At 44.9% G+C, this 144,179-nt stretch overlaps 1 protein-coding gene across 2 annotated transcripts; it reads right to left on the bottom strand.

Annotated features, from left to right (window-relative positions):
- Nucleotides 1-30,553: 30,553 nt before the first annotated feature.
- On the bottom strand, nucleotides 30,554-136,453 carry CDH7 (cadherin 7). 2 transcript variants are annotated; one of them, XM_036244508.1, is made up of 11 exons: nucleotides 136,075-136,453; nucleotides 98,253-98,547; nucleotides 93,973-94,092; nucleotides 86,900-87,067; nucleotides 84,069-84,256; nucleotides 70,513-70,766; nucleotides 56,381-56,517; nucleotides 55,422-55,543; nucleotides 54,720-54,837; nucleotides 51,569-51,820; nucleotides 30,554-31,147 (listed from the first exon to the last, which is right to left on the bottom strand). In XM_036244508.1, the coding sequence occupies exons 1-11, from the start codon at nucleotides 136,282-136,284 to the stop codon at nucleotides 30,654-30,656; spliced, it is 2,358 nt and encodes a 785-aa protein (XP_036100401.1). In that variant the 5' UTR covers nucleotides 136,285-136,453; the 3' UTR covers nucleotides 30,554-30,653. The 2 variants fall into 2 exon arrangements, with proteins under 2 accessions (XP_036100401.1, XP_036100402.1); XM_036244509.1 differs by lacking the exons at nucleotides 98,253-98,547; nucleotides 136,075-136,453 and having other exon boundaries at nucleotides 86,900-86,999; nucleotides 93,973-94,078.
- Nucleotides 136,454-144,179: the final 7,726 nt, after the last annotated feature.

Genomic DNA, 144,179 nt, shown 5'->3' with positions numbered 1-144,179 from the left:
AGCAGGAAGGCACTTGATTATTTAGTAAATTTAATGAAGCTGAGCCATAGCTCTCTCTCTGACAACTGTCTGGTTATTCTGTTCCTGACCCCTGTGCTACAACATGCGACCTACATTCAGGCCACGAGGAAATTTTATTCTTAGATATTTTTACGATAGCACAGAAAAGTCAGAGATAAGCTCTCTCTGGAGGAAGGCCAGGTTATGGTGCCAAAAAATTAACCAAACCTAAGGCAGAACCTTGGTAAACTAGAGCATCCTTACCTTCCTGCAACTTGATATGGCAAAAGTCACATCAGATAACAACCCCTTCCCCCCAACCTCCCACAAATATACACACACTCCCAGAAGTCAGGAATGGCCTTCCATACTCTGTATCCTTCCCAGGGCACGATTGTCACTGTCATCCATTGAAAACTTACTCTTTGCCAGTTTTTACATTCATCTACCATTTAATCCTCCAATCGCCCTATCAGATAGATGTCTATTTTTATCTCTGTTTCCAAGATAAAGAAATAAAAAGACTGAGAAATATATTACCTTGCTCAGTTGTCCCAGTATGGAGACGGGTGGTGGGATTTGAACCCAGGCATCCAACTGCCGTCAGGGGCTCAGGACTTGGCCAATGGAACTGATACTCTAACTGCTTTGCTGCATCACGGTCATCATCACACTGCACTGTTTTCCCTTTTAGAGCACAGAATCTCCTGGCGGATGAAGGCATTATGGTTTCTAATCACCCGAGTGACCCAAATAAATGCTCCTCAGAGTTCCTGTCCTGACTGACTGCAGGTGATAGTGCAGGTGGGACCTTGACGTGGCAATCGCTGCCTGTCGTTTTCTGTGGGGAAGGAGATGACGCCACAGGAGCTGGGAGGTCAGCAGGAGCCTTTCAGAGGGAGATGCAGAGACTGAACTTCCCCTCCAAAACACTCAGCAGCATTGGCCACAGTGTTCTAAACAACCTCACTTTTAAAGAAGGTAACAATGAGAATTGTATTCTAACTCAAGACATAATATTTTATATAATATTTTAGGGGGAAAGGGAACCATTTAAATTACACTCCTACTTACTGTGTCGTCCATCTCTGCTTCATCGCCACCATCAACACCCTTTCCCTGGCTTGGGTACATGTACTGAAGACAGAGTGAGACCCCTCACGAAATCCAGCCACAGACCCCACACACCTAGAGTGAATGAAGTCGATCTAGGTTAAGTGAAAACCATGCCATTCTCCAGGGGGGAGTTTACATATTTAGAAGAAAAATGAAAAAAATGTCAACTTTATCTTTTCTTTCCCCGAATATTAGGATAACTCCTCCTACTATCTACCATGTTTTTCTTACTTCCTAGATTTCAAAGAAGTTCAGAATCAAATTTCAAACCAGTCTCTGAAAATACATAAATAATACTCTTACGTAACTTATTAGCACTCTTCATTTTTCTTTGTCCTCAGTTTTAAATTTATTTTTAGCTTCTTGTAAAAAGTGAATTCAAACATGTATCAGAAAGTTTTGAGGAATAAATAAATAAAATTAAAATATTTATATTTAATAAGGCAATGGGCATAAAAAAGAAATAATACATTTTGAATATGAAATGTGTGCTTTGGTTTATGACTAGAGATCATAATAATTACACAATGTTTATATTCATATTCTGGAAGTAAAACTTTTATGCTACTTTTTTACTGATGTAGGTAGAAATATAAATATGAGAAGCATGCATCCTTATACTGTTATGTGTTAGCTGTGTATGAAAAATATAGTCAATGTAGCTATAAAATAAATTTCAGTAGATGTAGGTCATTTGAGATCACAGTGCTTTTTTAAAAATATTTGATTCACCTTTACTTTTAAAGTAAACAATAGCCCTGGCCAGTTTGGCTCAGCGGTTAGAGCGTCGGCCTGCGGTCCAGAGAGACCCGAGTTCGGTTCCCGCTAAGGGCACGTACTTCGGTTGCAGTTTGTCCCCGGCCCTGGTTGGTCGTGCGGGTGGCAGCCACTCGATGTGTTCCTTCACGTCGATGTTTCTCTCTCTCTCTCCTTCCCCTCTCTCCCTCCACTCTATCTGTACAAAAAATGGAAAAATATCCTCGGGTGAGGATAAAAAATAAATAAATAATAAAGTAAACAATAATTTTTGCTATTGTTCAGAGAAAAAATGGTATCTTCAGTGGAAAAAAAGAATTCAGAATGTCATCAGGGGGCTAAGAGGAAATCAGTAGACTCAGTAGCTGGGTGGAGCTGAAGTTTCAGGGCAAAGCGGGGTCCCCGTGAGTCGGTGCTCACAGTTCTGTGGAGAAGATGAGACTGGACGGCCTTCGAAAGGGACTTGAATTAGAGCCATGAAATAAGACATTCTGTCAACCAGGCTGCAAAACTTGAAATGTTCAAAGCTTGAACAGGTCCACGTAAGAGCACAGTGAAGACAGCATCATGCCCAAAGAAATGACAACAACTGAAACGAAAATAACACGTGCCCCTTGACCACACCTACCCTGGACCCAGTTTCTTCTCAATCCTGTTACTCCTCTTCTAATCTCAGAATTTCCCCCCATGTGCTCTGTGCCTGTGGACAAGTGACGAACTCTCTGTGGTTCAGTTTCTAATCTGTAGAAGATGAAGCAGTGTGAACTCGGGGTTGCTGTGAGATTTAAATGTGCGGAGGTGTAGAAGAGCACTCAGTAAGGTGTCTGGTACATAGGAAGTTGTCCATAAACAAGGTCTATGCTTATATGTCAACACTGAATGGAGGCCTCCTTGAGCTCATGTATAGTTACAATTCTTGTTATACTATTTATTTATCTATTCTTTTAATGAGAATCCATGAAACTTAGACCTACCCCAGAAGAGAAAAAAATGATATGGGCCATACTTCAAAGAATATAGCGAGATGGTTAGTGAGAGAGATTAAACAAAGAATAACCCACATGAATGCAAAAATTGCTGTGTTGGAGAAGCACATGATTCATGAAGGCTTATAATAGAGAAGATTAACAATTGTTTAAATAGATCTGTCAGGTAAACATGAGGTTATCATGAACTCTTTTAAAGATAATGAATCACAGATTGAAAGCATGATTTTACTAGAAAACAAGGTCATGCATATTAAAACAATAAAATACTCGTCTTCATCTATCAAACTGGCAAAATGGAAGGTTGATATGCTGATGGAGAAGCAGCGGGGCGACACTCTCCTAGAGCTGGGAAGCAACTGACTGTATGTGCCATGAGCTTGCAGAGGTTTTATATAGACTTCTACCAGTCTATCAAGGTTAGGAGAAATGAGTGTGCACAAAAATCATGTATTTCAATGTTACTTCCAATAGTACAATTTGAATGCGAACTGAGTTAAGGGAGAAATGATTAAGTAAATTGTGCACACCCACGTGATCATCCATTCACATTTTTGTAAGATTAATGAAAAGAGAAAATAGGCATTATAGTGGGCAAGAGAAAAGAGATTGGAAATCTATAGACACAGTATGATCTTAGTTACATGTGATCACTGGAGACGTTTTCAAAATGATGATGGTAGTAGCTATCTCTAGGCAAAGAGAGAATGCATTTTTTTTAAATTCCCATTTATAATTTTCCATATTTTAAAATTCCTGTAAATGTATTCATAGAATTTGACACAAGCACTTACTACGTCATCTAAGTAGCTTAAGTCCTTTTATTGGAGAAGCCGTTCTGAGTGTCCAGGCTTCTGGGTTGTACTTGGAGACCACGTTCATTCAGGAAGCCACGCTGAAAGGAGACAGATTCATCTTGATGGACGCACCCTGCCTCTATCAGAGGTCCCCTTCTTTGATATTTGGGGGATGTTGGGTCATTAGCCATGACGCTGAAAGATGCTGACGAGAGAGGTTTGAGAGCACGTTTCTGAATTATTTTTGAAACGACAAGGGCAGAATCAAATGATTCAGTGGGACCCGTGATCTTAGAAAAGACCAATTGTGAATACTAAATTTTAATGAAGTCCACAGTATCACTGAAATGCATCATTTAATTTGCCGTTAACCTTTCTGATATGCTACTCAGAGGTCTTCACATCCTTAGTTCCGGGAGCCATTTAACGACAAGGACAGGTGAGGTTTCGTGTAAATGAGCCCACCGGCTGGAACACGGCAGAGGACGAGTCCAGGCGATGGGGACGTTGCAGAAATGACCGCAGGCGGGAGAAGCAGCAGAGGGGTGTTTGCACAGACGCTGGCAAGCGAGCGATGCTCCTTGCATACCGCAGACCTCGCACATCTGTTTTAAGAATAAAATTCCTCCAACAAGCGGTATCTTGTCAGGGAACTGACACAGAACATTGCACTGGAATCGCACCAAGATCTCTTCACGTACACATTCAGATAAAACCAAATCATTTCACATTTCGGGAGAAGCCCTGTGAAGGGAGCAACTCCGGGTGTGATGTGAGTGGGATGGCAAAGGCTCGGAGCCTGGCAGCCTTGGCGAAACAGTTCTGCCCCATCGCTGACACATTGCACAGCAGCAGAGCATCGTGAAGGGCGAAGCCACACTTTGCAGCCCCCCTTCAGGGTGTGCCACGTGGCGCGGTAGCCTGGCCGATGAGTCAGACACACGGGCCCTGTTCCACGCTGAACTCCACGTTGTGCGCTGGTTTTATTTTTAGCTCTAGTTATTGTAACATCACCAAGAATCCAGAGGTAATGCTTCCAGTTGAGAGAAGAATGTAAGCTCACTATCCTTCCCCCCCACCCAGCCCACCCCAGCGAGGGCATCAGCTCCACACCAGGGGCCACGTCCTTCTCTGAATTCCCGGGACCCCGTGCAATGCCTGCCTTCCCCACGCGCGGTTATTCACTTGATCTGGCTGCTGTCCCAACTCTCTGCAGACTCAGAGACTAAAACAATGCAGATGTAATTACCTCCTCGCTTCCGTAGGTCAGAAGTCTGGTGATTGAGTAGGTCCTGTTTGGGGTCTCAGCCTGCACTCAAGGCCTTGGCAAGCCTGGGCTCCTCACGGAGGGCTGCGGAGGGACCCACTTACTTCAAAACATTGCAGCTGCAGACCTGAGGTCTGTGATTATGGGTGGCCAGCCAGAGGCTGGCCTTCGCTCCTGGAGACTGGCCCCATCCCTATCCACGGGCCGCCAGCATGGAGGGACCGGCCCCTCTCAAACTGCAAATCCCTGACTTCTCCTCGGGCACATCTGATTCCAGCACAATGCTCTCCTTTCAGAGACCACTGCGAGGAACCAGGTGCTCTCGCCACGTAAGGTCAGCAGCATGCCAAGTTAATGACATATGCAAAGTGCCTTTTGTCATGGAAGGCGATGCCAGCAGAGGTTCCAGGGACAAGGATGCAGGCATCTTTAGGGGGTCGTTCTGCTCACCACCCAAGGATAAAGACGGCCAGATACCTTCCCGTTAACTTGCTTCTGGTACGCAGGCCTGTGCACCAAGTTTACAGATAATTACAACGAATGGATGGAAGTCAATCCTCTTCGTAATGCTTTATATCTTTTCAGAATAGCTTTAATTACTTGGTCATTTAGGATTTATTACAGCTTTAAATGGTAAGTTCATTAAATCTGCCAGAACTCTATGATTTCAGAGAAAACTTGTGGCATTTGCTCTGTTTCATTTATCAGCATTTTGAACAAACCAAAAGCAAATCAGCTGACCAGAATCCTCCCATCATTAGGAGCTGTTTTTCTATCATTAAATTCAAGAAACCAAACATATACTGATAACCAGTATTTTACTGATTTCTCTCTACCACAAAACACAAAATCTTTTTCCAAATTAAACTGTATTAGAAGAAAGGCTAGCACATATCCAAATTTTGAAGATTAAATGTTCTTTTTTTTTTTTTTTTAACCAAACCAAGTGTCCTAAGTCCATGCCTCATGCTTGCTGGACCACGTGGTTTAGTGCTCATGTGGCGAGGCCTGCCCCTCCCTCTGGAACTGGCTACTCTTCAGAAAGGACCCGAAGACGGCTGAACCCCCCAACCCACTGTTCTAGTTGTAGTAACGGAGTCCCTGCATCTCTTTCTCTTTGAAAAAAAATGTGCCTGCCTTCAAATCAAGATATCAAGTGCCTCGGATTTCAGAAGTTTCCCTGCCCTCCCCACACTAGTTTCATATTGCTCCTGTAATGAATGACCACGGACGTAGTGGATTGAAACGATACCACCTTTTATCTGACACTTCTGGAAGGTAGAGCAAACATCAATCAAATCGCTAGCAGGGCTGCATTCTCCTCCAGGGTCTGCGGGGGGACATCCGTTCCCCTGCCTGTCCCAGGCCGCAGAGGCCCCCTTCACTCCTGTGCTCACGACCGCAGCAGACCAGTGACGGAACCTTCCTCACCACCCATCCCTCTGACGCCGACTCCTGTCTCTGCCTTCCACATGGTGGGGCCCTGTGAAGACGCTGGACCCACCAGCACAATCTAGAATAATCTCTCCCATAAAGCCAGCCACTGAACTTCACACTCTACTTTAATTCCTCTTTGTCAGGTAATGCAACATAGTCATAGGTTCTGGGGAATCGGGCTACAGGTGAGCAGTTGGTGGAAGAAGAGGTAGAGAAATTAACAGGGCTATTCTCCAAAAAAAGTCATATGTTTTAAGGGGAGGAGTTTTAGTTCATCATAAACTATTGTTTTATTATTATAAAAATCCTTTAAGTATGTTACACAGGAAACTGCTATGATCCGGTCCACCTTTCGGGTAATGGTTATGGAAGAAGATTTCAGGTTGAATTGGTTGGGCTGGGCTTTGGGGAAGGGACACAGGTGGAGATGGAACTATTAGTAAATATATCGTTATAGTCAATTAGTAGGTAGGATACTAGCCATGGTAAGGGAGGAAAGGTAGGGCACATCCCAGCTCTTACCAAGGAAGAATGTGCCTACACGGGGCACTGGGAATAAAAGGAAGGCTGCAGGGCAGCTCCCGGTTCTTGGACTGCGGCTGGATTCATGTATGTTCTACGAGTCTCATGGGGGTGCAGAGGCTCAGTGATGTGACTACTTGTTCTTCTCATGCCGATGATGTGAGCCTATTGCAAACCTCTGCTTGTACCAAGTCTGCTCATATCACCTTGTCTACGTTAAGTCATGTGATTAAGGCCTTCCTATTAATGGGGTCAGATAGGGTTGTATTTAGGGAAAAGCTCTGCAAAGTCACAGGGCAAAGGTATGGATGCCTGACGCCCCGCCCACAAAGGTATGGATGCCTGACGCCCCGCCCACAAAGGTATGGATGTCTGACGCCCTGCTCACAAAGGTATGGATGTCTGATGCCCCGCCCACAAAGGTATGGATGTCTGACGCCTGCCCGCAGACAGCGAAAGGTTCGGGGAGGTCATCTGAGAGTGTGCCTGGTCTACTCCATGAAGTGGCTGCACCGTTCCACGTAGCCCCCAGCAACGCCCGGCCCCACGGCCCCACGTGTCCAGCAATTCGTGGCACATCCATCATGTTTTTACAATCTGAAGTGTGTTGAAGAGCATCTGCATGTTTGAACAAGCACTTGCTGGTTGAAAAGTTGTTGGAGTCACCCGTGGATACGTTCAGGGTTTGCCTCCTTTCTTGTGATTCCCAGCACTTGGTGTTGTGTTCTCCGTAGGAGATGTCTCTTCGCTTTGCACACATCACCTTCCAAGCAGGCAGTGACCTGTCACCCTGGTGTATGTGTTGAAACATAACTCTTTAATTTTGATACAATCAAATCTGTTCGTTTTCAGCTTCATGTGGTGGGCGTTCGTTTCTGTTTGGGATGTTTAGCTAGCCTTTCACCACGGAGCACAATGACCTTCTACAGGTACCATTACCTTCCTGGTAGCACTTGTCACATTTGCGTGTTTAATCCATCTGGAGTCAAAAGTAAGAACTACGTTTTATTCCTGTCCTTTTGACAAACCAGTTTTCCCCAAACGTTTAATAGTCTGTTTTTTCCTTTTGTCATAAACCAAGTTCTCGTCAAGTTATCTTTCCAAATTATATTTGTCACTTTTCTGATTAGACCTCCAAAGCTTTCAAGGAGTTGAAATGACAAATTCTCGAACGCGTAATTTATTTCTCATTTATTCTGAAAACTTGTATTGAGCTTCTACTGTGTGTTGAAACTGTTTCAGAATTAAATGTGGTCTCTTCCTCATTCCTGCCGCCGGTCAGGGGGTGGCAGCCTGGTGGGATGACAGCGGAGGATTGGGGTGCCACCAGGTGTGCTCGGGGACCTGCGGAAGTCGGGGGTGGAGACAGACCACAGGATGGGTATGTTGTTCCCATCCGAGAGGGCTACGAGTAGACGGGGGAAGTCATCAAACGAGGCGCAGAAGACATCAGACCCAGATTCCAGCAAATGAAACACTGTTTCAAAGGCCCCGAGGGCGTGGGGGGCTGTAGCCAAAGCCGAGAAAAGGAGAGGACGCCCCTGCCTCTGTGGAGGGAGGGAAGCCTGGCTTCTTCCCTCGTGGGCTCTGGTCTTGGTCGCCGGGGGCAGCCGACATCCCATTCCAAAGCAAACTTCGCCGTGCTTGAGGTCGAATACTTGCATGCTGATCTAGTATTTTCTCAATATCTATGTATCTAGTTATAGTTCCTCGTACAGCTACACTCATATTTATTTTTCCATCGGAATGTCCACAGAGCAATTAAAAACATCAGTTTTTGCCCTGGCCGGTTTGGCTCAGTGGTTAGAGCATCGGCCTGCGGTCGAGAGAGACCCAGGTTCCGTACCCGCTAAGGGCACGTACCTCGGTTGCAGTTTGACCCCGGCCCTGGTTGGTCGTGCGGGTGGCAGCCACTCGATGTGTCCCTTTCACGTCGATGTTTCTCTCTCTCTGTTCCTCTCCCTCCCTCCCACTCTACCTGAACAAAAAATGGAAAAATGTCCTCGGGTGAGGATAAAAGAACAAAAAACAAACAAAAAGAAACACCAGTTTTAAGTACTAAATTATAGGACTGTCTGGGATTACAAAAACGAATTTATGAAAAACAAACTCCAGTGTTGAATTACTTTTAAAATAAGCAGCAGCGTGATTAATATGTATCCTTTAATAAGTCCCCATGGTACGACTGAGTGGATTAAACAAAACAATAATAATTCAGAGATCCTGGGAAATATCTACTGTTAATGGATAGGTTCACCCCAGGCCCAGACATCGTGAGAACTAGTTAGAACATCCTGTTTAGCTCAATGCATTGTGTCCATAGTTTAGACTTGAGAGCCACCTAGATCACAGTAACTGAATGTGTCCCTTTCACACTCTCTCCACTTGGCTCATCCTGCTTTCTCTGCTCAGTGACTCACTGCTGCCCAGTTCAGGTAGAGGCCCGAGCACTGGGGTCTGTGAGAACAACGTGATGTTAGAAGGTCAGCACATTCCCAGCCGCTACACAACGAGAAGGAGACAAGCTAGCTATACTTCTGGTATTAAACCAGAGTGGAGGACTAACACATATGGACAAGTGTTTGATGTCATGCCAAGCACTGATTTTCCCAGTGCACGGACATTTGTACACGCGTGTGTTATTATTGTGTGTGGTCCCGGTGGTCCTGGGAGAACAGCGGACAGATGTGCCGCAGGCCACACACCAGGCTGTGCTTGAGTCCATGGGGGGAGGAGGGAGGAGATGTGGCTTTTGGCCAGAATCAAGAGTTTATAAGATTAAAAATAAAAAGACAGGGTTGCCCTGGCTGGTTCGCCTCAGTGGTTAGAGCATCGGCCTACAGACTGGGGGGTTGCAGGTTTGCTTCCCGGTCAAGGGCATGTCCTAGGTTGCAGGTTCAATCCCCAGCTCTGGTAGAAGTCACGCAGGAGGCAGCTGGTTGATGTGTCTCTCTCACATCAATGTTTCTTGCTTGCTCTCTCTCTCCCTCCCTCCCTTCTTTCCTCCTTCCCTCCTTCACTCTTTTGCTACCTTCCACTCTATCCAAAAATGAGTGGAAAAATATCCTCGGGTGAGGATTAAGAAAAAATAAAAAGGATTGAAATTTGAGAGACTTGAGCATTTGAGAACATTGAGACAATCTTAATTTTTTTCGGTTTTTAATTCGTTATTTAATTTATTGGTGTGACATTGGTTAGTAAAATTATACAAGTTTCAGGTGTACAATTCTACAGTCGATCATCTGTCTATATTGTATTGTGTGTTTACCACCCCATGTCAAGTTTCCTTTTATCACCATTTATCAACATCCCCTTTGTTAATTTTGAAACAAGAGGCTAAAGGGAGACACCACCCACTGCTATTACTTGCACGTCACATGTGAAGGGCGAGAGATAGTCTGTAGGTAAAAGAATATTTGAGCTGAAGTGAAACATGGAAACCGGAAGGCAGGGGCTTGGACATAGCATGAGCGTTCGAAGAATGGGAATATCTTTCTTTTCAAACGGTAGCAGTCACCCTGCAATATAAACGACTAAGAGAAGCAATTAGCATAATGAGTTTTCAAATGTTGTTTAAAATGATCATGGTATTTGAAGGAGTCATAAAGGTTTCATTCATTAGAAGGACTATATACAGCACTTACATATTTTCAATGCACTTTATGGTCATTAACTAGTAATTAGCAGAAAAAGTTTCTCACTCCAGGGAAATAAATGGAAATGTATTATTTGCCCTTCTTCCCATATAAAATCTCCTGTGGATCTTTACTTAGCTTGTAGTGGACTTAATTCCTTATTTTTCCTCAGTATCTAGTGGAAGTCTTTATGATTTGTACTAGTGTGTTTACAGGATGATTTAAAACATGCTTAAGAAGTTAGTATTCAAACACCATTAAATATTTAATACTGAAGGGATGTTAAAAGTTAGCTTCTGTTCTATGAGAATCGCTTTAAAGAACACAACAAAAACTTATTAAAACTGCAGAAGCAGAGCACACCAAAGTAAAGGAACCAGAGATTAAAATCATCCTCTCAGAGACAATGATGACTAATGAAAATGCACCGACCATTTATTGACGACCACACAAAATCACGCAGGAGGTACTGAGGGTTGCAGGAAGGAGAGAACCCCCCACACACATTAAATCTCCAGGTAACCATTTGAAGGAAGACACAGAGACTGAGAGAGTTTGATTCAATAGTCCAAAGAACAGAGCCAGTCAATGTCAGAACGAGGGTTCCGAGTTGATCTGATTCCAAGCAGCTCTCCCATGTGCACTACATCGTCTCTGCCCCTTCTTTTTGGTGCCTGAACAGTGTCGCGAGCTGGGCCACTCTGTCACCTGAAGAACACAGCATTCCTTTCATGTAAGCTTCAAAACAAATATTGTTCAAAATGAGTGCAGGATAGAAAGGGAAAACCAGTTATACTGCTATTGAGAATTCTGCTTCGTGGCAATGCCCAGCGATCTGCCTGAGTGTGGCCTGTGTTACTTATCAACAGGCGGGAACATGGCAGCACATCCTGCAGAACACTGGGTGTTACAAGGTGCTTTGGAAATGACTAACCAGCTGCCAAGAATAATTCACGTCTATTAATTCTTGAAGCGCCTCAAACATGGCTTAACACTCACTGTTGTCTTTGTAGATTCATGCTCGTGCATCCAAGGGGAATCTCTGATGGATTGATCAGAGCTCCAATTTATAGCTTCCATTTCTCAGTACACTGAAAGCTGCTAAGTATTGGTATCAGCTGTACAGACTTTACCCTTTTAGTGCAGCATATTGAATTGGATTCTTTGAGAGACTTGTTTTCCAGACAACACAAAGACCAAATATAAACTATATCTGACAAGTAAAGAAAAGATGGAGCAGATCAATAGCAGGTTAAAATGACTTAGATGCAAGCTATTGTCTTAAAAATTTAGAGAATAATTGAGCTTTGTCACCATCACTGGATAATATTTTAAAATATCTTTTCATCATTTAGAACATACACACACACACACACACACACACACACACATATACATATAAATATATATATATATATATATATATATACACACCCCACATGCATTATTTTGAACAGTTTCCCCACTGAAGTTATTTCTAGCTTAATATTTAAATGCACTCAGTATAGGTTGATCTTGGAGTCATTGCTTTAATAGTCAGGAATCAGGGAATCTTGAATCAGTCACTCAGTGTTTATTCAAATTATGTTGACCCCATACGCTCATTTCTACTAATTTGCTTATTGCAAACAATAAACGCCCAGCACATGCTACGTGCAAGAGCGTGCCTCGTATTCACTGGATGGAAGCAGACGTAACGGAGGGCAGGCAGCTTTCTTCCTGGAGGACTTTTGCCGTCGAGCGGAGTACGTCACACACATTCAGCTCCCTTCCAGGTTTTTTAACCCACGATAACATCTACAAGGAGAATGCACATTTATTCATCATGACGTTTGGCAAAGGGGGTCATTACCATTTAAAAAACTTTGTCTTCTCTCACTCTAAAATAAAGTCATTTTTAATCTAGGACTCTTAAAAACCTCTGGCTAGTTAGAATTTGGATAAAGCAATTTAGGGTCCGTGCAAAGGGTAGAATGAACATCTTTTAAACTGAATGAAGGCCCTTAAACGTTCTGACATGTTTCATAGAAAATCCCAAGACCACTTGGATGTCTGCTGCTCTTTCTTTGTTCTGTGGTATGTGTGCAACAGTTTGTATGTGTGTACTTGAGTTTGGAAAGAGTGTGGTGTCTCCTGTAACCTCGCTGGGGTTTTCTGTTAATTGTCTGTTACCACCCCATTGATAAAAATGCAGAACACAAGAAAAGCACTCAATACGTGTGCTATGTGTTCATGTTTTGCACTATACTTGGAGAGTTCAATGTTATTACATGGTGATTAGCAAGAACTAAGGCCTTTGCATGGACAAATGAATGTAAAACAGTCCATCCAGAATTGAAATATACTTGGTAGATACAGCCCTGCTCTGAAAACCCCAGTGATTCACTAAATAATAGACCCCATGGGGGCTTCTGAACTATTTTTTTTTTTACAGTGTTTGTCATTCTTTAGGTTGATGTGGTTTTCTCTGTGATTGTATGATTTATTTATATTACACCATCAAAATGCAAGCCATTTCGGAACACGATTTGCATCATGCATATAACTCAGTTCCTCCTTAACACATTTTATAGCACGTCCATCAGACTTATCTCAAAGCCGCTTAGCTCTTCACGGACTGGAGAGAGAAATGATCATATAAAAGGCGAAAGAGCAGAGAGCCAGCCTTGGAGAACCGGCAGCTGTCCTCCCAATGGTCTCTATTCAGCCCTCTGTGTATTTGAGGCTTATTTTAGAAGCTCCAAAGAGCTGGGCTTATTTGCTTGTAAAACACAATTTATATATAAGTTCGTCTTCTGTGTTTAATTTTACATTTTCCAAAGTGCACTAAATTTAATAAATCTACGTTAGCTGTCCTGCCGTGAAGACCGGCCACAGTCAACACCGCATCCTATTCTGAGCTGTTCAGAGGTTGGGGCACCGATGTCTGGGATCGTGATAGGGGGGTGCCATGTACACAGTATTCAAACAGGGTTTCTGTTGCTAACAAGGGGTATGCAACTAAAAATTAAATTATTTGATTTTATTTTAGCTTTAAGTCTAAAGCTTGAAAAGCCACAATAGGATGTTTAGAAATTGAAGGTCAAAGACTAAGGAGACCTGCAAAAATAGACAAAAAACATATTAATAGATTTTCAGATAGTGCTGTTATATGAACACCCGAATCCAGCTCTGCACAAAATGATAAGCATACTACTTGAAACGGTATGTACTTTATACAGAACAAATGCCTTTAAAAGTGAGCCATAACCAGATCTTAAAAAAAAAAAAGCAGAGAAATCTCTTTTGTATTACTGTAGAGAAGCACCTAGAAAATTCTCGTATTAGATCTTTGCAGTGTAATGTCAGAGTTTATTTCTAAAGATACAAAGTATCCTTAAGAAAATAAATTTCGTGCAATCTGCTAGTTAAATATCTTTCCTAGGGATACAAAATGGTAAGATAGCTTCAGGGACTTTTTAACAGATGGTGTTTACAGAATGGCCTTTACACACATGTGACCAGTGTCAGTAAAAGGGGGTGTGGGTTTGCTTTTTTCTACCTGAAATACAAATAATTAATTATATAGTTATCTTAGCAGTTTGCAAAGGGACAACAACCTCTTGGCTTAGAAACTGCTCCATCACTTCTTATTCAGAATTGAATCTTGAAATCCAATTGGAGTATAATAGCAAAATACATATATACACTCATACATACATACTTACATACATACATACATACGGAGATGAATATTTGACATCCAGCTTCTTGTATTTCGTTAGTAATTCTGAAGGTGTTTAAAACATTGAAAAACTCTCTAAATCCCGGTGGTTTCTACAGTCTGAATAAGTAAAATAGTACATCGACTCTTCAATATTTGCAGGCTGGAAAAATAAACAATTCTCAATATTAAATATTTAAAATAACTTTTTAATTGCCTCTTATCCCTTTGTGTAGGCAATAGTTCTTATTTTTAATTTCATTGTTTTTCTGAAAGCTAATTTTCTATGGTTTAGAAAAGACTTTTTTTCCCTGAAGACAATATCCCAAAGGGTTTGATGTTATTTTTCTTTATTCCCATATTTCATCCTAGTTCGCTAACTAATCCATATTTACTCCCCACGTGCAAATACATAAATAAATAAAATTATTAATAAGTTTACAATAATGCCTTACTACTTTTGCCATCATGTCTAGCCTTGGCAGGGCAATAGACACGGGAGAAGAGACACAGACACTGTCCAACTTTTTATTTGTTCTTGGGAAAAAAGCAATGTTTTAATTTTTATACAATTCACAAATCTTCACAGCGTCCTTGACTGTAAAGTGCAATGTAATATCACACAGAGTAACCTTTTTTCTCTGTGGGTATTGCCTGTAAAGCAAGGCAAACTCTTTGAGAAGCAAAAGGAAACCTCCGAACAGCATTTTCGAGAGTGAAAAAGCATTTCGCCACTAATCCTGCTCATCGAACACATTCCCACGGAGAGGGAGCAGCGCAGCTACATGCCTTGTCCGATTTTAACGGGAACTTATTCTCCTGGGTAGATCTCCGCTCTCTCCTCCCGGGAAGCTTCTAGGCTGTTCATCCGCGCTGTTCTTTGTCGTAACGCTTTGCTTCTGAATTAGGTGGACTTGGACAACTTGGCACTGTGGTGGCCCCAAATACTTTATTAATAACACATCACATAATGTTTTAATTCTTTGAAGACGTGATATCTATTTGAAATGCCAGGGTCAATAAAATCCCTAAAAGACATCATTTCTTTTGGAAATATTATTTGTATTTTTATAGACTTGAGAATTTTCATTCAATAGACCTGGTCTTGTAAGATTTCCTAGACTCTGTGAACGCAAATTATATTTATAACTCTTTAGTCACGCGAAAACAAATATTTAAGCATGAAAGGAATTAAATATCTCAAAAATTTTAAAAGTAATATTAAAACTGGATCAGCAAAGCAGTGATGAGCAGTAATCGACACTTTCACATTGGGACTGTTTTAGGACTTCTCACAGTAAACCCTAAAGCATGTCAGTTAAGTGGGCACATTCAAAACATTCTCTTTTGAAAGGGGCTATGTTTTGGTGGTGGATATAGAGAGTTATTGGACAATACCATCTTAGGATCTCTCTCTCATAGAAATAAAAAAAAAAAAATATGGTCAAGAATGCATTTTATACCCCTAGTGTCGGTCCAGTTAGTAATGTACTAATAGTTGATTGCTTTTTTATTATCCGGAACTGAAATTTTCTTCAACTTTTCACACAAGATTCTAGCAATACTTTCCAGACATAAATTTTAAAAATAATGCAAGAGTCCTTGAGCAGATGGAAGGCATGCTTTCGATCATGAATGGCTTCAGCATTAAGTGATTTAACTCACTCTTTGCCAACCATGATCTGTCCTAATGACCACCAGAAAGAAGCATGTTAGCCAACAGGGCATAACAATAGGCTACTCATTTGACTTTGTTTTTTCAACACAATTCAGGAAAAAATGATATAAGATTTCTGTGTATTTAGCAAATGCAATGCCTGTTCTTTTAGAAAAAAAATGATTGTATTGATTTTTTAGAGAGAGAGAAACATCCATCAGCTGCCTCCTGCACACCCCCTACTGGGGACTGAGTCCATCACCCCAGCATGTGCCCTGACCGGGAATCGAACTGGGACCTCTCAGTCCATGGGACAGTGCTCAATCCACTGAGCCACACCAGCCGGGCTCAGTGTCTGTTCTAAGTGCTTTGTAGATATTAACATATTTAACTATCTTAGCATCCATACTGCACAGAATCCCTCAGAAAACTGGTCTTGGACCCAGGAGTCTACCTCTAGTGGCTGTACCCAGGGCTGACTATGCTGCCATTCCTAATGACTGCTTCTGAGAAATCCACCTGTACGACTGTGTGTATGTGTGTGTGTGTGTGTGTGTGTGTATCTCATTGGATTAATAATCTTAGTAAATCAGAAATTAGATGCCCACAACTCACCTTTGTTTAAAAATCATACAGAGTGTTTGGGGATTTGGGAACACAGACACAGGCTTATCCGATTTCCAGCCACGATCAGTCAGTTCAAGCGCACTGAGCTTCTACTGAGACCACAGGTCGTGCTCCATTTCTCTACTTCTTTTCCTCTTCCCTCTCCCCACAGCTCTATTCCTCACCTCTTCTCTCCTCAGCCCGGGGGTCACTGCCCCTCCCCACTTTCCGCTGATGGCTTCGCTCTCGTGTTCAGCAAGAGCAGCAAAGCGGTGGGAACAGGACTTCTCCGTGTTCCCGCCGCCTGTGCTGGTAGCAGTAGGCCCCACCTTCCCCACATGACTCCGTGTGGACCCCCCTTTAAGACCAGCCCTATGCTCTCGAGCCCCCCCTCACCTCAGGGACATAACGTCAGAAATGATGCTCCTCCATCAGCTTCCAGAATCACTGTCCGTCATCCCATTTGGAAAAGCACTTGCTGGGCCTGCGTTCTCCCAGCCCCCTCGCCTCCCCACCGTGTCGGCTGCATGACTGCCAACACCCTGCAGCCGGAGACCACCTGTGACTGGCCTGTAGTTCACCATGACAGCGCAGTTACTCCATGCACAGAGAGGGAGCACCATGCAGGGCCGGGTGTGGCCGCAAGAGGAGGTTAGACAGGACTTGCAGCTTACGTTCGATGAGTTCAAGAAATTTGATATCAAGAATTTGATACTGTCAGAAAGTGAGGACAATTCTCAGTTTGAGCTTCCTTTTTCTTTTTGTTATTAATTCTCACCCATGGATATGTTTTTTTTTTTATTGGTTTTTAGAGAGAGGAAGGTGGGAGAGGAGAGAGAGAGAAAGAAACACAGAGAGGTGGCCCCCTGTTTGTGCCCTAACCAGAAATTGAACCCACAACCCAAGTAGGTGTCCTTATCAGGGATTGAACTTGCAATCTTTTGGTGTAGGAGATGATCCTTCACCCTGAGCCATACCTGCCAGGGCTCAGTTTGAGTATCTAGAAGGCAGAATGAATAAAGCAAAGATTAAGCCATTGAGTACATTACAGACATTGATTTGTAATAGTATGTGCATATAAATTGTGGTTATGACTTTCATTTGCTAGTCGCTAAAGCAGATAAAGTATGGTATTCCCTCCCCCACCATTTTATTTTGTTAGAGCACGTTTTGTCAATTTTATTCTCTGATTAAATAGAATCACTTAAATTTCTTTAAAATAGTTAATATAAAAACGTTTAACTCATGTATTCTGACTGTAAAAAAAAGTGTCAGCAAAAAACCAAAAAAATTGAGCTTCTACTTAGCAATGGCTCAAACCATTAAGACATTGTATTATTAACAAGTACACTGAATGAGGAGGCCACTGAAAAATCATATCATCATTTCTGTTACATCACCTATTGTTTCACAGTCAATATTTTCTTTTTATTATTATTATTATTATTTTCTTTATTGATTTTAGAGAGAGAAAGTGAGAGGGGGAGAGAGAGATAGAAACATCGATGAGAGAGAACATCGAGTGGCCGCCTCCTGCATGCCCCCCACTGGGGATCGGGCCCACAACCTGGGCATGTACCCTGACCGGAATCAAACCAGTGACCTCTTGGTACATGGTCGACGCTCAACCACTGAGCCACACTGGCCAGACCACGGTCAACATTTTCTAAAGAAAATCTCTTACCCTAAATAAATACATAGCTATCCACTCAGTGAAGTTGGACCGATCTGGTCGGAAAGTCTGTTGTTCACATCCTGGGAAAAGTGATGACATTTGTCACAAGTTTTATAGACATTCGTTTGAAAAACTAATGGTTTGTAAGAAAATTAGCTATTGCCAACTCATATTCTGTTGTCAAATACAAAGCACCCCTTAGAATTTTATAACCAAAAATAGACTGTCATATGGAAGAAGGAACAGGAATTCAGCAGCTTGGCGATCACCATAGAAACGGTACCAGGCCTGCGTGGTCTGCACTGGCCCTGCCATGTGCCATTTCTTGCCCATTCTGTTTACTATTCTATTGCTGCCGTCATCAATGACCCCTTTTGTTATGCGCCAGCAGGTAGGAGGGATTTCCCTTCCTGGTCCGGCAGAGGCTGAACTGGCCCTCAGGTTGTAGTTTCCATAATAGCATTTGCAAAAAGTGCCTTCAACTCTGGAAGTAGTGTATTGTGTTTCTCTCTCTTTATTTTCCTTTGATCTGAAAACGAATCTGTGATTTGCTGGCTTTTAAAATTTTCTGATCTTGCCATTTAAAAAAAAAAAAGGACTCATTTTGTAGCTTAGTTATCTTGGAGACTGTTCCTTATCGCCATATAGATATAGCTCATTGTTGTTAAATTGCATGATTTTCCTTTTTTTTAACTTTATTTGTAGTGTTGACACTATTACGGATGCCCCCCATTTTCCCTCACTTTGCCCCTCCACCGCCCCGCAGGACATCACTCCGCTGCTGCCTGTACCTGTGGGTTATGCACGTCTGTTCTTTGGCTGATCCTTCACCTCTTCCATCCAGTCCCCTGCCGTTCCCTCCCCTCTGACAGCTGTCAGTGTGTCCCCTGTATCCATGCTTCTGCTCCACTTTGTTCCTCAGTTTATTTTGTTCATTAGATTCCACATAAAATTGAGATCTATGGTTTTGTCCTCTGACTGGCTTATTTCCCTTAGCACAGTAAGTTCCAGGTTCAAAACAGGAAAGTCAAAGAAACAAAGGATACAAAAAGTATGAGGAGTATGACAACCTTTGTTTTTGTCTTTTATGGGAACATAGTTAGTACATATATTCTTGTCCATGCAAAAACCACCTCTGGCAGAATTCCCGAGAAATGATCGCCGGCTGCCTGCGGTGAAGAGAAAGGAATTTGGGACGCCCAAGCATGAGTTTCTATTTTTTACTATGTTTAATTTTTAGACATGTGCACGTGTGACATTTAAAATATCAGAATGTTGCTAAAAATATAATTTTACAATGGAGAAAAAAAATTTTTTTAAGGAAAATATGGACTCACTGTTTTGCAGAGTGTTTCTCAGTTTGGGTTTACACGGAGTCTTCTCTTAGAAACAGATGAGACATGTCTGTTGGGAACAACACACAAGGGGTGTTCTGTCCCTCTCAAGACGATTAAGGCAGTGTCTGGCCAGACTCCCCCACCTTAAAACTATTAGTTACCCTTTGTAATAAATCTGTTGTGAGAAGAAATCCTGAGAGTTATGTAAATAATGTTGATCATCGTCAAACATTACACACTAGTATTGATATCATTGACAACTTCCCAGCTGCGTCATCCCTTCAGCATTTATTGTTAGTCTATTGCAAGAAAGGAGTTTTATCCTTAATTTAATTTTATTTCATTTATACCAGCATGAACTCATAGATTTTTTTTTTTATTCAGTACTTAATAATACACCCTATAAGTGTTTATTTTACTATTTCCATTGCAAAAGATAATTTGAAGTACCTCAACATCACTGGTGATTTTAGAATTATCCTTGGCCGGGGCAGAGACCAGATGAATGTACGGATAGTTTCAGCATCACCACAGGAAGAATTCACTGGTCTCCATGGTGGAGAATCGGGTGGGGGCCTGTTTGTACGCTCCTGTGGTTGCCTTTCAGGTGATGTCCTGAGATGAAAAGCTGCCACTCTCGAAATTCTAATTCCGTGTATATTGTGAAGTCTGCAGAAATTCACTTTCTTGACAAGAATGTCCATGTTTAGCAAGAATGGGTCCTATGGTTTAGGTGCTCCGGGAATCACATTCAGGGAAAACATCTCCATGGGGTGTGGTCCTAACATCTCCTCTGTCTCCCTGGAGCGTGACCAGCACTATCCCATAGGAGAAGTGAAATCAGCACTTCTAAGAATAGCCTTGGCCAGTGTTGCTCAGTGGTTAGTGTCAGCTGACCCTGGACCTGGTCAGAATGTTTGTGGAAGGCAACCGATCAATGTGTCTCTCTCACATTAATGTTTCTCTCCCCCACCCTCACTTCTCCTTCCTCCCTCTCTTCCACTCCTTCTAAAAATCAATGGAAAAAATATCCTCGGGTGAGGATTAAAAATAAATAAATAAATAATAAATAATATTCATGAATAAATGATCAGATTTAAGGAAGCTGAAGTGAAGAGGGAGAAACATTGTGACATGAATTATGGCTGATTTGAATAACATTTTTTGAAATCAGCCATAAATCAGAAGTAAATACTCCACTTTTAACCAACATTTTTGAACCCCTCTTTAGAGTTAGAACCAGGAACTATAAATATCTCTATTTCTTGTGTATTAATAGTCTGAATAGTTTCTTAAGTTTTTGTTATGGAGTATTTATGTGATTTAAACCTCTCCTGATATAATTATATATAATAAAAGTAATAATGCATATTAAGAATAAGAAAGAGCCTGGCCGGTGTGGCTCACTGGTTGAGTGTTGACCCATGTACCAAGAGGTTGCTGGTTTGATTTTGTCAGGGCACATGCCCAAGTTGTGGGCCAGATCCCCAGTGGGGGGCATGCAGGAGGCAGCCAATGGATATTCTCTCTCATCAATGTTTCTATCTCTCTCTCCCTCTCTCTTCCTCTCTCTCGAGAATCAATAAAGAAAAAATACATATAGAAAAAATAATAATAATAATCTCATGTTTTAAGTCCTCACCTGAGGATATGTTTTTAGTGATTCTAGAGAGAAAGGAAGTAGGGAGGCATCAATGTGAGAGAGAAACATCGATTGGTTGCCTCCCTTTAGGGGATTGAACCTTTAACCTAGGTATGTACCCTGACCAGGAATTGTACCCTCAAACTTTCCGTGTATGGATGACGCTCCAACCAACTAAGCCACCCGGCCAGGGTGAAATAATCTCCTTTTAAAATTGTTATACATTATTTCACTAATTATCTTCAATTTAGAGGCTAGCAATTAGCCAAAGCTTCAGGCTAAGAAGGCGAATATGAATCTTTTTCAGGCTTTGGTTCCTTCTCTGTGACTATAGGCAAATGTCTGTTCTGTTGGCCCACCTGAGACATAAAGACTCAGGCTTTCTCATGTTTTATTCTCTCAGGTAAGAGAAACAAAGGCAAAGGTTAAGGAATCTGTCCGTCATCAAACTCAGCCTTTGTTAACTTCTTAGGAGACCAAGTCCTAGTAACAGCACACTCACCTGTGCCCCTCATTCGATGCTCAAAAGAAAAGAAAGAAGCAATCATTACCTTGAAGGTGCACGGAACGATGGATTCCCGTCGTTATGAAATGTACAAAGGAAGACATCTAAGACCCCCGAGGAGCGGTATGGGTTGGAATTAGGGACGGACACACCACCCGAGGACGGAAGAAGACCCAGCCCTCCACGGCCACCTCTTCTGGCTGGAGTATGCGCGATGGAAGAGTTGTGGGGGGCTGAGGGGTGAGGCCAGTGCACAGAAGAGAGATAACCACCATCTTCATGTCCATCTTCATTTTACTGCACCCTTCTGTCCAATCTAAAGGTGAAACCCCCCTTCTATCGAAAAGAAAACCTCAGAGTTTCACGTCGATCTTTAGTAACTGCAGGAGAAATGACCCAGACACCCTTGAGAGAAAGATACATTAAAACACAGAGCCTGTATTTAATTATCTGAGTTTCATTCAAATTGCTAAAGCATCCTGCTCACCTTTCCTGGGTGTGCCGCACGTTTTGATGAATGTATGCAATTTATTTTCACGAGAATGGAGGCTTCATACGTTTATAACAATATTTGTTGAATGGATTACTGAGCTGAATCCATCAAGCTCTGTAGTATAGTGTGGGTAGAGCTTTGCTATGAAGTTAGGAGCATAGGAAGCCGGGGGCAAAGTTAAATCATCATTTAAAGATGGGAATCAAATGAGGCAAAGAAGCAGTCTATTGAAATTTTAAGTAAAATGGATCACAATGGGCAAAGGCATGTTAGATCTCCACATTTTATCCTTGTTCCTTAAGCTTTGCAGATTATATCTATTTTATTTAAATCTGCCACAGCCTAGGTAATTTCTTCCAGTCTATCTTCTAGTTTACCAAATCTCTCTTATTCAGTGTTAAAGATCGTACATATTCTCTCCACTGACATTTTAGCTTCAAGGATTACATTCCTCATCTCTAAATGTACAAGTTGGTTTTTTTTGAAAATATAACCCCATTGTGGATAACCTCTATTATTCATGCTTTATTCTGTCTTTGATTTCTTAAACATTTCATACAGGGTGGAGTAAAAGTTGTTTTTTCAGTTGTTCATAGGGAAAATTATACAATAATTAATAAATAATAAACTCAGTTTTACATACTAAAAACTGTAAACCTACTTTTGCCCCATCCTGTATACACCTTCTCTTTTTGATAAATTACAATTTCTGGAAATCTTGGGGGTTTCTGTGAACCATCTTGCATTTCATGGCCTTGAATTCTTCATTCACGTTGGATTGAAAATAATCTGGGAGGCTAGTGAAAAACTAGCCTCAGAGGACGTTGGCCCCTGGGTGTGTCCTGGCTTGGCAGGTGTCCTGCTGTCTCCCAGGGGCGCCCCACGGGGTTGACAGCTGTCCCACAACTTCTGGGTCCTTGTTTGTTCACATTCACGTTCACAGTATTCTGCTTTTTCCATTTTTAAAATTGTTTTCTTTCTTTTGCTAAGTGTAAGGCTTGCTCTGGGCTTTTCCTTCCCATCTTGTGATTCAGCAATGTAGAAAAAGTGCAGGCATCTGCTGAGGGCGACCTCAGAACGTCGAGTCTCCATATCACTGTGATATTGTTCGTTCTCGGGAAATGAACCCTCTCACGGGTAACAAGCTAAGGAGTGGAATATCGTGATGAGGTGTCAGATCGCTGACACGATGAATATTTCGGTTTTGTCACTACTTCGAAACACCAAATGTAATGCCATTTTCCCAGTTAGAGTTCTTTTTAAAGAATAAGAAATCTCACACTCTCTGTAAGGAAACTAAAGTCTAATTAAGATTGGAGAGTTGATTTTGAAATGAGTTTCAACTCCGTTCTTATCCTCCCAAACCAGAATACCATTTTTTTTTTGAGGGTCTATGATAAAAGAAAATATAATGAGCAAAATATCTTAAGGTTTTTTTTTTTCCTTCTTTTTTCTCTATCACTTACTTCACATGTTCCTTGGATGAGTTAGTTATTCTACAAAAAATCATAGTGTTTATACTTACAAAAATACAGCATGAAGTAGTAGGTCTCATCATTTTCCTGCTTATAAAAATATAAATCATTTGCCCTGGCCGGTTTGGTTCAGCAGTTAGAGCGTTGGCCTGCGGTCCAGAGAGACCCGAGTTCGGTTCCCGCTAAGGACATGTACCTTGGTTGCAGTTTGTCCCCGGCCCTGGTTGGGTCGTGCGGGTGGCAGCCACTCGATGAGTCCCTTTCATGTCGATGTTTCTTTCTCTCTCTCTCTCCCTCTCACTCTATCTGAACAAAAAACAACAACAACAACAAAAATGTCCTCAGGTGAGGATAAAAAACTATATATATATATATATTTCATTATATACATAATTTCATTAATGCAGTAAAAATGTAAGAGTTAACATTTTGAGTGTGAGTATGCTGTACTTACCAACATTCTTAGTAGTTATATAGTCATTAATAAGTGCTTTTATTATGCTCGCTCACGTGAGATTCAAATAACCAGATAACTAATAGCTAAAGTTGAGTTGAAGTCTTATTAACACTCATTTTATGAACAGGTGATCATTGGCAAAGCAGCAGTATCCCGTGTATATTATTTTTAATCTCCGGCGGCTTCTTTACTTATGAAAGGCTAAAATAAGCTGCTGGAAGATATTGAAGTGCTTTCGAGTCACCCAAACAAGAGCACAGGCAGGGTGGCTTTCACGTGAAGCCTGTATTATTGTCCTCGAAGTCTTCGGAGTGTATAAATTACTAATCATGCATATGCCACTCATGACCCACAGAATTATTAAATTCTCTAGAACCTCATTTTCTTTATTTCCTCCGGGGAGCTGGAAGATCCCCTAACTTGTACTCATTCTTGCCTTTGAATAGTCTTCCCTCTTCCAGGGTGTCTGAGATCTGTAATGAGGCTGGGCATCCAAAGCCTTCCCCCCTCCCGTCAGTCATGCCTTTGTTTGTCGTCCCTTGTCCCTGCAGACAGCCTCCATCCTTATTAGTCTGCACTGGACTCCAACCTTTAAAGACCTGATAAACTGACCGTTTTTGGGTAGTGGTTTCAGTGAATTATGCCAATTGTCTCTGCATATTCCTTCCCAATGGTATGGTGTCCCCCCACCCACCCCCCAACTTAAGGCATGCTTCCAAAAATAGAAATGATCTGAGTTTACCGTCTAACAATAAATACAGGGCTGGGCCAAAGTCGGTCGACGGTTGTGAGTATGCGAAGCACAGAGTTAGAAAAGCTATTGTGATCTCCATAACCTGCGTGCTTTCTAGATGGACAACTGTAAACCTTCGTCTGCCCACCCTGTGCAATCGGCCTTAGTCCATGATAGCCGTAACTTCCCACAATAAAGCCTCACATGTCTACAGTGCTCTACAGTTTACACAGCGCTTAATCATCTCACAAGCCTCTGAAACAAACAGCACAGTAATTACCTCAATTTTAATCATGACCATCTAAAGGTCCGGGAAATAGAATGGCATTCAGGGCACCGTGTGCTGGACTGGGCACCTGAGCCAGGACTATGAACACAGGCGAGGGTACCTCTGAGCACTGAGGGTCAGAAGGCCCAGGCCAGGGACACCCCATCACAGGTCGTTCACACTCTCTACTGTGTCAACGGTGAGATCCCGCAAACACGATAAAAATAAAATGAGGCAATTATCCAGATAGTTCAGCTAAAAGCTCTCCCCTGAGCACCAGAATCCTTCTTATTTAAATTAAATTAGATTCGTGGAGCAAATAAAATATTGCTCCCTTCAGTTACTGTCAAATTTTCCGGTCTTCATGCCTAACAGGCACTTGCCAAATGACGATAGACTGACATTAACGGGGTAATATGTTAGACGGTTTTTAAGGTCACTCCAGACATACTTCTCAGTCGCTCACACACACCAATACACTAACAGGCACTTGTCCTTTTCAGTTAAACTCTGAGCCAGTACAGTTAGCATAACAATGAAAAGGTGTCAGAATGTCACACACGCACACACGCACGCGTGCGCTGGCTGTCTTGTTTTTGCTTGAAAAATTACCCCTGGAATAATACTTTACAATGTCTGCCAAATCACAGCTTCAGATAACTCCCATTTTACTTAAGGGTTTTCCCCACTCCTCTGAAACAATTTCAATTACCCCCGAATGTGACGGCTTCTGCTCCTTTCTTGCTGTTTTGATTATGATGATGATCAGTCAGCCAACACGGTATTCATTTTCCTTGCCAAGCCTTCCTACCCCATCACGTATACATTATTGATCATTTACAAATGACTTACTATGTATTTAAGACTAAATAAACACCCCAGACTCACAGGAAGTAAAGTTCCTTGTCTATCCATTGTGTTGCATGTAACCCCAAAAGAGTGGAGGAGTAAGTTGAAGCTTCCTTTTACTCAACTCTGACGAGACCAACTGTAAGTGAACCTTTAAACAGTGACTCAGACACAGGGTACCGAAGGCGGTTTGTAAGTCAGCATGCCAGGGTAAACTGGAAAGTTTGAAGGTTATTTACAACTAGTGCTAAAAACTAAAATATTTCAACGAGGTGGTTTTTGCCTCTTGCAATATATTTGCCTTAATTTATGCTGAGCGGCTTTAGAGTTTGTACTTGAATGTCATGCGAAGTCTCGATGTGTGTGAGCTCTTCAGGCAGGTGGGCCCTAACAGAGCCAGACTCAGACCTTGTACGGATACACCGAGATGAGAGTCACTGCTGAAGCCAGCTCATCGTCCAGTGTGGGAAATGCAATTGTGCATGAAGTTAAAATAACTCAAAACATTCTCAGAGGGCAGAGTGGAGGCAGCTATCATTACAAGAACGTCATTACTGCCTGTCTTGTAGTTATCTAATCACAACTGCAGTCAGCCTCAAGCTGAGCTTCATATCAAAGGAAGACGTTTCCGGGGTTCATCTCGGTAACCCACCGACTCACTGTCTCCACATCGCTCCCCTTTTCTGCGTGTCTCCCTCCTAAGTTTGGTCTGCAGCTGACCTTGGAGAATTGCTTTAACATAGATGGAGTCGGGAATCCAGAATGATAATTTAGGCTTGAGCTGTGGAAGTCCCCTTTCTTGGTACGATTTCGTTTTCATATTCATTACGCTGGCTTAAAGTTGTGCAGCGACAACGTTTTGGAATAGGAGTTTCTGTTATTGGTGAGGTGTCCTCTGTGTCCCCACTTGTGGCCGGTGGACATGGGCTTCTTGCAGTGTCACGAGAAAAGGATTTTTCTGAGACTCACGTGGGAAAACGAGTGGCATTTATTTGCATGGAATTAAACCCCTGACTTCCAAGGTCCCTTCTCCCTCCATCCCACCATGGAAGACGTCAGCTGTATGTTCAGCAGAGCCAGGACTAAAGCAGTTGCCCAGAGTCTCTGCTCCGTATTGGCACAGTCCAGCCCGGCATCAGGCTAGGTTGCCTTGTGTTCCCAGCTGCAGTCCATTGCGTGTGGGGTCTGCATGGCCGTGGGCCATGGAGGGAACATGTGTGAGTCCAAGAAAGCAGGAGCAAAGCCAAAGGAATAGGAGAGAGAATCCCTTTATCTGGGGATTATGTATTCCCCCGTTTTTGCCCACTTGCAGGGCTCTAGCCAATGATCTGTTCCCAGAGTAGACTGACAGGCACCTTCCCTACATCACCCCTACTTCACTGCGCATGCACTGGTCTTTCCCTTCGTCCAGTCCCTTCCCCCAGTGATTTATTTGCATGAAATGTACTGGTGGTTCCCTGGGAGTGTGAAATTGCAGCTTCCTGGTAAAGCTGCCCCGATGGCCATGCTTATAACATCTGGAGGCCTACCTCTTCCTTCTTTCTATTAGTAATAACTAGCTAATTATAACAGTAACACCTCGATGTATTTCTTTGACATAGATAGTAACACATGAAATGGAGATTTTTTTTTAAGAAGTTAAATCATTCAAAACCTGCATTACACTGTGCACCTTAAGTTTCTATTAATGGCACCATATAGACAAATGGAAATATGTAAATTTATTAATTTTTTGAACTGTTGTCTGCACTTGAAATTATAAGCCATGGCTTCCTATATTGAACAGGATCCTCTTCCTTTCTTGTAGCTCCAAGAATTTTATACCAAGGAAATCACTAGCACAGGCATCTATATTTAGTAGGATAGAGCGAAGTTTCCTTTCATGTCACTGTTTGATATTCTGTTCATTCCTACTATATTTATAATCATGGAGGTTCCTTTTATAAAGTAATTTAAGCAGTAGAGTGTGGGTGAAAATTTAATAACTGGTTCTCCCAAAATTTAATAACTGTTTGCTGATATCCATCGTGGTCTAAATATGATCACCATGGCTGACTTCAACCTACTGAAATGGTATCACTAGCAGTAGAGTTGGGAAGAGATGACATCTTTGGTTGTTGGGTGTTGGTTCTAGTACACCACAAAATTTTACTGACTAGATAGTAGGTATTTACTTAAGTGTTTCTGCTGAAGCTCCTGACTTGTTTTATGATTGATTCTTTTTATCAGTCAACTGTTCCAGTCTGTGGTTCCAAAACACAGCCCATCTCTCAACTATCACACCAGATAATCGTATATGGCATCAGATATCTAAAGAAAAGGGACACTAAAATAAACTCACCATCATTATAGTTAAATTTAGCTAGAGTACTTCATCTCAATTCCATCATTTTCCCAGTCATCTCAAACATTCTTTTAAAAATACCACTGAATTACGTTCAACACCGTATTGATATAATCTTTCACACATAAAATGGCAATTGGGTATATGCAAGAATTTTACATCTTTATTTAAATTTGAGTCTTTTCCCAATATATTACTGGCAAATATGAAAAAAACCAAGAAAATATATTCTTTAAAAGGAAAGAAAGCAAGGTGAATAATGTGATATTCCTTTTCCAAAACACATTCAAACCCCCATCAAGCAGTCTGTGTGACAACGAGCAGTTTTGACATCGTAACCCAAATGTACTCAACTATGTCACCTTCTTGCGGACAACAAGGGGAAAATTACAAAACTGTCTTCTCAGCACCTCGCTGATTCAGTACCTACACAATTCCTACACCACACTGTGATTTTATTGAGAAGAGTAGACGTGTACTAGCTTGTTTTTATTGGAAAAACTTACATACGTGACTCAAAGTCATGAACAGTATCTCTTACTCTGTCATAAAACTGGGTTTTCATATATACGTATAGTAATACAGCAGGAAGCATCTCTATCTAGTCATGAAACAGTGTCTACAAAACTTGATTCAAATGAAAGAACCCTTTGCAGATAATCCAATTTACTGGATGATTTATTTTAATGAAGCTGAAGGCCACTTCCACATCATTGCTCACGGTGGGCTGCAAGGGTTACACCACCCGACGTAGTTCCTCCTGGGTCATCCACGTGTTGATATTCTAGTTCCAGTGTCTGTCTTTCAGAAAGAAGCACTTTTAGAGCATAATTTCTTATACAGTGTCCACGCCCCTATCCATAGATTTCTTAGGAACCCAACAATGACTCTTTCCAAAAGGAGAAAAGAAAAAAGAAAAAAAAAAATCCACTCTTGCTTGCATATATGCACATTAAACGAGTACTGTTATAGGAACAAGATGGTAGGAAGAAACATTAATTTAGTCATGAACTGCTTCTTTGTTAGGAAGCCCATCAAAAACTTCAACATACGTGATCCCTTGGGATGGCTCTCCTCACTTTGGCACGTCTAAACCAAGATAGAAATCATACATTGCGAGGTCGAGTCCTGTGGAACGTGTGTGTGTGTTGGAATTTAATGGGGGGTTTGAAATGTATAACCTTACATTGCTTGAGATACATTTAAAAAAACGTTATTTTACTCCCTACGTTTACAGCAAAAGAGGTTGGGATAAAACACATCTGCAAGTCTTTGGGGGAAGACAGAACCTGTGACCTTGAAAAATAAATCTTGCACCAAAGGAAATCTCAATTCTCTCTGAAATCTTCTTTCTAAAGTACACATATTTTATTCCAATGCTCTGTACATGCCAGCGGCTCAGACCGACACCTCATATGTCCTCATAGCTGGGCTCCGCTTGGACACGTCAGCTGCCAACGGGGCTCAACGGCTCCTTTCTCTCCATTTCCACGCTCCGTTTCCTTCACGCAGCTCAGACCGGAGAGGAATCAGCATGTCTGACGAGCTCAGTGCTATGAGGCAGTAAGATAGACCTGCATTTAGTGGAGATTGGAGCTTCAAAATAAATATGACAGGGCATCAAAAAAAAAAAAAAAAAAAAAGGAAAGATATTCTCCTGTACAAATCAGAAGAGATAAAAAAAAAAAAAAAAATCAACGAATAGACAGCAACTTTTTTTATACCTACACAAGCATCTCAAAACGACTGCACACTTGAAGAATGATTCACCTTTTTCTCATTTGGAACACTTCATATTTATTTGCTAAACAATGGTTTATGTTGCTTGAAACCCAATTTCATTGGCTTGTATTGGAGGATTGGGGAGGATTTTCTATGAATTTATGTTTCGCTAAATAAAATGTATTTGCTAACTCAGAGCAATAAAATTCTGCTGGATTCTCTAATCTAGCAAGCTTAAAGCATCACTGGAAATGAAATCTGTCCCGAGTTTGGATATGCAAGAAGTTGCAGGACTTATCGGCGCCACCTCGTGTTCTCACGAGCAGCACCATGAAGGTGTGTGCAGGGCGTCCTCGGCTCCCTGGCGACACAGGGCACTCCTGACTCATAGGTTAGGTGCCTCTGCAGGTATCTGAGAGTTGCTATCTATTCACAAATCACTGAGCTGTTCTTTGTATCAAAAAGCCTTCAAACGCTCAGTCTGCGGTCAGTGCGCTCCCTTGGGTCCATCTAATGGGCATATGCGTCACCAGGGCAGAAACCCAGTTAAAAATGGAGACATATTTACAACCATTTCCCCTAGCGAGCAGAGTCCTTATTTTCTGCACGGTCTTTGTTGTTGGTTTGGCTCGGACTTGGGCTCCAGTGCACGTCCAGCGAACGCTCCAGGGCTATGAGTACACACTCTCCCGGCCGGTTCCGTACATGTCCGCCAGGCGTTTGAAGCGGGGCCCCCAGTCACTCAGGTAGTCATAGTTCTGGTCCGAGTTCGAGCTGACGGACTCCAGGGAGCTGAGGGACTCCGCTACCGAGCCATTGCCTTCGAATGCGTATGTCTGCAGGGAGTCATAGGGGGGCGCACAGGGGTCAATGTCGGCCTCTTTCAGTCTCTCCCAAATAAATTCCCGAAAAATGACATTATCTGGGATGCTTTTAAAAGTCGGCCGACTCAAGAACTGGATTTCTGGGGTCACGTCCCTCCGGGTCTTGGTGTCCCTGATGACATTGAGATTTCTCAGGGCCGTCATGTCGAAGGCCTCTGTGTCCTCCTCTCCCCCACCCTCGTCATCATAGCGCACGATATTTTCTCGGATGTCTCTCTCCTCGTCGAAAATGAGGGGTTCTTTCTTCCGTCTTCTCATGGTGACGATCAGGAGGATCAGGACTGGAATAAGGAGACAGCAAAGGAGAAGTTTCAGTGAAACCCAGACACTGATCCAGCCCCCATCTGTGCTCAGCCTCGCTCTCCTAGAGAGGGCGATGCACCAGCTGCCTACTTACATGGGAATTCACAGCAGCTGATGGGTTTCATTGCTAAACTGCCTTTACAGCAGAACACTCCAGCGCATCAAAAGACCTCGTTTTCCACACCTGTTCGGACCCGATGCCTCCCTCTTGAACATCACCTCCCCAGTCATGCTTGATACAGCCAAGTGAAGGGCCAGTTCAGGATAAATACGATCATTTCAGAGCTAGGACACACAAAGGGACTTCTCTGAACTCCTTAATTGCTGGGAAGGCAAAGTGACATTTATCAATGTTTGGGGTATAATTTCGCAGCTGCAATTTCAGAAGGAAATGGATTACGGCATTCGGTCAGGTTCTCTGAAGAAATGCCTCGTATTTGTCTCGGAAACTCAGCTGTTCACGCAGCCGGGCTTGCCAGACTATATCCAAAGATTCGAAGCGTCTCTGTAGCAGGAAGTCCCACGCTTAGGAAATGCTGAACTTGAGGGTCTTTATGCATTACACCAAGCGAGAGGATATAGGTGGTGAGATTTTCAGCCTTAACTAAAGATCGATGTAAGAAATCAAACATCCCTTGAGCATTAGAAATTTTGCTTCTTATATCAAAATAATTAGGCGATAAGGCGCACGGTTGCACTGGAGAGCAACACAGAACCAGCGCCCGGCCATGCGCTCACCGGGTGCCGGCCCTGCTCTGGCTACGGCGAACGCACGCCTGGGGACCTTGGGGTGCTCCACACGTCATGGCCCCTGGATGAGATGAAGGAACTCGCCCAGCCGGTGTGGCTCACTGGTTGAGCACCGACCCATGTGCCAAGAAGTCACCGGTTCGATTCCCGGTCAGAGCACATGCCCAGGTTGTGGGCCCATCCCCCGTGGGGGGCACGCAGGAGGCAGCCAATCGATGCCTCTCTCGTCGATGTTTCCTTCTCTCCCTTCCTCTCTTTCTGACATCAATAAAGAAAAAAATAATAATAATAAAGCAACTCAAAAATTTTGGAATTTAAAAATATATACATTAATGAATTTTCACTAATTATCTGCCTACAAATAATATATCTTTTTAAACAATTTTTTTCACATCAGCCGAAGTTTTTCAGGAAGATCTGAAAGGCCCCAAGGGCACTACTCCCAGCTGTAAAAGAAGTTTGAAATACTTATATTTAAAGTACCGTGCAAGGTGTTACTTTGGCAATGAAGAATACATTTGAAAATAAAAATATAAAACCCACCACGGAAGGGTGTCAGTGGAACTGAGCGCAACTGAATGCGATCAATGGTCAGGGGGTAAGATAGGCTCCGGCCTCCGCCTTACCCTGCTTTTAAAAACCAACCTCTGAGTACTTGGTATTTTAAAAAATGATTTTCTTTTCTTCAGTGAACAACAGACGCTCTCTTTAGTGTTTGCCTGCGTTCTTGGACAGCAGGAGGGAGGTGACTGGTGAGAACGTTCCAGCACAGCTCTTCGGAAATAGCTGTGAAACCAACTTTTCCGGGGACACTCTCCTTTCTTTTCCCGTCTCACCCTGACCCATGGCTCACGCAAAAGCTTTCCTGACACCCCACGGCTTAGAAACGGATGCATCCCTGAGCTCTCGGCCCACCTTCTCCTGTTGCCATGGCGGACACACGCCTGTTCCCACCACGTTCTCGTCTGGCTTCATCATCACGGCAGCCTCGGAGCTCAGCCGCTTGTTACAGGGCAGTCATCCTCTGACCCAGGGCCGTCTGGCCCACGCCCCTTCCCTGCTAAGTGGATGCCCCACTCTCCCTTCTTGTCTCCTGAGAATTCTCCCTTCCACCCCCAAACCTGTGGTTGTCAAGGTCAACGAGAGTGACAGCTCCGTTAACCCCCGGCACATCCCGGCGTGGCCCTGACACCGGCATCGGGCTTGGGGTCAAGGCCCTCGGCAACAGCCCAGCCTTTGTGCACGTTCCGTGCGTGATCCCGGGCCAGTAACTTTGGCTAACAGCCTCGCTGCCCGTGGTGATGACACAACGTCAGTGCTCACGGGATGGACGCCAGGGGGGAACAGGTGGGGGGATGATGTAGGCAGAGCCTGCAGGGTGCTGGGCTCTAGGTGAGCAGAGGACCTCTCACTGTGATAACATTAATTCAAAATTCCACGAACACAGCAAGTGGAGACATTGCTTTCCCCTTTGTTCAAAGAAAAATGAACAGCCCGGCTGGTGTAGCTCAGGGGACCGAGCAACACCCCATGGACTGAGAGGTCCCGGTTCTATTCCCAGTCGGGGCACACGCCCGGGTTACAGGTTCGATTCCCACTCGGGGGGGTGCAGGAGGCAGCCGATCAATGTTTCTCTCTCTCTCTCCCTTCCTCTGTCATTAAATCAATAAACTTAAAAAAAGAAAAACAAAGAACAAGGTTAGTAAACAAGCGAAGTAGGAGGCACACGAAACACATGCGGAGGCACGTGAACTCCAGATGGATGGGAGAGAGAAGAGGCAGTAAGGTGAGCACTGCCCTCCACAGGGGGCACACTGTTGCACCCTCACAGCAGGTCTGTGCGGGGTTTTTATATACGACGGCTGTCTCAGACACGCAAAACAGCGTGTCTGTGGTCAAGGGAATAAAATGCATTAATCGGGGGTGAGACCACCCCCCAGCCTGCCTCAACCTGTGCACCTCCGTCACACTCTGACCCTCCTGCCGCCACGGCAGGTAACGGCTTTACAACTGCTTGTTCGGGGAGAGACACATCAGGAAGCTTTCAGGCATATAAATCAATAAATACAACAGTTTTAGATTTAGGTGTAAGTCTTGTCTCTGAGGCTCCTTACATGGTTCCCCAAAGAGAAGAGTCACTGCAACAGGAGGCAAGTGGGACCCAACGAGACTCGTCATTGAGACGCCAGACAGAATCGTGATGGTCGGGCGGGGGAGGCGGCGACAGTGAGAAATCTGTCACACATACTGGGGCGCGAAGCTGGGGGAGGTGTTAAACGTCCAGTTGGGTACAAGAAGATACAAGGAATGAACAGGCATGAAAGCGAATGAAGGTATGATGAGGGTAAGAATTACATAATCATTAGATGCTCTTAGTTTCAGTCAATGTTGAGGTAGAAAAACGTTTCAAAATTCTCAATTCTCTTTCCTTCATATAATTACAGTGAATCTTGTCTCTCTCTCTCTCTCAGGCCCTTAGTTCAATTACAGGTGACACACAATATTACATTAGTTTCAAGTGTACAGCATAGTGATCAGACACTTATATGACTTACAAAGTGATCACCCCAATACATCTATCGACACCAAACATACTTACTACAATATTGTTGACTGTATTCCCTGTGCTGCATTGTACATCCCTAACACTTTCTGTAACTGGCAGTTTGTATTTCTTAGTCCCTTTGACATTTCACCTCCACCCACCACCCCCTTCCTAGCTGGTGACCATCAATTTGCTTACTGTATCTACGAGTCTGTTGCTGTTTATTTTGTTCTCTAAATTAAATGAAATCATGTGGTATTTGTCTTTCTCTAACTTATTTCACTTAGCATAATACCTTCTAGGTCCATCCGTGTTGGCGCAAATGGCAAAATTTCATTCTTTTTTATGGCTGAGTAATATTCCACTGTACAGGGGTGGGCAAATGTAGGTTTATAGTTGTGTATATGGAAAAAGACAGGCAGGTTATGAATGTCACAATGCAACTGTATATTTCTTTGTCTCCTCCTTTCGGCTGCCTCCCCATGTTTGTTTCTGGGTATTAGGTAGAATGGCTACGTCTACCTGTCGTGGCAGGGTGGCCCTGGGCAGTGGTCATCTCTGAGGCCCAGTGGCACAGTCTCCCTGGTCACCTGTGCTGGGTGCTCCGGCTGTGTCCCTCGTGTGGGTTATGGGTGCTCCCCTCTTGCAGTTGAACCTGGCTTGCTGTTGGCACGTCAGTGGGTGGTGTTGACCCTCAAGCTGACTAGGAGGGCTGGCCACAACTACAGCAGAGAAACTGTCGCATAGGGGCTGACCCGACAGCGTGGGAGTCGCTTTAGCAGGGCTGGAAACAGAGCTGCGTGAATTAACCGGGGACCTACTGCGGGAGCGCCGCAGCCTGTCCGGCGGCTGTCGCCTGTGTGGCGTCTGCAGAGAAGGCCAGCGACGCGCGTCACCGCGTGTGAGCCGTCCGTCTAGCTGGTAGCTGGGCCTCAGTGGCAAGTGGTGTCGTGATTCCCACATGTTTTTCATCGTGTGTATTGTGCACTGTGAATGACACTGTGGGACGCATAAGAAAGGCTGCCGGTGGTGGCGAGAGTACCCCCAAGACGCAGGGAAAAGTCATGCTAGTCCAAGAAAAAGAGGAGATGCTTGACGGGTACCTTAGGTTGTGGTCTGTCGCCGTGGTGGTTGCCCACCATCTCAAGATAAATGAATCCAGAAAAATTACCACTGTAAAAACAAAAAAAAAATTCCCGAAGCCACAGCTGCGGCGATGTCAGCAGGCAAGAAGACCGAGCACGTTCTGCGAAATGCCTTTCTGCGCGCTGCCTCGTATTAAAGATGCAGCCGTCTCTGCAGCTGCAGCGTTGTGATAAGACAGGCACGCCTCTAGACCGACACGAGCTGAGAAAGGAACAGCCCTGTGATGGCAACTGAAAGGGAAGGATCTAAAGTTGGGGGGCTTCATGCCAGCAAACGATGGTCTGATAGTTTCAGGAAGAGGTCTGGCTTTGAAAATGTCAAGGTGGCGGCAGAGTAGCTCCAGACGCCACTAGGGTCCTTGCGGGGAAAGGACCTCCGCCTGAGCAGGTTTTGAAAAGCAGATGAAAGTGCCCTGTTTGGGGAAAACAGACCAGAGGACGTTTCTGGGCAGGGAGAGGGCCAGCACCAGGGCTGGAGGCCGGAGGGGACAGGCTCGCTCTCTGTGCCCCCCCAAAGCTGCTCACCCACGAGGCTCGAAGGAAAGAGAGAGACACCAGCTGACCGTCTTCGGGTTGGACACTGACATAACTGGACAGAGAACGCTTTCTCTGGACTGGACCCTCTGAGGCTTTGTCCCTGAGCTCACGATGTCCCTGGCCAGAGGGGCTGTGTTCCCAGAGTGCACGATGCCACCGGAACTCCAGGGACTCCACAGCAGAGGGTCGTCGTGATCTATGTGCCCCCAAACACCATGTCCCTGGTGACACCTGCAGACCAGGAGGGTGGAGGGACCGTCGAGGCTCATTACTCATGGCATTCTCCGGAGAGGACGGGCGAGGCTCTGGAAGGGAACCGGACGGGGAGGCCAGCAGGAAAGTGTGGACGGAGGATGTCACTGTCGATACAGAACAGCCGTGGACGCCACATGCCCACACGGGACGGTCCTGCTGGAGAAAGCTGTGCAGACGCTGGCAAGGGTCACAGCACTTATGACAGAGCCAGTCGAGGAACTCGGAGGGAGACTGGGGATCCAGCAAAGGAGGGGGTGAAGGATTTCAAGGAAATGGGGTTGGAGACATTCCCGAGCTGGTAGGCACCACGGCAGAGGAAGGAACAGGGGCGCTGGGTGATTCTGAACAGTGCCCGACGGCAAGGAGCAGATGGAGAAGCCCCAGAATCAGACAGCGAACGGACCGACCGTCTCCAAGAAGGTCCCGATGGCTCCAGAGCCTCGGACTGCCTTCAGGACACGGACCCTTCGGTGGTGCCGCAGAGGAGCAGGTTCAGTGAAGCGAAAGGCAGTTACATGTCCGTGCATGATGACACCGGGGTGTCTGCCTCCGCCACCCCGAGACAGCAAGGCCAACCCCCCTCCTCCTGCTCAATGCGAGGACGACGAGGAAGACCTGGGTGATCACCCGCTTCCATGGAATGAGCAGAAGTCAGCATCATGCCCAACACTTAGCTCATCCGCCGGGTGTGTCTCCATTGGAAGATCTAATCACCACAGAGCAAGAACTGAAATGTTTTTGTGTCCTCACCTCACCTAAGTATTCCTCATGTAGAACACGGGACACACAACTTGACGTGGACAGACGGTCCTTACACAGGCATAAGGTGTGTGATGTTTCATAAACATTAATAATGTGTTCATTTTCTTACTGTTCTATAACCTTTCTTTTAAAAAAGTACATTACCGTACAGTATGCCTCGCTCATAACTAGAGAAACAGCGTATTAACCCATCATCCCAAATAAGTGCCTTTAAAAAAAAAAGTAACAGTCTTTCCAATACTGTATTATGAATACGACTGTAGTAGTATATGCCATAAAATTTTATAACGATTAGGCTACCATGTGGAATGCATATTGCTTTTGCTTCGTTATCCATACATAAAGCATCATACCAGTAAATAAGTGAATTGTCTGTTCAGTTTTGATGTCAAATGTTAGTAATATAAAATCTACAGTGTTTCGTATCATATAGGACAATATTGATATGGGTACTGACGGGTGATTCATTAGTATAAGGCAGCATGAACTTACGGAATCGATAAATACAGTTCTTGCAAATGTATTTTCTTATGGTTTCCTTAACATTTCCTTTTCTCCTGCTACTTGGTTATAATACAGTATGTAATACATATAACATATAAAATATGTGTTAACTGACAGCTTTCTTTTTGGTAAGGCTTCTGGTCAACAGCAGGCAATTAGTAGTTACATTTTTGGAAAGTCCAAAATTATACATGGATGTTCCACTGCATTAGTGGGGTTGATGCCCCCAACCCCTGCATTGTGGGTAAATGGTACACGTGTATAAAGCATGAGCTCAGATTCTATGGTCCCCATGGTCACACAATGGCACACTTGCCTCTCGGTGTCCAGTGTAGCGCTCCGTGAAGGTGGAACAGAGGACCCCCTCGCTGTTTCAGCTCAGAGATAACACACATTAAGGATATTGATTGATATCTTATGGAGTCATCCTGTTTCCCAGTCTTGCCTGAAGCTGAAAAGATGGAGTGTTTACCATTTCAACGACTTGGGAGAGGACCGTTTTCTAAACACTCGAGCGTGTATAGAAGTAAGTCTTCACCTGTATGTAGGATAAGTATTAACTGCTCTTCAGGGCCTATGGGTGGCGATAATCTCTGTATTAAAAAATATTTTCTGCCAAAGTAAGTACAAGATTATACAGTTTAAGTGGTTGTATCATGTCTTTTCTGTCCTGTGGACTAGAGCTCGGAGTGGAGGCAGGAAGGAGCGGGTCTGGTTGAAGTCTAGACGTGTGGCACGTATGTCGTGCTGGTCGGTCGTGGGCTAACACATGCACTTCACAGACGGGTTGACCATTTAGTACGTGCATCAGGTACCATGATATAATGTTGCACATAGAAGCAGAGATAAGACCTCTCCTCCTGGCCCTACAATTACATGGGGGCAGATATGTATTCATTAAATAATAAGACAACTTAATTTAATTTTCCAAAAGAGGGAAACACGATCTTTTAAAGATAGATTCAAAGGAGATTCAACTGCGGCTGGGATGGGGCTGGGGCCGTGATAAGGGGGTTATTCTTGGCATCAGTCCACCAACAGGGGAAGGTCTGAAGCCGACGCGCCGGGACGTGGAGCAAGAGGAGGAGCTGAGGTTGGAGATGGAATGTCAGGAAGACCCCGAGGCCCAGAACCTACAGGATTTAAAAACACACAAAACAACCAACTGACATCTGGCTGGATGGAGGCCAGGAAGAGAGGAAGCGTCAACATTAGAAAAGCAAGGAGAATGCTGTCGCAGCAGGAGAGCGGAATGTGGACCTAAACGTCTGGTCTTAGAGTTCAGTTTCATAATATTCGAGTCAGCATCTTCCGATATGTTGGAAGTAGCGCTGTGCACCGGCACAGTCGCGCCCGGAGGATCCCGCATCACGCAGCTCCGACGTTGCCGACTACCCGCGCGCACCGCATACGTGAGAATGCAGCTCGTGTGAGGAGGGGCGGGCACGCGCAGGTGCAAGGGGACACGCGGGACAGCGCGGCGGCACCCTTCCCACGCCGAGAATAACCAGGAGAAAAGACGGAGAAAACTATCAAATGCCTGCCTCACTGTAGGTCAGCGAGCCCCTCTGTTCTCAGCGCCTCTGTGCTCTGTAAGGGACACTTGTCTAGGTGGACACACTGCAACGTGGGTTTGCCTAGTCATCCTCACAGTGTCTGTCCCGCTCTCCTGACCAGCTTCCCAGAGGTTCAGGACAGTGTCGCTGGCCCTGCAATGAAGAAGCCCTTCTCTCCACTAATCTGCTATCATCGAGTGTCTCAAAGTATCTGCCATCCTTACAAAGATGAAGGTCATTCATATTTGCTATATCAGAACTTAAATAGCATAGCTCTCAGCCCAACACCTCATTGCCACCCGGAGCCCCTGCACTGAGGTCCCTCTGCCTGTGATGTCAGAATCCGCAACGTCCAATGTTGGTGCCCAGAACTAGGCAGAATTCTGTGGCTGTGGTACCAAATGGTACCCACGCCAAATAAAACTCCTTAAAGAGGGACAATTTCCCTTAATGTATTTAATTATGTTTTTAACATATTTTGAATGTGGAATCTGGGGTTCATTTAAAACAACTCAGCCCTGGCCGGTTTGGCTCAGCGGTTAAAGCATCAGCCTGCGGTCCAGAGAGACCCGGGTTCGGTTCCCACTAAGGGCATGTACCTCGGTTGCAGTTTATCCCCGGCCCTGGTTGGTCGTGCGGGTGGCAGCCACCCGATGTGTCCCTTTCACGTCGATGTTTCTCTCTCTCTCTCTCTTCCTCTCTCTCCCTCCCACTCTATCTGAACAAAACATCGAGAAATGTCCTCGGGTGAGGATAAAAAATAACTAAATAAATAAAATAAAACAACTCAGGCATATGACCTACCATCAAGCCAATTTTCTTCTATCCTAAAACTCTGAAAGCGTTTTTTGTTTTAAATCAGATTGTAAGACTTTATATGTATACCTGTTAAATATCACTTCCTTAATTTCACTCATTGTTTAGAAGACAACCACCAAAAGGGTGAAGCTTGAATTTTGTTTAATGCAACATTATTTTCCACTGAGCACTGCTCTGCTAGAAGTATTAGCCCTATAAGTGCAGTGACCTGATTCTGCTCAGATGTACCTTAAGCGTAAAGGACAATACTTGACGGCAAGTCCAGTCCAGGTTCTGTGATGAGGTATGCAGACAGCTCCTGTCATTAAGAAGTTCAATATTTTGTATAAGAAAAAAAAATCAATGAACTGTTACTAATGCACTAATTATGTAGTAATAGGCGCTAGGAAAAGATGGATGAGAAGTATGTTCTAGCCAGGAGGCGAAGAGAGGTTTTCACGGAAGAGATGGCATTGAGGTAAACCTTAAAGGTGAGCCAGGCTTCCTCCAGAGCACTGTTTTCTCTCCGAACTATCGGATCTGCCAGGATCTTTGTCACCAGCACGACCGCTGCCTGTGAACACTGGTCCACTAGTCCGAACTGGGAGGGGTTAGGAGTGCAGACATACACGTGATGCTGAAGACCTCATTCTTATCAAAAAGAAAGACGCTCTTGATTGAATATATGTTCAAAGGATAGTTTGCTTATACTGCTTTAGACAAAAGATCACTTGGCTTCACTTGTTTCTTTTGAGGACCCTTGAAATTTAAACTTACATATGGGGTTCACACTTGTGAGTCACGATACATGTCTTTTGGACAGCTGATCTAAAGAAAAGATGCAGAAATGCTAGAAAAAATAAAAATGCATATGGTCTTAAGGAATGCTACTATAAGACTGGATTGCCAAATGACATACTGAACAGCGAAACAGCAATTACACTACAATTACTACTGTATCTATAAGGTGCTAACTGAGGTGACCTTTTCTAAATGAAAAATCTGCCAGCACAATCTGTATACACTTTCAGCAGCTTATTATAAATAATTACGCAAATCAGTGTGCAAGTAGAACTTAGCCTTTAGACAACTTTCTACTTTTTTTATTTAAACTCTGCTGTTCTTTTTGATCCTGTTGAATTGCATAAATATCACTTAGGTGATGTAGTTTCTTTCCACCTGCCTCAAGTTTTATCATCTTTGTTTTGGAGAGGAGGACCCTACCTCAAAGGAACTACTCCACAGTAACTTAATAGCGATGAAGTGGATTTATAGGATTTGTAACGTGCTTAAACAGAGCTATGCCTAATAAGCATTTATCTAGTTAAAGAATGTCATATATTGTGAACTTCTATAATACAAGTCAGAAAATCCAGTTCCTATTCCTTTGAGTCTTGCTACAATTTGAGTCATGGCTGGTGCACAGAAATAAACCTTACCATGCACAGCCTGGCATGTGATCCAGATAACTCCCCATTGATTTCAGAGAGACAGGACAGGAGAGAGAGAGAGAGAAACATCAATGAGAGAGAACATCAACTGGCTGCTTCCTGCATGCCCCCCCACTGGGGATCAGGCCCACAACCTGGGCATGTGCCCTGATGAGGAATTGTAGGAGCGACCTCTCGGTGCATGGGTTGATGCTCAACCCATATGACAAATGCAGTAAAATAAATAGTTGAGTGGGAAAAATACTCTACCCAGATTCATCCCAAAATAATTTTTCCTCCTATGCGCTCTATTATATTAAGCTCTGAGAATATATTGCTTACAAAAAAAAAAAAATTAAGGTGACTCTTCTCAATGCGCTTTTATATTTGTGTAAAGCAAAAAGACATGTACAAATGGTGGTATGTGCCCCAGTCATGGTGTGAGGGGCACATAATTCAGTCAGGCATGAGGACAGTCCCTCGGGGAAGGTGCTGGGGCTGAAAGGTCTGTATAAGCTCAGCAGGAGACAGGATGTGGGAGGGAGTTTCGGGAACAGGGCAGCAGGTTTTAAACAAGCGAGAAAGATGCTGTGTTTTCTCCTCCTGTGTGAGTCAAGGCTCAGCTAGCCTGACACCTCCGAGAAGTGAGCAGGTATCAGAACACACCTACTTTGTGGGACGTGTGGACTTCATGTAAGTCCATTTGATTCATGTGGAATGTTTCAAGCAAAGAATGAAATATGTTTTGAAAAGTGAAATGGTAAAAAAAAAAAAAAAATGCAGGGGTACTAGCCTGGTTGTGAACACAGAAGGATGTCATTGAAAGTGACATCTAAAAAAAAAGTGACAATCTAAGCTTAGATCTAAAGGAGAAGTCGACTTAAGTAGTCTGGATTCGTGCTACAGATTCAGACGTACGCATACCCCAGTAACAGAAGGCCGAACTCTGTCCATATGAACCCACCGTATTATTTGCAGTCAAAAGATAAAATGTAAGGACATGACTAAGACAAATTAGATCTTAAGGTAAATTACTATAGAATTTTAAACTAAAATCTCTACTGCAATATTTTCTCTATATTTAGAAAGAGCCTAAAAGTTATGCATTCTCATTTTCTTTATTGAGCCCTTATTTGGTTCCAGAGCTATTGACCTGAAAATATCGTTTAAAAACTTTCAACCTGTGCCATTTATATTTTCTAGTGAAATTAAACAGGCTGGATCTTGGAAAAATTTCCTAACATTGTATAATCTTAGGAAATGGAAAAAGATCAGAGTTCAATAGAGATACAACTTATGGATAATGAAAAACACAGTCAAATGTTCTTTTCCACCGATGAGCACACTTAGCATCCAATATATCAGCATCGTATGAAGTACAGTGTGTAGGATGCTCGGGGTCAGGTAGATACACCGAGTCACTTCCTCCCGTGAACACACCAAAATGACAGCGAAATCTAGAGCAACAATCTCTGAGCACCACCTGAAGACTAGCTGCTCAGAATTCCCATAACTATAAAGAAGAAGCCATGCCTGGTCGGTCCCACACCCTTAGTGTGGCAACTCAGAAATGGGAGGGCTACCACCCCCGGTGGTCCCTCCAGAGGAGAGAGGGGCCTGGGGGCCGGGTGTGGGAAGAGGAAGCCCCATATCGTCCAGCTTTGAGAACCAGGAGGGATGAGGCCAGAGAGAGAAAGGAGCGTGGGAGACAGAGACAATGCTCTTACAGGGCTTGCACTCAAACTCACTCGCTCGACGCTCCAGCGTGGTGGAGGCAGCACTTTGAGAATCTCTGGGTCATAAGAAGAGGCATTAAATTCACTCACCTTAGAGTGAAGCCCGGAAGGGCAGGGATCATGCAAGTTTTCTTCTTTTGTGCCAGCCCGGCGTAGATGGGTGCAAGCCTGCCCCTCCTTGTCACACTGTTCTCTTACCCCAACACTCGCCCTCGCCAGAGCCTCCCCCCGTGGCTCCAGACCTGCCCAACAGGGAGAGTGACCTTCGCTAGCTTCTCAACCATTCCCAACGCAAGAAAGGCCACGTATGACACACTCATGGCTACAGTTATACACAGCGGTAAAGCTAAAGTCTTATTCCTAATCTTGGGGGTAAAGGTAAGGTTGCCAACTTGGACCACTTTTATTCAACCTGGGACTGGACGGTCTAGCCACAGCAATCCAAACAGAAATAAAAGCCATCCTAATTGGAAAGGAAGAGGTAAAACTGTCATGATTCACAGATGACATCTTTATGTGTAGAAAACCCTAAAGACTCCACCAAAAACACTATGATAACATAAATTCAATCAAGTTGCATCAAAAAACAAAAATACCTAGGATAACAAAGGAGGCAAAGATTCGTATTCTGAAAACTATGAGACATCGATGAAAAATACTGATGTTGACACAAATAAATGGAAGGATATACCATGCTCATGGATTGAAAAAAATAATATTGTTAAAATGTCCATACTACCAAAAGCAAGCGACAGATTCAATGTGATCTCTACATCTCTCTCAAAATACTAAGGGCATTCTTCATACAAGTAGGGCAAATAATCCTAAAACTTAGGTAGAACCACTCAAAATCTGGAATAGCTACAGCAGTCTTGAGAAATTAAGTACAAAGCTGGAGCTGTCACGTCCTTTGATTTCAAATGACACTATAAAGCTACAGCCTGTTACTGACATAGAAACAGACACTTAGATCCATGGAACAGAAAGCCCAGAAACCAGCCCACACTTACATTGTATGAGTTCTTTATACATTCTGGATATTAACCCCTTCTTGGCTATAATATACCACTCAACATAAAAATCCAATTTAAAAAAGGGCAGAGGACCTGAATAGAGACTTCGCCAATTAAGACATACAGATGGCCAGCAGACATATAAATGTCAACATCACAGGGAAATAAACAGGGAAAATGTAAATCAACCACAGTGAGGTAGCACCTCACACCTATCAGAATGGCTATTATCAATAAATCAGCAAATAATAGGTGTTGGAAAGGCTGTGGAGAAAAGGGAACCCTCTGCACTGTGGGTAAGAATGTAAATCCGCAGTCACTACAGAACTACCCTATGATCCAGCAACCCCATTTCTGGGAATTTATCTGAAGAATACACAAACACTACTTGGAAAAGCTACATGCATCCCTATGTTCCCTGCAGCGTTATTTACAAGAGCTGGGATACTGAAGCAACCCAGGTGTCCACTGCCGGGGGAGTGGATAAAGAAAATGGTATCTGTATACACAATGGAATATTACTCACACATAAAAACTCCTGCCGTCTGCAGCAGTGGTGGATGGACCTAGAGGGTTTCATGCTCAGTGAAATTAGTCAGACAGACAAATACCATGTGATGTCACTTGCATGTGGAATCTAACCAAAAAACACAGATAAAACAGACTCAGCCACAGAGAACAAACTGATGGTTACTGGACAGGAGGGGGGTGGGAGGATGGATGAGAAAGGTGAAGGGGAATAAGAGGTACAAACTTCCAGTTATAAAAACATAAGTCACGGGCCCTGGCCGGTTTGGCTCAGTGGTTAGAGCATCGGCTTGCGGTCTGGAGAGACCCGGGTTCGGTTCCCGCTAAGGGCACGTGCCTCGGTTGCAGTTTGTCCCCGGCCCTGGTTGGGTCGTGCGGGTGGCAGCCACTCGATGTGTCCCTTTCACATCGATGTTTCTCTCTCTCTCTCCCTCCCTCCCACTCTATCTGAACAAAATATCAAAAAAACAAAAAAAACAAAAAAACATAAGTCACGGGAATGTAATGAACAGCATAGGGAAACAGTCCGTATTGTAGTAATAACTTGTATGGTGCAGGTGGTTATTAGAATTGTTGTGGCAATCACCTTGTAAGGAATATAAACACTGAATCACTCTGTGGTACACCTGAAACCAATATAATATTATATGTCAGTAATACCTTAATAATAATAATGCTCACCCCTACCTCCCAAAGCGGGAGTCCTCCACGGGAGAAAGACAGAAAGACTAATGCCACAGGCGTCAGCCAGGAAGGGTGCCCCCGATTATTATACCCCAGGTGTCATGAGGCCCGTAGGGACCACACTCAACCTGGACCCAGAAGCAAAGGAAGTGAGTACTGATTAGAAAAAGGATTTACCACATGTGGGTTCAGGCAGAAGGAGCGAGACATGTAAGAGCAGGTAAGACAAAGTAGGATGAGTCAGGAAGATCAACTCATGGAATTTGGCTCAAGTACACTGTGGAGAAGACAGATAAGGCTGAGCTGGGAGGGTGCAGCCAGGTCTAGTGATCTAGTCTTGGGAGCCATGGAAATCTTAGAAGGCTTACTCCGGAGCCCTGATGCAATGGGAGGAAGAAGACTGGGGGAAAGACCCTGGATAAAGTCAGGTGCAGCATCAAGAATCAAAAGTCAAATGAACGGTACTGAGGACTGATTGGCCATGGGGGACAGAACAGAGGAGGAAGTAGAGCTGACTGAGTCCACTCAGAAAAACACGTAAGTGGGCGATGAATTAGGGAAAGATGTAGGGATGCAGATAAACTGTTCAGTATTTGACAGTTCTACTCAGATGTCGTCTGTGGTCTACTAGACTGCCGATCTTGGAAATCTATCTTAATCCTCTGTGAACGATCCTAACCAGAAATTTGCAAATCACCTGAAAACTTGAATCACAACTGAAATTGTTCTTCCCTAAAACAGGTATCACAAAAGTCGCCTCCGTTCTCTGCGTGGATGAGAGTGACTTCATGTGATTCTCAAGACAGAAAAACTGACCTAAGTGAATGACCCTTCTGTGCACAAAGACAACTGGTACGTTTCCGTGGTACTGAAGTGTAATCTCAGTTGTAGCACACACAGTTCTAAACGTGTTCTCCCAAAGTTGGAAGTACCTGGAGAACCCTTTCAATGCGACAGAGTTAACCAAAGCGGGAACCCAGCTGCGTGGAACAGAGGAGACGCTGTGGCCTGCGATCTGTCAGTGCCTGGGCTGCAGCACCCACAGACCTGCCAAACACCTCAGAATGACACCCAGAAGGCAGTCTCGTCTGTGTTTGGGTCCCGGCTCGGACACCCCTAACTTTGTGTCCCTTTCCTCTAACTTACAGCTTTCGCATATAAAAAGTGGGCATACTACTGCTATCTGCCTAGAAAGTGTGTCATTAGATAACACTTCTAAAGCACTTAGTGAATGTCCGGCACAAGCTGGCTAAACGTAATTCGTTTTTACTCTGCTTGCACTTGCCCACCGTAGAGCACCACTGTGGTCGGCCCTGACAAATGGGTGCTATTTTTATCCATTACAAGGGGGAACACTTTTTTACAGTATTATCACTTTTCCTCAGCGATCCAACATCCTTTTCACTTAGGTGTTATACACTATCACTTACACAACCAGGACTTTTTTTCCCGTTGAACAAAATCATGAGGGTCACAGGGGAGACAAGAGGGCACAGCATCTGGTACACGAGGGAAGAAGAGTGGAAAGATGAAGGACAGCTCAAGGTCAGGCTGGCCACCCTGGCAACGCCTGACCTCCACGCTGCCCCAGTGTAAGCCCAGCCGTGTCTGGGGAGCCAGGAGGTGGAGACAATGCCATAGGACCTAAAGGTCCAAATAAAGAATAAACAGAACTGAATATAATCAATTCAGTAACAGTCTTAGTGAGTGGCGGAGAGCTGCTTTGTGAAGATGAACAAAATGAATCCAGCTGTCAGATTCTCTGAATAAATGCACAATATCAAAACCATATTTTAAAACAGAACGACTGAAATTCTTTCTCTCTGATTATTTCTTATAATCCACTGAAGTCATAGTTTAATATATCAATTATTCATATAATTTGTTTTTTCCAAGTGCTTTCAGCCCGGTTGAAAAATAAGGGATATATTAGTAACTATACTACGATAAAAAGGCACAGTGAAATTGCTGTTGGAGTTAGGGCAAGACATACATATTCAAGCATTCTGGAATATTCCAGTATCTTGCCAAGTATTGGTGAAACTTGAGTACATGAAAATAGCGGAGGCATCTAATTACTTGCTATGAACCTTGAATATGAGGATCATGTCTCCCATCCAAGTTGTACTTGGTATAAATAAAGGAGACCTTGTCTTCTAAATTTTGGATCATGTCTTTCATTCAGGAATCCAGGTGTGGGCAAATCAGAGAACGAGGGCGAGAGGACAGAAAAGAATTTGCCCACAAAGACAGAACACAGATACCGGTGACGACTCACAGATGCAGCCGCAGACACCACGGACTTCAGGCCTGGAGGCCCAGAGGACCTCATGTGAACAACCGCTGCTGTGTGTTCAGGGCGGATCCCCTCTGTGCTGACATCGCGCTGATTGAGGTGACTGAGCCCCAGGAGACCTGGAATCCGAGGCCTCACCGGCCACCGACTTGTGATGTAAACCCCTGGCCATTCTCGACCTCCCCCTCCCCCAGTGCAAAGTGCAGGGGCGGGAATGCCTTCTGGGGTGCCTTCCAGTAGCCACACTTGGGCACGTCAGTGCGTCCCCTCCTGGCTTGTCACAGGTAGCTTTAATCTGTCACCTCCCCGGAACACACACTGGGCGTGCCGGGAAGCAGGGGTCTAGAGCCCGATGCTTCTCTGGTCTCACCTTTAAATGACCCTGATCCTCACGTCGTCCTCCCCCGTTCCAGCCTCTTCGCCTTGCTTTTTTTTCAGTGATATTTATCCAAGAGCCCACGAAGGTGTGAGTTACAAACCCTGAGACCCAGTGTCTAGACATAAGATTCACGCCACTTGTTGAGGTGTTGTAAACGAGTCACGGGCCCTGGAAGCCAAGGTCTGGGTCAGGCTGTGTGCCCGTCACACCCCCGCTGAGTTCTGTCCCATTAGTTTCCAAACCTACTGTGAAAACTGAGTCTCAGCGGAGGAGACAGCCAAGAGGGGCTAGACAGGCTGGTTATCTGCGTCTAAGGACCGAAATGCTCACATCTGAACAGGCCAAGTACTGGGCGGAGTCCCGACAGGCAGAAGCCCCTGCTTCCAACCAACAGACTCTGTTTTGATTGATGTTTTCATAGACTTACAGAAATGTTTTTAAAAATGAATAAAATATGGGACATAAACACCTGATCTTTAGAAGTGGAAGCAGCATTCCTAATCTGGTGTCTATTTAAAGAAAGTGTTCAAACTTAACAAAAAGAATAGTCTTAAGTAATTTTGACCAAATCTATACTCTTACACACACATCACATGCAAGATTGAAATCTAATAAAACTCTCTCTCATTCAGTAACCGCTAGGTAATGATTCTTAACTAATTAGAATCATCAAGCAATCTAAATTGCGAACAACCCCTAAGTCACAGGTGAAAATATTTTCCAAAATATGAAGCAGGCTTCATTAGACAGACAGCCTTTAAAAAATCAAAAGGTAATTAACTGTTGCGTATGACTGTATTCTGGGGATTACAACTCTATCTTATTCCTCTGAAGTACAGAATCATCTGAATTTTCTGTGATGAGCTGGGCAAGTTCAGAAAGTCTCACTCACACATCATCTACCCCCACACCCCGATTCTTCTCCTGAGCTCAAGACATTGTCATTTTAAATACCGGGGAACAGCTTTTTCTTTAAACAATAATTTTTTTTCTTTATTGACTTTGGAGAGAAAGGGAGAGATGGGAACATCAATTGGCCGCCTCCTGCACGCCCCCCACTGGGGATCAGGCCCTCAACCTGAGCATGTGCCCTGACCGGGAATCGAACCAGCAACCTCCTGGTGCCTGGGTCGATGCTCTAACCCCTGAACACTCCGACGGGGCCAGCTTTATCTTCTTTTATAGGTTATTCAACTACCACAACATACATTTACATTTTCACTGTTACTTTTTGGAACCTGGTAGAACAATCAAAAGTAATTTTCAGTGGTTCCATCTTTTCAGGATTTGGTCGAGCCCCTCACATGCTCAGCAGGCTCCAGTGGGAATGACTTGCCATTCTGAATGAACTACTGCCGCCTGGATGAAGCTGTATGAAAGCATATGTTATTTCCTTCTCGATTTATTTGCTTAGCTGAAGTTATTGGAAATAATCACTTCCATTTTTATGAGATCACTTACCGTGTATTAGTAAGTAAGGCTTAGGTTGCTTAATAGGTTGAGAACTTGCTTCATCGATAACACTTAAAATTTATGAAATGGTCCCTCTATGGCAGGCACACAAATTATCTCATTTAATTTTCACTCCCTTACAAGCCTAGTTCTATTACTTGTCCCTTTTAGATTAAGCAGCCAGCCTTGGGAAAAATCAGCGTTCCCTGGTGAAGAAATAGGGCAGGTTGGAGTCAGTAATAAAAGCGAGCGATACCTAACTCCATACATCTTGTTTCTAAACATTACACAGTGGCGACTCCCACTGCTAAATTCTATTTCTACAAAACTATATTACAAATGGATTTGCAAAGTATATTACACCCCAAGAAAACACACGGTACAGCCTCAGATGCAATACTGAAATGCTGTTTTCTTTGCTGCAGGAAGTTAAACACTGTGGAGGAGGAGGTAGCCTAGGAATAAACCCACTCCCCACTGCCCACACTGGACGTCTCCCAGTGTTTAAAAGGGTGCCGCACAGTTTCCTATAACACGGCAATTCTAATGAGTTATAAATCTAATTTCACCACACAGTAACCATGGAAAAGTCCCATTAAACATGTTAGCTCTTCTGGAGGAATTATAACTTTTGTGCTGCTCAAATAGCAATCTTTTAAAATTAGCAGATCATCATAAAATCCACCTTAAATCTTTTCTGTAAAGCATCATGTCTAAAACAAGCATATGATCAAAACACAGAAGAAATTCTCTGCGTATATCTCCTCTGCAGAATCTACGGCAGATGACCAATCTTGAAAAATTCAACTTCAAATGTAAGCCCTTTATCTTCACTGTAGTTTTCAAAAGAGACCCAACACACATCTTGTTTCTAAACACACACACACACACACACACACACGAAAAATCCCATCCACTAGAGTATTTGCCTACGTTCCCGCAAAGGGCCGGCCAAGGAACAGAGAGGGCGGTGACGTGGGGGGAGACATGGGGCTGCGGAGACGTAGGGGGTTACGTGGGGGGTGACGTGGGGGTGGCGCATGGCTGCGGGGACATGGGGGGAGACACGGGGCTGCGGGGACGTGGGGGATGATGCGGGGCTGCGGGGACGTGGGGGGTGACGCGGGGGAGACGCGGGGATGTGGGGGAGACGCGGGGCTGCGGGGGAGACGCCGGGGAGATGCGGGGTTGCGGGGGGACGCGGGGGAGACGCAGGGCTGCGGGGACGTGGGGGGTGACGTGGGGGCAGACGCGGGGCTGTGGGGACGTGGGGGATGACGTGGGGGAGATGCAGGGCTGCGGGGACGTGGGGGTGACATGGGGGAGACGCGGGGCTGCGGGGATGTGGGGGGTGACGTAGGGGAGACGCGGGGCTGCGGGGACATGGGGGGTGACGTGGGGGCAGACGCGGGGCTGCGGCGACGTGGGGGGTGACGCGGGGAGGCGGGGGGAGGCGGGGGGAGACACAGGGCTGCGGGGACGTGGGGGGAGACGTGGGGGAGACGCGGGGCTGCGGGGGTGACATGGGTCTGCGGGGACGTGGGGGTGACGTGGGGGAGGCGAGGGGCTGCGGGAACGTGGGGGTGACGTGGGGGAGACGCGGGGCTGCGGGGGTGACATGGGTCTGCGGGGACGTGGGGGTGACGTGGGGGAGGCGAGGGGCTGCGGGGACGTGGGGGTGACGTGGGTGGACGCGGGGTGCGGGGATGTGGGGATGCGGGCTGCGGGGATGGGGGGTAACGTGGGGTAGACGCGGGGTGCGGGGACGGGGGGTGACGTGGGGGTGACGTGGGTCTGCGGGGACGTGGGGGTGACATGGGGGAGACGCGCGGCTGTGGGGACGGGGGGTGACGTGGGGGTGACGTGGGGCTGCGGGGACGCGGGGCTGCGGGGACGTGGGGGTGACGCGGGGCAGACGTGGGGTGCGGGGACGTGGGGGGGACGTGGAGGAGATGCGGGGTGCGGGGACGCGGGGGTGACGTGGGGGCACCCGGGCTGCGGGGACGGGGCACAGCGCCGCACGACCTACCCAGCAGCGTGAGGACGCAGGCGAGGATGGCGACCAGCGCCCCGGTGCTGAGGCCGGCGGGCAGCACGTAGGCCTCGGCGTTGCAGGTCTGGGCCGTGCCGTCGGCGTCGCAGTCGCACACGCGGATGGTGAGCGTGTTGGTGCTGCTGAGGGAGGGCGAGCCGCTGTCCACGATGAACACGGGCAGGTAGTACACGGACTGCTCCTGCCTCCGGAAGCCGTTCCTCCGCGTGAGCACCGACGCCGTGTTGTCTGGGGGGAGAGACCGCGTCAGCGCCCGTGGCCTCCGCCCGCCTCCCTGGCCGCCGGCTCGGCCTCCTTGCTGCCCGCAGGGGCCGCCCGCTGACGCTGGCTCATGTCAGTGCCTTTGGGCGACCCCGGCGGGGACAGTTACACCCGCAGAAATGCGGGGAACGTGAGGTTGAACAGGAAAGTGTTTCTCACTTCCACCTGCACCTGCAGCTTTGTAAAAAGTGCGTATAATACACACCGTAACTATCCTGAAGTTCAAACCACACACTTAGAGGATGACAAAGGGGACAGGTTAAGGACGTGAGGAGCATCCTCCGATAGTGTAAGTGAAATTTCAAATGCATTTTTCAACAGATTCCAAGCCTGTCGCAGAAACCTGTGAAATAGGTCATTTCAGTGTCACTTGGACGGAGTACGCACAGCTACTCAAGGAAGGAAGGAATTCTCTCCTAGTTTTTAAAAATCTGTTGGTATCATTACTGAAACTCCATGCACACAGTTTGTGAGTAATGAAATGGGTCACTTGCGTTTAACTTATACCCAAGATTTTATTTCATCTAAACAATTATAGTAAGTATAAAACTTTTAACAGTGATCAATAACTCTATCTCAAAACTGTGATTTCTGTAACTGCAATAGATTTGTTATCTGCTGTCATTGTGTTCAGCTAATTGTCTCAAATAACTAATTAGGGATTTATGTGGTTCTTTACATTTACAGCAATTAATAAAGGAAAAGAAGGAAAACCTGGGACCACAGTTCCATGAAGTATGCTTTAATGTATCTTCCCTTTCCAAGCTGTCAAAAAAGATGTGTATCCAATGCTCAGTGGTTAGAACACCAAACCGAGGGGTCGAGGGTTTGATTCTGGTTGAGGGTTCAATTCTAGTTGAGGGCATGTACCTGGGTTGGAGGTTTGATCCCTAGCCCTGGTTGGGGTCGTGTGGGAGGCAACTAATCAATCTCTTCCTCCCCTTCCCTTCAACTCTGTCTTAAAAAAATTCAGTGGAAAAACATCCTCGGGTGAGGATTAACAAAACAAACAAACAAAAAGAATTAATGTTATTCTAATGAAAAAGAAAGCTGAAACCCTTTCTGTCTCAAAGAGCACAAAACAGCAAAGTCAAGTGAGGCTGCCGAAAATGTCTAACTGGCAAATATAGATACGGCCGGAGTAAAACTTTAATTTTCAGATTCTATCTGGTAGGTTTTTATATAAACAAATCTTATTTTTACATGTACGAATCTGAAAGGTGTTCATTAAAACACTACATATGGAGTTGCTGAAGAATACTGTCTTGAGTGTGCTTCTATACACATAACAATAACACACGTGTGTTCACATGCGTCTGTGTCTTGGCCTCCCATTCAGATGTTATATGTATTTAGGATTTATACACATTGTTAATTAGTAATCTAACATGCCTGATGTCACATAACACGCTCAAACACACAATAAATTTAGGAGCACATGCCCAGTATGGAAGAAGAGAAGCCTATGTTTTGTACGTGCTTCCCAAGATGGAAGACAACACGTTCTCCTTCAAGGCCCAGGGAGGGGGCTCCGGACCCGACTCAGGGAGACCGTTCCACTGTGTCCTACAAACCCAGACTCTAGTGCCCGTGCTGCCCCGCCCTCGTGGTGGTCCTGGACGATGACACTTGGGAGACTCATCGTCTCCTTGGGAAGGTCATCGGTCTCTGCCTTGCGCTGGATCAACACAGATGCTGAGCACGGTGTCCGCCAACCGCGATTAGGTCAGAGCCTGGGACTGCTCACATGGAGAAAGTGCTGCCTTTTCTGTCGCTAAGGGGACAGGACAGTGTTCTCCTCGAGCAGACAAGGGGACCAGGAGAGACTATGATTTCAGACTAAATTTCTGAGGCCGAAGTTGGGTTTTCTGCTCTGAAAGTGGTAGCTTCAGCTCAAAGACTGACGGTGCCCAGCTTCTGACAGTAGGTCTGTTGAGAAAAGCCAGTATCTGACTAGCAAATTGACTTCTACATTTTTTTCTGAAGCCTAGTTCACACATCTATCCAAAAGAATCACATTTTCTACATTGTTGGGAAATACTTTTTTTGATATAGATATTAGTGGCAAATGCTCTTCTCCTAAAATAAATAAGTAATGTAAACCCACATGAATACATAAATTTGAATTTGCACAATATATAGCAGGTTCTCATGCTTAAAGTTCTTATAATTGTCTATATATTGTCTATATGTCTATAATTTTATACATATATTTATGCAAAGCCGGAATTTACTATAGGTGTTTGTAAAAATGTTTCTATAATGACATTGAGGAAACTGATAAGAATTATTACTTTTGAAGAAGAAGAATGGGAATTTGGGATGACAGGAAATTCTTTTCTTTTTGATTTTATATTTCTCTGCATCAGGAATATACTCTTATTATTTACATGGATCACTTATTTTTAGGTGAATATAAAAGAATAACTAAAGATAATATTGACATTATTAAGTCCAAGTTGATTTAGGTTGAAATATGCCAAGTGTAATTAGCATTTTTCTGATGTCTCAAGTTATACCTGTGTAAGATAGTCTTGATTAAGGCATTTAGCTGGCCTTCAATTGATGAGATCATTTAAAGAGCTTGGTAAACAAATAAAGAACCCAATGTCTAGAATAGATGACAGAGAGAGATAGATCTGGCTTCTTCCCTATTTGGATTCAGGCCTAAAATTATTTAAGTAGCAGCTTCTCAGTGACAGCAAATCCATAGATAAAAATTACCTTAGGGGCTTACTGCCCTTTAATTAATGTCCTTGCTGATATTAAAAAAAAAAAAAGTCCATAGTCAGCATTCTTGAGTGAGCAGAAGCACCTGCTTAGAGTCTGGCCTGGCTGCCCCACCATAACAGGGATGACCCCTCACCTTTGTTATCTTTCAGTGAGAAGTTGTGGTTGTTGGTTGCATCAGTGGTTAGGCTGAAATAAAACTGGTGTCCATTGGATGGCTCGTCTTTGTCCACAGCGCTGATTTTCTGGATCACCTGGGCAAGAAGAAGGGAGGCAGGTGGGCATGTTGGCGGGCAGGACAGAGCCGAGCTGCCCCTGAGGATAAGCACCCCTTCCTGAATGAGCTGGGGGTTAGGAGCAGATGTACCAATACGGACCCCAATTGGAAAGAGCTCTGGACACAAACCACGTGGTTTTCAGAACTCGTGTTTGAGTCGTGAACCTCAGAAGTCAGCCGCACTGACTGATTATACCGGCCTGGGAAAGATCGCCAGACCCTGGCCAACGGGGGGGAGTGGAACACACCACCCGAGACTCAACTCCACTTAACTCTCAACACAACATCCGGGCGCTAAGTCTGGCGCTGTCCGTGGGAATCACGTCCCAGTCGCGCGGAATGTGCGCGGAGCCCCCTTTTTGTGAAGGAGGTTAAGCCCTTCGCCGTTCGCCCTGACGTTCATGTTTCCCTTCCTCCCCGAGGGGTTTTCATCCTCCCAATGAAAACACAATTTGAAAATTCCTTCAACACAGGTTTATGCTGCACATCAAAGCGTCGGTTTGGCTGAAACACGCTGATGACATCTGATCTCACAGAAGCGTGGTGCTCAGAGGTGCCTACCTGCCCGGGCTGGGCATTCTCACACACGGTGGTTTCGTAGTCCATGGCGAACTCGGGGGCGTTGTCATTGATGTCGAGGATGGTGATGGTCACGTAGCCTCTTCCTACTTGAGATGGATTCTCTAATCAAGAGGAAAAGCTTGTCATTCACTCTCAGAGGAAAGTGGCCAGTTAGAAGTACTTCCACTCAAACTTTTTAATATGTTTCCTTTTGCTCACGAAACTCATATTAAAAACAGTTAACATCAACTGTCACTGTCCACCTATCTCAAGGAAGAGTCTAATAAGGAAATGGCCAGGCCTCAGATCAAATCCAGAATCATAACATTACAGACGTCAAAGGGAGCGACAGAAACTCAGGTCCAGTGTCACATAGCTGTACCTCTCGGTAGACAGATGTAGTATACCCGTGTAGCTCTTAGTCCCTGATAAGTAGATTGTTGAAAGAATGGCCTATGAACCATGTATTTCAATGTTCTTTGATGCTAGAGCTCATATTTGTTACGAAGACACGCATTTATTATATATGCACATAAAACAATGTATTGTAATTATGCATTGTTCTTTTAATGTTTTTCTTATCAGGGGCTAAAATTCAGCTCATTATCAGCCTATGCAAATCTAGGCTGAAGTACAGAGATCAAGTCACTAATTTTTACCAGCTCTTTGCCCATCTTCACATCAGCATAAATGCAGCCCATGAGACAGGAGTTCTCTGAGGATGGCCAGACCCACCATTTGACAGTCCTCTCTTTTCATTAACTTTTTCATTAACTTTGTATCAGTATATAAAATTAATGAATATAAATATATGTCACAGCTTCTAATGAGGGATTTTCAAGCTTCTGTTCAATTGGAATAGGCACCTAATACTATTGAAGTTGGAGTTACAACTTCATGCCATCCAGTCCCCACTCTGTGTCCTCCACCCTCACTCGGGCTGAAACCTTGCCACTTACGGCTCTCCATCGCAAGGACTGTGATGTTATGGACAGCATTGGTCTCCCGATCCAAAGACTTGGCCGTCGTAATCACGCCACTGTTGGCATCGATGTTGAAGTATCTCTCCAAATCTGTGTTTCTGTCGATTGAATACCTAATTGAACAATAAAAAAAAAAAACCTCAACCTTTATGTCTGATTATGATTTGTTACGTTTACTTCATTAAGTGCATAGCCAATCACCAAGTCCCGCAGACTCCATGATCTGTTACATTAATAACAAATGCTTAGTTTAAACCTAACCGATGGAATACGTGGTTCATAACAAACGCTTAGTTTAAACCTAACCGATGTAATACGTGGTTCTTCACCTGCTTGTCAGGAATCGCTGCTTTTCTGTCAGTACAGAGTGAACACCACTGTGCAGTTGCTTCACAGATGCTCTGGATTTGCCGTTACAAACCTCAAATAATCCCTTTTTATCATTATTATTTTGGCTCCTAAAAACCATTTACAATCGATTTAGCAGCCCTGGTCATGGACATAAGTCCCGCTAAAACGAAACATAAGTAGACACCTTGCCCATTCAATATACTTAGTAACATCTCTTGTGTTGATAACACCAGCCTGATTGTAAACTTATTGAGTGTCCATGTCTCCTTCGAGGTCTGGACCAGGATTCCACAGATAATACTTCAAAGTAGAACCCCTAAAATTGCATGAATGTTTTTGTGTGTAAAAACTTTTCACAAAATATCCACTATCCAGACATTAGTGAAAAATCATTCTGATTGATCTACTTTTTTTGTTCCATACACAAAATTCACTCTGTGCTCATAAATGATGATGTTCAGATTTCATACACAGTCTATCTACTTGGGTAAAGTAAGGGCTCTCATTTAAAAACAAGTAGTTAAACAAATAAACAAACCGATAAAGATTTCATAAACAGTCTATCTACTTGGGTAAAGTAAGGGCTCTCATTTAAAAACAAGTAGTTAAATAAACAAACCGATAAACACACACACACCCAACTTAGGCTAAGCAAGTATTTTATATTTACATAGTAATTCTCAACTATTATCAGATAAGGTCATCTACTGCAAGATGCTCTATTACAAAATGCAAGAAACAGACAGGAAAGAGGAGGCATCAGAAAACATTAGAAAGAAAAATTAACCATAAACCAACAAATATTATTGTTTTTGCGCTGTAATAGGTATTTTGGGGTTGAGAATCTGAGAAAGTTATTTTTTGATGACTTCTATATTCTTTTTTTTTTTTTAACCCTCACCCAAGAATATTTTTTTTTAATTTATCTTCAGATAGAATGGGAGGGGGGAGAGAGAGAAACATCGATGTGAGAGAGACACATCGACTAGTTGCCTCCTGCATGACCCCAACCAGGGCCAGGAACCAAACTACAACTGAGGTATGTGCCCTTGACTGGAATAGAACCTGAGACTCTTTGGTCCACAGGCTGATACTCTGACCACTGAGCCAAACCAGTCAGGGATGGCTTCTATATTTCTTTTTTTTTTTTATCCTCACCCGAGGACATTTTTCCATTCTTTGTTCAGATAGAGTGGGAGGGAGAGAGAGGAACAGAGAGAGAGAGAAACATCGATGTGAAAGGGACACATCGAGTGGTTGCCACCCGCACAACCAACCAGGGCCGGGGACAAACTGCAACCGAGGTACGTGCCCTTAGCGGGAACCGAACCCGGGTCTCTCAGGACCGCAGGCCGACGCTCTAACCGCTGAGCCAAACCGGCCAGGGCGGCTTCTATATTTCTTGATGGCATATGAGACAAGGTTATCAGCTGGGGGAGGAGGGGGAAGAAGATGGTTTGAGGAAGAGAAAGAAGAATGTTTTTAGAATGCACACACACACACCCACACACTCACACTCACACACTCGCACACACCCACACTCACACACATACACACTCACACACACACAGAAGAATACTGGAACAGCTAAGCATTGTGGATTGCATCTTTGAGGGCTGTGGTCATTACTGTGAAACCAGTCATCCTGTTTATCTGTCTTGCTCTGTTCGCGTGCACACATCTGAAGGCGCATAAAGCGCAGAGGGTCGGACTGAACCACTGTGGACAATGGAAGGCGAGAGTGGGGGGGGCAGAGGCCACAAGAGGTGATGACGAAGGCCCGTGCCGTCGAAGTGGGTAAGACAGACCTGGAGAGATAACAGGCAGATACTGAGAAGGTGTTAGCGGCGGCAGCGGGTCACGGGTCTGCATCAGCATGCAGGGCTGCCGCGGAGGGTGGTGGTGGGCAGAGAGAGGGACTCGCAGTGGCTTTTCAACAGCACTCGACGCATGAGAGTTGACAAGCCAAGGAGCGTGTTCATAAGCATCTAGGACTGAACTGGGGCAGGCAATAGATATGACTGGAGTGAAGAATGAAAACATAAGAGACTAACAAGTGCGATGGATCAGTAACTAATCATCATGCCAAGAGGGCTTGGCACGAAGGAACACCATGACCTTGGTACTGAAATCCTCAGCAAATGAGCGTGCTTACTGTACATCTGGGGATTGACAGGGACATGGATGGTTTTGAGCAAAGTCTGATAATGAATTCTACAACACAGTTTGGAATTTTGAAGGAAAAAGAAAGTTAAATAGTTGGATATGGCAATGGCGGTAGGAAATGGATACACTCTTACCTACAGGATTTGTGCTCTGTGGTAAGAGAGACACTAAATAAATCTTCCTTGGGCTTCTCCATACTCCTTCCTTACTATCTTGTATTATAGCTAAGTGACTTTACTCAAATCAAAATAAAATATTCCATTTAAGCTGCCAACCCCACCTCTTCTGACCTCTCGAGAATATCTTCCCTTGGAATCAGATACTTGTCCCCTTATGCAGCTTTATTTGAATCAAAAGCAAATGTTTTCTATTGATAAAAACACACACACCTTTCCTCTATTTGTGGCAAGTTCATCACTGGCCTCCTTCCTGTCAAATTCATTGTTCAGTTCTCTGTTCTGTTCCTACTTCTGTCTCGTCCAAATGGACCACAAATGACCACTCACTCATCCTGAAAACGCATTCTCCTTCTGCCGTGACTGGTAGTAACACACCTTGCCTGTTCTCTCCCATCACCACCTGGCCCTTCTCGGTCCCTGCCTGGCAGAACCTCCTCTTTGTGATCTCAAATTACTTGAACTCTGACATGGGTCCTCTTCTCTTCTCTATATAAACACTTTTTCTTAGCAACTTATACAGTCCGTGGCTTAAAATACCTTCTAGATTTTTACTGCTCCCAAATTTATATAAAATCTCCTTGGCCCACTATACTTATGTATTAAATTACCTGCTTAATGCTGTCACATGGATATACAACATGAAATGAAATGAGACATGTCCAAACAGATGTTATAATTCCTAGTCTCACAAACCACCTCATCCCTCATTCTGGCTCATCTGCGTAAATGTCATCACCAGTCACTTCATGGACAGATTAAAAATCCAGAACTGGTCACTGACTTGGTTTTCCCTCTCAGCCTTGCATACAGCGTCTCAATGACTGCACTTAAGACCTTCAGTCCAAGTGACCACTACATTAGCCCGTTCTGCATTATTTTACCCCTTACCTCCACTCTTACTGCCTACAATCCACTGTCCACACAACAGCTATACAAACAAGGGAGAATACTATTTAATATTACAAATAGACTTTAATTTTCAATTAAATAGACTAGCTAGATTTTCTTCTCTGATATGCTGCATTACGCAAACCATCATGTGTATATGTGTATGTGCATATATGCAAGCAATATACACACATTTTATGTATATTTTATCCAATGGTAATAGGAGAATTGATATTGTTTGACAAAGGATTAAGAGGATTATAACTTAATAACCATGAACTTATGCACCCATTAAGCCTATACTAAAAGCCTCATTTGTTCATTTTTTTTCCCCAGATCACTATGATAATGTTTGCATATTCAGGAGCAAATCGACTTCTAGATTCTAACAAAGTAAAAAGGACTTGAACTTGACAGTATCTGTCTAAAGTTGTTCATTTAATTACCTGCAGAGCTAAAGTCAATGACTAAAACATTTGCCTCTATTATCAACTGTCTCAAAGTTTCCAGGATTAGAATAAAAGACATTTGAGAATTCACTGAATACGTTAAATGTCTCCAACTTCTACTCACCATGTAGAAAAATCCCTAATCTTTTAGAGAACCGTTATCACACAGGCTTCTATGTTTTGAAGAAGAATGGACACTAAAGTTTCCACCATTCTAACAGTATTCATTTCTGTATCATCAACTACGTAGCGTCCACTTAGAAGGTGCGTATTTTTAATAGCTATGATTCTCACAGAGGGCCCCCTAAATCACACAGCCTCATGCATACATATCTGGTCATTTGTGAATTACTGACACCCGGACACTGTTTCTTTATTCATGCAATCAGCAATTATTCTTTAGCACCTGCATGTGACATGCTATCTCAGGAAATACAGTATATAAATAAAATATTTTATAAGCCTAACAACCTATAACAAATATTTAGGAGGAAATACTGCTCCTCCGGAGTCCAATGAAGGAAGTGGGGCAGAGAAGGGGGTGTTGGCTTGCGAGGAGGTGGAAAACGTTGGCAAGAGTACAGACTGCCCAGAACAGCTGTGGTGACCATATCTCTTCATCTCAAAGACCTGGGGTCACCCAGTAATGAAGGGGCCCCTACTGTCTGCCAACCCCCCTGGACATGCAAAGGCTAGTGTTTATGTGGGAGGCATTCGTTAATGTGTGGGGACCCGGGGAAGACAATCCCTTGGCCAAGAAACTGCTTTAGAGAGGGGAGAAATGTCTGAATTAGAACCCGGGGTAGGGGTGTTGACCCGGCCAAGGGAGAAGAAAGGCCCGGAGAAGTGTGGGGGACCCTCTGCAGTGCTGGTCCCCGGCCTCAGGACGGAGAACCGCAGTAGCCTAGGTCGCCGAGACGCTGAACAGGAAAGGAAATGACTGAAGTCCCCGGTTACTCCAGACCCCAGCAGCATCTCCAGCTCCAGCTCAACATGGAAGAGCAGGTTCATCGGCCTTTGCCAAACACTGTTCCTCCTTCTGAAACGTCCTCATTTTGAGAATGTGCTGAGTATTTAAAACACGGGTGACTTTTTGTTCCTAATCCTCAAACAACTACGCAAGGTCAGGTATGACAGAGATGGCTCGGCGGATGCTGAAGAGCCATTTGTCCCTAATTTTTATTTTATTTTTTGTTCATCCTCACTCGAGAATATTTTTCCATGGATTTTTAGAGAGCGTGGAAGGGAGGGGGCAGGGGAGAGAGAGAGAGAACCTTGTTATGAGAGAGACACATCCATTGGTTGCCTCCCGCACCACCCCAACTGGGGCCGGGGATAGAACCTGCAACCCAGGTACATGCCCTTGACCAGGAATCGAACCCGAGACCTTTTGGTCCGCGGCCCGACACTCTAACCACTGAGCAAGCTGCCCTTAATTCTTATTACTAGAAGCCTGCTTTTGCTGGGGGCAGCCATGTGTCCTTCTGCAAAACAACATCTGCTCGTCTCCCTTGCAGATCTGCTGCCCTCACACCTGCGCTTCAGCAAACAAGCTACAAGAGGAGGTGGCTGGGCTGAGCGTCACTGAGAATCTCCTCAGGAGACGGGAGCGAGCTGCGCGTTCAGCTGGCTGTGCCTGTTGCCCCTTCTCCTCTGCCTCACCTGGGCCAGGAACACAAAGGGAACGTGTCCAAAGGCCATCTGGCACATATGAGGGGACGAGCGCCTGGTAGAAGCAGCCAAGGCCCTTGATGACATTATACTGCCAAAGGATCGGTCCTTGAGTGCGTCGCTCCAGACTCCTCATTAGTGAGTCATTAGTGTTAAGTGCCGCTGCTGCCGGCCAAGCACAGTCCCCGGCTACGGCGCCAGGCGTCATCATTGCTGCCTCTCGGTCCTGGACTCCGAAGGTCTTACGCTTGGTCACCGGAGGAGCCAGGGTTCCGGCCCACAGCCGACCGGGCCACCTTTCCAGTGCCACTGCGTCACCTAGAAACGAGCTTGGGGGCCCTGCCACCTGCAGTTCTGGGATCCAGCTGCCCGTCTTCCTCACTGCTCCCTGCCTAACCCTGGGCCAGTCACACCGATGTGTTACCTGGTGGGTGGAGGTGGCCTCTGCTTCTCCGTTTCTGTGCCTTTCCCACGTAACTGCTCCCGCCCAGTCAGTTCAGTCCTACACGTCCTTGGGGACAATCACCCAGCATGGGAGCAGCCAGCCTTTCTAATCACATCACAAACCACGCTGCTGTGTGTGTGTTTTGTACTCAGGGCCCGGCCTGTGGCGTGGGCTCTGAGGGGTTGTGTTGGCCCTTCCTCCAACGCAACCCCCAAATTCAGGTGCCCTTGGAACCTGCACACTTGAGACTGAACTGCCGTCCCAGGAGGCTGCGCTCCTGCTGAAGTCGGAGACCCTCCGGCCACAAGGGCTTGGAGCTCAGCCCGTGGCTGACCACGTGGTACACAATGTGGCTGATTCATCTGCAATGAAGACAAAGGCTCCACGCACAGGGTCCTGCCACCCATCACGTGGAGGAAAACAAATAATGGTTTTAGGAAGACAGTCCAAGAATGGGATCAGACAGCAGAAAGATTCGCGCCTAAAAACTAACACCTTTTAATTTTTTGCCTACCTAGTATACCTTACGTTACAGAGCTTCCTTTTCCCGCCCCCCAGCCCCCCTTCCCAAAGTGCCAGTTCTCTCTTCAATGACACCATTATTAATTTTGGAAAATATCATCACAAGTAATGCAGAGCGCTGTGATGTGAATAAGAAACCACAGGAGGAGAAGTCAAGAGACCCTGGGGTACCGGCGCCAGGGTGACCTGACTCCCAGCTGCAAGTTTTCAGGCAGGCGAGGGAGCTGAAGTAGGGATCTCTCCAGAACTGTGCGAGTGCCCGACCTTAGCCACCGTCCTACTTGTCAGACAGTCGCTGCATACTTCTGTAACTGTAATTTTCCCAGGACCAAACCCAAAATTAGGACATCTAGTACAGGGAAATCAAGGGTGTACCTACAGCACATCGGCAAGGAGGAAAATAGACCGATTCTTAGTCACAGCAAGCATCTCTCAAGTTCAGTGCATTCGGCCATTCAGCTTTAAAAACACAACAAATAAATGTAACTCAAAACTGGCTGCAAAATTCTTCCAGGCTTGAGGTACTAGAGAGCAGAGGGTCCCCATTGAGACAGTCCCGTTTCTTGGATCCTGCAGCTTCCATTTTAAAAATAGTTTTATTTTATTCAATGTCTTTAAACTAAAAAAAAATGTAACCAAAAGCAATTGACACATCATGCCTTTTGCAGACAGCCTGCAGCACGCATGATCTGTGGATATCACTCTCTGATCCTCGAGAAACGGCCCTGAACCAGACACTAGGAATTCAAAGTTACCACGGCCAGGACCCTGCCACCGGCCTCGGTGCTCAGCTGAGCTTTCCGTGACCACGTGTTCTGTTTCCTCATCTGCCTACTGAGCAAGTTCTGCAAGGTGACTCCTCATTCCCAGACGTAACACTGCGTTTGAATCGGCTTCTGAGTAAGACCTCGTTCACGGCTGCCAACAAGAGGGTTGGGGCCACATCTGACTCCTCCGCATGGCCTCTGCTCTGTGTACCTGCCACAAAACAGACTCCCTAACGGACGCCTGCTATTCCTGGCGCTGCTCTTAGATACACCACGGAGATTGATTGACCTGCTCGTCATTCCTGTGCACACGCGGCATTCTTATCTCCAGCTACTGGTACGCCTTCAAGGTTCTCACACAGAATGTGCAGGTGAGTGGCCTTGCGGTTCTCAACATGACAAAAGCCAATGGAATAACCATGGACAAATCTGAGCCCCAGATAGAGCTCAATCGTTTGAGCTGAAACCTTAATCTCTTAAGACATGTGTTCCTGTGTGTGTGCATGCATGTGTCTGTGCACCTGTGTGTGCATGCATGTGTGTGCACCTGTGTGTGTGTGCATGCATGTGTATGTGCGTGCATGTGTGTGTGCGCGCCTGTGTGTGTGCATGCATGTGTGTGTGTGCGCCTGTGTGTATGCATTTGTGTGTGTGTGTGTGTTGCTCTAAGGAACGCACGGGCTTTGATCGAGTCCTTGCTAAAATCCTGGAACCACAGTTCTACTGTGTGATAAAGAGCAGGTGTACGTACAACACAGGAATGAACGTGCTTGCCTTATAGGAACTTGATGAGAAGTCAATTCCTTCAAGGGAAACTATGGTGTTCAAGGTTTAGTGATGCCTCTGTTCGCATCGTCTCCCCCTCCCCCTTCTGATAATGGCAACTCAACTTTCCTGTGGGGACTTAAACCTTCCCGATCTCATGCAACCTTGATGGTATGCAAAATCAAGATGCCCAGAATTTCCTGACTGAGAGCTGGACACGTGCCCTGGGAGACACCAAGAAACTTTGCAAGAAAAGGGAACCTTCAGCGGGTCACCAGAAGCAAGTCGGACTGGTTCCTCCTTACTGCTCATATGGATAGACACACCTCACTTTTCTCTCTTCTGAAGGCTGGCTATTTAACTTGCCTTCTAATTGTGTGAGCTATCCCCAGTGAATTCCCTAAGTCCCTTTTTATTTTTTTTTAACACCTTTGGCCAATTTCTGTTGATTGTGATTAAAAAACGCTTACAGTAGAGCAAAGATAAACCTAAGCTTCGGACCATGTATAGCTCCCAAAGACTCACACCACAAAGATTATGGGTTTTTCATTCTATTAATAAGATTTTTCAATATGCATTTGAAACGTGGAAAATACTGCAAGAGACACATCAAGAGCAATGTAACCTTCAATAACTTCATCTTACCTGGAGTCTTCCAAAAAGCTAACTCAGAAGATTTTTTTGCTGTGTGTTGAGTTCTAATTCTATAGCAAGCCAATAAAAGATGAAACAGTGTCTTATATAAGTTAGGAATTTCCTACTTAACCAGGTTTGAAAAGTATCTCTTGATATTAAGTACACTACTCTGACAAAAACTTTTATTTTCACCATAGCTGAACACATACTCTTTCATTTTTAGTTATAATCACATTAAATTCAGCATTTTGAAAGAGATGACAACTCATATTCTCCTCATGGAATTGATTTCTCATAATTTTCAATGGACCTAATATTTTTCTGTATGTTCCTAGATCACTTAGTTTCTCAGAATAATCAGATACTCACAAATAATTGAGATCAAAACAATATGTATAAATATATGCATGCATAGAAACGAACTTAAAAATACATGCTGAATTATTCAACCCCCCCCAGTGTGCTCATACTTGTCACACTCCATAATGTAACATCTGATGCTACGTCATCACCTTTATCTGGGAACATACTATACCAGGAAGGCAAAAAGAACCTGTAGATAAATATTATTCCGGTATCCTGAAACATAAATACAAATACAGTTCTGGATTTAAATCGACAGAAATGCTGAAAATGATCCTCATTCATTTTCCTCCCTCCCCACCACGTCTGACGTCCTTGCAATAACACGATGTTGCAATTCACTGGTTGTTTTGGGCACGGGGGACTCTGGGGTCCCTGTGCTGCCCATGGCAATCCATTCTCTGATTTCACAATGTAACACCCGACTCAGGCTCTCACGAAATGAAACATAAGAAGACTCTGCATGCTGTGTCCTTGGCTGGCCCACATCCAGGCCCCTCACCCGGCGCCGTTTGTCCTTCGAATGAAGTCTCATCCAGGGACTCAGAGCGGTGGCTCTTCACCTCACAATGCTCGGCTCTGGCTCTTTCCCCGTCTTATTGTTTCACTTTTATGGAATCAATGATTTTTTCCCCCCTCCAGATTGTAACTTTCTTGAGGTCAGAGGAAATGTTTCATTTATCTGTTTCTCCTGCCAGATTTTTCCCAGAGTCACCCACAAAGGAGTTCCTTCCCGCACAGGCGGAGTCACTGACCCATGTGTTCTTCTGCTGAGCTGTGGCTACTGTTCAGGTCTGTCCACGTGTATCCCACTGGCTCTGGTCATCCTGACAGTAGCGAGGACGCATCGGCGCTCGTCTCGCCCACTCACCTGCGCACCGTCCGCCGATGCTGAGCTGACACCTAAATCATCCTGTGGACTCCAGGACGCGCTTACGGTTTGTGTCGTCTTGTGAATGACAAACGCAGAGGGAAGTTCCCACCATTCAGAGAAATAATCAGAATCAGCAAGACACAATCTGTCATTGCGAGTTCGATAGATCAAGCCTGATACGTATTTGGTATTCAGGGCCAACATTTACAGAAAATGGTAAGCAACTAGTATTTGAAAAGGATAAAAAAAAAAAAAGAAAGAAAGAAAAAGAAAAAAACCAGGAAGAGGCTGCCTCCCCGTTATCCACTTTGCTTTCAAAATGCCTTTTTTCTTATTCTCTTTGTGGCTAAGTAACCTCAGGGATCATATACTTTTCAGCTTTGGCTTCTAGTTTCCATCTGGGAAAAGAGGCAATCAAAGTGTACATGACATGGCAGGCGAGGTACCCCATCTGGCTAGTGGGCAAGTTGTAACGGGACATACATTTCACCGTGGAGTTCTGTCCTGGCCAACCTCTGGGCTCTGATCTGCCACCTATCACTACCATGCTTCTAACCCATGTGGACGCTCCGTGGTACAAGATGGACCCCAGCGGTTTATTTATTTTTTAGGAAAGGGTGCATGCAGAGAGGAGACTCATGAATAGTTTTTGACTGGTGCCAGAAGTCGGTAAAACGTATAAAATTCTGGACCAGGCGGGAATCATGTGGGAAGAGGGGCTCAGTTTTACCGTGCTGGAGGCAAGTCAATAGATCTCTTTCTAGAATTCCAGTCTCTCGCTTCGCACATCAGGAAAGATTCCAAATATAAATGGCATGTGCTAATTTCGGTATTCTTCTACAAAGAATGTGAATAAGTTCAAACACTAATTATCCAACTTCCCTTCTGCCTTGCAATTCAAATATGTTGGCCTAATGTGAAGCAATTACAATGAGACCGATACTGCCTCTCCATTCCTCAAGATGTGGGGAACATCTGGCCCTCGAAATCAATACCAGCTCACATCACACGTCTCACCAAATTAGCCTGACCAAATAGAGCGGGCTAAGTTTTAAGCTGATACTTTTCATGGCTCGTGAATGACCTTATCAATATCCAAGTGGCCCTTGGCCGTAAAAAGGTTCCCACCCCTGCAGGAACCACACACTTTCTGGAGGCAAAGAGCACAGAGGTCATCACTGTTCCGACTCTTCCAGTAGTTCCATCTCGCACTGGAAAACACTCCCCAGGACCTCGGAAGACTGTGCTCTGTACCCGCGCACGGGCTCTTGCTGAAGGAGGGCTTCTATTTGGATAGCTACTTGGGTGCCCAATGCAAATCCACGCGTATGTCCACGAACCCACTCTGTAATATGTTCTATGGATCGGAGCAGATGCACATACAAAACAGCTTGCATGCGGACTGCCAATAGAGTTGCCTGGAAAATACGCCTCCTTTCGCCAATGCTACAGACTTTGAAATAACAGTGGCATGAAACCGTCGTGAGCTCTAATAACACAATGCATGATGATACTACTTCCCAAAGCGTCAACTACCATCCCTTACTTACTTCTCAAGAATCCCGCGACAAAGCGCGAGAAGGGCCACAGGGAGCGTAGCTGAGTGGTGCTCCCTACTCCCTCACAGAGCAGTGCCGGAGGGGTCGGTCCCCTCCAGGGGAGCAGGAGTGCACACACTCACCAACTACACAGCAGACGGCCTGGGGGGCGGCCATGCAGGGACAGGGAAGGACAAACACGGGGACACACGTGCAGAAAAATGGACGCTACGAATGACTTTGCTGAGCGTATACACATAAACTCACGTCTCAAGGATTCTGTTATTCAATGTAAGCCCATAAATTACTTTTTCAAATGCAAAAGACATAGTCACACGAACAGTGACAGGTCCATGTCACTCTAAACAAAGTCTGTCTCTCCCTAGTTCAGAGATTTAGGGATTAGGAAAGACACAAGCTAGGTCCAACCTGAACCTTGGGGCAACCTTATTAGTTTAAGAACATTAAGATGAGGTAAAATACGGTACAGGCCAGCTTCTCTACCCTCGGGGCCACAGAGATGCTCCCCTTCCAGCTCACGAGCGTCAGCCCTTGTCCCTTCCCTCTCTGTGCTTCTGGGAAAACGCCTGGCACTCACTTCATCGCCAACTCGGCCCCGCCCACTTGGGCCTACTCTTCCTCCTCCGCAAATTACTATATAATACTATATTTTACAAATGAAACAGTATAAAAAGTGTAATATATACTCTGAAAGGCTCTAACAGGATAATACCCACAAAAATAGGTAAAGGAAAAATAACAAGATAAAAATTCAAGTGCAATAAATCAAAATTTCCTTACACCCTCTCGTTTTAAGTACTGAATGGTATCTAGTAGCGGCTCTTCGCCACGTCCCCATCATGAACGCGTTGTCTCTTCCCCAGGAGATGCAGGAAGTTAAGCAGGAGCCAGACTATCCCGAGCAGCTGATCATGCCTACGATTGTGCTGCGGTGGTGGTGGTTCGTGAGGGAGAAAGACTCAGTGTGTCACTACGAGATCTGATGCTGCAACAAACCCAGATTCAAGCCCGTGTCAGTCAGGAAGACTTGGCGCAGGGAGCCGAGCTTAAGCCAGGGAGCTGCTTTGACAGTGAAGGCTGGGACCCAACGGGGCCGAGGGGAAGGGTTATTCTGTCTGGTATATGCGTGGCTCACAAATATTCCAGTGCGCAGAAAATTATAACATTATATTCTCAAAAATGGTTTATGATCACTGTATTTAAAATAATATCGCCATCTAAGTAGTAGTCTGAATTTCTTATCTAGACAGGGAAACAATGACTATGAGTTCAGTTTTGGATAACCATTATTTTATACCAATTGTTTACTAGAATAAATATTAATGCCAGGCAAAAGGGAAAATACACACACACACACACACACACACACACACATATAACATATAACATATATATATATATGCTTATAGTTTAAGAAAGATGCAAATTATGAGCTTTTCTTAAATAAAAATCAGTATCTAAATTACAGATATTTTTCATCATACTTTGTAGTCAATGTCCAGGCTTAGCTCAGAATTTAACTCAGAAACACTTAGAAATATCATGTATGGATTAAATCTAAAAGGCTGTGCTTATAAGCTGAACATATCTGAATATAAAACATTCACTGAGTTTGTTACTTTATAGACTGTGTAATCAAATTCACAGTCACAATCAAAAGTCTTACTTATGATCCCAAATTAAGATGTGTAATATAGTGTAACTTTAAGTATGTTCTATATATAATATTCACTTAAGACATAGTTTATCATATGTGACACATACATATGTATACACAAAAACATATGTAGACTTCACATTGTAATTTATAGACAAAAAGTGTGAAATGGAATATTGTGATACTTTGAAATGCTTGAAGACTCAGTTCTATTAGTCCAAAACAGATTAGTTGATTATAACAATGTGTCTAGTCTCTGTACAGGACAATGAAAAGGACATTTAAAATAGTCCTTATACATCTATTAGGTAGTGTTTTATTTTTGTAAGTAAAAATAAACTAAAAAAAAAAAAAAATACTATCCAAATAAACAAATATGAAAAAAAGGATTTGTTTGAAAATCCATTCCTAGCCTGGCCTGTGTGGCTCAGTGGCTGAGCGTCCACCTATGCACCAAGAGCTCACTGTTTCGATTCCCAGTCAGGGCACATGCCGGGGTTTCACGCTCAAACCCCGTAGGGGGCGTGCAGGAGGCAGCTGATCGATGTTTCCCTCTCATCAATGTTTCTACCTCCCTCTCTCTCTAAACATCAATAAAAACATATTTAAAAAAAAAATGTTAATCCTTCCCTAATTTCAACAGCGTAGAAAATTGGGTTCCTACCAAACGCAGGACCCTGTAGCTAGGACACACTCACATCACCCCCAGCCCAGCGTGCGCGGGAACAGCGCAGAACCGGCAGAAGGGGGGTGCCCATGGCCTGGAACCCTGCCCACGGCCCTGGGGACACGGGGAGGGGACAGCGAGGCCCTTACCTCACCGGGCTGTTGGAAGAATCGGGGTCGTGCGCTGCCACGGTGCCGATGATATTCCCCACCTGGGTGGCTTCCGACACCTCCATGGGGTACAAGGGGGAGGAAAACACGGGGGGCTCGTCCACGTCCTCCACGATGATCTTCACGGTGGTCGTGTCGCTGAACGGCCCCAGGCTCAGGAAGCGGGGGTCGGCGTCTCTGTTCGCTGCTTCTATCCGGAGCGTGTAGCTTGTTTTGGCTTCAAAATCCAGGTCCTGCGAGAAAGTTATGGGGAAAAGTAAATGACCAATAGACGGTAAAGCGGAGCCTTTTCATTTATGAACGTCACTGAGCACAGGGGGCTCGGCGCAGAAATGCACCCGCGGCAGAGGCAGTAAGTAGGGACCGGCCCGAGTCCTGCCGCTTCCTGACCCGGGCAAGGAGCGGGCGAGCCACCTGACCCACGTGGGGGCGCGTCCTGCGTGGGCGGATGGGCTTCGGAGGGTCGTTTGAAAGACAATAGATAAGCTTTAAAAATAGTTTCCAGCCCTGGCCGTTTGGCTCAGCGGTTAGAGCATGGCCCTGCGGTCCAGAGAGACCCGGTTCGGTTCCACTAAGGGCACGTACCTTGGTGCAGTTTGTCCCCGGACCTGGTTGGTCGTGTGGGTGGCAGCCACTCGATGTGTCCCTTTCATGTCGATGTATCTCTCTCTCTCTCCCTCCTGCTCTATCTGAACAAAAAATGGAAAAATGTCCTGGGTGAGGATAAAAAAAAAAAATCATTTCCAACAGGACATCCACGTAATGTTCTTCAACCATGCAATTCAACTGCACTCTCCATGGGGGCACATTGAAAGGAAAGAGAAATGTAACTTTTGCTCGAATTTCTCACTTAAAGGACATTTGCGTGGACCTCGGGGACTCCGCTGTGACCTTGCGGGCTGGGGGGCTCCAAGTGCAGCCCCCGCGCAGAGCGACGCGCGAGGCTGGCCCGGCCGACAGCGCAGATTCTTCTCGGAGCAGCACCCTGACTGCCCCTGCCGCTCCTCCGGCAGGGTACACGCTCTCTATTTATTTATATTAGACGGTTGCCAGGTCTATTCTCCAATCTCTATTCTGTGACTTTTCAAGAGGATTAAAATGCTAAAACTACCCTCAAAAACAGTAACCTGAGTCAAACCATATGGTAGTTTAGAAAGTTGTCAGGAGAATTACATGTCTCCGTGAACCACGGTCTGCGAAGAAAAATAATTACATCCTAACACGGCAGTTTCCATGACTACAACACGGCCCCTCTCTTCAAGGGATACCCGGGGTCACAGCTCCGTGTGATTTTCCATCTCGGTCCCAGCGCTGAAAAGCTGCCCCCAAATACTCTTTACATGTGAAACAAAAACTTCAAAAAGTAAAGAAATGGAAAGAAATACTGTCAAATATACAGCATAATTTACTTGTCAGTGTTTAAGGAAAAAAGCACTAAGGAAAATGGGCTAAAACGTAATGTTGTAATCTGAAGTCCAAAGTCAGCCATGCTTCTGAGCACATGTATGTGCACACACATCAGTGTGCATGTATTCCACCTCACCCCACAAGGGTGTGACGCCCACTAAAATACATAAAACAGTGTGGTTATAGAAATATAACAAAGGGTGTACATATATCTGTGTGTGTGTGTGTGTGTGTGTGTGTGTGTGTGTATATGCACAAATACTACGTATACATATGCAAAATACACGACATATATATACTAATCTAAAATACAACACACATGCATACATATACCCATATATATGTAGCATATAAATTTACACACTGTGTGTGTGCTGGCACATAAATAGCACATAGAAAAATGCAATGATTCATCTCTGATTAATACTGAGGGAAAATGTATAAATCATACTCAAAATAGGCTTACAATATCTCAACCAGGAGGCACGTACTGAAATAGTTATTTGCTTAACGTCTGGCTCGTCCAGTCGACTGGAAGCTTCAGGCTGTTTTGTTTGTTATTAGCATCCTCAGTGCCTGTTATGGAGCTGGGACCTAGAAGTGGCTCAATAAATTCTTAATTGGAAAAAAACTAGAATGCAGACATCCCGGCCACAGAAGCCTTACAACTGAATTATTCTTTGTTCAAGAGAATCCTACGGCTGAAGTGGAAGAAACAAGGAGGTATATTGTTTTCTGGACCACAGATAACTTCACAGAATTACTGTGGAAAAGTGCTTAATTCTTAACTGGCATTTCATACAAAATGGTACACAGCACCCTAAACACCAGCATATTAATGGATTCAGTGATATGTTTATAGGGCTGCCTTTTTGTCTATTATTGGAAAGTACTTTGAACCCAGTGGTTCTCAACCAAAGGTGAGAATCAGTACCACCTAGGGCCACGACCTGTGGGTCGCGACCCTTTCACAGGGGTTGCCAAAGACATAACAGTAGCAAAATTACAGTTATGAAGTAGCAACGAAAATAATTTTACGGTTGGGGGTCACCACAACATGAGGAACTGCATTAAAGGGTCGTGGCATTAGGAAGGTTGAGAACCACTGACCTAGGGGAACCTCCTAACACATGCCTGGCCCCTTCCAAGAGCTGATTCAGCAGAGCCAAGATGAGACACAAACAGGGGGATTTAAAAGGCACCAGGTAATTTGATGGAAATCCTTCTGCAGGAAGCCTGACCTCATCATTCACGTCATCATTCAAGTGTTCTTGGGTCTACACACAGAATCTAGTATTTAATTTGGGTGCTGCTAAGAGTAAAACAAAACATTCTTATTTACCCAAATACATTTACTTAGAAACTCTAAACATGCAAACAGCTTGGGTATTAGCCTATTCAGTGTGTTCTTATACTATTTATACAACTAACAAATTATATGAGAAATCTCACTTTCACACATTGTGTGTGTGTGTCTGTGTGTGTGTGTGTGTGTGTGTGTGTGTGTGTGTTTTAAATCCTGGTGACCATCTCCTTTTAAAGTAATTGAAAACCACCCTAACTTTTAAGGTAGTCATCCAGGCTTACCAAAAGACATACCAGGTATTTCAATATTCCCATAAAAGTCTGACTGACTTATGACAGAATCATTTCAAGTTTACTGCACAAATGAATGCAATTATTTTAAAGCAACCTTTTTTTTTAATGTGTCTAAAAGGCAACAACATGAGGTGCAGACATCTGGATGCCACTAAATCATCAAGAATCACAGTACCCTGCATGAGGATTGGCTGCCTAAAAGCTATTCTGAAGATAGGGCAATAAAAGAATTCATATGAAGGGCTATGAATCAAAATTCCAGACAAAGGAATTACTGCACAAAGTGATCTCCAGAGCAAATCAGAATCAGCCAGACAGCTAGTGTTCAAAGAGGGGTGTGGTTGATGGATGGGACCGTTCAACTAATTGAAGACAAATCGTATGCAATAAAACGTTAACTCCTGTTTGTCTTATTGATTTTTATATAAGCAATGCATTTCATAACTCTTAAGATTTCATGAGCAGGGTTATATACTTGGGGGTGGGGGTTAAAGTGACAATCGAGGAAAGACAAAAGAAAAGGAGCCACAGGTAATATCCAAACAGGTCCTATTCGATTTCGAACCTACATTTCATGGGAGACTTGGTGTAACTGGAAACGTAACCAAAACACCATTCACGCTGTTGTCCACAATAACAAGCAATATGTAGGGGAACTGAGAACGTGTAATCGGTGAGAGGCACGTGGACCAGACTGCATCCCCACAGAGCATCCTACGTCTCTGGAAGCTGCCCTTGCACCTGCCAAGTCACCTATGTCAGACACCGGGAGAGAGAGGCAGCTGGTTCGGCAGAGTCTTCCCCCAACCACAAAATTCAGTTCTGTAAATTAATTGCCATCCAAGGATGATGAACTTTAGGATTTAAAAACCTAAACATTGCCACCAAGGCAGGGGTTGGCCACCTTTTCCTGTCAGGACCAGACAGTAAATAGGCTCTGTAGGCCCCACGGATGAATTCTGCCACATGTCAATGAATTCAGGTGGCCTTGTGCCCATCACTGTATTTGCAGGCACTGAAATATGAATTCTATGCAACTGTCATGTGTCACACAATATTCTTCCTTTGATTTGCTTCAATCATTTAAAAATGGAAAACCATCCTGAGCTCTTCAGCTGTTACAAAAATAGGCAGGGAGTTGTTTACCAAGCTCTGATCTAAGGAGAGCAAAATAGTCAGCTTCTCTCCCTAGATGAAGTGGCCCCTTCCTGCAATGAACAGCATGCTTTGTATCTGCCAGTTCACTTCTTCCTCACATGACTTCTACCGTTTCCTATTGAAATCTCTGAGTGTTCCGGTAACCCCTTACCTCGGAACAAAACTCACACTGATAGCTGTACAAACACAGAGCTGTACACACTTTAATGTGCATTTAAAAATGTGCAAGACTGGTATCATTAATTAATGCAAAAACTAAATCACAGAGCAGTCAGTGAAAGTCCAAAACACATGTATGTGTGCTGGCGCCAGACAGATGATGTGACCCCAAGGCCAGGTCCTTCCACCACATGTTCCCTTTCTGCGGAACAAGTTCTTTGGTCTCTAAGAGCAATAGGGCCTCCTACTGTATGGCATCTTCACTTTTAGGGACCAGCCTATCTACCTGCCTACCTCACCAACCTCAAAGTGTTGCAGGATATTATTGATACATTGAAGGCATCTGAAACAGTGATTTAACACAGAGTAACCACACATACTTGCTGCGTTACTATTATACTATTGTTAGTGCCATTATTTCCTGCCAGATTGGAGCAAATCGAAAAGGAAGACTGTGTCTCTTTGTTCTATTTCCCCCACGACAACAGGGCCTGTGTGTTTGGCAAAGTCAGTTTATAACATTAATCTCCTGGATTAAATAATAACTGTCACAAATTGTGGGGTCTCAATAGTTTCTACATTTTTAGCTTTTTCAATAGTACAACCTAAGTTTAAATATTGTTTGAATTCATTTCATGACATCACGCACTGCATTTCCCCCTCCATATAGTGGGCTTTGGTCTAATATGCTGTCATTGAGCTCAATGACCTGCTTTTAGATCTCGCACTTTGGGTCAAGGCTGTTGTTGACGTTTCTGGAATTTATTGAAGTTAAATCCTGAAAATTTTTCAATCTGTCCTTCTAGCCATAGCATAGTGCCATCCAGGCTTGCACGTGCATGTGTGTGTACGCACACGCATGTGCACAAATGCACATGAGCATGTCTAACTATTAAAAAAGTTTTTCCCTTTATTATTTTTGAGAGAAAGTAACAGAGAGGGAGAGAGATGGAAACATCAATGAGAACATCGACTGGCCGCCTCCTGCACGCCCCCCACTGGGGATCGGGCCCACAACCTGGGCATGTGCCCTGACCGGGAATCGAACCAACGACCTCTTTCTTGGTCCATGAGTTGATGCTCAACCACTGAGCTACACCACCTGGACTGAATATGAATTTTTATTTATTTGCTTTATTGATCAGTTATTTTTAAACTCAATCATGGAAGAATAAAACAATTTGTCTTTAAATCTTTGTCTGCCTTGCTAACTTACATTTTTCAGTCTCACCAAGTAATGTCTAATGCATTCTGTCCCCATTTTACATATGTGCTTTGTGGGTGTTCTCAATTGTCCCTTCACTTCTAACTGTAAAGCGTAGACTTACGACTTCCCAACCTCAGTTTGTACTCTAGACCTCTTAGAGTGACACGCGTTTATTCCTGACCTCCTGGACATACTGACCTGTTATCACAGGTGCCTCATATGTAACATATTCCAAGCCACAACCCTCATCTCCACACTCCCACTGTGAAGGGAAGGCACGCTTATTCATCTAGTTACTCACACTGGGAATATTCATGTTGGCCTGACATTCTCTCCAACTCTCCTTATACAAGCACCAAATCCTCTCTTATCTCTTTCTTAAATGCATCTTTCTAGGATCCTACCTACTGAAACTAATTCAGGTAGCAACTCACCATGGAAAAAGAGAAGCAATGAAAATTATGCATCATCTGTGACTTGGGGTAAGCAAAAAAATATAATACAATTCACGAGGGACTCACTGGAAAATGTCTTTGACAAAACACATTGCTCCGATGAGCTGCCGTAATCAAAGAAGACAGAGCCATTCTTAAGCAAGCAGGGTCAGTCTCTTTGATGGTTTATCATGTATTGACATTTAAATATTTTTTATTGATTGACTGATTTTAGAGAGAGGAAGGGGGGAGAGAGAGAGAGAGAAAGAAAAAGAAAAAAAGAGAGAAATGTTGATTTGTCGTTCCACTTATTTATGCATTCATTAGCTGATTCTTATATGTGCCCTGACTGGGGATCAAACCCTCAACCTTGGCACATCGTGATGAATTTATAACCAATTGAGCTACCTGGCCAGGGCCTTAAGACTCTAAATTTATATCTAATCTTTACTACTCAAACACAAGTTTTAAACCTTCATACACAGATAGCATATATACATGCATGTATGTGCCTAATGATTAAACTAATGGTAGGACCTACTTATACATTACACAGGAGCAACAGGTCCAATACACTGGAAAATATAATCTGAAATTCAGAAGTTCGCCAAAGGAGAGTTACACCACTAATCTCATCACATCCAGCCTTTAAGACTAAAATAAACCAAAACATGTGCCTGTTTGGTCAAATAAGAGAAATGTCTCCACTCCGTGCTGAGCAAGGTACACAGAGAGCAGTAGGGCGAATGGGATCAAATCCCAGGAGGATATGATAAGAAAATCAACCAGAAATGTTGGTTCGATGTCCCCACCCCACCTCAGCAGCATTTCATGAAACACTGAAATAGATACTGGATCTGGGAATTAGCCCCTCATGACTGCAAGTCATAAAGAAAGGACACATTTCAAGAACAGGACAGTAAGCCCAGAGCTCAGAGATCTGTGGGCTGAAGTAAAGGTGGACAGAACCTGGGGTGTCCTAACTCACCCTCCCCGACAGGGACTGGAGGCTGGACTCATCATCACACCTCCATACGTGCTCTGTCATTTGATGGCTTCGACTTCATTTAACCTTCGTTAGGGGGTGGGTATGAGGAGATTATGAAGACAGGACAGCAAATTGGCCCAAAGAAACTTACAAACTTGTGAGCCACCAAACAAGCCACCCACAGCCAGACAGCGTGTGCGTAGGCTTTACAGAAAATGCATCTTGCCCTGGCCGGTTTGGCTCAGCGGTTAGAGCGTCGGCCTGCGGTCCGGAGAGACCCGGGTTCGGTTCCCGCTAAGGGCACGTGCCTCGGTTGCAGTTTGTCCCCGGCCCTGGTTGGTCGTGCGGTGGCAGCCACTCGATGTGTCCCTTTCACGTTGATATTTCTCTCTCTATATCTCTTCCTCTCTCTCTCTCTCCCACTCTATCTGTACAAAAAAATGGAAAAATGTCCTCGGGTGAGGATAAAAAAAAAAAGAAAATGCATCTTGAAAATGCTCATTTCCTGCTGCACAGTATAGAAGAAAATCCCATGTTCCACATTCAGTCCCCACTGAGGTCTTAGATTGGAAACAGAGGTGCATTACAGGATGGACTGCCACATCGCAAAAGAAAAATAAAAGACTAAAGCTCCTCAAGTCAAAATCATGATACAGAAATGTGAAAAGAAAGAATTCCAGGTGGAAGGACCATTTCCACGCACATGGGATGATATTTATGTTTACACTTTACGCGTGTTGAAGCCCTATGTAGCTGGTTATAAAGGTTAAAATCAAATCAGTCATAAATGGCCATGAGAAAAGTTTGCACATTGTTTTACCTTTCTAAGTTGTCATCACTTTAAACTATATAATCATGTTTAGTCTTAATGCATAGAAAAAGTAATTATTAAAAAATACCGCTATGAAAACACCTACACCAATTTTTAGCCTGTGGATTCTGCACATTCAGTCATATGAACAAACATTTCCTATGTAAGATATTGGAACAATAACATAACTGAAGGTAGCATTTCACAGTTCTGTACGTATTTTCCTTTTTCTTTTTCTATTATTTTAACTTTATTTTTTAATTATTTTTTTCTTTATTGATTTTAGAGAGAGAGGAAAGGAGAGGGAGAGAGAGAAACATCGATTGGCTGCCTCCTGCATGCCCCTCACTGGGGATCAGGCCCACAACCTGGGCATGTGTCCTGACCGGGAATCGAACCGGCCACCTCTTGGTGCATGGGTTGATGCTCAACCACTGAGCCACACCATCCAGGCCTACCCGGTCTTTAAAAGGACCATTTTTATGTTCTTTTCTCCCTGTTCCTAAGTTCACCCTCTGCCAAGAATGGCATTATATAAATGTTTCAAAATGTGGTAACAGTTTTCTCAAAGTGGAATGAATCTCATAACCTTGATGGTCCACTGTTTATGAAAAAGCAATGGACTCGGGTTTTACTATACTGTAGAGAAAAAAACAAGCTAAGATGATTATCAAGGAAGATCCACAGGTACAAAAGAACCGAATTCCAATAGAAACGGCTTTATCTACGTGGACAACGGAACTCTATTACCCAAACGTGAAGTGCTCTTTAGAGACGGTCACGGTCATCAGAGCGGGAACATCTCTGTCTGCAGCAGGGCCTGGCCCACAAGCTGACCGTAAATGCCGCCCTGGCGCTAGGAGGGGCAGGGAAACCCACCAACAAATGGCTCGTTTTTGCGACGGCCCATAGCATCCTATTGTTCACCTCTGTGAACACCGAGAAATGATCCAGGACCAACGGAAGGCCTCATGTGTCTCCTCTCAAAATGTCCTGGTTTTAGTCAGAAAGGCCCCCATAACTCTGGTGCAGAAGGGCACTGGTCTATGGGATCCATACGTTGTTTTGCAGACTCTACTTGCTGGGTGTGGGTCTGTGAAAATGGTCTATCTGGGGGGAACTGTCTTATCTGGTTTGGAATTTTACCCCATTTTCACGAAGTCTTGAGAACTAGAACTAAAAATCAAAAGCCTGCCCTTGAGGGCCACTAGCAGTTCTGATTCTGATGAATGAGAAAATCTTAGGGACAGGCTTGCTTTATTCTGAAAAATCCCTCCAAAGAGACTTCCGTTTGAAATAATATAAGCAAAGAAACATCTGAAACAGAGACCAGAGCTACTGGTGCTCAGTGATGGAAGCACTTGGACAAGGGATACAGGTGGCCGTTGCGAGGCCGGCAGAAGACAGCTTTCAACGGGACGGTCCGGGGATGGGGACGCGGGGCTGGGTGTTCCACCCGCGAATCCTCCCGGGTTGCAGCCCTACGGCTGGACTGGGGGCCAGAAGCTCACACCCCGGCTCTCGTGAGCAGTCGCAAGCTGTCAATTGTAAACTGCCGTAGCTCTCACCGTGGACGGCTCTCATTCTAATAATCCGTCAATGAATACCTTCAGAATTTCTAAGGCACGTAACCTCATTAGTGATCATTTCACTGCCTCCTTTCAAGGTGCTCTGCGATTCTTTCATTCCCTTGGTAGAAGGGAGATGCTTTTCCAACTGGTCAAAATGATAACAGCGAAGTAGTACTGTGTTTTGCACAGCAATCTTTTTAAAAGCATGGATTTAAGAACTGAATCCAGCCCCCTGTCCATATCCCCAGACCCCTCCCTTTCAAAGCTGTCACCTGCTGGCCTAGAGGCAGGTCGTGAGCTCAGGAGCTTTTAAACTAATAGTTTTGGAGAGATGCAGTGATACCCAACCTCAGGGTGATGCTGAAGAGAACAGGAAGCATAGCCAAGAGCTATTACGGATCAAGAAGGGGCAAGACAAGCCCTGGCCGGTTTGGCTCAGCGGTTAAAGCGTCAGCCTGTCCACGTGAGAAACAGACACGAGCCTCATTTACGAACAAGCACTTGACTAACGCGAGGCCTGAGGACGGCGGGCGTAGCAGCTGCACATGACATATGAATCCCATGTGAACAAATCGATAAAATAATTCTTGGAAATCAGAAAATTATGGATTGAGAGTTTCCCATCTAAAAACTAGATGCATCTATACTGCCGTAAATAACTTTTTCAAGTAAAAACAGTCAGTAATCACTAAGTTTGAATTGCAAAGAAAAGTAAATGTATCATTTCCACTAGTTTTTTTTTTTTTTTTTTGGTATGTGCCCCTAGTGGGAACCAAACCCAGGACTCTCTGGTCCACAGACCGACGCTCCCACAGCTGAGCCAAACCAGCCAGGGTTCATTTCCACTATTTTTAATCAGCTCTTACAGGAACCTCTTATTTATGTTTATTTATTGCAACATTGCTAAGAAATTCTGAGTTGTATCAGTTAGGCACTGGAATATATTTGCAGACCCTGCAAAATTATGATTTTTAAAAAAATGAGCTTGGGTTGGAGTTTGTGAAATAAAAATTAGGCTAATATATACCAGGCGATCACTCCAATATCTATTATTTCCTCGGAATGGTGTGAAAGGGAGGTGGGGAGGAGAGAGAAGCACATTTGCTAACACCAAAGACTTCAATCATGAAGACAACTGTGAGATATGATCTTTATATTATGAACACCGTAGGTTTAAATTTGGCTTTTGGCAAATAGGAAAATTACAGTTAAACACATACGTCGCATTCTAATGAGTTACTAATCATTAAAATTTGCAGAACTGCGCTGCTTAGTCTCATGTTATCTGTTACTGCAGACTATTTCACATTCTGCATTGAATGCTTCCATATGGTAAATATATCCTTCCCATAAAATAAAACTTGAACATCAGATCTTTGCCATTAGCAGAGCCAGAGCAAACGGAAGCAGCCACGTTAAAAGTAAGAAACCATTACTTATTTCTTCGTCTAAATTGCTATTCCTGTAAACAGACTGTTCACTAGACTCGAAAAGTTACATAATATCAAGTAGGAATTCAACACCTGGCTCTCCAGGGATTTCTTTAGAAGCTCTGTATTTAACCAAAATGTGATTTTTTTTGACCCTTGATAGCTAGATGATCGACTCAGTTCTACACTTTATAGGAGTTTAGAATAAATAAAATTTGCTTTATTCATTGCCAATTTTTTACTGGTTATTCAGGGCACAGGAATAAAATTGTGAAATTTCCCGGGATCATTGTTTCTCAGGGTTCTTCTATGCACGGAGTGTGCTTAATGACTCCAAAGTGCTCAATGAAATTATGTAAGAAAACAGGTGGCGGAGGAGAAACAAAAAAATTAGACAGCTTTCATACATTAAAAGCCACTGCACAAAATAAAATATATTTTTAGTTTGCCAAAGAATTTAAACTGAAAAATAACACAACTTTGGTCTTATAATAAGCATAAGAAATTATGAAACTATTTTGCTAAGTTCTCATATGATTGATAAATCTTTATCCATTTTAAGTGTTTATTAAGGGCAAAATGTCACTCAGGTGGCTATGCATAGGTAGAAATCTCTAGTACGAAAAATTACAAATCCATTAATCTAAATGTTTAAAGGATTTACAATATTTTTTCATCTTAATTCATCAGCAAGGGGAGGATGTCTTTTTTTTAATACCTGAAAGAGCTTCACTACACTAAACTAGAACCCACTGACTGATGTCTCTGTGACCTAGTTTTGCATTTAGATAAGAATTTCTGTCCACAATAATACTCCAAGTGGATTATAAAATCTGTTAATGAGATTTATTTTGGTTTGCCATTTAATAATTTTATGAATCTAATAACATTGTAATTATAAAAATAACAAATGCATATTATATATTAAAAAATAAAGATAAGATTCAGAAACGATTCCTGTTAATACTTTCACATATTTCGTGCAATGAAGAATTCTATATAAATGTCATTTAATCTATATAAATTTTATTCTGTATAAGTCTGCAATTTTCATAAAATTTAAAAAACAGGGTTTATAAAATTTGGAATTCTGCTTTCTTTATATGTTTATAATCCTTTGCCATATTACTTAATATGCTAAGAAAATGTCACTACATCATTTTGAAGATGTACAAGAGTCTATATGGAGAAATTATAAATCATTTCTTTTGTTGAGCATTTTATAATATTTACATCTTTTTGCTGCACTAATAATACCTTTTTGAGATTGTCAAGAAAATCAAGATAAAGCCCTTCTGTTACTCAGAATAATGCCTAACAATTATTAATAACTACTTATAACATCAATCATAATTATTTATCTTTATATTATTGTAAGTTTTAACTAATTTTTGCCTTGCAGTTTTTTTCATAAATTGCTTTGAGATAAAATGCATTTTTATCTGGTTTTTAAAATAGTTTTCTTTCTAATAATTCTTTAAAACATATAAATATAATATTAAGAATTTGAAAGTAATTTTTTTCTAATACTGAACTAAATATCTCATATCAAATGTATATATTTATTTGTCCAATTATTTATCCTATGTCCTATTATGTAAAATACATATGTATGCTCAATAATTGCAATAATATAAATATTAAAACACCCTTGAATATGGGCAGATTGATTTCTAACGAATCTTTGAAATCTTTGAACAGCAGTGAACCTTATTGCATTCCTTTTATTTTAGACAACAAAACAAAATATTTTACCCACAGTCGGCCAATCCTATTTATTGTAACTTTTTTCCACAGATTGTCACCAGCTGAGCTAAAACAGCAGCTGTCCATTGGAAATAACTGCAGAACTGTTTTGCCCATTGGCCTGAAATCAAACATATGTTTTCCTACAACAACTAAAATAGAACTTTCTTTTTTGATGTGTGTTAATTATGGAGGAGGGTTAATTACAGAGTTATCCACCTGGACTGTCAGACTGGCATTAAATTCCCAGCCTCTTCAGAGTGGGGATTTTCAGATATATTACCATTTTCAGTGTTTCCATATTTGAAATAATAAGTGTATATTCTTCAATAATTATTTTTGACACTTTTTAAAATTTAACATTTGTCAAAGATCATGTCTAGACAGAGCAGAGAGAGTAAACAGCTCATTTGCCCCATATCTAATCAGTGCTGGGAGCTAATTTAAAACCACCAAGGCAAACAGTCTTTAGTTTGGATGATAATGATTTTCTTTGCACGTATATGGAAGGCATTATGATCGGCTCACAACGTACCTTGTATAGATTTTTCAAGCATGTCAATTAGTAGACATTTTAAAAAACAAATACTGGTAATGTAGCAAGGGTTCTATTTCCAAATTTATTTATATTATTGCCTGGTATGTGGAGTGCTTATCTAGTTTACTTGCAAAGGCTTTTGGTTAATTTCAGGGTTTTATTACTAAAATAATCAATGAGGAGGCCCAGTCATTTCTCCAAGTAGGTCCCTTAAAATATGTAAAACATGTGCCTATTGTCACTGAGCTATGGACAAGGGCTGGGTTACTCAGAGAATAGAATTGATAGGGTGTAATTACATGTGTCATTCAAGATTCCCCAAGATCATGACACCTAAAAATAAATGCACAGCTTCTCTTCCAAAATTAAAATAACGAAGGTTCCATATCGCCATTCTGTCTGTCTCCTACACCTTTACATCAAAGTAGACATGGCTTCCCAGTAATCTCTGTGAAGTTGCCATATAGACAATTAAAATAAATATTACCTTCTGTATAGTAATGATTCCTTCCTGTGTATCTTTGTCAACAGCAATCTTGAAAACTCCCAATCCATCTCCATCCACAATTCTGTATTCCATTTCAGCATTAGGACCTATATCTGCATCCGCCGCTTTAATTCTGGCTACGACCGAGGCCACTGGCAATGATTCAGGGACATTATATTGGTAAGATCCTGTGAAAGTCAAAACAAAGATGAGCAAACCCTTACACCAAGCTAACCAAGGGGGAAAAATGTATCTAGTATTTGGCTACCTTGCATCATCTTGGCTGAATTGGATTTTAGTTTTGATAAAGAAGAGGCTAAGACAATATGAGACAAGTTTCACACAGTCTCAGGATATTTCAGGGGGATATGTCAGGGGGAGAAGCAGACAGTAATATGTGTCGGCAGAATCAGACCGCCTGAGAGAAGCAACTTTGTTCCTGTATTTCTAGTGGCGGGAACTACGCTACTTTAAATACAAAAATAAATTTTAAATGATCATTCATATAATTCGTACACAGTCAATGAATGTCAACAAGTAAAATATATTATAAATATTGAAAAATAAAAGTAGCATAGCGTAGGCTTCAAATCAGCAAGTACAAGCCTCAATAGTGCTGATTACTTAATGGTTTCTTTTATTAACAGTTTCAGGAATGGAAGTTTATGAAAAACAATTTTAGTCTTGTTTCAGCTAATAAATTGACCATGGATGAGAATTAATCGTGTGGGTTGTATGCAGGACGGATGGAGTACAATGGTACCAGAGCAGAGGCAGTATTATTTGAACAGGAGGAAACAGAAGCAAAAAAAGAAGTTTTATACACACACACACACACACACACACACACACGTTTTTATTGATATTGTTAGAGAGAGGAAGGGAGAGAGAGACAGCCAAACGATGTTTCTCTCTCACATCAATGCTTCTAACTCCTGTGCGCCCCCTACTGGTGACTAAGCCCCACAACCCAGGCATGTGCCCTGACCAAGAATTGAACCCAGACCTCTCAGTCCATAGGACAATGCTCAATTCACTGAGCCACACTGGCCAGGCAAGAGTACTTTCTCTTTAAAAAAAAAAAAAATCTTGTAAAAATTCCTCTTCACTATCCCTCAGTTCAAAAAAAAATACACAATAAAAAAATTGGGGAGAAGATGAAATAGATGGATCATCCTTTCAAAACCAAGAAACTCCTCAGAACACGACCATCTCTGATCATCTATTTTCTTCCTCCACCCGACTCCATTCCCTTCGGGTCACCAGACGTGGTGCGTCTTCACTTCCTTATGGAGAAGAAGGCTTCTCTCTCAGAGGAACGTGCGAAGGAAAACGTATCTAAACGAAATGATCACATTTTAGGCTGAGAATGGTTGCTGTTCTCAATTTTCTAAATTTTGTGAGTCGTTACTGATTTTTCAAGAAATGATTACAAAAGATGCTTATCATTTCTGAGTGACCCTTGTACACATACATATCCAGACTTCTCCTTAGTAAAATCCAAAATTTCAAGGTTAGAATAGTAACCAAATGGTAGAGGAAAATCTCAACAGAAAAATGAAAACCCTAATGACACATTCTTGGCTTCCTTCACTTGGAAAAGCAGGAGAAGATCTAATAAGCTAGAAAACCTGTGCTCTATCTCATCAAATCATGACAAATGAAACCACAAAAATTCTCAGTATCACTTCTTATCTCTGTAGGCTTAAAGAAAAGAGAAACAATGAAATTTATTATGAGCCCAATATAATTATATTATTGCTTGTATTTTTTCAAATTCTATAATCCTCACCTCCCCATTTATAAGCATCAAGAGCACAATTAAGGATAGGTTCATTTTTCTTTTTTAATGAAAAACTTAGGATAATGTTGTGGCTTTTCTTTTTGCCAGGAGGTACTGAAATGTCTGCTGTATAATAATACACATATTAAAAATACGTAAAATGAAAATGAAATAGCTAAAACAGCAGGATTTGAAAAACAGTGGCATTCATATGTGCAGAGAAAGTTCCCTTGCTCGACATTATTCTCCTGTAAGGGTCTGTTTGCAAGGCAGCTTAGGCCCCATTTCTATCAAACAAGCATTTTTGAGACACTGTAGTCTGTACAATTTCCTTACATTCTTGAACATTGTAAAGAAGTACCATATACACTTACAAAAGAGAAGAAGCCAACTAAAAGAGAGTGAGATAAAATGCTTTGTTATGATTAGGGCATCTCTGCATACAGAATTTTTTTTTTTTTTTTTTTACCTTTTTTTTTTTGTTAAGTCAAAAGCCATTTTGGTCAAAGAAAGGAAATTGAGGGCATGCAGTTTTTTTATTCCTTAGATTGATTTCTTTGTACACTGAGTATGCACAAGAAAGATGTGGTAGAACTATCAAGGAATGTTCCACGTGCATGAATTGGTTTAAAAGGTGTGGAATCAGAAATGAATGCGTCAGGGCTCTGCTACTTTGATTTGGAAAAATAAAGCATTCTTTTCTGGTACTCAACCACGTAAGGCACGGAATGTTTACAAATGCTTTGGAATAAAATGGTTAGTACATAAACAAATGTATTAATTATCTAGCATCCAAATAATGCGAATGAAGAAGAACCATATATTTAAGAGAGAAATAATACAAATATGTAATTGCTTCTGTTTATTTTCAATGTCCTTCTTATTCTGTATTTCTGAAATAAAATCATGTCCCTAATTTAAAAGAAATTGTGGGAGACTATAAGATAATTATTTCAGAAGAATTTGAACAAAATTCCTTTTTAAAGACAAGTTTACAGAAAGGCAAGGCAGGGAGCAGACTTGTCATTGAACGAAACAGCGTGCTTACTTCGCGGAAAGCGAGGTGGATTATCGTTGACATCAGTGAGGGTCACGGTGACTGACGTGGTTCCTGAGAGTCCTCCGTTTTGACCAACCATATCCTTTGCCTGAATAACAAGCAAATACTGGTCTTTAGCCTCTCTATCCATGTTTGGGAGGGCGGTCTTGATGACTCCTGTAAAATTTCAAATCCCAGTAAAATGCATCACGATTCACTGAATTCACACCAGCGAAGAACACTGACACAGGTCGCAAGTCCCTCTCGAGACGTCGTTTTATTTATTTTTAATCACTTAATGCATATAAAGAGCAAAGGGATACGATCATTGCGTACTCTATGACAAAACACAGAAAATGCTTTTCAATATTGGACGGAGAGGATTACCTTCAAGTTTCATGGAAATGTGGTTCAGGAAATGCCAAGTTATAAATAAACAAAACGAACCCCTTCTCCAGAATAATGGCAGTCACCTGTACACGAATATGACAATAAACCTCTCCTTTACTACTTGTCCACCCTCTCCAGCAACTTAACTCCGGGTGACATGAAATCACCACGCCCCCTTCAGCTAAGGTCTCTAAGTGTCCATTTTTCATCCAAATAATGAAAATGCTCCACAAAGAAAACAAGGAGAGTTGTTCACGTGTAATAAGCAAAACATCATTTCGAACTGTGGCTACAACGCTGGGTGATGCTATGCTGCATCTGAAGGTGTGAGGGAAAGTACTACGGATGAGAATGACTATGCTAATGGAAATCAGCAACACCGAAAATACTGCTGTGTTTGGCCGTTGTTTGTTTCTAATCAATTGCACTTGGTATTGATGGCCCTTCATACTTCAGATGCACGACAAATTGATTTCAGAATTTCATGTTGCTGGATGGGGAAACTTGACTCAGTAATCATTACTGCAGTGAATCAGTTATTTTGTATTAATAACTATGTAATTTAATTATCATGTCAGTATATTAGACAATAAGACCTAATCATGAGATGAAATTCAGTTTTACTATGTTATATATAAATATATAAAATGACATAAATACCTAATATAATATGCTCAGCATATGTACATCTAGATACTATTAATGAAAATGTATTTGTTTAATACTGGTCTATAGGGACCTTAACACTAACAATGAGAGATCATCTTTATTAATTAAATATAAGGAGTTCAGATCCTGCCTCATTATTTCTTGCACTTTCCTTCTTTCCAACAGAGACAACGCCTGACTTATGAACCCAGGACACTCGCGTCCATCGACTCAGCTTGAAAAAATGTCTAATCTGTCTTATTAAACAGACTCTAACGTTTAGGAGGAAGTTAGAATTTAAACCCTCACTGCCTCAGACCTGAGAGAGAGGAAGTCTGGTGTCACGAACTTTTCAAGGAAGAAAGTGGGTTTTTTGATAGAGGATGGTTCTTTGGGAAGAAAATAATTATACAAATTTGGATAAGTATCCTTTTCCTTTCATGTTCAGCATAAAAATGATTTTGTATCATTCAAATTTTATTTTTTAATTTAATTTTAAATTGTCTAAAGGTTGATTCTCCAATGGACCCATATAATGGCCGGTGTGTCTTCCATTTCAGCTCTAAGTGTGAGTTATAAGCCTAGGTTATACTGGACCAGGCCTGCCCTACGTCACAGTATCTCCAGTTCAGTAACTGTTCTGGGGGTGGGAAACAGACAAGAAAAGTTTTTTGATATTTAAAATTAATTTAAGCAATGAATGATTGATTCCTAAGATTCCAAATTAGAGTAACACTCATACTGTATCTTAAGTAACCAAAATTTTGCTTAGATCTGAGAACTAGTTATCAAATACAACACATATGCACCCCACCAACAATAACAGCTCAATTTTAAGTATTTTTTTTTATTTTTTATTATTATTTTTTTTATCCTCACTAGAGAACATTTTTCCATTTTTTGTTTAGATAGTGGGGGGTGGGGAGGAGAGGGAGAGAGAGAGAGAAACATTGATGTGAAAGGGACACATCGAGTGGCTGCCACCCGCACGACCAACCAAGGCCGGGGACAAACTGCAACCGAGGTACATGCCCTTAGCGGGAACCGAACCCGGGTCTCTTGGGAACTTAGGCCTACACTCTAACCGCTGAGCCAAACTGGCCAGGGCTATTTTCGGTATTTAAATTGCACTTTAAACAGGCCAGTTTTTTTTGTTATTGTTGTTTTAACAATCACTTATTATAACATAGTAACTGTGCTGGATATTGTTGCTACAATCCCAGTAGGAGGGGGTCCCTTTAAATAACTCCCTCACTGAATGCTCTCGGCTTTCTGTACACTGGTGAGTGTGTCATCTTTGTTCCCCAGTACTCCTGAACCCCAACAATCACCTCCATGGGCACTGACCTAAGTACCACTTGTGTGACCAGGTTGCCACAATCTTTGGTTAAGAGTTCTGGAACCGACCTGTTTCCACCTCTCTCTCTCCTTTTTGATATTCAGCATCCTTTTTATTATTTTTAATGCTTTTTAAAATACATTGAGCATTAACTATTAAAATTCTGGCGGAAAAGTATGTTTCATCTAGAGGACAAAATATTGAGTTTTTAAAAACCTTCCCTACTCATTCATTTTTAAGTTCTCATTTCTGTTGAGCTCTCATTTTCCTTCCAATATCAATGTGTGCGAGTTCCCCCCTTGCACATTTATTGCGATGGGGAGAGGACCACAGCTTCTCCATCGCTCCGTGACGGGACCCCTGTGGCCTCGTGCTCTCAGGGACTGGCTGAGAGGCATCATTTTTGAAAGAAAATAGAGAATCATTAGGAGAGAAGTCCAGGAGTCAAAGTCACTCACTCATTTCTCACACCTCTAATTGTCTCTTCACAAGTGATCCTTGAAATAACACTTTTCCAAAGCAAATTCATGACAAAGTTTGCAAAGTAATGCAGATGGCAGAGGTAATTTCTAAATAACTCAAATATTAAACATAGTTTTGACAAGAATAAAATAATTGGGAGAGAATTGAATTTAAATAGGGACATTCAAAAAATGATAGGTTTATAGTTCTAGGACTTTTGCTAGCTTTTTTCTTTTATGCATAAACTGTCTACATTTGGGAAAGATGCCTCACAGGCTGGGTCTGGTTTGCATTTTGCTGCCTATATAGACCCAGGTGCCCCGGCAAATCACTAACACTCGGGCTCCGAAGGGGTCAAGGCTAGCTGGATCCCTCCAGTTCAGTGAGGGTTTATGGGAGGCAACAATATTTCATTCCAATAGCCAATAATTCTCAACTACTCTAATGAGAATACTATATCCTACAGCTCTTTAGGAAAGAGACTGGATCCGATTTTAGGCTTTCTGAGAATTTTTCATCTGACCCAGTGACCCCAAACTTTTCATGTATTTATTATAATCCATGTCCACAAAAAATATTGCGCATATGAAACATACATTTATCGATGCAAATGTTCAACAACTGCATGGGTGTTAGTTGGAAATACATTTTTAGATGATTCTCTAATGTCTTACCAGTCTATGATGAGTTTTGTTTTTTTGTTTTTGCACATTCTGTTACCCTGGGATCTTAAGAATTTCTGCGCAGACACCCCAGTGTAGAGGACCAAACAACGTGGGAGCCGCCATAATGCTCACTCACACTTGGAACTAGCAGTGGGAGCCCAGGCAGGCTCCTGAGCCAGGTAACCTGAGGCTGAGGGTAATCGTGCTGTGTGGGTGCAATACCGATGAGGTGTGCAAGCGGACTCTCTTCTGAACCATCTGTCATTCTTTCTAAATTTCTGTCTAAGCCTTGTCTTATTGGGGCTGTCCACCTTTGAATGAAGCATATAACAGAGCCATAAAAAGGCAGCCAAGAGCCAACAACAGTAGAGATGAAAGCTTCTGGAACATCAAAGAATTCCAGAGCATCAAGAGTCCGAGGAAGAGACTCGTATGAGCTGTGTGGGTGGGTCCACACCTCCACGCATGAGCCGGGCCCCAGACGGAACCACATGGCCAGGCCCAGAAGGAGGGCTTGGCTACGGCTGACTCCTGACTTTAAATAAGCAGAAACAAATGCACATGTACTTACAGGGTGGGGCGCAAGTCGGTTTACAGTGGTGAGTCTGCGGAACAGCTTACTCTTAATAATATCATTTATTAACTAGCGTATTATTGTCCATATAAACTGTAAACTACTTTGCCCCACCCTGTGTACGGCAGGTCCCGTGTGTCACACCTCTATGTTTACAAAAGGACTCCTGCGTGACAAGGGGCAGTTAACACCCCTTCACGTTCCAGGGCCAGCTTCATGCCTTGTGACCTGTGCCTCACACTGGTCCCATGCTTGCTTTCGGGCTCTGCTGATGACATCTGGAAATCCTACTAATTTTAGAAGCAGCCTGCATTTTCATTTCCAACTGCAAATTAGGGAGCCGATCTGGCCATCTGTGAAAAACATCAACCCCGGGATCTATTTGCTTGCAGGTTTACAGACGAGGGGACCCCTCTGCCATGGTCCTCAGTCTCCAGAAAGTGGGGGCCATTGTGAAGACAGGCAACGGGGACCCCCGCAGTCCTGTTAATGCCGCATCGCCTTGTTTCTAGCGCCGTGCCATTTGCTCACTGCAGTCAATTGTCGGCGTGGGTTTTTGCACCCACTCACATTCTTGTTTTATGGCTGGAGAAGTTAGGGTAGCAACACAGCTTCCTCTGGTCATTGGGCCTGGAAGGAGCCCTATGCTGGCCCGTGAGCTTGGAGGTGTCAGCAACGCTAGGTTGGTGATCTGCTGATATGTGGTCATTAAGTAGTAAGAGTGATTATTAATATGATCCTAATAATAAATTTAATGTTATTCTTTTTTCAAAAAGGAATTAGAAGTTAAAAATATCTTAGAGATATACCTAAGAGTGATTTCCTGGTCCTTTGGTTAAAACGTAATCTTGTGTTAGTATATGTTCAGCAGTTTCCTTCAGTCAAAAATTTTACTTTCTTCGCAAAAACTCTATTTTCTTCACCTCGAAATTTAAATGTTATTTCTCACATAGATAAGAATAATACTGACAACCCTGGCCGGTTTGGCTCAGCAGTTAGAGAATCAGCCCGCGGTCCCGAGAGGCCGGGTTCGGTTCCCGCTAGGGGCATGTACCTCAGTTGCAGTTTGTCCCAGGCTCTGGTTGGGTTGTGCGGGTGGCAACTACTCAATGTGTCCCTTTCACGTCGATGTTTGTCTCTCTCTCTCTCTCCCTCCCTCCCACTCTATTTGAACAAAATATCAAAAAATGTCCTCGGGTGAGGATTAAAAAAAAAAAAAAGAAGAAGAAGAAGAATACTGACACCAAGCAAGGAAGCCTCACTCAGATGCCACTTACAGTTTTCATGTACTCAAAAATTTCCATTTTTGTCAGGAAAAGACATTTTTGGGGGCATTCTCCATATTATGAGTTAGCAGAGAAGACAATTCCAGGAACAGGTCTGCACTAATGACCACACAGAGAAGTCCCAATGATTAGACCACTAAAAACTCAAACAAAATACAATCAAACACTCATCTCTTGCCATGCACAATCCTTTGGAATCTGAAATTAAAATGAAGTTTTAAGCACCAATAGTATGGTCCCCTGCCATAGAGCACTGTCCAGTTAATCAACCAGCGAGTCCTCACCTGCACGGGGCGTATGAAACACCCATGAGCTTATCACAGAGCTGAACTCACAAGCCCACCATTATTAGAAGCAAAATATCTGACCCCTGGAATCAGTGCAAGCTATTTTTAGGAGGCTTACATAATGCAGGAGTATATGATGTGCGAGCTAATCATCAGAGACGTGTCAATGTCGTTCTAGGCTGTGGGGAGTAGACCTGGAAGGGAAGGATGGGCGTCTGAATGCGAGTCCTCAGGTCTATCCTGAGCTCAACCACAATGCCTTCCACATTCAAAGGGGTCCCGCCACAAACAGAACACGTCCCCTCTCTTCTCCTTCAGTGCCCATCAGGACCACGTCCTCCCCGCTCGACTCCGCAGAGGGCTTTGACACTCTGCCACGACATCGGGGTAGAACAGACAATGCCATCTCCGGGACGTCTAATGCATGATGAGCTGGGATTCAAGTCACGTTCTGCTCCTGCTTTGCAACCACCGTTCTCAAAAGGCATTTAAAATCTTATCACCCCCTCCCCCCAGTGATTCGAGAATGAATGAATGTTGCCATTTACAAAAATGAAAAACAGGACAAGCAGCATTGAAATATTCATTTAGGATCAGAGGTACTATCAAATATTCATAATCATAAACTTGGCTATTGGAAGAATTCTTCTCTGTGATAAAGGCACAATTACTAAACCACGAGGAAGCTGGCGATTTTAACAGCGAGGAAGAGGAGCCATGGCCCTCCCACCTGTCTTTGTACCCGCCCAGTCTTCCCTGCACAGAGAAGAATTGATTCGAAATGATTTTATCCCCAAGACAGTGCTGCAAAGGACACTCAAGTTTACTTCATGTAAACCAGTTCAGCTTAAAAGCGAAACACATTCTCTACCCAAACCACCACCTATTCTATCAAGGCAATCTTGCAACTCATAACTTTTCTCCTCCAGAAACCAGCCATTTCAGTTCATCTTTGATTTCGCAGACCGTTATCCTGCCTGTGATGTTTAAGCTAATTTCCCCGAGAAACCCAGCCCCTGGAGCATGAGCTGAACCGACCACTGACTCGGCTGCGTGGCGGGAAGATTTCTGCTTGAGAATTAAATTTCACTGTGTGTAATTCCTCTGTGACTTAATTAAAGAATAGAAACCAAAAATAAATCTTAAAGGTGAATAATCAAGATTTTCTTCTGCAGTCAGGAGCTAGTGGTGGAAATCATTTTTAATATAAAATATCTCATAGGTAGGAGTCCTGGTAAATATTTTTTAAAGTGTTCCTAAAAGGTGCTATTGCCTTTATAAAGAACATTTTCTTGTTACCATAATATACACAGGTAAAGAAGCACCATAAAATGTTATCAGGGCCAACTGCATTGTGTGAACATAACCAATCCTAGCTCTAGGTCAAGGCAGAAAGGTGGCTTCCTAAGGAGAGCCGTGTTGAATGGTTACCTGTCTTGGGCTCCACGGAGAAGTAGGGCTGTCCTTGCAGGATGCTGTAGACCACACGGGCACTGTTGCCATATGTAGGATCGTCGGCGTCTGTTGCTGTCACTTGTACCACTGAGGTCCCTACAAGCCAACCCCAAAACCGACGAATTAAAAACTTCTGATGCCACAAAGCATAAGAACGCACAAAAGTCCGATGAGTCTACATTCGATTTGTTTTTAATTTAGCATTTTTGTTTCAAGGCACACGAAAATGTGATAGCAACAGGATAAATGCTCATTAAGCCCTCAGAAATATTTAAGGGGCATGAAAGTAGGTTGGAAAAAATATAAGATTGATGATGCCAGTTAGACTGGGATACACTCAGAATTGGATGGGACTCAAATTTTTGGCAACTCATCCATCAGGGTGAGGTAAGTAGTTTTTATCAAGAGCAATCTCTCTACGCCTCAATCACCGTCCAGAGGCTGCATGACAAATAAGAGCAGCTTCACACGCAAGTTACTGAGGGGTCTCACTGCTGCAGCTCGGCAAAGCCGGAGAGAAACGGAAACTTCCTTCACTGAAGACAGAATATTGGATTATTTCATTTAGCGTTTTAATCTCCAGGTCCAGTGAAATAAGCCAGTCAAAGAAAGACGAATACCGCATGATCTCACTTAGATGAGGAATCTGATGAATCAAAACTGATGAACAAAATAGAAACGGAGACAGGGATACATGGAAAGTCTGACAGCTGTCGGAGGGGTGGGGGTTGGGGGCTGGATGCAGTAAAGTGAAAGGATTAAGCAGAATAGAAGCGTATTATTGTATAACTCACAGATACAGACAACAGTGTGGTGACAGCCAGAGGGAAAAGGGGTTGGGGGCAGGGGGAGGGGGGCAAAGGTGGGGACAATGGGGACGGAAAGAGACTTTGCTTGGGCCATGGGTGCACGATGCCATGTGCAGCTGATGTTTTGCTGAATTGTACACTTGAAACATGGATGGTTTTGCAAACCAAGGTCACCCCAGTAAAACTCGATTTAAAAAAATAATAGTGGATTAATATTTACCTGGGCATTAGTTGGCTGCCATATCTCTTCAGTAATAGTTTTATTTATTTATTTTTCTTTTTTTTTTCTTTCTACTAATTGGTTTAAAGCAAAAGCATAAAATGAAAATTTCAACCAAATTTCCAAAGGAGGAAAAACTTGACAATTTTTTTTTTTTAATCCTCACATGAGGTTATTTTTATATTTATCTTCAGACAGACTGGGAGGGAAGGAGAGAGTGAGAGAAACATCAATGTGAGAGAGATACATCGATTGGTTGCCACCCACACAACCCCAGCCGGGGCTGGGGACAAACTGCAACCGAGGTACGTGCCCTTGGCCGGAATCAAACCCGGGTCTCTCAGGTCCGCAGGCCAACACTCTAATCGCCAGGGCAAAAACATGACCATTTTAATAATTGCATTATTAGTTATTTTTCTATGTTTCATATGCTAGAATGTCATATTGCTTCTTCATGTACCACACATCTACTATTCCCTATGGAATGCATTCAGTGTGCTCTGTTCCTTTTATTTCCATGTGGAATATAATCTTTTAAACATTAGATATCTTTACTTAGTTTATATATTTCAGCACATGTTATTTTATCAATTATGTCCAACTGATGGGAATAGGACAAATCCTCTTTTTAACATATTCTTCTAAGGTTCAAGTTTGGCTCTATTAATTTCTTGAAACTATGACATTTTAAATCTAACACCTCCCTTTAGATATATTTCTATATAGATGCCCCTTTCTGAATGCCTTAAGTCATTAACATCCATTTGGTAATAAATATATTCTTTTCTCCACACTATTATTTCCTTTACCAATTTCATTTTCTCTAACATTTGTTGGAAATTATAAACTAATATATAGGACACCATTCACTATTTTTTTTAATTCTGAATATTTTTTTTTCCTTTTCTTTTTATTTTTTTATGATCTTGGGTGATTGTGCTCAAGAGTAGATGCCTGGTAGAACCAAACAGTGAATAACGTATATTTGAAAATCTTTTTAAGAATTAATTTTAATTCATTTAAAAATGTTAGAATCAATGACATTGATGTTGTGTATATTCTCTATGATGCGCTGTTCATTCTAGTGATATGCTTAGTACTGATTCTTACTTCATTAGAAAAGAAAACTCTAAACAAACAAAACGCTGAAAAGTATACTTCTGGAAGTTTGGTTGTGTACAGTGTGTACTTTTCTGAAGTGTTCATTAATTTACTGTGTACACACAGACCTATTCTCAAATAACTAAATTCTCCATGCTCATCTCTGCTCTTCTGGCAATGAATAAGCAATCCTAAGGGCTTATATGTGTTTTAAATCTTATAATTAATAAGCATGTAATGAAAAAAAAAATAGCCCTGAGTATTAAACACTGAAAGCTTGTGTTATATATACCATGCGATTTAGTGGTTATTATAAACCACTTGGTTAGAAAGAAACATTCTGATAAACTATGACTCACTTAAAATCCATAGAACCTATTTTTACATAGACCTTCACTGTTCTTAGTTCAAATGTTGGTATTAACCCAGTGATTTCAATTAGTGTCAACATTTGAAAATCATTTTCTGAAAAGTTCTAACCTGTTGGAATCGATCAGAAAACTAAAATAACCGAATGTGTGCAAAGCAATCCTGCTCTTTGGTCTCACAGGGGCACCGCTGAAGCCAAAGCCACGGGGCATCCACAGGGCATCCTTCAGCCTCTAAACCAAGGTCCCATGGATCCAATCTGCATGTCACATCCCACCAAGGGAAGGGGGACTGAGTGAGCCAATGAAGAGCACCCACCATGCCAATGAGAATGATGGGGTTGGCGTGGATTGCTCTTAGACCCCTCAAAACTCACTGTTCTGCTAAAGCTTACAATTCTCTTTTCCCTAAGACCTCCCAAATCGTGTTGCTGCTGTTGATGCTGCTGCTTTTGTTATTGTGGCAAAGCCATGACAGCATGAAGCACTCTGAAGACGTGAGCTCTACAGAGACAGTGTGAACAAGCTTCTTTGGTCAAAGAAATGCTTACACAGAAGCTACTAGGGGGAAATACTGTCAGATTTTTTTTTCCTGATCACAAGCATCGATTCCTCTGGCTCATTTTCCATTTGGATTTCTTTGGCAGCAAGAACCATGATGCCCCAAATAAATGTCCCTCTCCCATCTGATAGGAACAGAAATCGAGGTCAGTGAATTCTGATGTCCCCTGAAGGGCACACACGACAGACGACATTGTGATTGCACTTCCCAGAACAGTATGTGTGTTGCTTGAATCCTGGAATGAATGAAATGACCTGTATTGAAAGTAAAACAAATCACACTGGGTAAAATTTTCACGTGTTCAACTGCAGGTTTAATTATTATTTTAAATAAGCATCCTCCTTTGATACTAAAAACAACAGGAAATCAACATATAAAGCTATTGTGTCTATTCCAGCCCCATAATGTTTCATTGTTTCGTAAGATCATCCACACTTAAACCAGGCACTGGAAGAAAGTATTCCAGAGGTCCCTGAACACGTGGCATTTAAAACAGAGTTTAATATTATTTGATAGAAAGTAGATACTAGAAGGACTTTCTATTTTTCCAGTGATGGGCAATGTCAGAGTCTCGGAGCTAAACGACCTTCATCATTTTTTTAATATATCTCCAAACAGGGTCACTTTCCCATTGTTATTAATTCAATATAAATGGTGATGCATTTAAGTGTCTGGAGAGATTAGACAAAGATTACTGGTGGCATGTGGATGGACTTCTGTCGTTTAAGAATACAGCAGAGAAATCACCAGGTCTAAATGGCAGTGTGGCTGGCCACTGACGACCAACCCAACACCCTGACCACAGACAGATGCTATCAGAAGACAGGAAAAGAAACAATCATCATAGGCCCGTGTCTGCAAAGACTTTCCTTTTTCACTTCTTAGGCATCATTTAAATTATTTTTTTTAAAATTTCCAACTGAAAAGGGAATGTAAAAACAAAATAGCTCCCTGAAGACACTGAGGTCGCTGGGTGGAAGGAAGAATGTCCTAATTTGCCATAAAATAAAATAACATGTTGAATGACAGGGGCTAGGTCCTGACAACTAACGTGTTCCCAACACGCCCCTAACCCTTACTGGCAGCTGTTCAATACACATACGAATGTGATTTGATTCTCAGGACAGATGATGATTTGATTTTAAATACAACCCCTTAAAATCAGACCCTGCACAAGCAGTGCATGCTTGACTCACCCACAGGAGACATTTCGGGAATCCCGGCGGTGTACGGGCCGTCCAGGAACTTGGGTTCGTTGTCGTTGATGTCCTGGATCTTGATGACGAACTCGGACTCGGGCTCCACAGGCTTGTTGGTGAGCCGGTCCAGCGCCTGGGCGCGCAGCGTGTAGTAGGCCTGCTCCTCACGGTCCAGCCTCTTGGTGGCGTGAATGTCGCCGGTGTTCTCGTCGATAATGAAAATGGAACTTGCCCCTTCGCCCGACAAGATGTACTTGATGGAACCGTCTCCTTTATCCACATCAGAGTGAAGCTGGTGAGAAATTCATGGGAGATGAGATTAACTTACGAGAGAGTCAGCGACACGGAGACAACGTAAACTCATCCCTATGTGGGGCAGTAGGACACACGATTGTCCTGTTCATGCAAAGTCGAGAAATTCATGGGAGATGAGATTAACTTACGAGAGAGTCAGCGACATGGAGACAACGCAAACTCATCCCTGTGTGGGGCAGTAGGACACGCGATTGTCCTGTTCATGCAGAGTCGCTGGTGCTCACTGTGCCCAGCGGACAGGCTACGGGAACGTGTTCGCTGGCACTGGTGAACCCGACACTGCATTTCTTCCCGTAAAGAGGCCCCTCGCCAAAGGAGTGTTTTGTTTTTTGTTTGTTTGTTTGTTTGTTTTTTATCCTTACATGAGGACAGTTTTTTTGTTCAGACAGAGTGGGAGGGAGAGAGAGGAAGAGAAAGAGGAGCAGAGAGAGAAACATGACGTGAAAGGGACGCATCAAGTGCCACCCGCATGACCCAACCAGGGCCGAGGACAAACTGCAACCGAGGTACGTGCCCTTAGTGGGAACCCGGGTCTCTCGGGACCACAGGCCGACGCTCTAACCGCTGAGCCAAACCGGCCAGGGCCAAAGGAGTTTTATATCACACCCAAACTTTGAAACCTGCAGTGTTATGACCGGGTCTGTTACCAGATTTAGACATCGTCTTTGAACTGAGCAGGGACATTCAGTCAACACGTATAATGGGTTCATTTGTTCTGTTTCCAAGCAAAGGGACTTGCTATATAGAACACTTGTCAATCTAGATCCAATATAGTATTTAATGTGCTTAAAAATCCCTGCCCTCTTTAAATGTGCCCCTGCCTCCCACCCACGGTCTCTGCAAGATTATCAATATGGATGTACGTCCATCACTAAACTGACCCAGATCCTGTTCTGCACTTTAAAAATCTGAAGCTGACAAATAATCCCATTGCTCTCTGAAATCGGAATTATACATCGACATGCGCTGGTGACGTCAGCTGAGGCCCCCCTGGAAACACCCAGCAGGCAGTGGATTTGCCTGATTGGCCCTGGCGACAGGGGCGGGGCCAGCGGCTGATGTGCGTTTCCTCCGGGGCTCCTCCCTCAGCGTGTCAGAACATTATATTGAACACGGGAACCTCAGGAAACCAGAAATACCTACACATGTTCCTGCACTTCCTAACCTGAGACATGCAGGCCCCGGCCCGTCATTTCGACAATCTCCCCGGCCACAGAACAGTCATCGTTCCGGACCTGGACCCACAGGGATGCACAAGCCCGACTTGCGAACAGCGAGGCCTTTTCCTGCAGAACTCCGGGCGCACCTTTGAGAGACAAGGTGCTAGAAGCAGAAAAGGTGGCAAGTGACCTCGGAACCGTGGGCGCCGCGTTTTCCTTGTGTGTGGGAGCCGGGGGGCGCGTTGGCAGCGTGGACGCCTGCGATTCCGCCACGCGCCAGGGCAGCTGTTTGCTCTCTGCTGCAGGGGGTGCAAATACCTGGTTCACCCCTTGGCTTCTGTGGCTGCAGTCGGGGCTCAGCAACACGCGAAGGGGAGTTCCTGGCGCCAGCTCTCACTGAGATCTGCTGGGCGCGGGCCGAGCGCGTGGACCTAGCGCGGGGGTCACTGTCCGTGTTTGCCCCGCAGGTGCAGACGCTGGAGCTGACGGCCGGGTATTACTTCCTCGTCCGAAGCCCTTCTCAGGGCTGCTGCTCCGTGCACCCCTCCAAGGCGGAGAGAGCCGAGACTCGTCCTAGCTGGAGCTACCGAGTCCTTCCCTGCACCGGGCACTGCTCCTAACGGAGCCTGGGCAGTGACCACTCCACGGAGCACCGGGACTCATCGCGACCGACAGACGGGCAACCGAGGGCGAGGAGGGCTGAGCATTTCGCCTGAGCTCGCTGCCAGCTCTGGGGAAGGTCCGTGCCACCCCCTGCGGTGGGACCTCTCTCTGCGGAGACTGGCACAGGCAACCTGCCCCACCTGATAGCTCCCCAAACCCTCGAGAACCTCGATGCTTCAGGGGGTTTCCATGCACACGTGACGACCTACCGGAAGGGTCCTTGCTGGGTGCTATGTGACAGCGCGCGCTCCACCAGCCTCAGCAGCGCAGCAAGGACTCCAGGCCCCAGACAGAGGCCGACAAGGACGGGAACAGCTTGTGTTTAAGCTGCTGACACCCCAGGACGCCCCGCGGCACACACGTCACACAGGCACCCCGCAACCCGCTCAGCCTCACCGAGCCTCGGTGCGGAGTGTGCACGCACACTGACAGCCGTGCGCAACGTGCAGGAGCGTCCCTGACCTCAGAGACACTGTGCCACGCACTCTGCTCCTCCCGCAGAGTCTGCTGCACTCGGAACCTTCCCGGGGACGCCCGTCTACAGAGCCAGCCCTCGTGAGAGCTGTCATCCCTGCCCACACAACTCTGGTTCTGTTTGTGTGTTTTTATCCTCACCCGAGGACATTCTTGCATTTATCTTCAGATAGAGTTGGGGGGGGGGGCATTGATGTGAGAGAGACACATCGAGTGGTTGCCACCCACACGACCCCAACTGGGGCCAGTGACAAACCAACCGAGGCACGTGCCCTCAGCGGGAACTGAACCCAGGATTCTCTGGTCCGCGGGCCGATGCTCTAACCACTGAGCCAAACCGGCCAGGGCTGAACTGTTCTTATTGCATCTCCAATTATGCAAGAATTAGAGTCCTTCTCCTCTACCTCCCACCCACCCAAACCCACACCCACACACCCACACACCCACACACCCACACACTCCCCCCCACACCCACACCCACACACACACACACACACACACACCCTCTCTCTCTCTTACACACAGACACATACCCTCTCTCTCACCCACACACGCACACCTGTTTCAGGAGCCCTTGGACTTCACCAGCCTCCCCATCACTGGCATGTCCCCGACTGAGGACCGTCACTGTCGCATCCCCTGCAGTGAGGACCATCACTAGGCATGTCCCCCGTGGTGAGGACCATCACTGTCGCGTCCCCCGCAGGGAGGACCATCACTGTCGCATCCCCCGCGGGGAGGACCATCACTAGGCACGTCCCCCGTGGTGAGGACTGTCACTGGCACGTCCCTCGCGGTGAGGACTGTCACTGGCATGTCCCCCATCCCCCATGGTGAGGACCGTCGCTGGCACGTCCCCGCGATGAGGACCGTCACTGGCGCGTCCCCCGTCACTAGGCTTGGAATCATTGTCAAAGTTCACAAGCAGAAAATCGCAGTCTCAGCTCAGGGTCCCTGAGGGCTGGTACACGCTCGTGGAGCTGGACATGGACGACCCGCTCGGCAGGTACCGAGGACACATGACGACCAGGCCTTCAGACATCCGATCTGGGAGCTGTGCCACTATCATAGTCTTGACAGGTGGAGGGGAACCCATGATGCCAGCGAGAAACCAGCATCCTCTGTTGTGAGAGATGCTGCAAGTGTCGGACTCCAAGCGGCATTCTTAAATTGACATGTATTTGTGTCGGCGCAGGCCCACGGGTGTGCACACGCACATGCACACGCACATGCACACGCATCCTGTGTCAATGGCTGTTACGTAGATGGATGAGCACTCCTCTCCTCAGCGAAAGCCAGGGGGGAAAATTCTATTACCCTACAACGTGGTAAATAAGTCAATAAAAATACATGAAAAAACACAACAAAAAACAAATATCTGTACTCTACTTGATGCAAAGTAGAATTACTCACGATGCTACGTCTTTTTCACTTGCAAATAATCTCATCAACATCTTGCGATTCACCTGAACAACAACAACAACAACAAAATCTTGGTTCATCAAACACTAGGCAATCTGCACCTATGCTGCCTGGGTCCCTAAATCCTTTTACAATGTTTGTCGTGACACCACTGTAAATATTGCATCGTCATCATCATCATCATCATCGTCGTTGTTACTGCAGATGAGCACAGTGAGGCGCCCAGAACCCTGACTGCAGTCTACATCCTGAGGGGAAGGGGCAGGGAAGGAGGTCAGACTGTGCGGGACCCCTGAACCTCCTACACCTCAGCACTGTGTGTGGTGACTGAGCAGGAAACACCCAGCTGAGCTGGACTCTCCATAATCTGCACAGGCACGGACACAACACCTTGCCGGTGCCCAAAACATAATGCGTTTAATAACTCACTGTGGCTCCATCGTCTCCTGCTTGGTGGGACACCCACACGTTATCGCTACTGTATCAGCCCTTTCTTCTAAGTGTCTCTGAGCAGTCATCCGAATTCAGAATCTTAAAATCCTTGACTTGGGCTATCACAGAACCGCCCAGTCATCCCCTTCACTCGCTCACAACCTCTAGGCTGTCGCTGCACATGTCAGAAAATATCTCCCTAAACACACACTGCACTATGTCAGACCCTCGTTAAATACATTTAAGTGCACCCCCCATGGAATTAAGCCCCATTCTAAGCACAGGGCTCCACGTGGCCCGAGGCTGTCGCCTGGGTCTCTCTTTTTCATGCCCCCCATTGAACTGGTGCTCCCCGCTGCCTGAGCACCGCGTGTCCATCCTTGTCACCGTCCTGCCTGCCAGTGGCGTCCGCCCAGCTGATGCCACTCCCTCGGGCTGAGGCCGCAGCCACCAGCCCCCTTCCCTCCAAGGCGCTGCCTGACTTTCTCCAACAGAAAGAAAATCTGCCTTCGCTGTGGTCCCCTCCAGCCCTTTAGCATATAAACTTCACAAGAGCTCAGTTCTTCTTGGCACCACATCCCACATTCTCAATAAACAGTTGTGGAGTTCAATGTAGGGACTGTATGAATCCACTCTGTCGAACCGGCACGCGCGTTTGATTGTAGTTGCTGTTCGTTTAGGCAAAAAAAAAAAGAAAACAAACTAAACAAAAAAGCACACAGTATCTCTGGTTTCTTCTCCCTGCTCCCCTCAGCTGTCCAGATGGAGCCCAGGCTCTTCGCTGGTGTGCCCAGGGCGACACGTGGCACGTTACCTTGTACAGCACATGTACACGCCTGTGTTCCCCAGGAGACAGAGCCCTGCAGGACAGACATGATCACACACACACTGCACACACATGCTCCAGGAGGGTTTTATGAACCCTTGGATGTCCTTGGGTGGCAGAATCTCCATGTTCTTGATTCATTTTTATCCACCACGTATTTTTTAAATTTAAGATTGCAAAGATCGAAACTAAAAACAGATCAGTGCACTGCAGTTCTGACTATTTTCTTCCAGGTATTTAGCCAACGAGGGCCTGTTATGAAATGACAAACTGCCTGTTCTAATACTTTCAATTCATCTGCTTAAAGAAAAGTCTGAAAATGGCAAATATTCCTCAATTTAGTAAAGACTGAGGTTAAAAAAATCAATTAAATATATTGATCAATTTTTCTTCCCTCTACGAACATCTTAAACTCTCCTTGTTATCAGCTTCCTGGCGGTTGGTCTGTGTGCTCTGTCTCTGAGTCTCCTGTCTGTAAAACAGAGATAAAAATAACCACGCCTGGACTTCACTGCAACATTGTGGCAACCACTGGAGATGATACAGCAGAATGTAACTCATCAGGGTAAACTAGTATAACCACAGCATTGTACTTTTTACTGTTTTTGCTTTTGACTAAATACCATGTCATAAAAAAGAACAAATCTAGACATAAGATGAAATTATTAGGAAAGAGATCATGTTGATCACGGAAGCGACACTAAATAAACAGAACTAAACAAAGTATCTCTTTGATAATCCTCACTGACTTACATATGATAAAGATGGAAACAGTGATAGTTTTACATTCAGTTTGTCTGTGAAAAGAACATCTGAGTAAAAATAAATGCAAAATGTATTATTATATAAGTAAAAGTCTAAACTGCTACTACCTTTGTGTACAAAAATAGAATAATGACCGCTGAGTAAAAAATGTGCATATTCTCCTCTGAGGAACATGTTTATAAATCTGTTAAAGATTTTTACTGAATATTAGCAAATACTTCTGAGGTGAATTTTCTACCATGGGTTTAGTTATTATAGATTCCTCGTTTTTTTAGAGTTCAGAATTACAGATTGTTAGAACTCAGGCAATTTACTTTTACTAAACTTTTACAAGGTTGAAATTATAAGTACAGAGGGCAGATTTAAACAATAAATGGCATAAATGAAACTGCTTGAATATACACATTACGTGCAAGTTTTCTCTTCTCATTATGCTTTTTTTTAAATCCTCACCTGAGGACATTTTTTGCATTTCTCTTCAGATAGAGTGGGAGGGAGAAAGGGAGGAAGAGAGAGAGAGAGAAACATCGATGTGAGAGAGACACATCGAGTGGTTGCCACCCACACACGACCCCAACCGGGGTCAGGGATAAACTGCAACCTAGGGATGTGCCCTTAGCAGGAACAGAACCCGGGTCTTTCTGGTCCACAGGCCAAAGCTCTAACCGCTGAGCCAAGCTGGCCAGGGCTCATTATGCTTTTTAATAGCTAGGTTCCACATGGCACTGGAGACCATATAATTATCAAGCTGTTGAAATATTACACATGAAAACAAGGGTAAGAGTCATATTTTGCTGGCTAAAGAATTCCTCATTTATAATTATCATTGTAGCCCAGGGTAACAGGACACAATTTACTTGTGATGCCTCTTCCATGGCAACTCGGGCTTTAAGAAGTAGAGGCATTAATTACTACACAGGATACAGGAAAGGGATCCGACTCAGGAGGTGCTTAGGTAAGATTAAAATTGCCAAGAAAATCTTATTTCTATTATTTTCAACCAACCAGAAATAAAAAAGAAAGGAGGGGCTACTCAGATTGTGTTTAGTCTTGGAAAAAGTTCACACTGATTCAGTGGCACTAAACATCCCTGGGGCCCGTTCCCTTGCTCGGCAGCTAAGGGCTGCCACCACTCAGTGCAGGAGAAGCAGGTGTGGCCAGTGAGTGTCCCCCGGCTCCTCGCTGAGCCGCCTCTTTGCTCCTCAGTCCCCGCAGCCCGTCCCCATGGATCAGCGTCTGCAAGTGCGCACGTGGCCTCGCACGGTGAAGTGAGGATCCCGGGACAACGCGTTCGGAAGCACTTTGTAACTTTCTGTCCCTACGTACAAAGCACAGCAGAACTACCTGCATCCCTTAGGGGGGAGCAAGGCTGCTTCTGTTGGAAAAGCTTCTGCATTGGTGGCACACAGTTTCCCACGGAGGGGCACACCTCCTTCACCTGGGGGCCGGGGCGCCCACGCCGAAGGGCACCCTCACTTTCGCACTGGTGCACCTCCCCCGGGAAACCGCAGCTCATCTGGGCCACGTCCACACCCTGCGAGCAGCTCCGTCGGCCGTGACCCCACCGGTACTGAGCGAAACTCCCCCCGGCTCAGGGCTCTGTGGCCACCGCGCGCGCCCACGTCAGGAACCTGTGCAGTACCGGGCTCGCTCGGTTCTAAGCTCCAGGGGTGAACCACAGGCTCTTAGACAGCAAAGCCCTGGTAACTGTAAGCTTTCTTCTCAGGGCATAGCTTTTAATCTGGCTTTTTAACCGGAGGTTGAGCAGAAAATGTATGTCACGGGAGCATAGGGGTGTGCCACTCAAAGCACCGTCCACGGTGGGTCCCTCTGTCCAGGTCCAGCGAGGTCCCGAGAGGAAGGGCCCAGCAACGTTCACAGTCACGGCAGAGCAGCGGAACGTCGGCTGAACCCAGTAATAATAGTAGAGAGAGACTAAAGTTTTATCTAAGCAATTCATTTTAAACGTAGTTACGAAGTTATTAGGAGGTCGCAACAGAGTACGTCCTGTGTTCTTAAACACAAACGGGCTCGCCAGCAAACAACGCAGCAAAACGGCCCTCAACCCAGAGCAGCAAAGAAGCCCTGGGTGCGGGGAGAAAACCTCACGCGGAAGCTACTCTGAACGCTCCCAGGCAGCCGTCATCTAACCCCTTGTCCTGCCCTCTCACTAGGGGGAACGGAGATGCCACCGCACAGGCACGGGGCCACCTGCAGAGCCACCCGTCGGCTGAGATGGCCGTTTGTCCACGGCGTTTGGGAGGAGGAAGTCAGGTCAGCGTTGCAGAGGGTTTAAAAACACTCCCTGGGGTCTTCTGCACAGAAACCGTAGCGTGAAGACGATGGAAATCACATTTTGGAGTCCACATTTGGATGGGGAGACTTCAACAATGGGCAAATTGCAAAATTGGTCAAGAGAGCCATTTGACGAAAAGACAATACTTCCTTCTGGGCCACCCCACATGCAGTGACCCGCTGATGGGGGGCTTTGAGGCGCCTCCTCCTCCAATTCAGGACAACCAGCTCCACAGCTCCCCAAAGGCTGACCAAGGTCTAGGTTACAACTGCCTGGAAGCTCAGCTCCTTCCTTGGCCCAACCCCACTTCCCTGACAAGTACCGACTCCAAGAACACAGTCCAGTGGCTTCCCTGCAGGCAGGTCCCTGTCTCAGCCTCGGTGGCCTGGGGGTCGGACCTGCACAGGTAACACAGGTAACGAATAAGTAAAGACTGGCAGAGCGTGGCTCTCCGCGTACCCGTCCTCATGCCCACCGCGCGGTCTCCGGCACCAACACGGAGTGTGAGGGGCACATTCCCGTCATTTGGGGGGAGACGTGGTCTTGCCCGTCAAACGCAGCCGCTGCCGGGGAGGAAGCCGCCGGGCAGCACAGTTAACAGGACACATAACCCCGGGCAGCCTGCCGCGGGCTTCTCAGTCCTCCCTGGTCCACTCCTGTATTTTCCATGCTGCCAAATGCTTCAATGTCTAGAAACTTCGCCCTGTGAGTGAACCAGTCACAAGAGAGAAGAGGATTCACAGTGATGTTTTTCCGTGGGGAAGACAAAGCAGCCACGTGGCCTTAACTCAGCCCGCGGCCACATCTGTACACGTGTCTCCCCACGCGGCACCTCCTCGCCCCGTGTCCCATGCCCAGGGCGAGCTGAGTGTCTCGTGTCCACTCATAGCACCGTGCCCAGATCTCGGACAGACTATTCCAGACCGAATACGTGTCCACAGCTCAGGCTTTCTCGGTGTTAAAAGCTCTCGGTCACACCACTCCCCACCCAGTGGAGGAACCGCGGGCCCAAAGGAGGGAGTGATACAGGAGCCTGGGGAACGCCTTCATTTCCTCGTCGCATCATTTTGAAAGACAAGAGAAAAAGGCTTAGGAACTAGGTGAAAAAGAGAGAGAATACGCAGGTCTGCAGAGCCTCGAAGTAATTTGCTGAAGAGGTACAAATTTTAAAACATACCTCAAAAAATGTCTGGCATAAACTCAATAAACACAGAAGTTTCCCAAATGAAGACAATAACCTGTTTCACATGACACGCCCCCCGGGGGTACGGAACTGTCTCATCTAAACAGAGCAGAGAGAAGAAATAAGACCATCTTCTGCCTCGGGTGACCTCAGAAGAAATGGAGACCCGTTTTCTTCTCTACAAACAGAATCTCGCACGGAAATAAAGGGGGAAAACCAAGTCCTTCCAGAACCTTCCTGGTGCCCACATCAACCACAGCGACGTCAAAGTCCTGCCTTCCCACCACCGACAATCCAGATGGCCGTGTTTAATGCCTAGAGGGTACAGGTTTCCATAAACAATGCAATAAAATGAGTAAAGCTGCAGAAAGAAAAAAGACACAGAAAAAGGGAGAAAAAGCGAGAGGGAAGGATGGGCAACATGGAGCCGGACAGTAACTGGCTGCCACAGGGTGAGACACACTTGGGAGCAGCGTCACTGGTTTCCCGGGAGACACTGGCCTGGCCCGTCTGTCTGTGTTTACAGGTCTGTCTGCTATCAACAGGAGGATTCCGCCAGCACCATCCCGGGACAGGTGGCCACGTCCCAGTGCTCAGAAACAAGCCGGGGGCGAGGAGGAACACCGCCACTTAAGACTGATTGTTGTTTTTTTTTTTTTGCAAAATTCGGTATGGCTTTTAAACTAATGAAATTCTGTCTGGTTTTTAAAATGCAATAAGTTCTCGCCCTGGCCGGTTTGGCTCAGCGGTTAGAGCAGCGGCCTGCGGTCCCGAGAGACCCGGGTTCGGTTCCTGCTAAGGGCATGGACCTCGGTTGCAGTTTGTCCCCGGCCCTGGTTGGGTTGTGTGGGTGGCAGCCACTCGATGTGTCCCTTTCACGTCGATGTTTCTCTCTCTCTCTCTCCCTCCCACTCTATCTGAACAAAATATCAAAAAAAAAAAAAAAAATGTCCTCGGGTGAGGATAAATAAATAAATAAATAAAAATAAAATGCAGTAAGTTCTCTGCATATTTTCTTAACAGCCACATTTATTTCAAAGTGTCACTCTGTCCCCTCTTTTCAAATAAGAATCAACTATTAGCAATCTGCTCTCCACGAATCCATGGACTGAGATTCAAGATGAATAAAACGAGCTTTTTGGCAGCACAATCAGAATCAGGTGAGTCAGAGTAATAGTGACACCGATTTCACATCTGTATGGAGCATCATGACAAAGGACAAGACTCGGGGGACCTGAACCTAGCACCACAGATGCTGCTCCCTTGTCCCTTCTCGGGACATTTGGTTGTTCACCCACAGAATGGACCCAAGTAGGACCACTCTCTCCATATGCCCTCTAAGTAAACTCGGTGAACTTTCGTCACCCATCCCGATCCCTCACACGCGGGCCACTGCAGGACCCACACAGGTCACGGGCTGCGTTCCAGGTTGATGAGGACGCTTAGGTCCAGCAGTCCCATAGAATCCCACATAGGAACCAACCGTGTTGTCACGCAACCTTGCTCAAGTCGGGGCTGTTGTAGAATGCCTTCGGATGACGGTATCCTCAGAAAATCCCATAGATTTATTTTGTAACATGCTTTCCTATAATTTCAAAATGTCTGTTTTGTAATACGTTGGGGGGGGGCATTAAGATATAATATTAAGGTAGTTATGAGTAAGAATCTGTCTTCTCTATGTATACCAGCTAGTAATTGGGCTCAATAATTTGACAGAAGTAATTAGCTTTGGATTTAAAAATGTATGTCAAGAACATACACAAAGTATCTTGAAAGAGTACATCAAAACAATATGCCAGCTAAACACAACTGTCAGGACAAGTATACCAATTTAAAAGGAAATGTTATCAATAGTACATACTTACAATGTATCGGGTATCTTATGCACAAATTCATTGTATCACTTACAAATACACACACCAAGGAGGCCCATCTGCTCTCTTTCCCTGAGGTTTACAATGTTACACATTTTCTCTGCATATAATCTTGTCACATGCTGGACACCTGGCTAAAGTGTATTCCTCTGTTTCAGACTAACTGCCCAGAATCCCCGCAGCAGTCCTGGGATGATGATAACCTCCCAGTAGAAGCCTGGAGGGCATCATTTTGGGTGCATGCCCCCCCCCCCTTGTTTTCTATGTCACTTCCATTAACTAAATCTTCCTTTTCTGTGGACCGGTAAAAATAAATAATAAATAATAGCGCCAACTGAATCTCCTTTCCTTTACATTACCCGTGATTCGATTTCTAAAATCTCACAACAGTATAGGCGTGTGTTGTCACACGGCAAATACAAGATGAGCAGTGGTCACTGAGACTCAGTGACCGCCGCAAGGAGTCATTCTGGACACGATGAAATGTGAAGTGGAACCATTTCAGCCACGAAGTTATAGCAACATTTTCCCACAAGCCTGATCCTATCTACCTCAAATCCCATCATTCCCGCTAAGAAATGTGGCCTCTCGGTTCCTCCCTGTGACCGAATCCGTCTTCGCTGTGTGTGCAGTCCTAGCTCCTGTCGCCCAGCTCTGCGTGTTGATCTACAGCTCTCTTATGCAAACAGCTAACAGCGAGGCCTGGTATTTACTGCATGATTATGTGCTGGGCACTGTGGACAAGAGACTTTCATTCTCCTATCAAACCTCCGTGGTAGGCTTCCTTGGCCTAATTTCTTACAGGAGGAAATTATGTCTTAACAGGGTTAAGGGCCTTGGCTGGGTTTACACAATAAGGTCACAGACTTGAATCCAGCTCTCACCAACAACCAAGCCTGCACTGGGCCCATTCCTGTCTCCACCATGCTGCCCCCACCCACGTCCTCCTACGAGAGAGGAATGACCTAGAAGATCTAAGAGGCTTGCATCCCCCACACAGAAAAGCCAACCTCAGTGAGGACCGACACATGAGTTTGTAGCTCTCAAACTTTCAGTTTCTGGTTCAGATCCCTCCTTGTTTTCCTTTGACCCCACCCCCATCAGTCACCAGTTACCAATGTTCTACCTCGATAACCTGCCGTTTTTGTCTCCGCCGCATCCAGCATGGCCCTGAAGCAGGGTTTCATCATTTCTCACATAACACTAACAGCACAGCAATTTACACTTTAGAAACGACATTTAGACTTCTAGCTGGTCTCCCTTTACCATCACAAACACACAGTACTAAATGACTGTCATGTGATCTCATCGAAACACAGTGGTTTTATTGCTCTCCAGATCAAGAACAAGAGACGGGCAGGGTGGCTTCCCACACTGTCCCTTATTAAAGATCAGCTGAGCTCCCATGTCTTCAAATGGGGGGAGCGCATGTGCACCATGATCACGTATGACCACGACAGAAAAGGAAACTTGAACAGTAATCGTTTGAAGACGTCCTTCATTGTGCCAGGTATCCTAATTTCTGAAGGTAAAAATGTGAAAAAGGATTGCATCTTTGAATTGAAAGTGCTGTTTTTGCGGTTATTTCCTCCTTCCTTCTTATTCTCTCATATTCTTCTCCTACCTTCCTCCTTCCGCCCTGGAATGTACCCCACCCCCAGCTTTGCAAAGCTAGAGCACATCGTCCAAGGCTTCCTGCAGTTGACCCCATCAGATGTCCACACCAAAATCACCCCTATTTTGCATCTGTCAAACAGGAAAATCAAGAACGTAGACTGTGCACATGAAACACTGGTTATTATGTTGCTCAAAGACACATGACGGCAACCGCTCTAAGCGACAGCACTTCGTTTGGTGTTGCTACTTCACGTGTTTCCCCCAGAACATCTTTATAGATGATCTCATCCGTATGTACCTTACAAAGTCAGGCCTCCCCTGCCATCACGCTGAGTGACAATATACTCTGAGATAAGTACAGTGTGATGAGAAGCTGCAAGTAATTTATAGTTACCACCCGTCACAAAGCCTCTGATCACCAACGTACAGCCTGGGCTGCAACAGTATTCCTATACAGGCTTTTCCTTCTTAGTATTATTATTTGCAAATATTTGTTTCCTGTGTGCCAGACTTGGCTGCTTCCTGTTGTTGCTTTATTTTTTTCATTATTGATTTATTTTTGTTACAGATGTTTCTCCTCTATCCCAGCAGACACCCTCCTCCCTACCCCACCCCTGCCCCAAGCATCATTGTCTACGTCCATTGGCTCCGCTACATGCATATACTTCTTTGGTTCATCAGGCTTTTACTTCAGTGAAACAATGTTTCTGTTTCATAATGAAGTGCAAGTCAGTGTACTCACTGGGATTTCTCATAGGTCGTGTAGGTAGAAGGAGTGTCTCTTCAACTCTGCGGGGTGGGAAGGAGACACCCACCCTTCCTCACTGACACTGAAGCCAGCACAGATGACACAGAGGGGACCAGGAGCTGGGAGCAGGGAGGACAATCCTCACACCACGCAATGCGCAGTCTCCGGCGTGGGCCGGCCAAGGCCAGCACCTCGCAGGGAGTGTGTTCATGGGGTGCCGCACGGCACAGCCCAAGGCTTCACTCAAGTTTAATGACGGTTTCTTCTGATGTTGCGAAATGCTCGGTGTAATCAGATTTTTTATGGGAACCAGTAAAGAGCAGGGTTGACGCAGGCCAAACAGACTGGTGCACGGGGACAGGGCTGCGGGGCCCTGGGCGACGGTGGAAACAGGGACGAGTGCCCTTGCTCGTCTGCTGCTCCGGGGGCCACAGAGCCACGACCCGGAAACTTGACTCTGTGGCCTGGGAGGGAAGGAGACCCGATTATTCTAGAAGGCGGTTATTCAGACGCTCGTTACCTCAGGAAGAGGATGTGCATCGTCTCCCTTCTGCATGGTCTTTTTTATTTAAAATTTTTTTTCCTTTATTGATTTTAGAGAGAGAGGAAGGGAGAGGGAGAGAGAGAGATAGAAACATCGATGAGAGAGAACATCAACTGGCCGCCTCCTGCGTGCACCCCACTGGGGATTGGGCCCACAACCTGGGCATGTGTCCTGATGGGGAATCGAACCAGCGACCTCTTGGTGCAGGGTCGACACTCAAGCACTGAGCCACACTGGCCGGGCTGCATTGTCTTTCTTCAGTTGAAGGCGAGCAAATGGAAATATAAAACAACCACACGCAGCCCTCAGGTGGCACCCTGGCTGCTGCTTCTCCTAATTTTTTCAAGGTTTAGGGATTTTGATTATTCACACTCATGCCCACCAGATGCAGACCTCCTGAGCCCCAGCGGACACACCTGTTCACTCCCCTAAGCACAGACACCTCTCTTTCCTTCTCGTTTCTCGCTGGTCCCCTGGGACACCCTCCGGGCACCAGCCCAGGGGAGGGCTGTCTGTGGCGGACGGGCGTCCTGGGGCTCTGGGGCAGGGCAAGGGCTCCTTTCCAAGGCACCGAGTGTCAGCCCCCGGGGCGCCCGAGGAAAATATCTAACCCACCACCATAAAACGAGTAGTTAAATGTCACCTTCAAAGTCAATGTGCAAGGACCACATAAACAAATGAGCATACGAACCCTAGAAAGGTTACCAAGTCCAATGTCATCTAATTAAAAGCTGGAGACACCAATTCGCCATAAAGGTCAAAGAGAAGCAGATGAAGGATTAGGGAGATCTGAGCGCAGTACATCCAGAGCTGGGGCAGATGGAGTGCAAACTGTCGCGCTGTATTTGTTGTCCCAATAATTCTGTCATCTTCTAAACTCATTATAAAACCGGGGACAGGATTTGTTGGTGAGAACCCCAGAGCGAGCATCCAGTTATCATGGGTTATGCCATGTACCACGGCCCCTAACACTACCAGGAGACAGTGACCAACAGTGGACAACAGAGCGTGGCCGTGAGCAGAGTTTGGGGACCATGGCTTGGCTCGGTCACTTATTAGCTACAGATATAACTTCTCTTAGCTTTTATCTTCTCATATACGGAAATTAACCAGTGATAATCACGTTTCTCCCAACCGCAAAACGTTTTTGTAAGACTCAAGAGAGATCATGTGACAAACATAACTTATAAACTACCAAATAGGAAGCAAAGAGCAGTTTTTAGAGCTGTTTAAGAAAAACGCAGAGGACACTTCTCAGACCAAAATATTTTCCTAATTTGTCTGAGTGTGTGTGAAAAGCTATTAGAGGTACCATGCTTAACAATACACATACAAATACACACACAAGCATATGCACATGTACACATATGTGTGTGTGTATACATACACAAGCATTTACTCCCATAGATATTTTACGTTTTAAATGGAAATGATAAGTATGGAGACATAAAGATAGACGTGTCCGGAATTTTTAGATTAGATCCTTCTAAAAACATTTTGCCATGTTATAAGATCGCTGCTTCCCAAGCATGAACACGAATGAAATCTGTGAACATGTTTTCAAGTTTCTGAAAGCCCCTTTGTAAGTAGGCCGAGGTGTCTACAGGATGTCCATAGACGGTGACTCACAGGACGCACTGCAGGATTGAATGGGTGTCTTTTGAACTCATTGATTATCTTTCACAAATTGCCCAGAACAATAGCTTTTCTAGTAAGATTCTAAGATGACTTAGTGCAATTTAAACAAAAGCGTTTCTGACTACCTGGGCGAACAGGGAGAACGGAGAGGGGCAGACACAAGCGTCGGTCCACTGCACAGCGCCTATCTTTGCCCTTCACAATGACCCAACCTAAAAACCAGCCCCTCTCAGCAGATCCTACGTACTTCGTCACCAACCAGGTTCACGGACGTGTTTTCTCCCGTCTCCTGTTTCTAGGGATCTCGGTGTTTCCTGAACGGGTATCTTCACGTGGTTATCCCTCAACACTGTGGAGTTACACTTCAATCTGATATTCCCTGTCACCAGCCAGAGACACCACGTCCATCACCAATGCAGACCCACCCCGTAAAGGTCCCTTTGCTGACGCTGAACGTACAACAGTGAGATAGGTACCCTCCTCCCTTCTCGGCACACGGGCCAGCAGTCTCAACGCCACGTTTCATTGCTGACATCCCTAACACATTCACTGTGCAAGTAACTTACCTGCCTTGTCCTCCATCCCCATCTCACCAGCACATGTCAGTGCCCACCGCCTGTCACCTGGAACACTTCACCCGTCACTGCATTGTCCTTGTGCCCCCAGTCTGGACGCATTCAATTAAACACCCCTTGACACTAGTCGAGTTGGCCTTTTTAAATGCACAGAGGCTCACAACCCACTCCCGCCTGTACCAGAAGATAAACAGATCCCCCAGACTCCTTGGTCAGTGTGTCCAACTTCCCTGACTCGGCTCTGGGTTCGCGGCTGCTCTGCTCTGCCCTTTCCCATCCTCCGGCCGCCGGAACCACCGACAGACCCCAGACAAAGGGCGTGTTCCTGCAGCTGCACGCCGTGCACTGCCACTCCCGCGGGACAAGAACGCCGTCTTCTCTTGTCCATTCAGGGGCTGCTTTCTCAGGCTTCGAGGCTCAGCCAAAATATCACCTCCTCTTTCAAGACTCGTCTGATCTCTCCAGTCTGTTTTTTGTGTTTTTCCCCAACCTCCCATTGCGTATTTATAGAACACTATCAGACAACTCTGAGATGATGTGCCCGTTTCCTCATCATACTGTGATCCACAGAAAGACAAAAGCATTTCTTTTGCATATTTGCATATTACTTCCCCATCTATAGCCATATGGGTGCACAGCCCATGTGCTACATAAATATTTGACCAAAGAGTAAATTCATGCACGTCTTGAAAAATATTCAGAATGCCATGACGTCTTATAGGATCATTACGGAACACAACTTTCTTCTCTTTCGCACTTCTTTAGCCCATTAAGTTTGCTTTTCAACCAGGTCAACTGTCTAAGCTACAGGTAAAATCTAAACTTGGAAAAACAGAAACTGGCGACAGTAGATTCTTATGGAAAATGCTGGCTAGCAACCTGGAGACATCCACCTTGGTGACAGCAGGTAGAACACTGCTTCTCTTCCCGGCCATCGAGGACCAGGTGCTGCCTGCCCTGGGTGACAGGTGGCTGGCAGGTGGCTGGCAGGTGGCATCATCAGAGAGAGGCGTGTGGTCAGGGAGGCGGTGACTTCAGGAAGCCGTGAGCTCCTAGAAACATCTGCATTAGTGGAGCAGCCAGGCAGGTGGCCCCTATGAGGTCAGAACAAGTGATGATCCGTGAACGTAGCTGCTCATACCACCCAGCATGGCTTATAGAGACCAAAATGAACTTTAACATAATGGGACAGGTAGGGTTTCATCTCTTTCTACCTCTCTCCCTTTTTTGTTCTTCCTTTCCTCCCCTTCCTAACCTTCCCCTTTCTTTTTTTATTTTAATTTCAGGTTTGACATGTGTTATTAGGATGGGCACATTAGAGGAAGCACCCATAGCCGGCTATTTTAGGGTTCATGACCACAAGTGCGTTCCTGGTTTTAAGTTTTTTGATCTTTAAACCTCTTTGATGATTTGAGCCAGCACTGTGGACTCTGCTTTGTGTAGAAATAGCTCTAAGGACATACTTCCACTGGGTCCAAAGATCTAAAAGGATACATTATTTGTACTTAATAAATGTGTATTCAATTAACCCCTGTCAGCATCCTCTGCGCGCATCCGACCTCAACCCAGTTTAGTACATTGTTCGCTCGAACCTGGAGCAATTCCCAACGACACGAGCTCGTTTTCAGAATGTCCAAATGCAGGACAGAGCAGTAAAAATATTACAGAAACAAAAATGCTTATAGCAAGTAGTGGCCTTCCTTGTCGCTTAATATTTTAACGCGTGATTTCAGTGCTTTCGTTTGACTGAGATCTATCCGCTCAGAAGTCAACCTGATGGTCCTCTTCTCCATTCTTCACATTAACTTTGTTTGCCCTGCAGGCCACCAGCCTATCTGGGAAATACGTTGCCTCTATGTCTACTGAGTGCCCAGTCCTAACAGTCTCAGACCACTTAGAAACTGCAGCTTCCTAGCTATATTCATGTGTGTAATACATTTAAAGATACTCCCAGCAGCCCATCTGTTCGGAGTGGAGGATGCAGAATGAAAGGCACAGCCCCGCCCTGGGAGAGCCCCCCACAGAGTGAGTCCGCACACGTGCGGTCACAGCGCCGCCTCATCACATGTTGTTCCAGCCTCAATATGTCCGGCAGCCCATCCGGTCCTGCCTGGTACAGCGTGAAAAGCTGAGGCCACTCTGACCTCGTTCTTCTGTGCATACCCTGCTCACCTAGCCCCAATCCCCGGGAATTTAGACTGAGAATTCCTTCAAAGGTGTTACTGGTATTTGATAACTACTCCGCGTCCCCGTGCCTGTAAGAAAACTCCTGCTACTCTGCAGAATGAATGGCAGGGACCCTGTAAATCCTGGTCAGTGACATGGAGAACAGACAGTAGGGCACCAACTCCACCAGCAGCTGTGGCGGCAACAGCGCAGACCAGCTGCCCCCCCCTCCCTGGGTCAAAGCTGCAGCCGCCCCGCCCGACCAAGGAGCCCCGAGATGCTGCATGACACGGTCACTCTGAAACAACCCCACTATGAGTCTTGCAGAAAAACTCTTTCTTTCGACATAGTCATACACACATGCATATATATAAATATAAGCATACTGAATTTCTATCTACTAAACTTTAAAACGACATTTCTGTTACATTTTTTCTAAGTATTTCATGCATGCCTCTCAGCCTACATGTGTCAGTAAATGTCGCCTGTCATATGATCCTTAATTTTGGGGGAGAAACGCAAACATTTGACAGTCTTGAGTCAGAAACAGCAGGTTTTCACTGATGGGCATGAAACCAAGGGTAGGATGTGACCCAGAGTCCTCACCCTGGAAGCTGTCCTTGCACAAGTCATACTGAAGGGAACCCACCCCCTTCGCAGCCCCGTGTTAATATGTCAAACGCCTGCAGTCAGGATGTGCGGGGGGCTGTGTGGACCTTTCTCGGAAGCCTGTGTGCTCACGGTTTGGGACCCCTCTCCGGACAGGCTGTTCCCAAGACCCAGCCCTGCAGGACGTGGTGAACTTCCACAACTCCGAGAACGTCCACAAGCAACGCTTCTGCTTTTCCCATGAAGCCTTACAACCCAAGAACTCGTATCTTGCCCGGCGACCACCGTCCCCCCAGTTAGGTGGGCTCCTGAAATGTCACGTCACATGGCAGGGTCAGCTCGGAGGGCCCTTCCTCATCAGTCCCCGGGGCGGGATCGGCTGCACTCAGCGCAGAGACACAAGCCTGGGTGTGGGTTAGATGCTACAGTGAAACTGTCACTGTTACCCCTGCGCGTTATGACCGTATCAACGGGCAGCTTTAACCTCGGTGAGTGACCCTTTTTGCTCTGCGGCGGCTTCTCTCTCAGGCCCAGGGGGGCAAAGGTTCCGCAGACCCCGTGGAAGCACACGGAGCAGCAGTGAGCACCGTATTTACAACACGTGTTAACGTGCACGTTCCGTGTCCCGACGCCACCGTGCTGCTGCGAACATTCTGCTGCTCTATTTATGACTAAACAGTTTGTGTCTCATAGTACTGAAAGGTTCAATTTTGTAGTAATCTTCATCTCCTCGCATAGGACACAAGTCTCCTTCTAAGTGATACTTTTCATGTTTCTTTTCTTATTTAGACAATATCAAAATCAGGATAAAAATGAATAAATGTCCCTTCCATAATGTAGACAATGAACTCTAAAGACATAAATAATGATACTTATTAAAGTTAACCTAAACACCCTTAGATACTTTCCCACTGTCTGGTCATTTAGGGTTTGTCCCCAAGTAGTTGAGATTTTCCCCTACATGTCACATGGTATTTTCTGCACTGAGCAAAGCTGTCTTGGAATGCTGGTTAAGAATTTACTGTTAATGTATTTTCTACAAACAAGCATTCTGAGTTAGAGAATATCGACCACATTTGCCTCAATAATGACACAATGAATTTCACGCTATCATTTGAACCAGACAGATTTTTACTAAACTGCATTGAGCACAGTCTATAATCTTCTCCCCCAGACTGTCAGTATATTTTAAGAAAATGATCCAGTTTTCATGCTGTCTCTATAGATAGCTAGATGTTACATTTGTCCCTTTGGTCTGAGAATTACCCAGGACAGATTTATATATATTTAAATGACACATTCTATGACAAATATGCTTGTTTTGTATATACCATTGCTCTCTAATAATTAGTTTCATTAAAATTATGTGTGATACAATATATTGGATTCCGTCCAATCATAGTTTAAATGTATTACCACACATGTGGATTGTTGCAATCAATTAACCAGATTCTAGTTAACTGAAGTTAATTGAACTGTAAATATCATAAAAGAAATGCAAGATCAAATTCCTCATCACCTATGTATTTTTCCAACAGTCTGCCTCGGGGCCGCCTGGGTTCGGAAGGGACTACGATGACCGAAGCAGACACTAAAGACAAGAGGACGAGGGCAGCATTCCAATAGCAAATGGGTGACACAAAAGAATTATCCATGAGAGGGAGTCCACAGATGCTCCTGGCCCAGCCAGCGTGGCTCAGTGGACTGAGCGTTGTCCCATGGACTGAGAGGTCTCTGATTCCGGTCAGAGCACATGCCCAGGTTGCGGGTTCGGTCCCCAGCAGGGGGCGTGCAGGAGGCAGCTGATAGATGTTTCTCTCTCACATCCATGTTTCTCTCTCTCTCTCCCTTCCTCTCTTTCTAAAAAAAAAAAATCAATAAAAACATATTTAAAACAAAAAAAGACGCTACCAGAACTTCTTGGCATTTGTTATGACTGGGCCACAAATCAATCTCTAAGCTCTGGCAGGTCGCGGGCAATGTCAGTCCCTACAGCAGACACGGAGATGGGTCTCCCTTTCTCCGAGTGCCGGACCGCAGTCCCCGGTCCTTACATCCAGGAAACATCACTAACTGGAATTCTGTCGCTTTTCAGAACTGTCCCCTCTTGCTAGTCTTACTCTGGAATCAATTATCTTACTGTTCAGTTATCTTCATCATTATCAGATTACTCTTCCTCGTGTTTATGTATCTGGGGGAATTAGTTGCCGAAAAACTAACGTTAAAATGTTCCTGCCGTAGAGTAAGGAAAATACAAACAACGGAACCGTGGGCAACCACTAGGAAGGAAAACTATATACTGATGTGGAGAAGAAAACGGTCAAGCATCACGTCCCAAAATGCGACCCGCGTCGATCCTCTCTGCTCCAGTGGGTGGCGTTGATCGCAGGACTCCCAGACTCCGTACCTGCGCCCACTTGCCCGCATGTCTCTGTCGGTGGTCACTCGTGGCCATGAGCAGGGCGGCGAATCCGCGAATCCAGTTCGCGTGTTCCCAGCGGGGTGACCGGCGCGTTTCCGCTCGGACCGCACCGCTCGCGTTCACAGTTGGCTTCGTGGCACATTTCCTGTCTTTTTGTGCTGCTGGGCTGTTTAAAATGGTTCTTACGTGAGGTGCTGTCTGGTGTCCCTACACACAAGACGATCGTGTGGGAGAAGAGACCCGTTTAGGCCTGGTTAAGGCTGAGCAACAATGACAGCGGCCCCCTGCTCAGTGTTCATGATCGGCAGCCACATGAGTGAACACAATAAGGTCTTTCAACAGAAACACACACCACACAAGGCTCTCCGTTGGCCAGAAGACAGAAATGGAGTGACGAGAGGCTCCCCAGGAACTAACCCTGGCTTTCCTGTGGGAACAGGGGGTTCAGTATCTGCTGGTTCAGTGGGTCGTAAGAACATAATGATCGTACACATGAGGGTCTATTTTACGTACATGAGCACGCTTCCAACAGACAACTTTGCTTCACTTTACCTCGTTAGCTGTCCTTTAATTCCATTTCTACCTACAAGTAACAGTCAACCAACAGGGTCGTTAGAACACAGCTTCCTTTGCCCCACAGGAAGTGGTAGGTGCCCCTTAAGTGTCAGGGAGATGTTAAAATGTGGCAGGGGAATGACAGGAGGTTAGGGGCGGAGGGGAGCGAGGAAGGGACCTTGGGAAGGTAGACGTATCAACGATGTGAATTGCAATGTTTTCTTCTCTTTTGCATCCCCTTCCTCCTGATACCATTGCCTTGTACAGTGTTTCAAAAATTGACTTGTAAACACAAGTGTTTTCTTCAGTGAAATAGCTCTACCTGTGTACCAAGGAACCGCAATCAAGTACATGACGTGCTTCCAGTAAAAGCAGTTACCGCGTGTACGTTTTCAGGTATTTGTATAATATGTACGTGTGTGGTCAGGTGGCTTCCATTCTGTTGCAGAGAACATCTTCCATGGCGCTAACCTGATTTCTTACTTAATCAATGTTTCTCTTTCCGATTACTTTTTGTCATCCACTAACTGTGGCTGACATAAAGTTCAACAGATCTGAACTACATAACAAAACAAAAGCTTGAACAGGGCCAATCTCAGTACCGGGCACCAAACACCACCAGCAACTCTTCCTGCGGAGTCAGTCAACCCCCTGATAAAACGGCAAAAGCAGAGCCATTAGAACTGAATGCAAGTTCGGCTGCTGTTTCGTCTAAAATACTGGGAGACACTATCGCTTCTTCCCATTCCATCACCATCCCGGCCATCCCATAACTGTGTTTTAGAGGTCCACTGACTTCCAAAAGCATCGGGGAGGACCGATCATAACGGGATCGTAACTGGTGCAACTGAATTAGTGTCAGAGACACTGACTGACTTCTGTGCCAAGAAGCCAGGACTAGGAGCGAGGTTCTTCTGGCTGCAAAATTTAAGGATGAACTCACTCTCAGTTTTAGGCAACTACCAACCCTACCCCTAGGGTCAGCCTTCCTAAGGGTGAAGCCGGCCCCAAGGGCTCACAGTTCAAAGAGGTGCTCACTGTCACTGTGCAAGTTCTGGCGGAAAGAGATGGACAACGTGTACCCCTGGGAATAAGAATGACCAGTGTTCTCTGTGCAGTTTTTCCTGTTTTGGTTCTGCCCATCGTGTTCATGTAATTTTGTACTAGTTCAGCATGTGCTTTAGATTCAGCATGGCATACTTTTTTTTTGGGGGGGGGTAGGATATCAGACACTTGGGCATACTTAGTAATTTGCTCTAGATCAGCACAAAGTAAATATAAAGGGAAAGTAATTGACTCCCTGAAAAATAAAGATTAAAATCTCCAAATGGCTGGTGACACCTTTCAATGAGATGTGATCAAAGCTAAAACTAGTCAAGAATTCAGTTTCTCTAAGCAGATACTCCTATAAAACCAACAAAAGGGTCGCCTGTCAGATTCTTTTGTACACTTTATTTTTCAATCGAAGACGAGGCTACACGTAGGCACCGTGCCGCCATACACTGTTTGACAAGCCGAGTGACGGTGCCACTTTGGTGGCGTGTGGGAGCAGGGTGTGGATTCGCATTCGCGTTCTCACTCCATATACCGCAGGGGATAAAGGAGAAAGATGACCCCACATGATGGTGTCAATCCGTAGTGAAGAGTTTGTGAAGCCAGGTACGCCTTCTCTCCGCTCGACTAGATGCTCCTGTTCGGTTGCATAAAACAGAAGTGTGTCCGTTTCAGTGGACAGATTTGCTCCAGGCAGATTTCGCCAGCAGGCTTGCCTGACCGCAGAAATCATATATTAATCCTCATATGCACTTTTGGGTGGGTTTCACATTCATTTCATCTAGACACCTTGAGGATTTCCATGCCCCAAGGTACCGGCTTTGCCCCAGAATTCATGCAGCTTTCATTTGGATATCGTCAGCTCACATGATCGCTTTTGCACACGAATCCTTATCTTAGCTACAGATGCAGTTCTTTAGCTTCGTGTTGTAGGACTGCATTTCAGGAAGCCCCCCTTCGTTGGTCACATAGACTTTGGATGCCTTATTTTAGCACACTGCCTTGCATTTTATCTAATGTATATAAAGGGGGTGGGGGTACCTCTGGCCTTCTTTTACTCCTCTGGTTTCTCTTTCATTACACTCAAGGTCACCTGCCTACCTGGACTCATTCCCCTGCAATGGCATTTCCTAGAAGTCTACCCACACGTCTTACGTGAACTCTAGAAGTAAGGCTATCACAATCGCAAAACATTTGGCTTCTCTTTATTTATCTGTCCAATGGCACAAAGCAAAAAAATGGTTTATACAAACACTCTGATTATATCAAGGTGTTCGGCACCTTCTTCCCTCAAATGCTAGGCAAGCAGGATTAATTTTCAACACAAAAGCTGGAGATGTTTAAATGCTACCATGTTTGGAACTGAAATGAGTTCATTAAACTCAGTTTCTGAGTTCAGAACTTCATGGAGTGTAAGATGGTAAAACGTAGCAATGGGTTTGAGCCAGACTTCAGACTAAATGAAGCTCTGACCTAAGGCACAGTCTTAAAAAGGAAAGAAAGACAATTAACGGAGAGAGTAACAAGCAATCCTGTTTATCTAGTTCCATTAAGCATCACTTTTGTTCAGTAGAATCCTAATGGCACTGAAATCTTTGGCCTCCTGGGAAACTCTCAGAGCAGCCATTATCTTTCTAGATTTGGAGAGTATTTGAGAATAAAACAAGTGTGTGTGTGTGTGTGTGTGTGTGTGTGTCCCCTGTCCTTTCTTTTCAAGTATATGGCTTGAAAAGCTGTCTTATGTAATTTCATATCTGAGTTGATGCTGAATATATAAAACTCAAAACAGCAGCTAAATCCTGAAAGCGGTTTCACGATGTACATCAAAGAATTACTCTTCAATAAGTACCAAAAGAGACTGTCCAAGTATTAATTCTCAGTAATTACTACAAAAAGAGGGTATGTGTTATAAATTCTGTCCCTACCCCAATAATTAGCAAATATAAGTAGCAACTGCTCTTCCCATCAAACATCACTTCAAGGTTGAACACTTGATCTATTTCAAAGCACACGGACAGATGTCGTCTGTTGCAGTTCTGAGCCTGTGCCCGGTGCAGGGGTATCAGCAGGACCACCCCTCTGACGGATGAGAGATCCCGGAAAGGTCACGTGCAGGACCTGTCTGTGGTCACCCAGTGCGCCAAGGGATGGATCTCACTCAGGTTCATGCTCATTTTCTCCTTCAAGTATACGTTCTTCTAAAAATATCCTCAGGTGAGGATTAAAAATAAAGTAAAATAAAAAGATTTGTAAAAATATTCTTTAGAAAGGAAACACCTGACTCGGATCAGTTATAATAAGTAGCCCCTGACTGGAGAGGGATACCATGTATCACTGTTATTCTCAGTAACAGCTAAGCCCTCATGAATACATGTGACTCACCCATGCAGCACTGTACATCCATGGTCGCATTTAGTTTCCATCTAGTGTAACAACTGTTACGTAAGGCCTATCTGAAACCCATCTCACAGTGTGTACACTGACAGAAGATGAGTGATTTCCAAGTAAAGGGTGTTCGAGATTCACTGGACCTCCCTGATATATAACCTTAGTTACAGGATTTAACGGGCTCACCTTCCGCCAATGCACGGGAGTAGTCTACCCGGTCATTACCACTTGCAAAGGTAACCTGTCCAAAGGTGGTCACCCAGCATGCACACTGCTGCGTAATTTCCAATATCCCGTGAGAAAACCAGAGGAGAAAGCTTCTATCTCCTTCTCCAAAGCCCTTACTTGGGGGTGGGGTCCTAACCCCCATTGCTTTCTATCCTCTGCAAGTGTCTTATCAGAAAACAACCGAAATCTTCCTGCTATTGCTCACATTGAACATTCCAGACAGCTCCAAGTTAACCCAACCCCTCCCCCGACCTCCTGTCTGTTCCTTCATTTCCTGCTGCTGGGTTTATGGTAGGTTTTACAACAGGGCCCAGCCATCACAGGGATTCTAGGGAGTTAGGTCCGAGGTCCCGGGTCATCAAGGTGGGGTAACTATCATTTAGATCAGCCTCTCTGCCTCCTGGCCCCTCCCCCATCCTTCCAGTGGGTAGACTGCAGCCAGGAAATGGTCTCAGAAGGGGCAGTAGCTTTAGACACCCCCAGGGACAGCCCTGAGGAAATCGTGCCCCCCGGACGAGGGGGCTCAGTCACGGGTGAGCAGGGTAGTGTCCTGCCCACAGCTGCTGGATGCATCCACACCCCAGGGGGCCGCCTCCTTGCCTGGGGGCGGAGCCACACTTGACTTCAAAACCTGCTTTCAGTTTTAAAGCCCAAGGACGGAGCTGAGCCACCAGGCAGCCTGTGCAGGAATTTTTCTGAGTTCGATATGGAAAAAGAGATGGTCCTCGTTGAACATTTTTCTGAGGGAAAGAATACTTAGAGATCAGTGTTGGCTTTCTTAGCTAATAGTCGATGATATTAAGCCTCCTCTGCATACCCACTAGTTCCCTCGTGAGCATACGCGGGCAGTCCCAAGCCCTGTGTTCTCTTGTTTTCCCAAAGAGGTGATGCCAACGCTGAAGGCCATGGTCAGGGGCAACCAGTGCTCACAGCAGGGCTCATATCATGGGAAACTAAAATAACGACTTCTCCTGTTTAGAGGATTGGTTCCAAATTATGCAAGGTTGATCCTGATCTGCAGATTTGGGGACAGCCAACAACAAGCACAGCTGAGCATGAGGACCATGGAGAAGACAGGCAGGATGCTTCCATGAAGACTCACTCCATCTTCTCAAGCATCCCGGGGCCGGGGGTTGGGGGTGGGAGGGCCTCAGAGCTGCCTTTAAAGTTCAATCACAGGATGTGATTCCGGTTCCTAAGAACAGGAGTGGTCCTCAAACATTATGCTTTCAGGGTAACTCTAACTTGCTTTCTTTTTTAAAATATATTTTTTATTTACTGATTTCAGAGAGAGGAAGGGAGAGGGAGAGAGAGATAGAAACATCACTGAGAGAGAACATCAACTGGTCACCTCCTGCATGCCCCCCACTGGGGATCGGGCCCAAAACCTGGGCCTGTGCCCTGACCAGGAATCGAACCGGAGACCTCTTGGTGCAGGGCCGACGCTCAACCACTGAGCCACGCCGGCCGGGCTCTATCTCGCGTCGGATGCTTGCAGCAGCCTGTGAGGCTGTCACTGCTGAGGGAGGAAGTAAGGGAGTAAGCTGTTTGCTGGCAGAGCGCCGTGGGGGCGGGGGGAGGCGGCCCGGAGGCCCAGCTCACTGTGTCTCCCCAGAATCCTGCCCTGGAAACAGACCTGAGGCTGCCTGACCGCCCATCGGGAATCCTGGACCACCGCCTCCTGAATTCAGAAAAGGACTTGAGTCAAGAAGCTTTAAAGCCCCAAGCACCTCTCGCCCTGGCCGGTTTGGCTCAGCGGTTAGAGCGTTGACCTGCGGTCCTGAGAGACCCGGGTTCGGTTCCCGCTAAGGGCACGTGCCTCGGTTGCAGTTTGTCCCCGGCTCTGGTCAGTCGTGAGGGTGGCAGCCACTCGATGTGTTCCTTTCACGTCGATGTTTCTCTCTCTCTCTCTGTTCCTCTCTCCCCCTCCTACTCTACCTGAACAAAACCTGGGAAAATGTTCTCGGGTGAGGATAATAATAAAAAAAAAAAAATTTAAAATCCCCAAGCACCTCTCACGTTTAAAAAACAACAAAAAAACAACTTTATTTTTCTTTGTGATGACGATGTTCACTATTAACATAAACATTTAGATTTCAACATTAAGGACACATGGGATTTGAAAAAAATCATTATATGGGATCATGTGTATCTCACCACCGCATTTACATAAACACTTCCTTTTTTTGCTAAATTCCAAGAGGGGTCTTTGCTGGGAAAAGAAGAGACCCAGGGACTGCGGGACTGTGGCAGCCTCTGCTGTCGCTCGGGCCCCTTCTCCCACATCCCTGAGCTCCGCGGGGGACGCTGGAAAGGAAGCGCTGGGAAAAGCGGGCTTCATCAGCGTGTGCAGGGTTCACAGCCACCAACCGACCGCGCCAGCAGCTGCGGACCACGTGACGAGAGCACCCGAGGAGACAGTGCACGTTACAGGTGAACCTGTGCATGGTGGTTCCCGCTGTGCTCATCAATCCCGCTGTGAAGTCTTAATCGGATCTGAACCAAATGCACTTCCTCCTCTGACCTTAACCCTGAAGCCCCGTTCATTTGTATATATTGTCCACCCTCAACTGTACTCATGCCCCCAACGAAGGGTCTAATCAATGGTTAAAAAACAAATAAACAAACTAACAAAAAAAACCCAGTCTTCTTTCAGATCATTACACACCACATCCGAGACTCAGGAACACAGCTGGTGCGCCACAGGTAGAAGTCTATTTGCAGGTGTTCTAATGATGGACCCAAAAGATAACTTTTCCTTTGTAATGAAGCTTACACTCCTCATGTCAACATCAAGCTTTATACTATCCCACCATTTTATAAAAAGCACCTTTTCCACGGTGTGTACCCGCTCTGCAATGTAAGTTACTTTTATTTCAGACATAGCTCTGTCTTTCTGTGCACGCTCCAGGTATGATTTTAACACTGCAAGTAACCTTCACCATTCGCTACAGGCGTGTGGTAATTCTCATCTAATTCATTAGTCATTTTTAACTATTGATGGCTTCTTTGCTGTACTTAGCTCTAATTACATTGAATCCCATTGACTAGAGCTCACCTGTACCTATTTCTCCTGAATAGGCAAAATTAGTTTGCTGCCTACATCCCGTCCTGTGATGATTCCGTTGAAAACATTATATAAACTGTGTCCGGGGTGGAAGTCAGACGCAGAACCAAGTTTCTCAGCTGTGTCCTCTCTTCTTCGTTTCACAGAACCAAGAGCAGATCGTGTAATCTCCTCTCCACACGCCACACTCTCTGCTCCGCTGGGGACCCCGAATGGCTCACGTCAGAAAAACCTAATTTAAGCCTGGTTTGACTAATTCCACCAGTGATCACCGTGAAGTCTTGCAAACACATCTGCTGAGCATTATGTATGTGTTGTCCAAACCCTGATTGTGTGTTTTCAGTTAAATACCTTAAAGCATGTCAGCATTTTCACCGAGAGAAGTCAACATCGCGAGGGAAGCGTTCTTATCAGATAGTGGCGCACTGTTTGCCCAACATCTTGCCGGAATGAGCGAGTCGTTCTGGTTCTCGTAATTACCGTTCCTGCGACTCGGCCCCATCTTGAGAAATTGCTCTTCTGTGTTTATCCTACAGAAGACAAGGATGCTGCTTGACTAGCAATGCCGACGGCCTCGCCAACCGTCTTGCTTTCCCCCGTGTCGTCGGGGCGCTCTCTGGTTTGTGCGGGGACAGAGCAGAAGATGATTCTCAGGTTCTTGGCCTGAGAAGACCCAGGCAGGTTGAGTTCAACATGAGCATTTCCCTGGCGAGTTCCTGTTCTCTAGCTGTTGTTTACTGGAATGTGTTCAAACCTCCCCTTATTCTGAAATGTCAAGCCATGAGGTGCAGAAGGAAGCTGAGCCAGCTTCCGAGTCTGTCTTGCTGTAGCCCCGCCTCCAGGGCCCACACGCTGGCTGGAAACCGGCACTGCAGTGTAGGCCGACTAGTTACACATGGTCCTTTACTGTTCAACCCCCGCTGGCATGGGCTCGTGGTCCTCCTGCTTACTTGAAAGTATACTTGTATCAGTGAAAACTCCTTAAAAGTATTGAATATTGCATACACCCCAAAGTAGAACTTTTGAAGGATGTGATTTTTAAAGAACTGAACAAAAGTCCTAAATTTTTTATTTTTCCCAGACTCTCAATAGTACATTCTTTATGCACATTCTACCCTGAACTTTTCTGTTCTAGGACACATTTCTGGTATTCCTATGTCCAGGCTAAATACCATTAGGAAGCCTTGTAAGTCTATCTATTCTTTCTTGAGTATATGCCTTTTTAAAGGTAAAGGGTTCAATAAACACATGTTAAAGGGCTTTCAAAACTATGCAACTAAACCTGATCCTCTGTAGGAAAACAAAATATTTTCGGAGTCATAAAACATTTTAAATTTTTTTTTTTCAGAAATTTACTTTCCAATATTGATATAATCATCCAGATTTGCTTTTTAATTCTTCTACATTACAGCTCTAATGATTGTTCACTTACTCTACTTATTTTGCTTTCAAATGTATCTATCACCTCATCTATAATACAGAAACACCTCTTTTTTAACTCACAAGGCTTTTCAAAGATATAAACAGTATTGATTATGAAACGGGAATGTTACCAGCTCTAAACAAATCATTAGGAGGATTGTCATTACTAAATCTTTTCAAACATTAATTATGATTGCATTCATTGTTTAGACTCCAACTCCTTGTTAATATATTAAAATGTAACACCTTAGATTGCATTCTCACAAGACACTTCTTTTACCTTAGTGGACTCTATTAATTTTCCAAAACCATGTTTTACTTATAATTATGAGGGTTACATTTTTGAGAAACAAGATCAATGAGTACCAAAAACTATGGGTGTTACTTGATGGGGTTATAGACTGGAGTTTGGCCAACATTTCAGACGAACCCACTCCTCATCCTAAAAATGGACAATGGACCTTAATGAATCGGGCAGGCACCCCCTGGACCCACAGCTGGCATGACTTCCAACCCTCAGGGCAGGTTAGGTTTCAATACTTTCAGACATGCCTTTTCATCAGAGGGACCTGGCCGACACCACCTGAGCCAGGTGATCCAAGTCAACATCCCGACCAATGAGTCGCAGCAACGTCCTGCACGTCTTGGCAAGGTGCAGTGGGAAGGGCACAGAATCACTTCGTGGTATCCTGGCCAGAATTACGTCACCTGAAATGCACACGTTAGGAAGAAGCAGAAGACCAGCCCAGGTTGTGAGATGCGCTGCCAAGTACCGGTCAAGAATGACAAGTGAACAACCGAGCAGCTACCCCAGACTGAAAATACCAAGGTGACAAGACAAAGAAGTCACTCTACACTACTACCTCCGGCCAGAAAAACCACCTGACTGTAACAAATGGAAAACCTGAACACAACTGCTGAGTGGTAAGCAGCAGTATACCCATGTTCATTTCCTGGTTTAAATAATAGATGCAGTCGTGTGAGATTAACATTTGGAGAAGCTGGATGCGAAACTACTACTTTGCAACGTATTTGTAGGTCTGAAATAATTTCAGACTGGTTTTAAAATTTCATTTTCCCTACTGATCTCCATTGTACCAGAGAGACAGACATTTGTTTTCGGGCATTGTTCAAAACGCTGAGACACTCGCGGGTGTAACCTAGGGCTGCTACTTGCCGACTTTCTGCGCTCTCAAGTTTCCCCCACATCGTTTAGAATACTCTGTCCTACCTCCTAAGGAGATACTTTTTTTGCTTTGATGTGAAGGTTGTGTAAAGGGATTATGGAATCACGGGGGTTCGCCTGTATCCTCACACCAGCCTTTGTTCACAGAGGGTGACTCGGCTCCTCCCCCGCCCCCACCCCCAGAGATGTAGGTCGGCTGCAGAACACCACCAGCTGGTCACCTGCACCGCGTATCTACCAGACGGTGAGCTTTGTGAAGGGTCTGCTGCCCTTAAACTCTCATCCGGCACACCTACCACACAGGAGGTCCCGAAAGAGGAGAGGAGACTGGGGAGGGGACGTAAGTGAACGTGGAGAGAGAGAGGCTGAGAAGCCCCAAAAGGCAACTGGGGAGACACAGCGACAAGCCTACTTATACAAACTACATTTCCCTCCAGCAACCCACTCACGATGACAGGTAGTCAGTATAAGTCATACAGAGACCACGTCGACGAAGGGGCAGGGTCAGCCACTGTAGCACTCAAATGTCTCTGCTTGGGACGGCCCTGCTGCTTGTCTGACTCTGTCACTTATCTTGGTGGGTCTCAGAGCTGCCGTAGACCTGGGACTCGGTGTCGCAAGCACTGCCGTGGTGCTGGTCCAACGACGGCGGGCACACGCCATGAAAGGCCGCATCACACCTGCGTCATCTCTTGTTCTGCACTTGCCATCACAACATGAACACGATGCAGAAACACGGCTCGCGCAGACCCGCTTGATCTGTAATGTTTGCTGTTCCCGTCACCGAGTGGGTGACAAGTGCACATACACACAACCAAGAGCGAAGAGCACGGCGTTTTCAGGTGATTTCCATCAACACAATCGGAGAGCGGCGAGCCAGGGGGAAGGTCCGGAGTGACTGTCACCAGGGTGACAGGGAAGGCCGTGTCCTCCGCCCTCGACAAAGCCCTGGGTAAGGACAACCTCACGTCCCACCCACGAAGACGCCGAAGAGAACATGAGTGATCTGACACAGAATGAACGGTGGGCTCCCGCACTTCAGTGACAAGATCAGACGTATTTTACTTGTGCTCCGGTTGACAAGAAACAAAGCAAACACTGAGCGGCGGACTCGATGGGGAAAAGGCCCTGCACACTTCAGAGCCCTCCTGCAGTACTACAAGAGCTAAGAATACCCACCAAACGTGTTTCGAAACATCTGGACTAACTGACACCCCACACAGCTGACCCAGGCCCAACCTCCCTTTGAGGTCGCCAGGAGAGTCGCAATTCTGTCACGAAGCGACAAGAGACGGGAAAAGGGCAGCTCTCTCGATCCCCTGGGGTTCCGAGGATATTGGGAAAGGGGGTGTCTGCACATGCGCAGAACTAACCGCCTCGCTTTCCTCTAAGACGGGCGGCACCTCGAAGCACCTACATGTCGACAGGACACTTGTGTCGGTTTTTCTCTCCTAAATCTACAAATGACACACAGGCTCTCCCCTAAGTGATGACTATCTGGGGTTCAGTATTTTCTCTTCATGTCTCTAATATATAAATCTGCCCCGGTGTGGGTCTCATTCCCACGCCAACTGCCCGACACGGCCTCCGGCCAGGGGGACATGTCCTTCCCGGAGCACGGAACCCCGGCTGGGCCGGCAGGGGCGCAGGGGCACAGGGGCCCGCGGTGACGGCGCTGCGGGGTCTGGTTCAAAGCTTGGGGATGCTCGCCAGCCCGTCAGAAGCTGCCACGGGAGCTGAGTGACGCCCACGCAGGATGTCCACGCGGGCCACCTGGACAGGTGGGGGGCTCAGTGCTCCCTGCACCAGGGGAAGAAAGGGGGGCGGCAGCAAAGACCAGGGTGACGTTGGTGGCTAGAGAAGCCAACTGTGGATGCAGGGGGCACGGCCGGAGCGCAGCCGTGGGGGCAGCGCCCTGGTTAGGAGACACCCCAGCACCTGCCACCTGGGCCGGAGCCTGGGTGGTTTTGTAGACATTTTTTGTTGGGGGGTCAGCAAGTCGGGGGCTGTTAGGTGAGACTTGCCAGGCGAGGAGACAGCTGGGCTTGGAAATGCAGTGCGTTCAGTGACATGGCTGTAGCCAGCCGTTCCTAGGCCGCCAGCAGCCAGGGCCGGCGGACACCTCCCTCCTCCCCCACCAGCGACAAGGACACAGGCCGGAGGGCAACGGAGAAACGCTCTTGGTAGAGCTGCGGCACTCTTCTTGGAAACAGGACTGCCACAGCAGGTGGCTGCAGTTAGTAGCACTGCATCCACCTGAAGTTGGCTGCGACTAGATCTTCAGAGTCCTCATCAGAAGAAAGAAATCTGTAACCGGGTATGGTGATGGATGCCAACTAGACCGATGGTGGTGATCGTGTCGCAACATGTACGAATACTGAATCATCATGTTGGACACCTAAAATTAATATGACGGATGTTAGATGTCAGCTGCACCTCAACAGAAAGAAACTCAGGGTCATCGCGAATGACTCAAGTCTACACCTTTCATCAGTAGTTTAGCGACTCCTATCACCAAAAAATGGTGTGATGCTAATAAAGGTCAGATTTTAACCCAGCCCAGAAGTTCATTCCCTGGAGATCTCTAGGTGAAGGTTCTAGAAGCCCTACTGGTCCCTTCCACAAACTGGTCTACTTTCGTCTTGAGTTGTCATGTTAAATAAACCCAGTAAATTGCTAAAATAATAAGGTCACAAGTCATCTTGTGACTTCATTATCCTCAACGTCTTACTGACCAAATGTTATTATTTATTTCATTGGCCACCAGTCATTATCATGGTCTCCAAATTCAAAGGTATTAAAAAAACAAACAAACAAAAAAAAAACACACACGTGATTTCTCTGACATTTGAAATTCCTGTGTCTAAGGAATGAATCATTCACTCACTTGCTATATTTTGAGAGTCTCTAATCATATACAAGTATAAAGCTATGATGTATTTCTAGGCACTTACAATGCAGACCCTTCCTCTAATTAACTGCAATAGCTTTAAACACTACTTAGCTCATAGAACAATGCCTGCTTTCCTCCGAAGGCTCACAGATATTAACATTTGAGACGCCACACAATAGATGATCCATAACTCAGTTAATCTCTAATTAGTACGCAGTGAAATAAATAAGTAGAATGTCAAAATTAATTGCATGTATGTTCCAAATATTTTTATCTCATTGATTCCCAGGACTAGACTTGAACTGTGGGAGTCGTTATTCCCATCGGAGAGACGGACGCAACGGCCCAAAGTTACATTAGTAGGAATGGCGGAGTCAGCAGTAACACTGGAGTCAACTTGACACACACTCTACACATCCATTATGGGATCAAACTAAGCTATCAAGGTCATCAAGGTCGTCCTGTACACTTGTCCACACTACCGCAGGAGCCACATTTTGTCAGGAAGAATGAGAGCACGGCCATCTAACCAATATAGGTTTAATATACGTCAGTGAAAAGCATCAGTTAGCTTCCTTCTCCCCCACGGCCATCTGCTTGTCCACTCCTCCACAACTTCACCTCTAACTCTTAGTTCTCTCGGTCCTATAAACACTTCTGGTCACAGTTATCACCTCCCTCAACGTAGACAAAGAGAAAATGCATCTGTTCCACATGCCCAGGTGTTCTCATACCTCTGCCTACTCAGACCACCCCTGAAGGTTGCACTTGGTCATCTCGTGCACACAGCCCATGGCCCACATTCTCCGCCACCCCTGCCCACGCACGGACACAGCGTCCCTTCGAGGCCTGCCATTTGTTCCTCGTCTATAAATTCTCTCTCCATCTCAGAGGAGCCTACTGCCTTTTTCTACATTTCAGTCATTTTAAGAAATTTTTTTTAACCCATTTACATGCTGAACATTTTACTGGGGGGCCTCTGCGCGGGACTCCCAGGCTACACCACACGAGAAATGAACACAGACTTGTTTCTCGTCATATACACTCTGCCAAGTAACTATCTCTGATCAATGGAAAGGGAAGCACAGGATAATTTCCTGTTACCTAATCAAGGAAACCCACAATTTCTGAGAAAAACAATAACAATGTTGCCCAGTAGCTTCACATGCATTTGAAATGTAAGCAACCTTAGGGACATGCATGTTCATAATTCTAAATGGACTTGTAGGGATTTTTTAGAGACAAACATTCTGAATTATTAAGGGAAGGCCGTAAAATTTAAAAGAAGGGTGTTTTAAAAAATGTTTAAGTTATGTTTGCTTTGAAATGTCCCCCTCACTCAGGAACCCCATTTAACACAAAATAAATGGAAATATTTTGGTTGTATTTAGAAACTTTTACATTCTCACAAAGGTATTTCACCTAACAACTACCAATTCTTTCTGAATCAGCTGAATATTATAAACCTGTCCATTAAAAAGAAAAAAGTTTGATGAATTTATTAAATGATCTTTAAAAATGAATGAAATTAAAAGCTAGATTCTTAGCCAATAACAATGTATATGGTGATTACTCTCACTTTGTTTATAAGAAAACAAATAAGAAAAATTGAGAGAAAAATTTAGTGTATGTATACTACATAAGAGAGTACTATTAAAACAACAGAGTGGGTATATACATGCACACACACACACACACACACACACACACACAAATATATACACACATATGTATGCACCCAAAACACTTGTGTACCTACTTATCTTTTCTTAGTGCAGAAAAATAATATGACTGGGCTAAAAAAAAAAAACAAAAAAACTCTAATCCACATCCCTAGAAATCTTGACCTTATTCAAATCATTTTCTTTGCAATAAATATCCATCATTATTTGTAAGAATATTCACTGAAAACTGTAAATGCAATACAGATTGTTTGACTTATGTAGGCTACCATGAACAAAAATAGATTTTCACCCTTCCTTAAGGTGTGTTCCAATGAAAACATAAGCCATGAAATAAAGAGCAAAGATTCTCCCTCAATCATTCAAAGTTGGAAATTCTCTCACGGATAAATTCATCAGCTTAATCAAGGATAGACACATAAAACTGACAAAGTGCAAAGTAAAAAACGCAGACGTATAGATTTCCTGTCAGAACACAGTCTACGTAGAAAACATTCACCGGTGCTCATCACCAAACTGAGAAGCTTGGGAAATCTCTGCAAATATGAACATGCAGACCTGGAGCACTCCGCACTGGACCATGATAGGAGCACGTCAGGGGAAGGCCCTGCCCCCCTGATGGGGCCTTCAGTTCGCAAGGTGCTCACATGAAATCTCCTGCCCAAACAGTCAGACAGAAAATACTGTGTGAAGGCAAGCTCACTCTGGCTAACACCTGGCCACCCAGCAAACACACCACAAACCGCCCATCACTGGTCTAATGTCCCTTCGAAGTGACTTGTTCACATTCATTTTTGACCAAAAAGCAATCTTGAAAACCAAAAATTTTAAAAATCCATCCAAACCAGAGCACCGCTAGCAAAAGTAGGTTTGAACCGCTCATCATTGAAAAGGCAGTCTCACTTTGTAGCTTTTCAACTGCAGGCCTCAGGCAAGGATACGGAAAGCCGACAGTGGGGACGGGCATCATTGACACGGTGCTGCCCCAACAGGAGCCGAAAGGTTCCTGGCTATGGACACCCACTTCCCTTCCTGTACTGTGAGTATCCAGGCCCCGCTTCAGCAAGGATGGCTTTGCTAGAGCCAGGATCATGCTCAGCGAGGCGCGTCTGGGATCGGACATCACCTGCGTCCAGGCTGGAGCGCGGCCCCTAAGTGTGGCGTCGCTGTATGAAGAGGCCCAGGTTACAGTTTCAGAGGGGCGACCCCGTCCATAAGCGTCAGGAACTATTTCACAGGAGCAAGCCTCCTGCTTTCCAACCCCAGGGCGCCAAGGGGCCTTGTCCAACCCTAGGGCGCCAAGGGGCCTTGTCCAACCCCAGGGCGCCGAGGGGCCTTGTCCAACCCCAGGGCGCCGAGGGGCCTTGTCCAACCCCAGGGCGCCGAGGGGCCTTGTCCAACCCCAGGGCGCCGAGGGGCCTTCTCCAACCCCAGGGCGCCGAGGGGCCTTCTCCAACCCCAGGGCGACGAGGGGCCTTGTCCAACCCCGGACGCCAAGGGGCCTTGTCCAACCCCGGACGCCAAGGGGCCTTCTCCAACCCTGGACGCCAAGGGGCCTTCTCCAACCCCAGACATTCCCACCAACCGCGTGCGGCCTCCTAGGGCCCTGGCCCTACCTTTCCCACGTAGAGGGGGTCGGAGCCCATGTACTCCTCCAGCACGAAGAACTGGTTCCACACCCAGCTACGCTTGGTGCGCGACCGGCCTGCCTGGAAGTAGGGCTTGGAGCTGGACCTGGACAGCTCCCCCTGGCTCAGCCCCGCAAAGCACAGCAGAAGCGCAATGAGCTGGAGGGAGTGGCAGAACTCCACCTTGCCCAACTTCATCTTTTTTTTTTCTTTCTTTTTCCTGCGTAAGGAGAAAACCTTGACAACAGAAGAGGCACAGTTCCAGTTGGCTGGGCAGCGCTAGCCTCCGGCAGGGTGTCAGCGGGGAGTCCAGAGATGATAATTTGCGGAGGGCTCGGCTGGAGGAGGTCACGGCCGCTGAGGAGCCTTCGCCACGGGATGGCGGGAGAGGTGCCTATGGGGACAGAGAGACCAAATCGTGTCAGACACCAGGACACACAACTGCGGATGTGCATTCACTACCTTCGCGCCGATTTTCCCGTGATGTCACCATTTGTACAACCGCTAAAATCAAAATCGTGGCCTTAGATGGAAATGGTAGTCACTGTGCTATCCGTATGCCGGTGATGCAGAATGAGTCTCGCTCCGTAATGCAACCTTAACACTGTGTTTCTTCCAGGCCTATCTGAGCACATGGTTTACTGAACACACCTGGAGCAACACCAGTTTACAAATCATTCTAATGCTGGCCTTTACGTATTTAACTGTTTACATGGCAGGCAGCTTCGTCCCTGGCATTAGACTGTGGACACAACGCAGAGATTGAGGCGAGTGGCAAGGACACAGGCCTGTTTAAATCTCTCCTGTGAAAACGCAGAGAGAAAGAAGGCTGAGAAGCTTCTAGGCCGGGTGATTGATCCGGGACACAGAACACCAGCTGTTTCGACGTGTTCTGATTTGACTGTGATCAGTCGGAAAAATCACTCGTCTCCAGTTCCCACCCTTCAGACTTACTTCCATGGATGCTGTGCAGCAGGCGAGGTTATACAATTTCACTGCAATTATTTGTGACTCCACAGATATTAACCACCTCTAGCAGCACAGCTCCTGCATAGTAGGGCCACCCCCGCCCCCCGCAACACACTCTGGGATTGAATTACACGGCCCAGCAGAGGGGTGAGCCCTGCTCATGGTCGGCATCAGCACAGAAAAAAACACCTTCTCTTCTAAGGTCTACTTATTTCAGTTACAGGATTCTGATTATGCAAGAGATAAAAAAAAAAAAAAAATCAGTTACAAAACCAACTTCCAAACGTACCCCAAAACACAGAGGAATGAGAATGTGTGACAACCTGCTCCAGAAATCACAAGGCTGCACTTGGAATTCATTCGACCGGCTGTAAATTAATCAGCAATGGGATCATTCAGGTGAAGGAGTAACATTTGCCTTAGTAATTTATTATTTTGAGAGAGAGGAGAAAAATACAGTTTTAGGAACAAGAAGCCGAAAGACAGCCTCAATCAAAGTAGAAACCGCACTATCCTTGTGTTGTAAGATTTTCCATTTTTTCTACCTGTCTCTCCCTTAGCAGGGGTGTCTGCTACCCAGACCATCTCCGACAGTCAAATGGCTCATAGAAAATGCCATGGAAGTGGAAGAAAGGCGAGATTCATTACACGCTTCGGGCTCTGTTCCAGGGAACACCTCCTATTAAACTCTCTCGGGGTCCGGAGCTGCAGGGGGCATCGCCGAAGACGCGGCAGCCCGCGGGGTGGCCTTAGGCCGCGGGGAGCCCACGAAGGTGCACCGGCCCTGCACCACTGTCCGCACCGCGCACGGCTGCCCGAATCCACGGCCCCCACCCCACGAGCGAGAATGACACTGCTCCGCTTAGAAACCACTCGGCGAGGTCAAGTTGTTCTAGACTTAGAATCTTAAGAAGTAACTTGGCCTCGGGTACCCATATTCCAACGTAGCCTCTCCGTGAGGCTGCAAGTTCCCCGTGGGGTGGTCTGAGCCGACCCACCGGAGGCAGGATACCCGCCCTTGGGGAAGGCAGGCAGGTGCTCAAACCAGGCAGTGGTCAACCCGCGTGGGATGGTCTACGACGAGCCAGGAATTACAGGCAGGAGTTCAGCGAGCGGCCTCCGGTAGCAACACGTCAGCATGGCGGGGAGTAGGGCCATGTGACTGCCCTCATTCCAGTGGCCGCCAAGGTTCCTGGGACAGGGAGGGCGGGGCTAGGCTTGTGTGACAGGACTGAGACTGGCATGTGACATCTGAAGCCAAAGAACATTTCCTGTCTCACCCGCTCCCTCAAGAGAGAACACCGTCTCTCATCAAAGAAGGGACAGAAGGACATTGATCCTGGAGACACGTGTTTTTCATGGGACACAGCCAAATCAGAGTATTTGGTCTACTTTATGGATTCAGTGAACTTGATAACATTGTTTCAATATGAAAATGTAGCCAACTTCCAAAAAAACAAAGTAGCGAATTGAACTTTGGGAACTGGAAATTCAGGGAGTTGTTAGAAGGGTAGGATGGTAGAGCCTGGTTGTAGGATGCATCAGATGAAGACAAATTCTTAGCCTTTGTGTCTTAGCTATACCACCTGGGACACGCTATTTCCATTCGAAGGAGGTATGTTGCAGAGATCAAGCCTCGTTTCTCCCTTATAAAACAAAAACGGTCATGATGGCATCTTCATAATGGGATGAAATGAGCAAATCGTGAGAAGTTCAGGAGAGTGTCTGGCACAGCAAAGCTCTTGGAAAACAGCCGTTGGGATTGCCGTGGCCACGATGGTCTTTTTCAGTCCGCTACTCGTCCAGCTACCACCAGTGTGGTCCGTGAGGTTAGTCTGCCTCTAAAAGCCGTCGCTAGTGAAATGTCTGACTCTCCTACACGGAGTCAAAACAGCCTTGACTGTGCCGTCAGTGCCAAAGAATATGGATCATGAACCCAAAACCTTAGATGGATCCAGCAATGGCACCAAAATATCTTTCCCAAAAAGAATGCAATAGGAAGGCAAGTTCTGTAATTTCTGGAAGTCAAACACCGGTATCGGAATTGAGGGAACAGCTCACTCTGGGTGTTCACAGACAGGGAGGAAAACAAACACCTGTGGACTGGAAACAGGCACACAGGGGGGCCTTTGTCCTGAAACCGCCACTATTTCTGCAGAACCTCGGCTCCCTCTGGGACGTAATTTCCCACATTGGCAAAGGAGGGGGCTGCACTAAATTATCTTCAAGTCTATTTTTCACAGGTCTTACCTTTTATGCTTTGACAATTAAATAGAATTTTGTTTATTTTTTTATTATCCTCACCTGAGGACATTTTTTTTTTTTTGCATTTATCTACAGACAGCAAGAGGGAGAGAGGGGGAAAGAAAGAGAGAGAGAGAGAAACATCGATGTGAGACACATTGACTGGCCACCTACACAACCCCAACCAGGGCTGCGGACAAACTGCAACCTAGGTACCTGCCCTTCGTGGGAACTGAACCTGGGACTCTCTGGTCCTTGGGCCGACGCTCTAACCGCTGAGCCAAACCGGCCAGGGCTTTGTTGGCTCTTTTCTAAGCTATGAAAAAAGTGCGCATTGTTGATTATTAAAGATGAAGGGGAGAGAGATTTTGGAAAGTCACAGTGATGTAAAAGAGGCACTTGGCATATTTAGGAAATGTAGCATGAATTTTAACGAGATGTTTAAGTTACTCTTCTGACCTCTGGAAGGCTGTCTTCCACCAAGATCATGGATGGTCAGACTAGCCAGAACCTCCCAAAGAAGTGAGTTACTGAGCACGTCAGGGGTTACTTTACAGTCACCGACACCATCTTTGTGAAGAAAAGATGCCTGAGAAGTCTGTACTTTCCTGTGCAAATCAAGGGTTTTGAAGCAGCTGAACCCCAATGAACAAGGATGTCTACCCTATCTTTGTATCACAGTATCTACCACAGAAGCAAACACATAATTGGCATTCAGAAAATATTTGTGGAATGTTTGTTTTCATTATGATTAATTCATTTTTTATTTTTATAAATGTGTCTTTATTGGTTTTTTTGAGAGAAAGAGGGAGAGAGAGAAACATCAATGAGAGAGAAACACATCCACCGGCTGCCTCCTGTACACCCCCGACTGGGGATGGAGCCTGCAACCCGGGCAGCTAAACCAGCAAGATTTTGGTTCACGGGATGATGCGCAACCAACTGAGCCACACCGGCCAGGACTAAATTCATTTTTAATATGAAAACTCACCCATGTACTAAGTCGATATACAAACTCCTTGGTAGCTCTCCTGTGTCCATGAGTCTTGATCACTGTGAACACAATTCCACTGTATTTCTCTGCGGCCAGGCTCTAGAGTCAGAGGCTCTATACCTTTATCGAAGGCCTATGAGCGGGCACAAGGATACTTACTCCACCTGGCTTTGTGTACATCAACGGAGGATGAAAAGTCTCTCTGTGAGGCAGATAAATGCCTTTGCAATGCCCTCTGTGGAGTGCGCTCGTGAAACGGGGAGATTAGATGGACAGCTGTGGTCCGAGTTCCCACATTTCATGTTAAGAATGAGTCCATCAGTACTTTTGCTGGTTCCTAAGTCTTCCAGGAATATACACCCGGCATAACAGGTCAGATGACCCCTTTCTTCACCAGTCTTCCCCAAATCCTGCCCTTCCCTTTCAGCCTTTACCCGGACACCTGGTTGTCAAGGTTAAGCCCAGTATAGCAAGCAGTTCAACCCAGTTCATCCTGTGCAGGGGTATGAAAGAGATGGAGGATCCTGAACCATGATGAGAAACCTCCAGCTATCTGTGGTCACCAAACTTGAACTTGGGGTTTCCTGTAGCATACCCCTCCCAACAGACTTCCTATCTCCCCACAGACGTTAACACTCACAAAGGTACCACAACAGTATGTTTTAGATGCAAATGAACTTGAGCGCACACTCACAACTGTTGACTATTTTCACAGTGGGTTGAATATCGCCCCCCAATCTGAGCGCCAAAGCCAAACCTGCCCTCTCCCTTCTTAGACTTCCTTCCGGTTCACCTTCCCCCTTCCTTCCGCACCCTTCCCACTCTGAGCGACATGTACAGGCGTCAACAAGGGGCAGGCCACAGAGAAACAAGTGAAGACCTCTGTCCCCACGCTGTGTTCTGTTATCTTGTCTTCAGTGGGAGAGTGACCTTCAGCAGGTCTGGCTGGCGGACCTGTCCACTGTCGCTGGCTCAGGGGGAACGCCAGTGCACAGAAATGAGGTGTGGTATATACAGAGTTAGGTGACGTCCACGGATCCGTGTCAACTCTGCCAGGTAGCATCAAAACTTGGAGAAGATCTTTGAAAGAGCAGTGGTAACGGCCACCAGACTGACAATGAATGTAAAATGAAAATCTTACCTGAGTAAGATTTAGAATGTGTTGTTCTGGCTTTGATATTTTAAAAGCTAAAACTTTTTTTTCATTTGTAACATTTAATTTTGTTCCAAACAAACCACACACGAAAATCACCACAAGTAACACTGTGATGAGCACACACGTTAATCAAGAGAATACAAAATGCAACCTCTCAAAGGGTATTTTAAATGAGGAGCAAAGAGGAAAAAGGCAGGGGGAGGGGTGAGAACCAGGCAGGCAGTACGCACTACATCAAGATCACTTATTTGACCTGAAAACACTTCATCATGCTACATTTTGTTCCAATTATTTTTGTTCAACTAAGTGGCAACAATTATTTCCAAGCAGACAGTTTCTTATTCATTTAACCTTAATAGCTAATATTATTTTACCAAAACGAATTCAGAATTACAGAATTCTCTTGGATTTTCTGCTCCACTTAACTCTGTGAAACTACGTTTAAAAAACCAGATCAACTCACTGCCGTGCTCTTATGCAAACATTTTGCTCATACCTAAGAAAAATGACTAAAAATCCCTTAACAACAGCAAAACCATTTATTTATGAGTCAGCATACCGATTGTTAATTAGTAAAAGCAAAAATCTTCCAGGTCCTGTTCCATCTAAATTAAAGGCAACAGGCTACAAACATGACGAGTAGCATAAAATGTATCCTGTTCAGCCACCCATGTTCATTCGTCACCACACGAGAAGTCAACATATGCCTAATCACCAAATAACTTAGATATGCTAAACTGCTTTTTAAAAGGCACCCAGTGCTATATATAGATATGCCTTCCAGAAATAACCTGAGCTATAAAATATGACTATCAATTATATTAAAATAAAATAGATTGCTCTTTCAGCTTTTGTGGTACTTAAAGTGGGATGTGTTCTTGGAATCTAATATAAGTAACCAATGGTTTACAGTGTATCCCAATTAAAGATGTTATACTATTCCAGTTTCTCTAAATTATGGGCAAGAAACAGCTCAGCACTGGAGCGCCTGTGTGAAGTCAGCATCAGAGGTGGGTCTCCTGACACTGGCGGGAAATGCTCTTGGTGCCGACGTCAACACCAACACACAGCTCGGCATCCGCTGGTGGTACTGACGGGAGGAAGCGGTAACTCTTTTAAAGGCAAGTACAGTTCACAATTAGATGGGACATGATAGTCCCAAAATAAATTCAATAATATGCATTTTCTAGGTAAACAGTGGTAAAAAAAAAAATGTTGGAGGACTGTCAGAGTGCTTGACAGAGGGAAAAAAAAAAAAGATCCATAATGGATGACTGCCAGACACCTCTAGAATCTAACTGATATTCCCCTTGATGTTTGCTGGCTGATCTATAAAACATAATAGTACAAGACTTCACAGTTGTAACAACAACAAAATGGGGGGAAAAATCTTGCTGGTGGCCTACTGGGAGGGAACTGTGGTTTCCAAGATTGCTTTCAAAGAGCTGGACTACGTTTTGACAAGCAACGTATTTTTAATGAATCCTCAGGAAGGGTGGATTCGTGCTTCCGAGTGGGGAGGATCGACTTCACGGTCGTCCCTGTACACACAGCACTGTACACAGACGGCCACGACTTCCGGCCAGCGGCCTATGGACTGCCAGCATGGTTCTCGAGTCAGGGCAAAGTAGCCTGTTTTCTGGACGTTTCTTGGGTATTCAACGGTATTATTTAATGTCAATGACAAGACTGCTTCCTGACTCATCCAAGGCCTTTCTTAAAGACCTTCATGTGCCCTTGCGTTCCCCAGGACAGCTGCCACCTGTCACCACTGTGGTCCTCGCTGTGATTTACTCTGTATGCGAAGTTAGAGTACTGCTTTGTAACAAGGACAATATTGGTTCATGGCTACTTTTGCTTTTTTTTTTTTGTCCTCACCAGAGAATATTTTTCCAATGACTTCTAGACGGAATGGAAGGGAAGGGCGGGGGGGAGAGACATTGATTGGTTGCCTCCCACAGGACCCAACTGGGGCCGAGGAGTGAACCTGCAACCCAGGTACATGCCCTTGACCGGGAATCGAACCTGAAACCCCTCGGTCTGTGGGCCGGTGCTCTAGCCACTGAGAACCCGGCCAGGGCCTTTTACTTATTGTTAAAGCAGACCCACCGAATACGTCTGGGGAAGCAGAACGGGGAAGGGGCATGTTCTAAGGTCCTCGCCTCCCTGACCGAGCAGAGGAGCCACCGTCAGAGAAGCTGTCCGGGCCTAGGAGCATGTTAGCAGAGGGCACCCTAACTCCGATCACCACGTACAAGCTGACTTGCTAAGGGCAGCACCTATGGGGTAAAGACGAGGTCACTTCAGCACTGAACAGGGCACTGCTTGGCTCTCCTGAGGGTTCGAGCTGGAGTAAATGCCATGCAGATGCCCCCCAGTGCCCTGCTCCTTAGACAGCATACTCCCCAAGTGGGAGGACCACAGAGGGACAGCACAGGAATCAGAGCAGGTCTAGAAAAACCCCTGATTAAGGACAAACCTGAAAGCTACAGAATCCTGGTGAAATGCCCAAGGTCACACAGCCAATTACTGATGGGACTGGGAATGATTGGAGGCAAAAGATAATTTAAAGGGTCTGTTAAATATTTCTCACTCTGATAATGAAGTGCTTTTTAATTTATTATCCTTGGAATGTATCATCGGCTCCAAAAGCCAAGAAAAGCAGACTGGATCTCACTGAAATTGTTATATAACCATGGGTTTGAATTTTCAAAGTAGGAAATCATCAGG

The sequence above is a fragment of the Molossus molossus genome, unplaced genomic scaffold (assembly GCF_014108415.1).
Source record: "Molossus molossus isolate mMolMol1 unplaced genomic scaffold, mMolMol1.p scaffold_m16_p_6, whole genome shotgun sequence".
In the NCBI taxonomy this organism is placed as follows: domain Eukaryota; kingdom Metazoa; phylum Chordata; class Mammalia; order Chiroptera; family Molossidae; genus Molossus; species Molossus molossus.
This window is presented reverse-complemented; position numbering and strand designations above follow the sequence as displayed.

What these genes read in the sequence shown, in the direction of transcription:
- CDH7 (XM_036244508.1), bottom strand. Translation starts at nt 136,284, where the DNA reads ATGAAGTTGGGCAAGGTGGAGTTCTGCCACTCCCTCCAGCTCATTGCG. An exon ending in TCCCGAAATGTCTCCTGTGG is followed by an intron (nt 94,093 to 98,252) that starts GTGAGTCAAGCA and finishes GTTGGCTTGTAG; the next exon opens with GGACCTCAGTGGTACAAGTG. An exon ending in CTCACTGAAAGATAACAAAG is followed by an intron (nt 51,821 to 54,719) that starts GTGAGGGGTCAT and finishes CTCTCCCCCCAG; the next exon opens with ACAACACGGCGTCGGTGCTC.